Source organism: Microcaecilia unicolor, chromosome 1, assembly GCF_901765095.1.
Source record: "Microcaecilia unicolor chromosome 1, aMicUni1.1, whole genome shotgun sequence".
Classification (NCBI taxonomy): domain Eukaryota; kingdom Metazoa; phylum Chordata; class Amphibia; order Gymnophiona; family Siphonopidae; genus Microcaecilia; species Microcaecilia unicolor.
The window spans coordinates 644,581,790-644,685,298 of NC_044031.1; the positions used below are offsets into that span (position 1 = coordinate 644,581,790).

Consider the following 103,509-nt stretch of genomic DNA (forward strand, 5'->3'; position numbering starts at 1 on the left):
ATTGATATCTTTGGGTGCTATTCAGAAGTTATGTGGGTGCCAGCTGATATTCAGTGCTGGCACCCGCATAGCTAAGTGACCAAAGTTGGACCAGTATTTAAAAGGTCCTATTTTGTTGCTCAGCTATACAGGCACCCACATAGCTGCTGGATCCTCCCTGCCTCTGTCTGAGAACACCCCTTTCTGGCCCACTTCAAAAATGGCCAGCCAGAACCATATTCAGCAACACTGCCTGGTTAAGTGCCACTGCATAAGGGCAGCCAGTCGAAAGAGCATGATTTAAGCAGGCAGGAGCCTTTTCCTGCCCACTTAAATTGCTCTGAATATTGACTGGAATGATATTAACTAGAGTGTCTACAATACTGAATGCTATATGATTGCCTGTATCCTCTTACTGTGAATATAGTGTATCATTTTAGTTATGACCCTGTCCGACTTGCAAAAGCTATGGACATTTAGTGGACAGAAGAATAACATCTGTAGGCATCACATCATCAGATTCAGGTACAAGAATTACCATTTTAATGAACTGTATTATAACCTGAAACAATATGCAACTTGTGGACCATGATTTTGAACCACATGATAGACACTCTACAGAGCGAATTACATACTACATCTAACATTTCTTGCCTCATTGCTTTTTGGACTGAGTGCTCCATGATTACCTGTCAACCTAATTGACATTTTCATTCCTGAAACTGTCAGATATTTGGAGAAAAAGATATTTTAATGAGCACTCACTTCACCTAATTTTGCATATTGAAGTTGAATTTGCATTGCTGTGTTCCATCAGTCATACTTATGTACTTGATGTTATGATTCCTGTGCTATATGTATCTGATTTACTACTGTTATGATAGTCGATATTAGTTTTGCATGATTCGTAGTATTCTTGTCCATATATTTGCTTATATTCATTTATCGCTACACCAGTTTTGTATTCATCAACCATTGTGTCATTTGTGGGGTCTTTTACTAAAGCTTAGTTTGAATTATCTGCAGCAGGGTCCACATGAATAAAATGGGCCCTGCTGCAGATAATTCGAGCTAAACTTTAGTAAAAGACCCCCTTTGTGTCTACATATACAGCCTCCATTGTAGCCACTCCCACCTATACCATCATTTGTGAATCACAGAACTTTAACTGATATGGAGGACTAAAGCCATCAAGCTAGATTCTCTGCACAAAGACTGTTACACTGCACTGCATCAAGGGCAAAATGAGATCACTTTTGAAAACAAAACTGTTTGTTTCTGCGTTTTGATAATTATATATGAGTGTGCTGTTTTATACTGAGTAATGTCTTTGTATTGTGGTTGATTATGGATGTTTTTATGAAAATCACCTAGTTATAGGTGATATATACGTTTTTAAAATACATAATAAATAAATAAATCACTGTCTTGTTTGTTTGGTGACTCTGCCAATATCCGGTCTGGATGATACAAGAGAACCTGGAGGAAGGGGTTTTACATCCTATTTTGGGGTATCTGAGACTGCAAAGGGTAGGATTTTAAATCAGGCATGGACATTGTTTAAAATAACCATTGTGGAAGCTCAGACCAGATGTATTTCATGTATTATCAAAGGTGGAAAGAAAAGCAAACAACAGCCAGCATGGATAAAAGATGAAGTGAAAGAGGCTATTAGAGCCACAAGAGCATCTTTCAAAGAATGGAAAAAGGATCCAAATGAAGAAAATAAGAAGCAACATATGCACTGTCAAGCTAGATGCAAAGCATTGATAAAGAAGGCTAAAAGGGAACCCGTGGGACTGTTAGATCATGAAGGAGCAAAAGGGACACTCAGGGAGAACAAGGCTATAGCAGAAAGATTGAATGAATTCTTTGCTTCGGTCTTTACGGAAGAAGGTATCTTCCTGTACCGGAAAAGGTTTTCAAGGCTGATGATATGGAGGAACAGAAAGACATCTCAGTGAACCTGGAAGATGTACTGACACAAATCGACAAGTTAAAGAGTGATAAATCACATGGACCAGATGGTATATGCCCCAGGGTACTGAAAGAACTCAAACATGAAATTGCTGATCTGTTGTTAGGGCTTCTTTTACAAAGCTGTGCTAGCGATTCCAACGCGGCAAATAAGAGGAAGCCCATAGGAATTGAATGGGCTTCCTCTGATTTACTGCACAGGAATTGCTAGCATGGCTTTGTAAAAGAATCCCTTAGTAATCTGTAATCTGTCCTTAAAATCATCTGTAGAAAATTGTAGGGTGGCCTAATGCCAATTTTTACGAATTGTTCCAGGGGTGATCCATAAGAACATAAGAATAGCCATACTGAGTCAGACCAATGGTCCATCTAGCCCAGTATCCTCCTGAGGGGGGATATGATTAAGTCTACAAAATCTTGAGCTCTGTAGAACAGGTAAAGTGAATCGATTTTTCACTCTTTAAAGACCAGGAGACATTCAATGAAATTACATTCAAATATTTTTAATCAAATAGGAGAAAATAATTTTTCACTCAAAGAATAGTTAATCTCTGGAACTCGCTGCCAGAGGGCATGGTAACAGCAGTTAGTGTATCTAGGTTTAAAGAAGGTTTGGAGAAGTTCCTGGAAGAAAAGTCTGTAGTCTGTTATTGAGATGGACATGGGGAAAGCCACTGCTTGCTCCAGGATTGGTAGCATGGAATGCTGCTACTATTTGGGTTTCTGGCAGGTACTTATGATCTGGATTGGCCAATGTTGGACGCAGGATATTGAGCGAGATGGACCATTGGTCTGACTCAGTATGTCTATTTTTATGCTCCCACATGCATCATGTTGCACTTGCTCACATTAAACTTTATCTGCTATTGGGATGCCCAGTCTCCCAGGCTCATAAAGTCCTCTTGCAATTTTTTACAATCCTCTTGCAATTTAACAACTTTGAATAATTTTGTGTCATCAGCAAATTTAATTACCTCACTAGTTATTCCCATCTCTAGATAATTTTATAAATATGTTATATAGCAGCAGTCCCAGCACAGACCCCTTGGGAACTCCACTAGTTGAAAATAATGACCATTTAACCCTATTCTGTTTTCTATCTTTTAACCAGTTTTTAATCCACAATAGGATATTACCTCCTATCCAGTGACTTTCTAATTTTCTCAGGAGCGTTTCATGAGATACTTTGTCAAGTGCCTTCTGAAAATCCACAATGGGGCTCATTTTTGAAAGAGAAAACCATCTAAAAAGTGGCATAAAGCAGCATTTGGATGTTTTTCTCTCCAAAACGCCCAAATTGTTATTTTTGAAACGCATTTTCCAGACGATTGTTAATGCTGTTCATCTGCAGTGTGTCCAGATCTCAAGGAGGCATGTTGGGGGTGTGTTAAGGGTGGGATTTGGGCATTCTTAGACCTGGACGTTTTTCAGCCATAATGGAGCAAAATGAATACGTCCAGAACTACTTTGAGCTAGAGCTGTTTTAATAACAACTAAGCCACAAAAAGCGCTATAAATGACCAGATGACCACTGGAGGAATAAAGGAATGACCTCCCCTTTCTCCCCCCAGTGGTCACTGACCCTCTTCCACCCCCCAAGATATAAAAGAAACAGTATATACCAGCCTCTATGACAGCCTCAGATGTTATAGCCAGTTCTATTAGTGCAGCAAGCAGGGCCTGGGAGTAGCCTAGTTGTCGATGCAGTGCACTGTGGAGAAGGGGACCCAGGCCCATAATCCACTCTCACTGTTCCACTTGTGGTGGAATGTGTCAGCCCTCCAAAATCCACCAAAACCTTGCTGTAGCCACATAGGTAACACCTGCAGCCTTAAGGGCTATTACAGTGGTGTATATTTGGATATAGTAGGGTTTTGGAGGGCTTACTCTACAACAGTGGTTCCCAAGCCTGGTCCTGGAGGCACCCCAGCCAGTCAGGTTTTCAGGATATCCATAATGAATATTCATGAGAGGGATTTGCATGCAGTCAAGGCAGTGCATGCAAATTTCTCTCATGAATATTAATTGTGGATATCCTGAAAACCTGACTGGCTGGGGTGCCTCCAGGATCAGGTTTGGGAACCACTGCTCTATAAGATAAGGGAGCAACAGTGAGAGGTGTATCTGGGAATATTTATTTGAATTCCATTGCCGTGACCCCTAGGGTGCCCAACAGCTCTGCTGGGATGTTTGTGTGGCCAGTCTACTAAGAATGCTGGGTCCTCATACATCCCAATGGCTTGATTTTGTTAATTTTTCAATTGAATGAACAGAGCACATAAACATTTAGCAAGTGGCCATTTTTGAAAAAAAAAAAAAAAGAGACCTTTTGCTGTTTTGAAAATGGCTATATTTGGTATTCAGATTCTGGACATTTTGAGCAAAACATCCAAAATCGGACTTAGACATCATATCAAAAATGCCCCTCAAAATCATCCAGCTCATCTTTATCCACATGTTTATTCATCCCTTCAAAGAAATGTAGTAGATTGGTGAGGCAAGATTTCCCTTGACTAAATCCATGTTGGCTTTGTCGCATTAATCCATGCTTATTCGTACGCTCTGTAATTTTGTTCTTTATAATAGACTCTACCATTTTGCCCGACACTCATGTCAGGCTCATCAATCTATAATTTCCCAGATTATCCTCAGAACCCTTTAAAAAAATTCACATTACACTAGACACCCTCCAATCTTCCAGTACCATGCTGGATTTTAAAGATAAGTTATGTATGTATTATTGACAGTAGATCTGACAGACATTAGGTCATCGACTATAGAGCGACCCTATTCGACATAAGGTTTAAAGTGGTAGTGTTTGATCGTTAATAGCAAAGAGGTTAAGCAGTCATGCTGTAAAAGTTTGGTTTTGTATAGATCGTGTATAATGTTATTATTTCGTATTTAAGATGGATGTTTATGGTATGCCTTCTTGAAAAGATCTGTTTTCAGTAGCCTTCGGAAGATAGATAGGTCTTGCGTTGTTTTTATGGCCTTCGGTAGTGCATTCCATAGCTGCGTGCAGATGTATGAAAAGCTGGTCGCATATATGGATTTGTATTTTAGCTCTTTACAGTTAGGATAATGGAGATTGAGGAATGTACGTGATGATCTTTTTGCGTTCCTACTAGGCAAGTCTATAAGGTCTGACATGTAGATCGGGACTTCCCCGTAGACGATTTTGTGGACCAGGGTGCAAACTTTGAACGCAATTCGTTCTTTTAGTGGGAGCCAGTGTAGTTTTTCTCTTAGGGGTTTGGCACTTTCGTATTTTGCTTTCCCAAATATGAGTCTGGCTGCTGTGTTTTGAGCGGTTTGAAGCTTCTTGATGATTTGTTCTTTGCATCCGGCATATATAGCATTGCAGTAGTCTAGATGACTTAGTACCATTGATTGTACTAGGCTGCAGAATACTTCCCTTGGGAAGAAAGGTTTAATTCTTTTAAGTTTCCACATTGAGTAGAACATTTTTTTTGCTGTATTTTTTGCATGGTCTTCGAATCTGCGATTTCGGTCAATTGTGACTCCCAGAATTTTCAAGCTGTCTGAGACTGGGAGTGTGTAGTCTGGGGTGTTTATGGTATTGGGTTTCTTTGTGTTGTATTGTGAGGACAGGATGAGACATTGTGTTTTTTCTGCATTTAGCTTTAATTGGAATGCGTCCACCCATGAGTTCATTATTTGGAGGCTGTGTGTGATTTCATTTGTAATTTCGGTTATGTCTTGTTTGAACGGGATGTATATCTTAACATCGCCTGCATAGATATACGGGTTAAGTCCTTGGTTGGATAGCGATTTGGCTAAAGGTGTCATCATTAGGTTGAAAAGGGTTGGTGAGAGCGGTGATCCTTGTGGTACACCACATTCAGATTTCCATGGTGTTGATGTTTTTGAGTTTGAGATCACTTGATAAGATCTTGCTGTTAGGAAGCCTTTAAACCATCTTAGTATGTTTCCTCCAATCCCGAAGTAGTCTAGGATGTTCAGGAGTATTTGGTGGCTGACCATGTCGGATGTGCTGGACATATCAAATTGTAGGAGTAGCACATTGTTTCCAGTTGCAATTAGTTGTTTAAATTTGGTTATGAGAGTGGTTAGCACTGTTTCAGTACTGTGGTTGGATTGAAATCCTGATTGTGATTCATGTAGTATTGTGAATTTGTTTAGGTAATTGGTGAGCTGCTTGGGTAATGGTTTCTTCGGTTAGCAAGTCGAAGTCATTCCAGGTTCGGTCTGCTGGGTATTCACCAGGAGTAGGGTCCAGGCAATCCATAAATTTTTCGTGATCAGTGGTATTGAGTGGTAGTGTGGATCGAAATTTAATAATTTTCTCATTGAAGTATTTGGCAAGTTGGTCTGCCGATGGGGTGTCTGTGTTGGCTGTGGTAACCAGTGTGGTGTCTATTAGTTTATTCACGAGTTGGTAGACTTTATGTTCGTCTTTGTAGTCTGGTCCTATTTTGGTTTTGTAGTATGCTCTTTTGGTTTGTCTTATTGCATATTTGTATTTTCTTTGCATTTGTTTCCAAGCTTTGAATGTTACATATGTTCATTTTTTGTTTTTTTGCCATGCGCATTCAAGTCTCCTGCCTTGTGTTTTTAGGTTTTTCAGTTCTTCGTTGAACCAAGGTATTGAGCTGTGTCTTCGTATGGTTCTTGTTTGTAATGGTGCAATTTCATCTAGTATGTTCCTGCATCTGGCGTCCCAATTTTGGAGATAGTGTTTGGAGTCTGTCTGTGCTATCCATTCATTTTTGTAGATCTGTTGCCAGAATGTACCAGGATCAATCTGTCCTCTAGCGGTGTAGGTTGTGCATTCTTGCTTTGGTTGTGTGTCTTTTTCCGCCATTGTAGGGCTGCGTTTAATTTATGGTGGTCTCACCATGGTATGGCCATCCATTTTGTATGTTAGTATAAGGTTTGAGTCTAAGGATAGTTTGTATGTAATGAGGTCAATTGTGTGTCCTTTGACATGTGTAGCTTGCAAATTAGGCAAGTTAAGGTCCCATAGTTGTAGGAAATCTTTGCAATCCCGTGTGTTGGTTGCATTAGGGTCTTCCAGGTGTAGGTTTTTGTCACCTATTATGAGTAAGTTGGAGTTGGATAAGCATGTATTCGATATAAAATCCATAAAGTTTGACTGGCTTTCTTGCCAATTTCCTGGTGGTCTATAAAACAGGACCACGTTTAGATGGTCGATCAGGGTAGCATGGTGGATTTTAACTGAGGCAATTTCGAGTTTTGTGTTATAGACTCAGCAGTTGTTGTTATGGTGAAGTGGGATTTATAGATTAGTGCTATTCCACCTCCTCTTTTTTCTTTCCTTGTCCAGTGTGTAATTTTGTAGCCTAGGGAGCAGAGTTCTAGGATTATGGGGTCCTTGTGATCGTGGATCCAGGTTTCACTGATGAGTACTAGGTCAAGATTGTCTGCCGTAATCCAGTCATTTATTGTTGTTGTTTTATTTACTACTGATCTGGTGTTTATGTATCCCACCTGAATTGTTTGGTAGGGGTCTTTTACGTTCGTATTTGTGATGATTTTCTTAAGTTGTCTGTTCTCTTGTTGTGTAGGTTTATTATGTCCTTTCTTTCCTTTGTGATATGTTTGTCCCCGTGGGGTGGTTTTTTCATTGTTTTGATTATTGTTGTTCTGGTGAGGTGTGTTGTGCCTGGGTAATCTGAAGAGGTTAAGTATTGTGGGTATGTTGTTGGTGTTTGTGAGGGGGATGGTTAGTGTTTGGTGAATTAGGGATAGTGTGTAGGTTATTAGAATTAGTTTGGTGATAATCATTTTGTTATGTCTGTTTGGGATTCTCTTTAAGGTGAGAGTGTTGGGTTTTTATTTTTAGGAGTTTTCAAGGGGTCTGTGAGGGGTGAGTTTAAGGTTGTCTTTTACTCACGTTTCTCGTCTGACTCGGTGGCCTTGATTCCTTGTCTTCAGAGGGTCAGAAGGTTAGTAAATGTGAGCTTGTTTCATGGTCTCGCCGTTGTTAGCTTGAAAAGTTGTTTCAGGGTGAAGAGACTCCTTAGTTCTGAGAGTTGTGTTGGTGTTTGAAGGTAGGAATGTGTAAGCAGTTCCAGTTAAATCAAACAGGCATTGTTCAGTTTTCCTTTCGGATTTATCATTATTTTTGTCAGTCACAAGAACAAAGAACAACCTCTTTTATAACTGCCTGAATGATAAGCTTTGCAGTGTAGTGGGGATATCGCAGCTCTAGGCAAACAAGCAGGCCTGATAAACTCCCACGGCTGTGTTGGATGTCAATCAGCGATGGTTGCGGTCCAGGCTAGGTGGTCAGAGTCCTCGGATGCAGTTCCCGTTCTCCTCCCCGCCAGGAGCTGCCTCGTTCATCCGCTCTCCTTTGTCACTGGCACCTCGTTTTTGGCGCTCTTGTGCCAAAAGTAAAAGTCTTTAATCAATGTTAAAAAAGGGATATAGAGGAGACAGAATTACAATTGGAGTGAGACAGAACTCAGGAGGCTGGAGCCTGAGAATAGAAAAGGCAGGAAGAGATTTCAGGCTTTATGATGGGGGAATTCTATGCAAAACACTACAAATAAACTTTGTAGAATTTTGCAGAATTTTAGAATATTGTGCACAGAATTTTAATTTTTTTTTGCACAGAATTTCCCCTGGAGTAGAGCATGTTATGATCACTGTTATCTAATGGCCCCAGCACCATTACCTTCTACACCAGATCATGCTCTCCACTAAGGACTAAGTCTAGAATTGTTTTCCCTCTTGTTGGTTCCTGAAACAGCTTCTCCATAAAGCCGTTCTTGATTTTATCAAGGAATTTTACCTCTGTGGTATACTACTACTACTACTTAACATTTCTAGAGCGCTACTAGGGTTACGCAGTGCTGTACAATTTAACAAAGAGAGACAGTCCCTGCTCAAAGAGCTTACAATCTAATAGACAAGTGAACGGTCGGTCCGATAGGGGCAGTCAAATTGGGGCAGTCTGGATTCACTGAACGGTAAGGGTTAGGTCCCGAACGCAGCATTGAAGAGGTGGGCTTTAAGCAAAGACTTGAAGACGGGCAGGGAGGGGGCTTGGCGTAAGGGTTCAGGAAGGTTGTTCCAAGCATAGGGTGAGGCGAGGCAGAATGAGCGGAGCCTGGAGTTGGCAGTGGTGGAGAAGGGTACTGAGAGGAGGGATTTATCCTGTGAACGGAGGTTACGGGTGGGAACGTAAGGGGAGATGAGGGTAGAAAGATAGTGAGATGAGGGTAGAAAGATAGTGAGGGGCAGCAGACTGAGTGCATTTGTAGGTAAGAAGGAGAAGCTTGAATTGAATGCGGTATCTGATCGGAAGCCAGTGAAGTGACCTGAGGAGAGAGGTGATATGAGTATATCGGTTCTGGCGGAATATGAGACGTGCAGCAGAGTTCTGAACAGACTGAAGGGGGGATAGATGGCTAAGTGGGAGGCCGGTGAGGAGTAAGTTGCAGTAGTCCAGGCGAGAGGTAATGAGAGCGTGGACGAGAGTTCGGGTGGTGTGTTCAGAGAGGAAAGGGCGAATTTTGCTGATGTTAAAGAGGAAGAAGCGACAGGTCTTGGCTATCTGCTGGATATGCGCAGAGAAGGAGAGAGAGGAGTCAAAGATGACTCCGAGGTTGCGGGCAGATGAGACGGGGAGGATGAGGGTGTTATCAACTGAGATAGAAAGTGGAGGAAGAGGAGAAGTGGGTTTTGGTGGAAAGACGATAAGCTCGGTCTTGGACATGTTCAGTTTCAGTATACGCTGATGTTACATTTACCGAGTCAATGTCAGGGTAATTGAAATCACTCATTATTATTGTGTTCCCCAGTTTGTTAGCTTTCCTAATTTCTGCATCTGTCTGTTCACCCTGGCCAGGTGGACGGTAGTATACTCCTATCACTATTCTTTTCCCCTTTACACATGGAATTTCTATCCATAGGGATTCCAAGATGTGTCATGCAGAAGTTTTAGTTTATTCGATTCAAGGCCCTTCTTAACATATAATGCTACCCCTCCACCAATTTGATCCACCCTATCGCTGTGATACAATTTGTACCCTGGTACCTCCTATCTGGTATCTGCTATCTGAACCTCTTCTTGGAGACAAAGAACATGGCTCCTCTCCTCAGATTTTATACTTTTCTCCATAAGCTCACAGTTGAATCCTATTGGATTAAAAACTCTGAATCTACCTCCTACTGTTACACTTTGATTGGCATTCGTTTTCTGGAGCTGTGGCCAGAATGTTCCATCATCAACTGACAATGACAAAGCATTTGGTAGCCTGCTATATCTCTCCTGCTTGGATTCTCTATCATTTTCACACACTTGCCCACCCTTCCCCCTCTATCCCATGAAACACCCATAAATAGAGCCTTCAATACACTGCAGAATCAACTTTCATAGCTGTAGCTCAACAGCGGGCAAGACAGACAAAATTTCTGGATATAGTTGATCAATGGTTCACTGGACGTCAGTAGCTGATTGATCAAGCCCTACTTAGATCACAATTTCACAAAAACTGTGGATCACAAAATATTAGGCCTTGATTGCAATTTAATTATAGCTTTGCATGCAGAGGACTGTTTGCCCATTTATCCCTTCCAGCGTGGTCTCATCAATCCTGGGGAGTGTCAGATGCTGCAGTCTCTGGCAGACTTGAGGGATTTTTCAGGACATCTATGTGCTAAATAAAATGATAAAAACAGAGAGATTTAGAATAACAGGGAAAGTAAAGAGCAACTCACCTTATTGTGTTGGTCACATCTTACCTCCTATATAAGCAAGGCAAAGTCCATCCAATGTTTGCAGATCTTTAATTGTAGGAGACACTCAGGGGTCCTTTTATGAAGCCACAGTAAAAAGTGGCCAGCGGTAGTGTAGGCGCGGATTTTGGGCGCGTGCAGAATTATTTTTCAGCACACCTAAAAAAAATGCCTTTTTAAAATTTTTGCCGAAAATGGACATGTGGCAAAATCAAAATTGTCGCATGTCCATTTTGGGTCTGAGACCTTACCGCCAGCCATGGACCTAACGGTAAAGAATTTGGATGGTAATAACCTACGCACATCAGATGCCACTTGGCGCTTGTCCGCGTGCCAAAAAATGAAATTAGCGCAAGTGCCACATGGTAGTCAGGCGGTAAGTCCATTTTGGCGCGCGTAGACACGTGGCTTAGTAAAAGGGGCCCTCAATGAAGTTATATGGAAATACTTTTAAAAGAAATAGGAAGACATTTTTTTAAGCTCTGGAACTCATTACGAGAGGATGTGGTAACAGCAGTTAGCGTATCAGGGTTTAAAAAGGTTTGAACAACTTCCTGGAGGAAAAGTCCATAGTCTGTTGTTGACACAGACATGAGGAAGTACCTGCTTCTCCTGGGATTGGTAGCATGAAATGGTACTTGTAACCTGGCTTGGCCACTAATGGAAACAGGATACTGGGCTAGATGGACCACTGGTCTGACCAGTATAACTATTCTTATGTTCTTAATTCTAATGTATAAAGCCAGTCTTGTGCCATTCAGTAAATGTGTGTAAGGCTAGCATATATTGTAATAGTTGGCAGTGTGTTTTCTGGACAGGAGTTAGAATCTCTAAGCTTTGGAGCAGTGGATACCACTACCTTCTGAGGAAAGGATTCTCCCTTTAGCTGTCCCATGTCAGAAGTTCTCATGATACTTTTCTGTTTGAGAAACCCTACTACCATTAACACGCCCCTCCACGGTACTAGTTTTCTGCCTCAACAGCTGACGAAGGCCCTTCATAATTACTGAGTTTCTGCAGCTGTATAAAGGGCAGCTACAGATAGAACACAGGCCACCCCCATACCACATTTAAAATGGCCACCTTCCTCCCCTTCTGTTTGGCAGTGAGACCAGTGGCAATAACAGCAAGTCATCAAACTGGGAACACAGTATATATGCACTCCCAAGTCTGTACAGCTATTCTTTCTCCCTCTCCTTGGCTTCCTATTACAAAGGAAGCCTCGCCATGGATAAAGAGCATGAACTTATCTCCCCACCCTGCTGGCCTGCTACTACTTGGCCTATAGGTCTATACCACTATGAAACTGAGAGTAACCCGTCGCAAAGGATGGACAGATAGAAACATGCTGGGAGGAGGGAAGGGATAAAGAAGACTCAAAAAGAAAGGAAGTGAGACACAAAAAGGAATCCAAGAGCAGAGGAACGTGAAGGGAAGAAGAAATAGTATTTTAAGGATGGAATTTGAGGTTATGAAGTACCTGAGGTAGGGGAGGGGAAGATGGAGAGGAACCTAGGAGTGATAGAGAGGGACAGAGGAAAGAGAGGAGATGTTCAGAACTCTGGAGAAAGGGAAAGAGAAGAGACAGAGAAGACAGCGCCTGGAAGCAACTCCAACGAAAATACAAATACACCATAAGACAAACTAAAAGATTATATTACAAAAATAAAATGGATTAGATTATAAGGACACACATAAACTCTTCCAACTCGTGAGCAAATTACTAGATACTACATCGGTGACCTCTAACAACACAGACACACCGGCAGCAGAAGACCTTGCGAGATACTTCAACGAGAAAATCATAAAATTACGACTCAAAATACCTGCCAATACCATTGATTACACAAAACTACTCGACTGTCTAGACCCAAATCCTGGTGAATACCCGACGGACAGAACCTGGACCAACTTCGACACATTATCGGATGATACCATCTCCCAAACACTCAAAAGGTTCGCCAAGTCTCATTGTAACCTAGACATATGTCCCAACAACCTAATAAAGACAGCACCTCAACAGTTCATATCCGACCTCACAGAGCACCTGAACCACATGTTACAAAACGGATTCTTCCCACAGGACAAAGGAAATATCTTACTCACCCCAATACCCAAAGATGCAAAGAAAAGTACAAGCGACTTAACCAACTACCGTCCAGTAGCATCTATTCCTCTGATAACCAAAGTAATGGAAGGTATAGTGACCAAACAGCTCACTAACTACTTAAACAAATTTTCAATACTCCTTGACTCTCAGTCAGGATTCCAATCCAACCACAGCACCGAAACAGTTCTAGTTACCCTCATGTCAAAATTTAAACAAGTGATTGCAACCAGCAAAAACATTCTTCTTCTACAATTCGATATGTCCAGCGCCTTCGATAAGGTTGATCATGGAATACTACTACATATCCTTGAATACTTCGGAATTGGAGGTAATGTTCTCAATTGGTTCAAAGGCTTCCTAACCACACGATCATACCAAGTGGTATCTAACTCGAATACCTCAGCCATATGGACACCTGAATGTGGAGTCCCCCAGGGATCTCCTCTCTCGCCGACCCTCTTCAACCTAATGATGACACCCCTGGCCAAACTACTATCCAACCAAAATCTCAACCCATATATACATGCAGATGACATAACGATCTACATCCCATTCAAAAATGATTTAAAGGAAAATTCTAACGACGTAAACCAAAGCTTCCATATTATGCATTCATGGGCAGATGCATTCCAGCTGAAACTCAATGCAGAAAAACACAATGCCTTATAATCACCTCACAACATAACATGAACAAATTCACCAATATAAACACACCAGACTTGTCCCTTCCCGTCTCGGACACATTGAAAATCCTTGGAGTCACCATTGATCGATATATTACACTTGAAAATCATGCGAAAAATACAACTAAGAAGATGTTCCATTCAATGTGGAAACTAAAAAGAATAAGACCTTTCTTCCCAAGGACCATCTTTCGCAACCTGGTACAGTCATTAGTGCTTAGTCACCTAGACTACTGCAATGCATTATACGTCAGATGTAAAGAACAAATCATAAAGAAACTCCAAACCGCCCAGAACACCGCAGCCAGACTCATATTCGGTAAAACAAAATATGAAAGTGCTACACCCTTAAGGGAAAAACTACATTGGCTTCCACTCAAAGAACGTATCGCGTTCAAAGTATGCTCTCTAACTCATAAAATCATTCATGGAGAGGCCCCAACCTACATGTCAGACCTAATAGACTTGCCACCCAGAAACGCTAAAAGATCTTCTTGAACATTCCTCAACCTCCACTTCCCCAGCTGTAAAGGTCTCAAATACAAACTAATGCACGCATCAAACTTTTCTTACCTGAGCACACGAATATGGAACGCATTACCAAGCAAAGTAAAAACCATCTGGGAACAAACAAACTTTCGTAAATCCTTAAAGACCCACCTCTTCAACAAGGCATACCACAAAGATCATCTGATATAATTACAACTCATCGCCACCATACCTATATCAGAAATGTCTTCTTACTATAAGTGCTTATTTTATATTCTTTACAATGTTATTCACATCAGGAATGTACTCTGTATCCAAATGCTTGACTATATTCTTGATCGTGTTATTCACGGCCTTTATGCAACAATAACTGTTATCTCAATCTTTATTTACCAATAACGACTCATTGTAAGCCACATTGAGCCTGCAAATAGGTGGGAAAATGTGGGATAGAAATGCAATAAATAAATAAAAATAAAAAAATAGGAATCCAAAGAATAGAATCCAAATGGATAAGGAAGACATGGAGAGGAACTTTGGAGGGAAAGAGAAGGAGATGAAAAGGAACTTAAGGGAAAAGATGGAGTGGAATTTTGAAGGCATGGAAGTGGGGGGAGTAACAGAGTGAAATAAGGGGGAGATAGAAAACTTGGCAGGAAATAGAAAGAAATGGAAGGGAATTGGTGAAGAGAATCAGATGAGATAGGCAAAGAGAGGGAAAAAGGGATAGAAGGAATGATGAAAGTGAAAGAGGAGAAGCAGCAGGTCATCACACCATGTTCAACCCCCCCCCCCCCTTTCTTTTAAAACTTAGATTTGTCTATTTATGTTGTGAATTAAATTCTACCAAATTTGTCTTTTCATCCATGGTCTAAATAAAAAAAAACAGAACAACTGAATGCCCTATTCTTGGACAAAATCTTTATAATCGAGGACAGTCCTATAAAAAAGCAAGGCATATAATCAATCTAGAATTACCATGTTATCCTCTGAGTTGTTGTGACACACAGTTCTGCAGCCAAATCCTGAAAGGGTAATAACGATGCACGTCCCAACAAAATTGAGAACCAAGAGGAAAATTCGGCTACTACTGCAGTGCACCTGCCAATGAAAGCAAATAGAAATTCAGCTAAATCAATCCATGCCTTGGATGATACTGTGTGCAGAGCCTGAAGTAGAAAAGAAGAACTGATATGGGGGGCAGAATGGTGAGATGGAAACCTATTTTTTTGTGCAAAAAAGAACTCTATGGTTAAATAAATGTGTAATACAGCCCACGATGAGAGACTCCTATGGTTGGGTCCTCTGGTTATAACTGGGACAGTGAGACCTATTATCTAGCCAGAGAGAGACAGCAAAATGGAAAGAAGAGTACAAGATGGATACATAAAGAAAGAGATTCAACATGAAGCAGGGAGCTGCTGACTGACTTCTTCATGAGGCTGCCATTGGTTCCAGGGCAGAATTGTGACACTGCTTGGAAAGTACTTGTGTTTTGGAAAGCATGCCACATGTCTACAACCAGGAAATATAAGTAAGGAGATCCTTTGGAACATAAGGTGGTGCTGGGGAGGCGTACCTTATCTTGGAGCAGTCTATATGGGAACTCATACCTCAAGGCCCTCCTAACATCATATTCTATCCTGGATCTCTCCCTCCTTTCGCCTAGCACATGCACACTCTGTCAAGGAAGCAGGTTCTCTCTGGGGAGTGAGGGTAGGGGGGAAGGATTTCCCTAAAAGGCCAAGGCATAGATGTCCCTTCACCAGAGGCTGATATGGGGTGCTTCAACTAATTTTACTGAAGACTTGTTCAAACCAAATCTTGCTTTGAGATGGTCTTTCTTTCTTGAAGTTGTACATTGTTCAATATAGTCATACATTATACATCTCCTTCCACTGTGTCTGTGATCTCTTTCAAACAATTATCAGTCTTTTCAAGGTCAGGGGTTTCCTGCGTATGTGCAAAACTATTCTCTTCTATTGAGTTTTACAAGGGCTCTCCCTCCTCTGTGGGACCTTTTCCCACAAAGTTTTCTCTTCACATGGGACTCTTTTCCCCACAGTATCTTCTTCTGTAGATAAGCTCCAGGTTGGTGCTTCTCTCTTACATAGTAACTTAGTAGATGATGGCAGATAAAGACCTGCATGGTCCATCCAGGACCCAAACTCTTTAAGTACCACCACCGCCAACTCCAGACTCTGCCCTTTCTGCCTCGCCTCACCCTATGTGTGGAATAAACTCCCTGAGCCCATACGCCAAGCCCCCATCCTACCCATCTTCAAATCCTTGCTCAAAGCCCACCGCTTCAATGTCGCTTTCGGCACCTAACCATTGTACCTCTATCCAGGAAATCTAGACTGCCTCAATCTTGATTGACTGCACTTTTTGTCCTTTAGATTGTAAGCTCCTTTGAGCAGGGACTGTCCTTCTTTGTTAATTGTACAGTGCTGCGCAACCCTGGTAGCACTTTAGAAATGTTAAATAGTAGTAGTAGTAGTAGTACTAGCACATGAAGAAGATGCAACTAAAAGAGCCCTGAAGCAGCTTAGTGAAACACTGGTCAACGTCGACCGTGGACTTGATTTATATTGAGCTGGGAGCTTGTTATGCTTAAAAAATAAGTGCTGTACTTATAAAACTTTTTCAAGTAAAGAAGCATGTTGAAGGATGGAATGATTTTTATGTCAATGATGATTATACAGCTCTGTTGCAGAGTCAGGCACCCAAATCTCCCCACCCTACCTCTGTACCCCTCCCTTGAATGATTGTTTGCTGCCCTCTTAATAATAGCATTCTTTTCCACGTTCTACTTTCTTTTGTAATTTTATTCTTTTGTTAACCGCTTTGACCAACTTTTGTTGCATTAGCAGTATATCAAGTTTTTAATAAACTATAAAATATTAGACAGTAATGTTGGAGCTTGATTAGGTTTTTTCCTTCCATTTCTTTAATTGATAGTTTTGTTATGATTCAGAAAACTTTGCATGGGAATGTTAAGTGGAAAATCATAGACTTTGGTAGTATTCTACAAGTTATATGCATAAGTGAGTCCCGCAAGACTTCACCCATGTGTACACCAACCCAGTACTGCTTGACTTATGCCCGCCGGGATATAAAATAACACACATCAACAGAACTAAAAAGAAAGGCGGCGGGGTCGTCTTAATATATAAATCCTTCTTTACAGACTCAACATTAACTGATCAAGCATGCGGTGTATTTTTCTAAAGCCCGCCTGAAAGATGGTCCAACACCGAAGACGACTTCATGGACATCATATCAAACATTTGCACAAACTTCTTGATTGTTCTTCTACTAGGTGATATCAATGTACATCTAAACAAGCAACATGAAGCCAACACCAGGCTTCTAACAAACTTCCTGAACCAATGGAACTTCAAAAAGGTACCAGCCACCTTATCTCATGTAAAAGGTCATCAATTAGACATACTAGCTAACAAGTTCCTAACCAATAACAACCATATAATAGAGAATCATAACTGGGTAGAGGTGCCATGGTCAGACCATAACAAACTCACACTTCAATGGAAAGAGAACAGCAAAAATAGAGAACCAAGGACACCACACACTGCCCTAATCAGAGGAAAAGTCGACAACCATAGCTTCTGGTCAACAGTGATGAATGACCAAACAAACATAATACCCACTAACATTCACTTCATGAGAAACTGGGACGAATTAAGTGGAAACACACTAAACGAAATAGCACTACTCAAAATGAAAACAAAGAGGAAACAACAACAACAGCACCTTTGTTTCAACAAGGAACTTTTAGAGATAAAAAAATGGAAAGAAAATGGTCCAAAAACAAATCAGACATGAACAAAACCAAATGGAGGAAAGCCGTAAGCAAGTACAAACACATCATAAAAAGAGCCAAAGCGGAATACTACAGCACATATGTATGCCCAGAAGAGATAAACATGAAAAAAAAATATGAACTAATGAAAAATGTACTGAATACACAAGCTCTGCTAATGTCAAACAAAGGCCACCAACAGCAGATGAGCTTGCACAATATTTTGAGGAAAAAGTAATAAAAATAAGATCATACCTAGCTGCAACACAAACAACACTCATAGATTTCCTACACGAATGTGAAATCAACGAGGACCACATCAACTCAGACAGAATCTGGTCCTCTTTCAAGTTGCCAACAACCAGCTCAATTAAAGCACTACTGACAAAATATGCACATGGCATTAGCCTATTACACAGCTTCCCAAACTACAGGATGGAAAACCAACCAGATTGGTTCATCAAAAGCTTAATTGAACACATAGAATACATGTTCTCGAAAGGCTATTTCCCCTCTGACAAGGGCAACATCATGCTCACTCCAGTCTCTAAAGATATCACCAGAAAGATCAGTGAACTCACTAATTATAGACCAGTGGCATCAATACCACTGCTGACTAAAACAATGGAGGGACTAGTAGCACAACAATTAATGGAATACCTGATGCACTACTCAGTCCTTTACAGCTCTCAATCAGGCTTCAGACCATGCTATAGCACTGAAACAGTCATATCCACCCTGATCACAAAATTCAGAAGAATAATAAGCCAAGGCCATTCAATACTACTTCTACAATTTGATATGTCAACGCCTTCGACCTAGTATATCACATAATACTTATGACACTGCTCGACAACATAGGAATAACTAGAGCAGTAGCAGCCTGGTTCAGTGGTTTTCTAAGAACTAGATCCTATCTTGTCAAGAAGTCCAATGAGTTTTCAGCCTCCTAGATCCCTGAATGTGAGGTCCCTGAGGGTTCCCCGATATCACCAATAGTATTCAATGACCTGATGTCTCCACTTGGCAAGAAACTGGAAAAAATGGGTTTAAACCCATTCATATATGCAGACAATGTCACCATCAGAAGAATCCACAGCCAAGCGGAGAACTCGAACTCCCCACGGGAAAACACAAGTATAAGTGAGAGTGGGATGTTTGACCACGGAAATTCAAATCCTGGAGACAAGAATCTTAAAAAGCTTGTTTATTGATGAAAAGACTCGACACAACTGTTGTGTTTCGGCCGTCAGGCCAGCATCAGGAGTCTTGCTCAATAACGTGTCGTTTATTGAGTCTCAGACGCCAGGAAGAACAGCTGATATGTGCAGTAGGTAGCACGTGATGTGATGATCTGTTGTATGGGTCTTTAGAAAGACCTTTGGTGATGAGCTTGCTAGTAGACAAATCAAGTGTCGTAAAAAGCATCTGCATACCTCTCATCAACAGCATCACAGAGATACTGGATAAGGCCAAAATAACGACTCAACCTCATGGAAAATTGGGCCACAACTGTCAAACTTAAACTGAACTGTGACAAAGCCAAACTCCTGGTTCTATCCAGCCAGCACAATCTCACCACTTACCAAAACCTCATAATAAATCATCTTATACAATCGAAACACAAATAAAAATATTAGGAATCATTCTTGACAAACATCTGACCCTTGAAGACCAAGTTGCTGCAATCACATCAAAAAAATTTGAAATACTATGGAAACTGAGAAGAATCAGAGACTATTTCCCAGACAATCATTCCGTCTTATAGTATAGATGCTGATATGGTCCCAACTAGACTACTGTAATGCAGCATTCATAGGTTGTACAGAAAACCTACTATGATTATTGCAGACTGTCCAAAACTCTGCAGCGAGATTGATATTCAAAAGTTGAAATATGATAGAGAAACCCCACTACTCATAATGCTACATTGGCTCCCAATCAAGGCCAGACTATTTTTCAAAACTAGTACAATCATCTTCAAAATATTGTTTGGCATGTCACCTGACTATATGCTAGACATGATAAAACTATCACCAAGAAATCCAAACCCAGGAACCAGAGACCTACTACTTCACCTGCCCAACTGCAAAAACATACTATACAAAGTCTATCTACACGGTGAGATTTAGCTACCTGGTCTCAAAATGGTGGAACTCAATTCCCATAGTCATAAAAAGCATCATGAACTACCTACAGTTCAGAAAAAACCTAAAGACCTAACTCTTTAGGAAATTCTATGAGTAAAATATGCACTAATCATTCTGGAACAACAATACACAACACAACCTCTAACTGTAATGCATCTTTTCATTTAAGAAAAGAACTAAGACATACCTTCTCAAGAAACCCAATGAGTATTCCATATGCACTAAGGGGGTCTTTTACTAAAGCTTAGCTCGAGTTATCTGCAGCAGTGCCCATTTTATTCATATGGGCCCTGCTGCAGATAAGTTGAGCTAAGCTTTAGTAAAAGACCCCCTAATAGTTATCTTGCCAACCACTGTAAAACAAAGCATCATATAACCTTGTAAATGTAATTGAATCAATGCAATCTCTAACAACTGTTAACTGAAAGACACTTTGAACTGAAATTCATTTTTGGATAATTGTGGGATATTATTATTATTATTATTACATTTGTATCCCACATTATCCCACCTTTTTGCAGGCTCAATGTGGCTTACATTTCATCGTGGATATTGGAAATAGAAAAGAATGTACATTTGGATTTACAGCAAGTTTTGGGTACAAGATGGTGAAATACATAATATTGGGAATAGAAAAGAGTATACATTGTTTTAGCAGAAGTTTTGGTTACATGATGGTGAAATACATGATAGTGTTAGAGTCAAAGGCATTAGGTACAAGAAGGTATGGAAGCAAAAGACATAAAGAACATTCTTGGGTATCTTGAAGAGGGTGGAGTTACGCATGTTCTTTATGATATATTTTGTCGAAGAGGTAAGTCTTCAGGAATTTGCGGAAAGTGGTCACTTCGTAGAACGATTTCAGGTTACGTGGCAGTGAGTTCCAGAGCTGTGTACATGTGTAGGAAAAGGTTGATGCATGCATCGATCTGTATTTCAAGCCTTTGCATTTAGGAGGATGAAGATTGAGGAATGTGCGGGAGGATTTTTTTGCATTTCTGGGTGGTAGTTCTATTAGATCTGACATGTATGCTGGGGCGTCACCATGGATGATTTTATGGACCAAGGTACAGAGTTTGAACGTGATGCGTTCTTTGAGTGGGAGCCAGTGTAGTTTTTCGCGGAGGGTGTTGCGCTTTCGTATTTTGGTTTGCCGAATATAAGCCTGGCTGCTGTGTTCTGGGCTGTCTGGAGTTTTTTGAGTATTTGCTCTTTGCAACCGGCGTAGAGTGAGTTACAATAGTCCAGGTGACTAAGTACCAGTGATTGTACCAGGTATCGGAAGACATTCCTTGGGGAAAACGGTCTGACTCGTTTTAGTTTCCACATTGAATGGAACATTTTTTTAGTTATGTTTTTTGCATGCTTCTCCAGTGTTAAATGTCGGTCAATGGTGACTCCAAGGATTTTTAGGGTGTCTGAGACTGGTAGACTTAGATTGGGTGTATTGATGGTGGTGAATTCCTTCTTGTTGTATTGCGAGGTGAGTACCAGGCATTGGGTTTTCTCGGCATTTAGTTTCAGTCGAAATGCATCTGCCCAGGAATTCATAATATGTAGGATTTGGTTGATTTCGTCGGAAATTTCTCTTACATCGTGTTTGAATGGGATAAAAATAGTTATATCATCAGCATATATGTATGGGTTTAGATTCTGATTCGATAATAACTTAGCCAAGGGTGTCATCATTAGGTTGAATATGGTCGGTGAGAGGGGGGATCCCTGTGGAACTCCGCATTCAGGTGTCCATGTGGCTGATGTTGTCAAGTTTGATGTCACTTGATATGAGCGGGTGGTTAGGAAACCCTTAAACCATCTGAGAACGTTACCTCCGATTCCAAAGTATTCTAGAATGTGTAATAAAATACCATGGTCGACCATATCGAATGCACTTGACATGTCGAATTGTAGCAGTAGTATGTTGTTGCCGTTTGCTATCAGTTGTTTGAGTTTGGACACAAGCGTGACTAGTACGGTTTCCGTGCTGTGATTAGATCGAAATCCTGACTGGGAATCGTGCAGTAACGAGAACTTGTTTAGATACTCTGTGAGTTGTTTGGTCACCATGCCTTCTGTTATTTTGGTGAGTAGGGGAATGGATGCTACTGGTCTATAGTTCGTTAGTTCGTTAGGATACAACTATGAATAAATAAAATAAGTAAATAAATAAAATATATGGGTGTCTCTAGCATTTAGCATGTACTAAAAACGCTAGCGCATCTTTGTAAAAGACCCCCTATGTTTTTAATGTAAGTCACATTCAATATTTTTGCGGGTCATAAATTGATTAAATAAATTAATCTTCCCCTTCCTCTTGCCAATCTTTTCAGGTTCAAGGAAGGAAACCTTAAGTTGGCATTTTCCAGCAGCTTAGAGCTCAAACCCTGCACTGCCAGTCAAATGCCATTGTGGATCATGCAAAACATTTTTCTGATCCCTGTTTTCAACAGGAAGCCAGCCTAATTCACGTTTGCTAGATTTTGTCCCCCCAGCAGGAGTCTAGCAGCTGGTTGAGCACATTGAAGGTATTTAAGGTTTTGCTACACTAAGGGATACCTTGAAATAAGAAGTTACTCTCGCAGGTCTCGCTTCTCTTGAAGATGATGTAGTTGACGTATCTGGTGCAAGTACACAAAGGTGAACTGGGTAAGGGGAGGGTTGATGCTGGGCCTCATTTGGGAATTTATATCCACATCTATGGAAAATGGACAAATCTCAAATGGGCAGACTGGATGAGCCATTTGATCTTTATCTTCCATGGGTTATTCTGTTGCTATTTAATTCACACTCAATACCTTTCCCTCACCATGTTGAACCACAAAGCTGGTACCTGAACATCCAGCTTCCAATATCCTGTACATAGCCTGCCAGACAGACCTGACTACATGAGCATCTCTTTTCACTAGGACTTTTTATTCTATCTTCAGATATTATAGAGCAGTGGCGTAGCTAGGGGCCATGGGGGACTGGGCACCCCAAATTGGCTCGCACATGTTCAGTTTCATTAAAACGAGCATGCGCAGCAACTGAAAACAGAACAGGGCGCCAAGCAATGTGAGACCAGCATGGGACAAACACTTTAGCTGGTGGGGGTTGGGGACCCCCGCCAGCCAAGGTACTTTCACAGTGGCGATGGGGGGGGGGGATCAGCAGCAGGGGGGGCAGCAGCGGGGAGGTGGTAGCATCCGCAGGGGGCGGAAGTGGTGGTGGCGTAGCCAGACTGCCAATTTTGGGTGGGCCTGAACCCAAAGTGGGTGGGCACAAAATTTTCTCTCTACCCCCCCCCCCCCCCCCCAGCAAAATTTAGTCACACTCAGATGCATTTGTCACACAGGGTAAAGTGCTGCTTTTCAGTGCATCAGATTTCAGACAATTTATTTAATAGCCTAATCCTTTTCAGTGAGCTTTCAAAGGCCAAAACCTCCTGCCTCAGGTTAGTATAATGCTGTTACAGTATCCTCTCCTGACCTAAGGAAGGAAGTATTGGTCTCTGAAACTTTATTATCACCATATTACTTTATCCTAAATTAAAAATAAAATTTTCTTTACCTTTGTTGTATGGCCATTTACTTTTTCTCATTGTGTTGCTCCCAGTCTCTAGATTCTGCTTTCCTTCGTTTTTGCTTAACTCTTCTGCCAGGGTTTCCTGGCCATTTGTCATTTTTCTCTCCTTTTTCTTTGCTTTCTTCAATATTTTTCTGCTTCTCTCTGTGTCCAGATTTAATTCATTCTTACTATCCATTCTTTAATTTCCTTCATCTACTTATGGCTTTTCATCTTTTTCTCACCCTTGTTCTCCCCATGCCCCTTCCTCTTATTCTCCAATCTTTCACTACTCCCCTTTCCATGCAGCAGCTCTCCTCTTTCTCTCTCCATCCTTCCAGTCTCTCCCCTCTCTCTCCCCATCTTTCCAATAGTCTCCCCTCTTTCTTTCTGCATCCTTCCATCGTGTCACCTCTTTCTCCCTACCCTTCCATCCAGCGTCTTCCCTCTTTCTCTCCCCATCCTTCCACCCATCTACCCTCTCTCCTGATCCTTCCATCTAATGTCTCTCTCCCTCCTTCTAACCAGTGTCTATCTCTCTACCCTTTTCTGTTCAGTGTCCCTTCTCTCTTCACATCCTTCCAGTCTCTCCCCTTTTTCTCTGCATCCTTTCATCCATCTCCCCTCTTTCTCTGCCATCCTCCCATCTGTTTTCCCTCTTTCTCTCCCCATCCTCCGTTTTCCCTCTTTCTCTGCCATCCTCCCATCTGTTTTCCCTCTTTCTCTCCCCATCTTCCATTTTCCCTCTTTTTCTGCCATCCTCCCATCTGTTTTCCCTCTTTCTCTCCCCATCCTTCCATTTTCCCTCTTTCTCCCCATCCTGCCATCCATTTCCCTCTCCCGATTCAGGCCCACCAGCCCCAGCTCCCATTGCCGGCCACTGCTGCTTTTCCTGATGAGCAGCAGGGCCGGCGCTACAAAAGAAGAAGCGCTCAGCTGACTGAGCTGAGCGCCAACGCAAACGACCACGACGACTCACTCGACGAGAAAAAATGTTTTTAAAAAAACGCGGCACCGCAGGCAGCCTCGAAGCATTGGCTGCTGGCTCTGCAGGCTCCACCCGTCTCTTACGTCACTGCCCCTGGAGCGAAGCAGGGGCAGTGACGTAAGAGACGGGCGGAGCCTGCAGAGCCAGCAGCCAATGCTTCGAGGCTGCCTGTGGTGCCGCATTTTTTTAAAAACATTTTTTCTCGTCCTTAGCGATGCGTTGGCGCTCAGCTCAGTCAGCTGAGCGCTTCTTCTTTTTGTAGCACCGGCCCTGCTGCTCATCAGGAAAAGCAGCAGTGGCCGGCAATGGGAGCTGGCGCTGGCGCTGGGCGGGCCTGGGCTGAAATTGCGTGGGCCTGGGCCCACCCAGGCCCACCCGTAGCTACGCCCCTGGGTGGTGGGAGGGCAGTGGCAGGGAGGCGGGCCAAAATGTGCCCTTCCACCTTGGGCTCTGGCCCCCCTCCCGTCGAGGTCTGGCTAAGCCCCTGTTATGGAGAAAAAAATACACTAGAGGCTCCTTATAAAACCCTTCAATTCACATTTCATATGATGGACAGATCCATCTTTCTTCCTACCATATTGTCCCCATTTTTCAGTAAACACAGGTTCAGGTAATAGAGCTGCACCTTTTGAAGTTTGCTCTCTATTTATTTTTAGCATATAACATTTATAGCCTGCCTATCTGAAATAAACTCATTTCAAGTGGATTCTATCACATAAAGTGTTTCATGGCTGCAGCATCTGCTAAGATATTTATTGCTTATGAAGTTGGGAAGAAATAAAAGTTCATCGAATCTGGCTAGCTGATGCTGATTGGAAGGATACTTACATGCTGCATGGTACCCCTCTGGCAGTCAAGTGCAGACTCATTATAGTTACACTTGAAACGCCACTGTGGGGTGGGGAACAGCAAATCCACTAGGTTGAAAAAATTCACAACAGAGGAGATGATGGCACAGATAATGCACAATGTCAGGCAGGCTTTCACCTAGAAAAGATAGACTTCACAATGTTAAAAGGTAAGTTTCTGATGCATGAGGTCCAGCTGATTAAAAGCAGAGAGGGGCATGATTTTCAAATTCCTAGGTCATGATTCAGATATGTATGAGCCAAATTACATGCTTCAGTGGTAGATTCTCTCTTCTGAATAAGCCTCCTGTTTCCATATTTTCAAATCCAAATATAAATACAGCAAATAAACTAGATTCTTAATGCAGTCAGGGCTTTCAGCTGTTTACTCAGATCTACCATTAAAAATATTTGGAGACTATGATTTAAAAAAACAAATTGAGTCCAAAACTACCTGGACTGAGCCACAGTTGTAAAATCTGCCCTATTTCCAGTTCCAAGAGATTAAAATTTGACTAATTTCCCATGTATTACACAGTCATAGGCACTAGCTCTGCGAATGCCTTGGCACCCCCTACATTCTATACATTAATGTATTAAATTTGTAGAAGAAAGCTCCATGCTACAGAACAGTAGGGGAAGGCAGGAACAAAGTGCTTCTGCATCCTAACTACTTCTCAGCCTCCTCCTGCAGCCTATTGGTTAGCTGTGTATGACCAATAGGCTGCAGGAGGAAGAAGGAGCTACTACAGTTGATTGACTGGCTGCCTCTGACTGATGAGCAACAATTAAATGAAGAGGTGAAGCAGCCAAAACATCCAAATTAGTGCCATAACAAGTTTATTGGCAAAAGTAATATAACTGGTGTTAAGCTAATCCAACACGACTTTTGTTTTGGCATGTATCACCTATGTCAGGGGTCTACCATATATGCCAGCATCAATTCCACATCACTTTGGAACAAAACAGAGAATATTAAAGCAGAATCCCTGAATGATGCACTGATTGACCAGCTGATGTGGTAAGCTTTCAAAGCCTATATGCCCAGATAGAGTTAAGATATGGATATCACCATGCGAGCAGCATGTCTGATCCATTTCAGTGGAGACTTTCTTCCTGTTGTTTCTTCTGACTGATGGGCTGCAGGGGGAGGAGGGAGCAGCTGTATAGTTAAGTCACTTACATGTTGCAGGCATTCTCCGAGGATAGCAGGGCTTATATCTCACAAGTGGGTAATGCAGCACCACATTGCCTGGTCCGGGCTTTATAACAAACCATAAGAGCTTTTGTGGAGCGCGAGACACGCTCCACCACTCATGTGCAGGTGCCTTTCCTCCCGCTGCTCAAGCAGGCGCCTTCTCACAGTTAAATACTACAGCAAGAAAAAAATTAAAATAGGAGATAACTCCTACGGGAGGTCGGAGGGTTGGTGAGGATATAAGCCCTACTGTCCTTGGAGAATACTTGCTACAGGTAAGTAACTTCGCTTTCTCCGAGGACAAGCAGGACATTAATTCTCACTAGTGGGGTATCCCTAGCATTCAGACTCACAAAACAACAAACATTGGTCAACCGGACCCCACAATGGCGAGGACATAACTCAGATCAACCTGAAACTATATACAAACTGAGTGAGAGTGCAGCCTGGAACAAAATAAAATGGGCCTAGGGGGGTGGAGTTGGATTCTACACACCAAACAGATTCTGCAACACTGCCCGAACTATCACATTGAGTATCCTGCTCAAGGCAGTAATGAGATGTGAATGTGTGGACTGAAGACCACGTCGCAGCCTTGCAAATTTCTTCAATGGAGGCTGTCCGCCCGTGGGCTGACGATGCAGTCATGACTGACATTATGAGCCTTGACCTGACCTTCCAGTGTCAGCCCAGCCTAGGCATAAGTGAAAGAAATGAAATCTACCAGCCAATTAGAGATTGTGCGTTTCCTAATAGCAACCCCCATTCTGTTGGGATCAAAAGAAACAAAAAGTTGGGCAGAGTGTCTGTAGGGCCTTGTCCGCTTCATGTAGTAGGTCAATGCTTGCTTGCAGTCCAAGGTGTGCAAGGTGCTGTTGCTAAGATGAACATGAGGTCGGGGGAAAAATGTTGGCAAGACAATCAACTGGTTCAGATGGAAGTCTGACACAACCTTTGGCAGGAACTTAGAGTGCATGTGGAGGACTACTCTGTTGTGACGAAACTTAGTATAAGGTGCATCCACCACTAAGGCCTGAAGCTCACTGACTCTACGAGCTGAAGTAACAGCCACAAAAAAAAAAATGACCTTCCAGGTCAAGTACTTCAGATGGCAGGAATTCAGTGGCTTGAAAGGAAATCTCATCAGCTGGGTGAGAACGACATTGAGGTCCCATGACACAGGCGGAGGTTTGACAGGGGGCTTTGACAAAAGCAAACCTCTCATGAAGCAAACAACTAGAGGATGTCCAGAGATGGGCTTACCCTCTACACGCTGATGATAAGCGCTAATAGCAGTGAGGTGTACCATTACGGAGTTGGTCTTGAGACCAGACTCGGAAAGGTGCAGAAGGTATTCAAGCAGGAACTGTGTAGGACAGTAAACATGATCTAGGGCCTTGCCCTCACACCAGATGGCAAACCTCCTCCATTTGAAAGAATAACACCTCTTAGTGGAATCTTTCCTGGAAGCCAGCAAGACTAGGGAGACACCCTCTGACAGACCGAGAGAAGCAAATTCTAGACTCTCAATATCCAGGCCAAGAGGGCCAGAGACTGACGGTTGGGATGTAGAAGAGATCCCTCGTTCTGAGTAATGATGGTCAGAAAACACTCCAATCTCCACGGTTCTTTGGAGGATAACTCCAGAAGAAGAGAGAACAAGATCTGCCGAGGCCAGAAAGGTGTGATTAAGATCATGGTCCTGTGGTCTTGCTTGAGTTTCAGCAGAGACTTCCCCACAAGAGGAATGGGAGGATATGCATACAGAAGACCTGATCCCCCAATGTAGGAGGAAGGCATTTGACGTGAGCCTGAAGCCTGGAAAAGAACTGAGGGACTTTGTGATTCAGGTGAGTGGCAAAGAGATCCGCCGAGGGAATGCCTCACTCTTGGAAGATCTTGTGGGCAATGCCCATATTGAGATACCACTCGTGCGGTTGCATAACTCTTCTCGGTCTGTCAGCCAGACTGTTGTTTTTGCCCACCAGATAAGTGGCTCGGAGGAACATACTGTGTTAGCGAGCCCAGTGTCACATCTGGATGGCCTCCTGACACAGAGGGCGTGATCCAGTGCTCCCCTGCTTTTTGATGTAATACATTGCAACCTGGTTGGACAGCCGATCTCTGAAAGCCTTTTGAGCATTCCAGATTGCCCGAAGCTCCAGAGGATTGACCTGAAGACCTGTTTCCTGGAGGGACCATGCTGCCTAAGTGTAAAGCCCATCTACATGAGCTGCCCAACCGAGGAGAGATGCATCTGTTGTCAGCACTTTTTGTGGCTAAGGAATTTGGAATGGAAGTCCCAGGGTCAAATTGGATTGAACAGTCCACCAGAGCAGAGAGTGAACAAGATCTGGAGACACTCAGATGACATCTTCTAGGTCTCCTCTAGACTGGTACTACTGGGAGGCTAGGGTCTATTAGGCTGATCTCATGTGAAGGTGTGTCATGGGTGTTACATAAACTGTGGAAGCCATGTGGCCCAACAACCTCAACATCTACTGAGCCATGATCTGTTGAGAGGCTTGAACCTGAGAGGCCAATGTGACTAAAGTGTCTGCCGCACTGGAAGGAAGGCTCAAACCTTTTGTGTATCAAGCAGGACTCCTATGAATTCCAATTGTTGTGCACGGTGAAGATGGGACTTGGGGTAGTTTATAATGAACCCAAGTATTTCAAGTACCCAACTAGTTCTCCACATGGATTCCCAAGCACCGTTCTCCAATGTGTTCTTCACCAGCCAATCGTCGAGGTAAGGGAACACATGGACTCTCAGTCTGCATAGCAATGCTGCGACTACCGCTAGACATTTGGTAAAGACTATGGGAACTGACACAAGGGCAAAAGGCAACACACAATACTGGTAGTGATGTGTTCCCAGCCGAAATCGAAGATACTTCCGGTGGGCTGGAAGTATCGGGATGTGAGTATATGCATCCTTTAAGTCCAGAGAGCATAGCCAATCATTTTTCTGAATCATGGGGTGAAGGATGCCCAGGGAAACCATCCTGAGACCAGGAATTTGTTCAGGGCCCTTAGGTCTAGGATGAGACGCATCCCCCCTGTCTTCTTTTGCACAAGGAATAACCTGGAATAGAATCCCTGTCCTTGTTTCCCTGGTGGAATGGGTTCAACTGCATGGGCCTGTAGAAGGGCAGAGAGTTCCTCTGCAAGTACCTGCTCATGCTGAGAGCTGAAGTAATGAGCTCTTGGTGGGCAATTTGGAGAACCCACTGGTCAGAGGTGATAAGGGGCCACCTTTTGTGGAAAAAGTTCAGCCTCCCTCCTACCAGCAGGTTGTCCAATATGGACACTTTGACAGTGGCTATGCTCTGTTCGAGCCATTCAAAAGTTTACCCCTTGCTTGGGGGCATGCTGTTGATGAGAACGAGTGCACTGGGGTTGAGCCTGAGCAGGCTGGTGAAAGGAAATGACATACCTACATCTCTGTGAGTAGAGGCACGCCTCTTCAACTTGCCAAAAGACCTTCTAACTGAGGAGGCTGGTGCAGAAGACGCCTGGCGGGAGAAAGAAAAGATGGTATCAGTGTGCTTTTTGATTTGGCCAACGACCACCTCAACCTTCTCTTCAAAAAGGTTATCACCCCAGCATGGGGCATCCACCACTCTCTGCTGAACCAACAGTTCCAAGTCAGAAACACGCAGCCATAAGAATCTGTGCATTGCTATACTTTGAGCAGAGATCCTGGAAGCCACGTCAAAAGTGTCATAGGTGCCCCTCGCCAAGAATTTTCAATATGCCTCCTGCTGCTTGGCCAACTGGCGCACTGACTCAGCCTTCTCCAGTGGGAGAGAGTCTGCCAAGTCCATCAACTTGCGCACCGAATCCCGCAATCAGATGCTTGTAAAGAGCTAGTACAATTGTGTATGGGACATGAGCATTGAGGCCTGGAACACCTTCTTCCAAGGTCGTAGCTTCTCTGACTGGCTCTTTTGAGAGTGGACTCCACCACCATGCAGTTGTGAGGCAACTGAGGTGTACTGTAGATCCGGTACTGGGTGTCAATCTTCTTGGGCAGGGACCAACAGAGGGGACTCCCAGTTCCAATCGAGGACTTCCATGAGTACCTTGTGGAGAGAGACAGTCACGACCTCCCTAAGAGGAGACATGTAGTCCAGGACCTCGAGCATCTTAGCCCTGGGCTCATCCTTCGCTTCCAAATGAAATGGAATAGCCTCAGCCATTTTATTTACAAAAAAAGGGAATGAAAGGCTTTCTGGAGGAGACTTTCTCCTTTCAAGTGGAGGGAGGATTCAGAGGGGAAACCATAGCTCATCTGAGGAGAAGTACCGTGGATCCTCCTCTGACTCCCATGAGCGTTTCTCATCGGTGTCAGTCAGAAACTCCTCATGGGAGGGCTGAGACTGAGCCTGCCTCAACTTTGAGGAGCTATGTTCCCAAGAGGGGCATCGAGGAATCGGCTCCCTCCTCAACTCCAGGGAAGCTTCCTCCACCAACATCGGGGGGGGGGGGGGGTACTGGCTTGGGTGGCAGTCAACACCGGGGCTGCATGCGGCACTGGAGGTTGCATTGCAGGCTGAGGGTGAAGCAGGGCCACAGCAGGCTGGATAGTAGGTGCAAGCACCCTCGACATCAATGCACAATGCTTCAAGATGCCATCCAGCAGCTGAAGGAACAAGGCCAGGATACACTCATTGAGGGCCAACACCGGGAAAGACTGGGATGTCGGCTCCGAGACATGCTGCAGAACATATGGGGCCGAGACTGGAGTCAGGTCCTGGTTGCCTGGAGACAGGCACCGCAGCACCTCCTGGATAGAGGGGGAACAATCTTCCAGGTGCTGACGCTTCTCAGGTGCAGAGTCCCTCGACGTCCTGGAGCTCCCATCACCATGTGACAAGGATGACTATTGCCGATGCTTCTTGGCTTTTGCCCAAAGCTCAATGTTGACGAGGTGCCGACGAGGACAACATCGAATCCTCATGCCGCCTCGAAGTCGGGTCCGATGCAGGCCAGTCCCGGGGGCCCTGCCCAGCAGTCAGCATTGAGGCAGGTGGAGACCCACTTGACACACTACTGCTCCCAGTGTCTCCAGGCAGCTATAGGGACTGATTCTCCTGAAAGCCAATGCTGTCTTCGACGTTGATGATAATGCCGCCGACCTCAATGCGATGCCGGTGTCAAGGATCCGGACTTGGCTCCAAAAATCTTTTTTTGTTGAGCCTCTCTGGATAATTGCATCCTTTTCTTCATACAAAAATAAAGAACACAATTAGCAGGGCTATGGTTGGGCCCTAGACCTGCAGACACCAAGAATGAGTGTCCGTGCCAGAGATTGTCCGATTACACCAGGTACAGTGCTTAAAGCCACTGGAAGCTTTAGAGGACATGGATTGAAAAACTTCCGACGCTAAATCAAAAGACACTATTGTGCCTGAAAAAAGGGGCAAGGCTAGGGTTACCATATGGCTCCAGAAAAAGGAGGACGGATTGAGCCAGCCGGGTTTTACTTCCATTGCTTGAAAGCAATGGAAGTAAAACCCGGCTGGCTCAATTACTTCCATTGAAAGCAATGGAAGTAAAACCCGGCTGGCTCAATCCGTCCTCCTTTTTCTGGAGCCATATGGTAACCCTAGGCAAGGCACCAGGAAAAAAAGATGGGAAAGACCCGACTGGAGGCCAGGCCTAAATGCGGCCTAGTGGATGGAAAAGAAAGGAAACTTAAAAATGGCCTGCTATATAAAATTACTCCCATTCTGAATGTCAGGCAACAGCTACAATAATGATTTAAGAGCACTCGGCTCATAAGAACGTTCAGCTGTGTGTTTCTAAGACTTCTTTAAAAGTTGAGGCTTGCTAAAACCCTGACGAATAACTAATTATAGCTACTTAGCACAATGTTTCTATAATTTGGTCATTCTTCCCAATGTGCATCATTTTGCACTTGCCCACATTAAATTTCATCTGCCATTTGGATGCCTAATCTCCAAGTCTTGCATGGTATCCTGCAATTTCTCACAGTCTGCATGTGATTTAACAACGTTGAATAATTTTATGTCGTCTGCAAATGTGATCACTTCACTCCTAGTTCCCATTCCCACTATTTTAAAAGTTAAGGCTGGCTAAAGCCCTGATAAATAACTAATTTTGTTTGTTTTGATCTGGGGGTACTTTCTATCCTCTGATTAGACTTGATTTCAAGCAAGGGTATAGAGATGCTTACCATGGCTATGCTGGGAACTCGTTCTGCTGCAACAGAAACTGCTCCTGCCAGGAGAAACTGCAGAGAGATGAAGTGCAAAACTGTGTATTTTACAAACAACAGAAAATATTCTGAATGACATTTTCAGGAAGAAGATATTAGTGAAAGACAAAATGCTAGACTACAGCGCTGCGTAACCCTAGTAGCGCTCTAGAAATGTCAAGTAGTAGTAGTAGTAGAATGATCTTTTTTCTAACCTATTCAGTGCAGACCATTCAGGCAACCAGGAAGTGCCTAGGGGCCCAGAGGATCTAATGGGCCTAGCGGCTCTCTCCTCCCACCACCACACATTACAGCCCCCTGGAGCCTTAAGCCCTCCGCAGTCTCACCTTGAAGGGCCCTGGTGGTCTAGTGGCCTCTGCGGGGGCAGGAAAGAACAGCACTCTTTCTTACCTGCTGCTGCTATTCTGCTTGGCACTGCAATGTTTTGAAAACGGCTGCCGAGATTCCTTGCGACAGTCTCACGACTGTTCAGAACCTGCGAGATTACTGCGGGAAGTCTCGGCACTCATTTAGAAAACTACGGCGCCGGGCAGAGTAGCAGTATTGGGCAGGAAAGAGTGGGGTTCTTTCCTGCCCCCGAAGAAGTCACTAGACTACCAGTGTCCTTCAAGGTCGGACTGGGAAGAACCCACTGAGGCTCAGGGGACTGTAGTGTGCAGGAGGAAGGCAGTGGTGGCAGCGTGCAAGTGGGGGGCGGTGGCAATGTGGGGGGGTAGTGGCGGCAGCGTGGCGGGCAGCAGCCGGGTGGGCCCAATGACCTTTACTGCCCGGGGGCCCAGGTCACTGTCAGTCCGCCTCTGAATCCATTTGTTCTTCAAACTTCAATTTGAGATAGAACATAGAAATTGGAATAGATATGTGCAGGTCGGGATGTGAACAATTCTGGTACCTTTTTAGAAAAGGATCTAGAACAGAGGTTCTCGACCCTGTTCTTGGGACACACCCACCAGTCAGGTTTTCAGGATATCCACGATGACTATGCATGAGAGAGATTGTCATACAATGGAGGCGGTGCATGCAAATTTATCTCATGCATATTCACTGCGGATATCCTGAAATCCTGACTAGCTGGGTGTGTCCCGAGGACTAGGTTGAGAACCCCTGTCTAGAACCTAGAGTAGGAATGTACATGTACTTGCCAGCATGTGCAGTGGGAACAGCCACTGTACAAAGACACATGCTGAAAACCTAACAGAGGAAACACAGCAATGTATACTTGTTTAAGTGCTGACATTTACATGTGTAAGTTGGTATTTCACAACCCTACACAGGCACCAGCACTTTTCTTTTAAAGAGAAATAGGTACTTTTGTCCCCAGAAAGCTTTCAATTTAAGCTTCTAGTTGAAGCAATAGAGAGTTAAGCACTCAAGACCATAAGAGGTTACACTAGGATTTGAACCAAGCTCGTCTGGTTCTCAGCGTATGCTCTAACCATTAGGCTATATAGATGGGTATGCCTGTTGTTTTGTAACCCTATATGTATACATGCTGCTAATCAACAACAGAGGCCATGATCTTTTCAATTTGAGAGGGAAAAATAAATCCCAGAGGTACTCCCTTAATCTCAAACGAACATCCAATTCAACTCTGATAGGCATGGGAGCAGAATTATGGAACACACTTCCAATAAAGCTTAGACAGATACCAAACCCTCTGGTCTTCTGTAGAGAATTGAAAACCTGGCTATTTCACAAAAACTATGGGCCACAAATGACCACAACCTAGAAACCACATGAACGTAGAAATCACACTCAAAGGCCTTCCAAGGAATTCAGTACAAGAACTCAAACAAACATCTTGAAGTAATGACATGAATCTCCGCATTAAAATGAGAACTACCTTTAGCTACCTGGTTGAAAACACACACACTAAGTCTTAATTGTAACGTTACTTCCCTATGTTTTATGCAACAATATTACCTTAATTTTCATTGTAGCGAATTTTGGTTAAATGAGTTTCAATGTACAACTGTTCTCCATAATTGGATTTGTCATCTGCCTAGAACTACAAGATTAAGCGGACTATAAATGCCAAATTAAATTAAATTAATCATTCCTCTTACGGGTTGGCTCAAACAAGCACTTACTGAAAACCTACACTTGCAAGAGGTCTGCTCCAAATCTCTACATTGAAATAATGGTCATACACCTGCATTCCTTTTGTAAGAACATACGAATTGTCATACTGGATCAGACCAAAGGATCGTCTAGTCCAGTATCCTGCTTCTAACAGTGGCCAATCCAAGTCACAAGTACCTGGCAGAATCCCAAAGAGTAGCAAGATTCCATGTCACCAATCCCAGGATTATATAGTAGGTTTATGGACTTCACCTCTAGGTACTTTGTTTATACCCTTTTTAAACTAGGCTGCACTAACTGCTTTTATAACATTTTTTATTGACATTTGTATCCCCACATTAGCCCAGAAAGTTCAATGTGGCTCATAGTCCACCAAAAAAACATAACACCCGGTGGACGTGGTGCAGATGAAAACAGTATCTGAATTCAAGAGAGCTTGGGACAAGTACATAGGATCTCTAAGGGAGTGTTAGGGACAGTGGCCCTTATCTGCCATCATGTTTCTATGTTTCTATGATGGGCAGACTTGACAGGCAATATGGTATTTATCTAACTACATTTTCTATGTTTCCATGTCCAGAATCATTGAAACTTTAGTTCTTCTGTACAGTCTGTGGGCCATTTCACTTGGTGTGGTGTCTAAGCTGTCAGGAGGAGCTCTTCATGAGTCAGGGCAGTGCTAGGCAAGATTCACCAGATCTTAGCCATGAACATTTTTCCTGTCCTGTCCAACCAGATTCAGTCTTTCACAATTTTGCATTCAAGTTAGTAATTAACTGATAATGCTTACTCACCATGAGTGCTGGAAAGAAGAGGATGCCCACATCATCCCGATACTGACAGGGTGCCTGAGTGTACATCGCGGCAAAGAACAGGTGGACCAGACCAATCATGAGCAGGGTGGTCTAGGAACAAGAGAAAGACATGAGAAGTAAGCACATGTAATCAGCACCCACAGTACACAATGGGAAAGCAACAACAGTACGATACATACACTCCTATCAAAGCAAAGCGATTCAATGATTCAGGACTAGATTTCCAAATGGGATGTGCAGTAGTTGTGGAAGTCACCTCATCAGCATACAGAAGTGATGTCATAGTGAGATCTGCAGTAGAAAATGGGTTCAAGACTTTCCTTTCTGCTAAGTCACTTTTGGGCTCATTTTTGAAAGAGAAGGACGTCCATCTTTCGACATAAATTGGAAGATGGAAGTCCTTCTCCCAGGGACGTCCAAATCGGTATAATTGAAGCCCGATTTAGGACGTCTCCAACCGCACTCATGTCGCAAGGACGGCCAAAGTTCAAGGCAGCATGTCGGAGGCGTAGCGAAGGCAGGACTTGGGCATGCCTAACACTTGGACGTCCTTGACCCATAATCAAAAAAAACAAGGACGTCCCTGACGAACACTTGGAAGTTTTCACCCCGACCTGTTTTTCTTATGACTAAGGCACAAAAAGGTGGCCAAAATGACCAGATGATCACTGAGAGAATTGGGGATGACCTCCCGTTACTCCTCCAGTGGTCACTAACCCCCTCCCACCCTCAAAAAACATCTTTCAAAATATGTCGTGCCAGCCTGTATGCCAGCCTCAGATGTCATACTCAGGTCCATGGCAGTGCATGCAGGTCCCTGGAGCAGTTTTAGTGGGTACTGCAGTGCACTTCAGACAGGCGGACCCAGGCCCATACCCCCCCCCCCCACCTGTTACATTTGTGGAGGGAACAACGAGCTCTCCAAAACCCACCACAAACCCACTGTATCCATATATAGGTGCCCCCCTTCACCCGTAAGGGCTATGGTAGTGGTATACAGTTGTGGGTAGAGGTTTTGGGGGGCTCAGCACATAAGGTAAGAGAGCTATGTTCCTGGGAGCAATTTCTGAAGTCCACTACAGTGCCCCCTAGGGTGCCCAGTTGGTGTCCTGGCATGTCAGGGGGACCAGTGCACTACAAATACTGGCTCCTCCCACGACCAAATGGCTTGCATTTGGCTGTTTTTGACATGGGCGTCTTTGGTTTCGAAAATTGCCAAAAGTCAGAAACGTCCATGTCTAGGGACGACCAAATCTAGGGACGTGTAAATTTAAGGATTTGGACGTCTCTGACGGTATTTTCAAAACAAAGGATGGACATCCATCTTGTTTTGAAAATACGGGTTACCCCACCCCTGGATTTCGCCATTTTGCAAGGACGTCCAAATCGCAACTTGGACGTCCCTTTCAAAAATGCTCCTCTTTACTACTACTACTATTACTTGACATTTCTAAAGCGCTACTCGGGTTACGCAGCGCTGTACAATTTAACATAGAAGGACAGTCCTTGCTCAAAGGAGCTTACAATCTAAAGGACAAATGTACAGTTAGTCAAATAGGGGCAGTCTAGATTTCCTGAAAGGTATAAAGGTTAGGTGCCGAAAGCAACATTGAAGAGGTGGGCTTTGAGCAAGGATTTGAAGATGGGTAGGGAGGGGGCTTGGCGTACCTCCTTCACCTCCTTGACCTAACTGAAAATAAACAGTCTATATTCTTCTTATGACTTGTAATTTTTTTATATTGTTACTATGTAAGCCGCATTGAGCCTGCCATGTGTGGGAAAGCGCAGGGTACAAATGTAATAAATAAATAAATAATTGGACATTCCTCATCAACAAATATTTTTAAAGACTTCTACTTCTTTACATCTTCATTAAAGATGGCTGCCTTGTCAGCTACACCATTCCTTTCCATAGGTTTATTTATTTGTGGAAAAATTAATACACCACTTGTCATGACCAAAGTCCTTTTTCAGCAGTGTACAAAATTAACAGAAATTATCAGTGAAACCACCCTCATAAATATCCCTTCTTTTTACATCCAAGGACTCCAATAGCAACACCATAAACAAATGAAGGACAAAATAGTTGCTTGGTATCAGTGTCAAACATTTAAAAAAGTTGCTAAGATCTGGTTTTTTGGCTAGTTTTTCCCCTCTTTTTACAGTGACTGGTTCTCAGCTGAGATGGATCAGCGGGAACAGTCCTGATCCTATTATGTCCTGATTTTCTTTTCTCTCTTTCCAATTCTATTCTATCTGGTTCTTTTATACCGTCCGTTATTCCTAAACTAGATTCACAGCAGTTTACATAAGAGAAGATCTGAAAACATTAAGGCAAAGACTTTACAGAACCAAAAACATAATACATAATTAAACTTACCCCCTGTTTACTAAGCCGCGCTAGTGGCTGCCGTGTGCTAATGCCGACACAGCCCATTCACTTTGAGATGTACCATGGGTGGAAATCAGTGAGCTGAGATCCTGGGGACTGGTTTCAATTCCCACTGCACCTCCTTGTGATCCTGGGTAAGTCATTTAACCCTCCATTGCCCCAGGAACAACCCTCCCCCCCCCCCCCCCCCCCCATTTAGATTGTCTATATCATGTGTACAGCACTGCATACATCTAGTAGCACTATAGAAATGATACGTAGAAGTAAGTTCATTCTATAAAGAGGGCGCCAACATTTAGATGTAAAAAATGCAGGTAAATGACCAGACTACCAGCATATAATGCACATAAATGCCAATATTATGGCTATGGGCTATTCTAAGAGATGGTGCCTAAATGTGAGGGCGCATAGTTTGAAGGTGAGTATACACTTGGATGGTGCCTGGGAGGAGCATGGGCAGGCCACTCAGTTGCACACCTATGGCCCGATATTCAAAACACGGAAGGGAGTTGGGCTGCCTTTTCTGGTGACCGGCATTGAATATCTGGTTTATCTTTGGCCGCTAAGAACATAGGCAACCAAGTCGGTATTCAGTGCTGGCCGGCTAAGTTCATAGCAGCCAAAGGTAGACCTGCTATGGATGTGGCCAGATTTTGACCACAAAACGTAGCCAGCAATGCGCTGAAAATCGGCAGATAGTCAGTTATATTGCATGATATAACCCTGAGTGCTAACCAACGATATTGAGCAAGAGATAGCTGACTCCTGCTGAATATTGCTGGATTGCCGTCTAAGTACCATTTAACTGGCCAGGTACCGTTTCTGTCTGCTTAAATGGTTTTGAATATTGGCCGGCTAAATTATAAACTACTATTATTTACACTTTTTTTTAAATTTAGGCATGAACATTTATACCAGCCCTATGACTATAAGTGATCATCCCTAAAATATAGGTGCATTTTCAACCTGTTATGCTAGAATTCAATAAAGTAACATTGTCATCTTCTTTTCTTTATATAGCAGGCTCTAAATAGGTGTCCTCCAAATGTTTAAATGTAGGTGTTTCTTTATAGAATTTCCCTCTACATACCTATGACCTAGCCTAATCATCATAAGACTATAAGAACACATGGCATGCCATGTTAGGTCAGACCAAAGATCTTTCAAGACCAGCATTGTTTCTCCAACAGTGGTCAATCTGAGTCATTAGGAATTCCCTGGAGAATTACAAAGAATAGATCCATTCCTTGTTTTTCACTCCCAGGGATAAGCAGTGGCTTTCCCCAAATCTGTCTGATTAAAAAATATTTATGGGCATTTCCCCGAGGAACTTGCTAACCTCTTTTAAACTCAGCTATGCTAGCTGCCTTGACCTCATCCTCTACCAAAAATCCTCAGTTTGGTTGTGCATGAGTGAACAAATAATTTCTCCAATTTATTTTAAATCTTCTTCCTGTTTACTTCCCAAGTCCTATAGTCCCCTGTTAGTTTCATGGCACATCCCCTAGTTCTAGTACTATCTGAAAGAGTAAACAGCTATTCCTTAGTTTACTGTTCCACCCCACTTAACCTGTTTAGCCTTTCTCCATAAGGGAGGCGTTCCATGCCCTTTACCATTTTGTGGTCCTATTCTGAAATTTTCTAGCTCTGTTATATCCTTCTTGATATGGGGCAATAAGAAATTGCACAAGGTTGACTAGTGATCTAGGGTTGGGAGACGGGAATGGTCCTCTTTATATGGAAGGTGACCCCAAGTGGTAGTCCCACAGGACTCGGAGCCAGACAGGTCTGGAGAAGAGGAGGGCCACTCATGTCTCCAAACCCTCAACTACCAGGCAATCCTCCAGGTAAGCCCTGGGGGTGGGCAGGGAGTCCAGGGCTGTCAGGAGGAGTGGAGAAGAGTGGGCACTGCAGCTCTGGCAGTGGTGGTGGTGGGAGGGGGAGGGAACAGGCTCTGGAATGGAATAGCTGAAGCCTGGTGGAAAACCTCATCATGGATAGTGTATGCTAATTCGGGGGGGAGCATGCTAATCTGGAGGGCATGCTAATCGGGAGGGGGGTGTTCTGGTTAAGGGGAGGTATGCTGATATGGATGATGAATGGCCTTATCAACATTTGATGGCAAGATGCCAGTTTGGGAAGGAGGTATGTGCAGCCTTATCTTCTGCCCAAACTAGCACCTAGCCATTACTTACCCACGTGTGGGGTCTGAAATGTTTATTCCGCTTCTGAAATGGGGAATAAGCATATTTGTTTATTTTTATGTTTATTTGATATACCGCCTTTACAAAATGAGGCCAAAACAGTCTACAAAAAAGAAAAAAGGCCAAATGCAGGGAAAGAAAGAAAAGGAACTCCATATTAATGGTAAAGTGATCTGGTCATCGTGGTAGTCCACTTTTGAAGGTAATAAATAGAAATAAACCAAAACATAGAAAAGAAAATAAGATGATACCTTTTTTATTGGACTAATTTAATACATTTTTTGAAGAAGGGTTACCTTCGAAAATTAATCAAAAAATTAAATGTATTTAGTCCAATAAAAAATATATCATCTTATTTTCTTTTCTATGTTTTGGCTTATTTCTATTTATTACAAATTAATGATAGAAAGAACTGGTTTGAAAAAATGACTCTTAAGTAGAGATTTAAATTTAGGAAAGGAGTTTAGGAGCTAAGTAGTAGAATGCAGAGGACCTGGTCGATTTATAGTACACTAAACTAGGGGAAGGGAGAACCAAGTGGTGCACGTCAAGGGAACGAAGAGAACAGGTAGGGGTATAGGGAATATATCTTCTAGGAATGCCCTAATCCCACCCAATACACACCTAAACGAAGCCCCCTTGCTATTTGCAGGCACCTGGATTTTTGACATGCATATCCTGGCTTTGTAAAATGTGAACTTAGACGTTTATGCAAGATAAACATTTAAGTGCTGGTTTATGCACGTCTCAAACACGAATAGCCCTTCTGAAATGTCCGCCATATTGTACTAACGTACTCCCAAGGCAGCAAACCCATTTTCAAAAAGAAATATTCCACCACGCGTCATGCCCCTACCCAAATCCTCCCCAGTTTCCCTGCAGGTGCAAAAAAAGGTGCATAGTTTTACCCAGACTGAGGGTAAGAGCAATTTTCAAGCACCCCTTTTTTTTGCATGGTTTTCAAAAATTACCCTCAGTATACAGTAGAACTTGAAATATTCAGCATGCTTGCTCATTCCACTTACTTTAATCTACGCAGCATGAATTTCCTGCTAGGCTGCAAAAAATCAGTGCAAGGTTTAGAACAGTAGAAGTTAAGCACAATGGTGTTAAGCCAGAAAACAAAGCAAATACAGTAGATTCCGGTTAATTTGGACACCGGTTAATCGGGGCAGCCACTTATTTGTTCCAAATCCGGGAGAACAAAAATAAAAGCATATTTTTAAGGTGGAAAAGTTTTGCTTATTTAGGACACTGCACCATTTAATTGGGCCAATAGGTCCGCATTTGCACTCTCTATATTATTCTCTAGGTCAGTGCAAATTTTTCTGTCCTCCCCCTGCCTTCCCCATTCCGTTACCGAGCCCTACTCCCAAATCAGACATGGGGCTTGTGCTCTCAGCAGTACTCCTCTTCCACGATCTTAACGTTACTCCCCGCATCCATCTCTGCACAGTCAACTAATGAGATGACATGCATAGAAGGCGGGGCCAACTGGCATTCCCTTTTTACAACCCAAAACAACCACTTCCACCCTGTAATGCCACTTCTTACCATGCGGTCTTTAACTTCCACCCCCGCAGTGTAAGGTAACTGGAGTGAGCGCCAACCGGATTTGATTCCCACTGTATCCCTTTGTGATTCTGGGCAAGTTTGTTTTTTGGGGGCAGACGCTTAATCAGGACAAATTACTGTGGTCCCAATGTGTCCCAATTAACCGTAATCTACTTACATGGTGTTTCTCAGTAGCTCTCAGGGGATAACTTTTATCACTCAGCAGATGTATAGATCTATCTAATATAGTATAGGGCTCTGGAGATTCTGATCATGTTATTAGTGAAATTATTACCCCCAGTGCTTTGGGTTCTCCTTGCAGGAACCTCTGTGAAACCAGTCCAGCCATCAGCTTTCCAATGGTCAGCAATAGGCAAGAGCCAGAAGAACCCTACTAAGAAGAAAAAGGAAGACCGTGTCAGTGAAATATCAATAACCCTGCTAGTTCCAGAACGCCCTCTGTTACCACACATGCAGTCCTAATACTTAAGGTTAAAAATTTGAGAGAAGGCTGTACCCCTTTCATATATTTTTAATGCCATTATTGTTTCCACAGGATACAAAAGTAAAAATAAAAACAGAAGTATCCCCAAGTCCTGCCACAGCCTTCTTGTCTCCTTCTCCTGAAAACCTACAATAATTTTTTTTTAAATTTCTGTTTCTTTCTTAATGGAAACTTACTGAAAACTCTAGAAAGGGCTGGAAGGACTCCTGGGTGTATTGAGATTCAAAATCTGTTTACAAACTTCAGACAAACTTAGCCACATCCTTCTGTCTCTCTCAGCTTCTAACTTGCCAACACAAGTCTGCCAGACTCTTTCATTGCCAAGCTGCTGTTCTGTATCCCTTGCATTTTAATTTTCCCACCATCTCTGCACAGCTGTCCCTGTCTTTTCTGGTTCCTGAACTCACTTCTGCTCTTACTGTATCTGAGCATTTTTACAAAAGAGAGAGAGAGAGAGAGAGAAATAATCCCATACCGTGCCTTAGTGAGTTGTAACCTAATTATTCCTTACATTAAGACTAAACATTTATGATGGCAAAACCAAGCACGGAAATGTTACAACTTCCTAGAAGCATAAGGAACAGCGTGTACATTTCATCAGGGTAGACACTGCACTAGAATAGTAAAGATGAAAAAAATATTACAGTAGTTATGCACTGGAGATCTATAAGAAAAGGAAAAGGTTACTGCAAGGTAGGACTGAGGTGCTTTGCAAAACTGTATGCAAAACTCAGGACCAAGTACAGTACATTGGGAGATTTGAATGTAGATCTCAGGATTGAGGTGCTGTGACAGAGCTGTGTAGGGGACATAGGAGCGAGGTAGATTGGGAGAGTGGTATGTGGATCTCAGTACTGGAATAGTGAAGGAGCTAAAAGGTAGGATTGAGGTGCTATAGCAGAGCTGTGTGGGGGACACAGGAGCAAGGTACATTGGGAGAGTGGTATGTGGATCTCAGTACTGGAATAGGGAGGTGGCTGGAAGGCAGGATTGAGGTGCTTTGGCAGAGCTGTGTGTGGGGATCCCACTAATTAACATTTTTTCTAGAAAAAAACAACAACACATAATTGGAAATTTCCATAGGTATATAGAGGTTTTGTCCAGTGTTATGATGCAGCTTGCTGTCCTCTTACTGTACTGTGATCCTCCTCTGACTTTGGATTTGAAATACTCACCTGTCCAAATCTGAGCTTCAGGTGAGCTGCATACAGCTACAACAGGTTTTTTCCCTTTTACTAAGCTGTGGTAAAAAGGGCCCTGCTCTGGTGGAGGGACCATTTTTGCCATACACTGAGGCCCTTTTTACTGCAGTGGATAAAAAGGCTGAAAAAAGACATGGCCATGCAGTAAGATTTCACTTACCGCATGGCTCCTGTGCTGCCCAATTACCGCTGGGCTTGCCACGCTAAAAAATATGGACCTATTTTCCCTAGCGTGGGAAGTGGCATGTGCTGTGGTTGGAGCTACCGCCAGCGCTCACATCGGGCCAGTGGTAGCTCCAGATTGGCACGCAGTAATGCCCACATTGGGCTTACTGCCACTTTGTAAAAGGGCCCCTAAGAGACCAATATTCAAAACAAATTATGCATTTGCTGGCAGTCAATCAACACATTAAGGCAGGGATTCCCAAACTTTTTCAGTTTGCGGCACCCCGCCCTGGCCACATGGGTCTCCACACCACTCCCCCCCCCCCCGACCACATAGGTCGCCACACACACATACACACACACACACACACCACCACCACCACATAGGTCTCCCTTTCTCTGCAGCTCTCTGACTTCCCCAAATCCAGCATCGCTCATTACCTTCCTTCCTACAGGTCCAGGATCGCTGCCACTTCCTTCTTTTTTCCCTCGCCACCGCTGCAGTGCTTGCACTTTACATTTTCGGGCCATCCACGATTCACACAGGCACTCTGGGGCATAGGCGCCGACTCCGTGGGTGCTGTGGGTGCTCGAGCACCCCCAATATTTCACCCGCCGGAACCGGAAGTTTCCTTCACCAGCCCAACCTGCCCGGTGCCCGCCCTCTTCTCCCTCAGTCCTCCGCCGGTCCGCCCTTGCCTTCCTGCGTGCCGCTCAGAATTTTAAGTCATCTTACCTCGGGGTCCCGACGGCAGCAGTGAAAGGTGTGCAGGCTCGGTGCTTCAGCCTTCCCTTCTCTCTCTCTCAGCTCTGCTCCCGCCCTCATTTCCTGTTTCCGCAAGGGTGGGACTAGAGCTGAGAGAGAGAGAAGGGAAGGCTGAAGCGCCTAGCCTGCACGCCTTTCACTGCTGCCGCCAGGACCCCGAGGTAAGATGACTTTTAAAATTCGGAACTCGGAGGGAGGGAGGGAGGGAGGGAGGGGGGCCTGGAACTGGGAGGGAGGGAGGCCTGGACCTCGGAGGGAGGGAGGCAGGCAGGCCTGGACCTCGGAGGGAGGCCTGGACCTTGGAGGGAGGGGGAGGAGGGAGGGGGAGGAGGGGAGGGGGAGGAGGGGAGAGGGGGAGGAAGGGGGAGGGGATGGGGGAGGAGCACCCCCAATCATTTTGAAAAGTTGGCTCCTATGCTCTGGGGCCTTCCCAGTCTGCCACATCTGGCCCTCTCTGATGCAGCGTCCTGTTGTGAAGGCCGGACACAGCAAAGGGAAATCCCTGTAGTGCTTATGTGAATCGCGGATGGCCCAAAAATGTAGCGGCGGCGGGGGAAGAAGCAGGAAGCAGCAGATGCCGGACCTGCGGGAGGGGAAAATAGGGAGTGATGCACTGTGGCATCCCTGAGAGTTTGCTGCACTGCACCAGGGCACCACGGTGCACAGTTTGGGAACCGATGCATTAAGAACTAAAAAATGCACTGAAAAAAATGCACACAGATCATGATTTTATAAATGTGTAGCACTTAGAACTGATTTCTGTGCCAAACCTTGGGTGCGAGGATGTACACCAGCTGAAACCTGGTGTAAATCCTGCTGCGTAATTTAGGTGCGGATTCCCACTATTCAGTAACACTACGCACATCTTTAATGAATGCCACTGACCCACCTATGCCCCTGCCCCCTTTAGAGCTGTGTGCCACAAAATTTGTGCACGGATCTTTATAGAATAGCACTTGCCAATTAGACTGTTAGCACTCAATTATTGTTGCCAATTGGCTCATTAGCCTATTTAGTTGCATGCGCATCTCAGGATAGCACACAATTTTGCATGCGGAAATTTGCACACTATTTACAGAATCCAGGGGTAAATGAGTGGGCTCTATTACACCTTGGTAAGATTACAATAAGATTTTTGGTGAGTGTGATTCTGAGATAATATAAAAAACAAGCCTGTGCTCATACATAATGTTAACCAGCACCTGCTCCTGGTGTATGGAAATCTCTCTCATACATATTCATTAGAAAATGAAATGAAAATTGGGGAACAAAACACAATAACAATCCTAAGTCAAAAGATAAATAATAAAATCAAAAACCTCAGGGAAAATACGTTTAACCACTTTAAATAAAAAAATTATATATAGAAATCATAACAAAGAAAAAGAAACGAATGTGCTCAGAAGGGGTCACCACTTAATATTACAGCAGCAGTCAGTTTCAAACATTGCATATACTCCATCTGAAAATAGTACACTTCAAACCATAACTTTAGAACTCATCTTTTCCATGAAGATCACTTTCATCAGAAATATCCATTAAAGAATATCATATAGTTCCAACAATCTCTCTTTAAATGGTGGTCTTCCACAATTCCAACAGATCATCTCCAATTTATATTTTTCACCAACTACATACAGTTCACTCCTACATGGGTCCATAAGTACATATATTTTGCCATACTGGGGCAGACCGAAGGTCCATCAAGCCCAGCATCCTGTTTCCAACAGTGGCCAGGTCAAAAGTACCTGGCAAGATCCCAAAACATACATAGTAACATAGTAGATGACGGCAGAAAAAGACCTGCACGGTCCATCCAGTCTGCCCAAGAAGATAAATTCATATGTGCTACTTTTTTTATTTGTACTGTCCTCTTCAGGGCACAGACCGTATAAGTCTGGCCAGCCCTATCCCCGCCTCCCAACTACCAGTCCCGCCTCCCACCACCAGCTCTGGCACAGACCATATAAGTCTGCCCAGCACTATCCCCGCCGCCCAACTACCAGCCCCGGCACAGACCGTATAAGTCTGCCCAGCACTAGCCCCGCTGCCCAACCACCAGCCCAGGCACAGACCGTATAAGTCTACCCAGCACTAGCCCCGCCTCCCAACCAACCAGCTCTATTGCAGTGGTTCCCAAACCAGGTCCCGGAGGCACCCCAGCCAGTCAGGTTTTCAGGATATCCACAATGAATATTCATGAGAGATTTGCATGCATTGGAACCACTGTGCTATTGCTTGAGTGAGACATAGTAACATAGTAGATGACGGCCGAAAAAGACCTGCACGGTCCATCCAGTCTGCCCAAGAAGATAAATTCATATGTGCTACTTTTTTTATTTGTACTTTCCTCTTCAGTGCACAGACCGTATAAGTCTGGCCAGCCCTATCCCCGCCTCCCAACCACCAACCCCGCCTCCCAACCACCAGCTCTGGCACAGACCGTATAAGTCTGCCCAGCACTATCCCTGCCACCCACCACCGGCTCTGGCACAGACCGTATAAGTCTGCCCAGCACTATCCCCGCCGACCAACCACCAGTCCCGGCACAGACCGTATAAGTCTGCCCAGCACTAGTCCCCCCTTCCAACCACCAGCCCCAGCACAGACCGTATATGTCTGCCCACACTAGCCCCGCCTCCCAACCACCAGCTCTGCCACCCATTCTAGGCTAAGCTCCTGAGGATCCCTTTCTTCTGCACAGGATTCCTTTATGTTTATCCCACGCATGTTTGAATTCCGTTACCGTTTTCATCTCCACCACCTCCCGCGGGAGGGCATTCCAAGCATCCACCACCCTCTCCGTGAAAAAATACTTCCTGACATTCTTCTTGAGTCTGCCCCCCTTCAATCTCATTTCATGCCCTCTCGTTCTACCGCCTTCCCATCTCCGGAAAAGGTTCATTTGCGGATTAATACCTTTCAAATATTTGAACGTCTGTATCATATCACCCCTGTTCCTCCTTTCCTCCAGGGTATACATGTTCAGGTCCGCAAGTCTCTCCTCATACGTCTTGTAACGCAAATCCCATACCATCCTCGTAGCTTTTCTTTGCACCGCTTCAATTCTTTTTACATCCTTAGCAAGATACGGCCTCCAAAACTGAACACAATACTCCAGGTGGGGCCTCACCAACGACTTGTACAGGGGCATCAACACCTCTTTTCATCTGCTGGTCACACCTCTCTCTATACAGCCTAGTAACCTTCTAGCTACGGCCACCGCCTTGTCACACTGTTTCATCGCCTTCAGATCCTCAGATACTATCACCCCAAGATCCCTCTCCCCATCCGTACCTAGCAGACTCTCACCGCCTAACACATACGCCTCTCTTGGATTTCTACTCCCTAAGTGCATCACTTTGCATTTCTTCGCATTGAATTTTAATTGCCAAACCTTAGACCATTCTTCTAGCTTTTTCAGATCCTTTTTCATGTTTTCCACTCCCTCCAGGGTGTCCACTGTGTTACAAATCTTAGTATCATCCGCAAATAGGCAAACTTTACCTTCTAACCCTTCGGCAATGTCACTCACAAATATATTGAACAGAATTGGCCCCAGCACCGATCCCTGAGGCACTCCACTACTCACCTTTCCCTCCTCCAAGCGAACTCCATTCACCACAACCCTCTGGCGCCTGTCCGTCAACCAGTTCCTAATCCAGTTCACCACTTTGGGTCCTATCTTCAGCCCATCCAGTTTATTTAAGAGCCTCCTGTGGGGAACCGTGTCAAAAGCCTTGCTGAAATCTAAGTAGATTACGTCTATAGCACGTCCACAGTTCAATTCTCCGGTCACCCAATCAAAGAATTCTTACAGTACAATACATTTTATGCTGCTTATTCTAGAAATAAGCAGTGGAGTTTCCCCAAGTCCATTTTAATAATGGTCTATGGACTTTTCCTTTAGGAAACTATCCAAACCTTTTTTTAAAATCCTGTTAAGCTAACTGCTTTTTCTACATTCTCTGGCAATGAATTCCAGAGTTTAATTACACGTTGAATGAAGAAATATTTTCTTCGATTTATTTTAAACTAGTAAAAAAGCCCCGTTTCTGATGCAAATGAAACGGGGGCTAGCAAGGTTTTCTTCTGTGTGCATGTGGGAGTGTGTGTGTCCCTGCCTTCTGCCCTCTCTCCCCTCCCCCCTCTAAGTCCTTCACTGTTACAGAGAGAGCAATTTGATTTCGTGCTTTACTGGTTTTCCTTCACTGACTGTTTGTGTTACAGAGAGGGCGGGGCAGACACTCATGGGGAAACCGGATATCTCTCCCCCTTCACACTTCCGGCTGGAGGCTTCATAGAACGTTGGTGGTGCCTTTTATATAGAGAGATTTACTACTTTGTAGCTTCATTATGTGCCCCCTAGTCCTAGTATTTTTGGAAAGAGTAAACAAGCGATTCACGTCTACCCGTTCCACTCCATTCATTATTTTATAGACCTCTATCATATCTCCCCTCAGCTGTCTTTTCTCCAAGCTGAACAGCCCTAGCCGCTTTAGCCTTTCCTCATATGGAAGTCGTCCCATCCCCCACTTTTGTGGCCCTTCTCTGTACCTTTTCTAATTCCACTATATCTTTTTTGAGGTGCAGTGACCAGAATTGCACACAATATTCAAAGTGTGGTCACACCATGGAGCGATGCAAAGGCATTATAACGTCCTCACTTTTGTTTTCCATTCCTTGCCTAATAATGCCTAACATTCAATTTGCTTTCTTAGCGGCCGCCGCACACTGAGCAGCGGGTTTCAACATATCATCAACAATGACGCCTAGGTAGCTTTCCTGGTCGGTGACTTCTAATGTGGAACCTTGCATTACATAACTATAATATGGGTTCTTCTTTCCCACATGCATCACTTTGCACTTGCTCACATGCGATGAAGCTACAAAGTAGTAAATCTAGTATGAATCGGAGAAAATGTTTCTTCACTGATCGTGTAATTAAACGCTGGAATTCGTTGCCAGAGAATGTGGTAAAGGTGGTTAGCTTAGCGGGGTTTAAAAAAAGTTTGGCCATCTTCGTAAAGGAAAAGTACATAGACCATCATTAAATTGACTTGATAAAATCCACTGCTATTTCTGGGATAAGCAGCATAAAATGTATTGAACTTTTTCAGGATCTTGCCAGGTATTTGTGACCTAGACAGGATGCTGGGCTTGAAGGACCTTTGGTCTGTCCCAGTATGGCAATACTTATGTACTTATGTACTTAAACGTCATCTGCCATTTAGATGCCAAGTCTCCCAGTCCATGTTTCACTGTTATCAGGGAGCAATTAACAGCAGTTTCTTCCTGGAAGAACTTATCCACGAAAAAACATTCATGTCCCTCAGAAATCCCGGAAAACAGTATCTTCTTTCACATATTGTTCCCGCTCTGAAAGAGTTCACAGAGGAGGTCAAAACAGTGTGATTAGGAGCAGGTGTTCTTGGTCTCTTTTAAAGCTGAGGTGCTGCAAATGACAGAACACTGTGTGAAAATGTTTTATCAGAATCTGCAAAGATTCATTAAAATACTCTGTTTTATACTGTAGCCTCATGATAATCACCTGGATTGTAAAGAGTTAAAGCTTTCTGATTATGAGCTGTTTTCCACCATGATTTCTTTTTTTTCTGTCTTCCTTCCTACAGCTGGTTGCATGTTGTTGCATGCCATGACCTCATTATTTCACAATGCAAATAGCTTACTGGCCTCAGCCCAAAACTTCAAAAAACAAACAGGCTTAAAATGTGAAATTATACTTTATTTTGTATGCATTCACATGTATGCTTATTTTCAGTGTTACTATGCATTTATACAGTGTGTGAATCATACCATGTTTGTTAAATTTGGGGGTAAGATAATTATTGTACATCATTTATTGAATTCTTGTATTCTAAGTTATCATAATACCTATATAATCTGTATGTTTAATACATTTCTTGAAATTGTAAACGAAAGATGTGGCTCAGTTTCTTGATTTGTGTCCATGGTGGGCGGTCTTCTCCTTCTGACCTTGTCCTGACAGTCTACCCAGCAACAGACCACATAGCAATTGGTAAATGCAGCCAAAAGCAAGCTGGGAGGATAACTGTGTCTGAGCAGGAAAAGGCAGTGTAAACATATCAAGAAACATTAAACTACTTAAAGAATTATGAGCTTTGGAAGATACTGGAGTAGAGTGGAGGCCATTTTGTGGTTCTAGTAGTCTAATCATGGTAGGCTTCAGGTCCTTTTTAAATAATCTTTGATGTTCCTATCAATTTATTAATCATGTCATTGAGAAATATTCAGCCTTTCAGATTTTTAGTTCACATGAGCAGTAGGATAAGACTATTAAAAGGAAATTTGCCTTTAACATGTGGAATTTGTAGAACATATTGTTTACTTATTATTGCCCTAAAACATTTCATCAGTATCTTTCTGCAGCAAGCAGGGGCACTAAAATTCAAGGTCATAAGAGTCAAATTGCATATTCAAATATGAACCACAGTTCTAACTCAAAGAGAAATATGAGAAGACTAACTTTGAAGATTTATGGATCAAATATCCACAATATAGATCCTAAAAAAGGAAAAAAATGTATACAGTGGGGGAAATAAGTATTTGATCCCTTGCTGATTTTGTAAGTGTGCCCACTGACAAAGACATGAGCAGCCCATAATTGAAGGGTAGGTTATTGGTAACAGTGAGAGATAGCACATCACAAATTAAATCCGGAAAATCACATTGTGGAAAGTATATGAATTTATTTGCATTCTGCAGAGGGAAATAAGTATTTGATCCCCCACCAACCAGTAAGAGATCTGGCCCCTACAGACCAGGTAGATGCTCCAAATCAACTCGTTACCTGCATGACAGACAGCTGTCGGCAATGGTCACCTGTATGAAAGACACCTGTCCACAGACTCAGTGAATCAGTCAGACTCTAACCTCTACAAAATGGCCAAGAGCAAGGAGCTGTCTAAGGATGTCAGGGACAAGATCATACACCTGCACAAGGCTGGAATGGGCTACAAAACCATCAGTAAGATGCTGGGCGAGAAGGAGACAACTGTTGGTGCCATAGTAAGAAAATGGAAGAAGTACAAAATGACTGTCAATCGACAAAGATCTGGGGCTCCACGCAAAATCTCACCTCGTGGGGTATCCTTGATCATGAGGAAGGTTAGAAATCAGCCTACAACTACAAGGGGGGAACTTGTCAATGATCTCAAGGCAGCTGGGACCACTGTCACCACGAAAACCATTGGTAACACATTACGACATAACGGATTGCAATCCTGCAGTGCCCGCAAGGTCCCCCTGCTCCGGAAGGCACATGTGACGGCCCGTCTGAAGTTTGCCAGTGAACACCTGGATGATGCCGAGAGTGATTGGGAGAAGGTGCTGTGGTCAGATGAGACAAAAATTGAGCTCTTTGGCATGAACTCAACTCGCCGTGTTTGGAGGAAGAGAAATGCTGCCTATGACCCAAAGAACACCGTCCCCACTGTCAAGCATGGAGGTGGAAATGTTATGTTTTGGGGGTGTTTCTCTGCTAAGGGCACAGGACTACTTCACCGCATCAATGGGAGAATGGATGGGGCCATGTACCGTACAATTCTGAGTGACAACCTCCTTCCCTCCGCCAGGGCCTTAAAAATGGGTCGTGGCTGGGTCTTCCAGCACGACAATGACCCAAAACATACAGCCAAGGCAACAAAGGAGTGGCTCAGGAAGAAGCACATTAGGGTCATGGAGTGGCCTAGCCAGTCACCAGACCTTAATCCCATTGAAAACTTATGGAGGGAGCTGAAGCTGCGAGTTGCCAAGCGACAGCCCAGAACTCTTAATGATTTAGAGATGATCTGCAAAGAGGAGTGGACCAAAATTCCTCCTGACATGTGTGCAAACCTCATCATCAACTACAGAAGACGTCTGACCGCTGTGCTTGCCAACAAGGGTTTTGCCACCAAGTATTAGGTCTTGTTTGCCAGAGGGATCAAATACTTATTTCCCTCTGCAGAATGCAAATAAATTCATATACTTTCCACAATGTGATTTTCCGGATTTAATTTGTGATGTGCTATCTCTCACTGTTACCAATAACCTACCCTTCAATTATGGGCTGCTCATGTCTTTGTCAGTGGGCAAACTTACAAAATCAGCAAGGGATCAAATACTTATTTCCCCCACTGTAAGTGAAGGAGAGATTCTCAGAGTGTTAACTCACCCAGACGGAGCAGCACCCAAAGGTAATATCTGCTCCTAAGGGTGGACAAATTTCTTGATCATTGAACTTCTCCAAATTTTTTGTATGTATATAATATGAGCAAACCAGTGCTCCCAAAATCATATAGAAGAATCACCTAAATAATTTAGACTTCAAAGTTATCTACTCATATACTCAAATGAACCTTATGTGTTCCAATGTTTACAATACTGAAGGGGATCAAATCCCTCTCTTATTCTCACTTAATTCACAAATACTAAGAATGTATCCTGTGTATGTATTTTAAAGATAAACTCTCCTCTCCTCCAACTTCTGAGAGTATAATCCCCATGTATACTCCTTTAAAACCTGCTGCTATTCTTGAGTTAATCTTAAGCTGTTCTTTAAACTGTGGTTTTATCTTGTCTCTTTATGAACAAGCTATTATTGGTATTGTCTTATCTCCATGTAAGCAACATATCTTATTTTCACATGAACAACTTCCCTTGAAAATGTACTACAGAAGTTTATTGTGTAGATATATACTAATACAGTAATACAATCATACGGTATACATTCCTAACCTGTGAGAAAACTCTCTAAATATACTTAATACTCTCTATACACATTGAAAACACTACTCAAAATAATAAAGGCGCACTTATCTCAGTGCCGCTGGGTGTGTGCACTGCACCCAGGAGGCATAAAATTATCTCAACGTTTTTCAGCGTCTCTCAGTAAATTACCAACTTTTTCTCTTCTGTGGCTGTTTTCATAACGAGTTCAACACTGCAGAGTTTTGAGGGGTCTTCACCAGGAACTCAAAATGTTCTGAAAGCCAAAATACAAAAGAAGTGCCGCAATTCTAATATTAAACGGCTTGCCAAAGCCAAAGGTTTTTTATGCTCCCCAGGCAGGAAATGAGGTCATGACGCACCAGCTACGTCTAAACTTCAAAAGGAGCTCGGAGAATACCGAGCCCCTAAATATTAACCATCTAGAATGCACAAATGCAAGCGGTATAACATAACAGTGTAAACCGCATGTACAAAAGCCATATGAATGCAATCATGATTTCAAAATAATGCCATGTTTCTCCCATGGTATCTTGGCTCTTGTTATATCAGTTTCCTTAAGAAATGTAAAATCAAAACTGAAGACTGGTTTAGTTTGGCCTTTTTGATCTGGACCATTCTGTGCCATCCTTTCACTGTTTCTCCCTCCCCATCAGTGGCGTCTCTATTCAGAAATATTTGGGGTGGCACCAGGAGGCCAAGCTAGGTATGGTGGGGCATGTCAAAATGAACTTTTATCACATCGTACCCCTCTTCCCCAATACACACTTTTAAATTAGCATTATAATTGATAGTATCATTCAACAAATTCTTCTGTGAGTGGTCTCTATATAATCATTACATAAACCCTGAAGGTCCAGTTCTATAAATTCATATTCCCCAACAATGGAGCAATCCCTCTTAGAAGTCACCAAGCAAAAAATATTCAAATTGTTATTATTACCCCATGAACAGTACACGCTCCTTCCACTGCCAGACACTTTGTTTAAAGTACATGGGTTTTTGTTTGTTTTGTCTGAACATATTTATTTTGGGTGACCTTGCTCCAGAGTCTGCTTTCAGAAAGGCCAGACACTGTGAAATAACACAAAACCATTCAAAATGATGTCCAAAACATAAATAGGAGAAACATACCTTGATCCACCTATGAAAAGAGAGAGTTATAAATATTATAGTTTTTATAGTTTTATTAAATTTGCTATACCGCTCTGATGGGCAGAGCAGAGCAGTGTAAAAACTAAATAAAAACTTTCGAGAAACTATTTTGTCACTTAACATGTAATTAAACTCTGGAATTTGTTGCCAGTGGATGTAGGAAAAGCAGTTAGCTTAGCAAGGTTTTAAAAAGGTTTGGATGGCTTCCTAAAGGAAAAGTCCATAGACCATTATTAAAATGGACTTGGGGAAAATACAGTGCTTATTATGCAGCATATTGTACTGTTTTGGGATCTCGCCAGGTACTTGTGATCTGGATTGGCTACTGTTGGAAACAGGATGCTGGACTTGATGGACCTTCGGTTTGTCCCAGTATGACAATACTTATGTACTTATAAAACAATAAAAGAGAAGAAAGGAAGGTACTACAATATCGATAGGATAGTGGACCAATCATACAAGAGAGGGCAGAGGGGAACAAGAGGAAGGGGTGGGGAACTAGACAATATGTAGGGAGGAGAACCGGGCAGTTGCTGGGGATCCCAATCAGATGCCAGCATCATATGCCTTACCAAAAAGCCAGGCTTTTGAGTTGCTTTTAAGAGATTGCTATGGAGAGAAAGAGGGAGCCCATTCCAGACAAAAGATGTGAGAAAGAAGAAGCCTGAGCATCTGGTGGAGTCTAACTGAGCAGCTGTGGGACTAGGGAGAACCAAGCGATGGTCACTCACAGAGTGAAGAAGTCTGACAGAAGAGTATGAGATGGTAAGACAGGATAGGTGATCGAGAGTGCCAAGGCAAAAAGCCTTAAATGTGAGTGTTGCTATTTTGTGGATGATCTGTTGTACAACTGGTAACCAATGGTGGACTTTCAGGAGATGAGTGGTATATTCATTTCGGCGGGCATGGCAGAGGAGGTGAATAGCTGTATTCTGGAATGTATGAAGTGTCTTTAATGTAGAACGCGGAAGGCCAACATAGGTGATATTACAATAATCAAGGCGTGTCATAAATAGAAAATCAGAGCGTGAAAGGTATTGGGAATGAAATAGTGTCGAATAGCCCAAAGTTGCCAGCAGAATCCTTCACCTGAGTCACATATGCAGAACACGGGTAGACCCTCCACTGATACAAAATAGGGGGGCCACAAAAAACATTCAGGAGATCCCCAAGAAAGGCAGATTCTATAAGCTGGGAAAATACTGGTAAAAGGAATAGAAATGCATTTTCTTCCATGCTCTGCTAAATACAAAAATAGAAAAGATGTGCATTTCCAAAAAAGCAAACATATACTAATCCTTAAAAAGTACTAAATACAAATCCATTTCATAGATGGGTTTCATAATTGACAATAGCACAATTACATTGGCAAATGTCTATGTCCCTAACCAACAAGTACTTTAAACTTTCACTTAGCTTCACTGGGGATAGAATTTTCAAGGGAAGAAACTTGAAAGAACTTTTAAGTCCTGCTCTGCTTCTGCAGTTTGTTAAGTCAGTTGATTCACTTAGGGACACAGAAAGCGCAGCCGCTGTGCCACCTGCAACATCACTAAGGAATGTAGTGAGTTTCAAAATCTTGTGGATGGTAAGGTGTATCACCTTAAATTTAGCACTGACTGTAAATCATGAGGAGTACTGTATCTGTTGAGATGTCCCTGTAATAAAATCTACATTGGTAATACCACACGGAGCCTTCACATTCTTATGAATGAACATAGACATTGTTTACGTCATTTAAACACAAGTTTGAGGAATTTGAGTGCCATGTCATGGAACAGATTTTTTGTACTATTAGAGGTGGTGATTGGGGCAGGTGGTTACTTCAGCGTGAACAACATTGGATCCATCAGTTGCAGTCCACTGAACCTGGTCTGCTTTTTTTATAAGACATTTGTCACAGTGCCAGTTTAGCCTTTGTTAAGATTATGTTGCCAGTAAAGTTTTTTGAAATTGCAGTGACATCATTGTTGGCATTTTAAGTACACTGTGGTGCTATTTTGATGCTGCATTTTTGCCTAGCAGCGGTGTCGACTTTGAAAAGTGTACAAGTAAGTATTCAGCTCATGGTTTTCAATATCACCTTTACGCTGATGACTCCCAGATCTACCTCTCCACACCAGAAATCTCGGCAGAAATCCAGGCCAAGATATCAGCCTGCTTGTCTGACATTGCCGCCTGGATGTCTCACCGCCACCTGAAGCTCAATATGTCTAAAACTGAGCTCCTTATCTTCCCACCTAAACCAACTTCTCCCCTTCCCCCACTCTCTATTTCTGTCGACAACACGCTCATTCTTTCTGTCTCATCTGCTCGTAACCTTGGGGTCATCTTCGATTCCTCCCTCTCCTTCTCTGCACATATTCAACAGATTGCTAAAACCTGTCGTTTCTTCCTCTATAATATCACCAAAATTCGCCCTCTCCTTTCTGAGCACGCTACCAGAACCCTCATCCACACTCTCATCACCTCTCGCTTGGACTACTGCAACTTGCTTCTCACAGGTCTTCCACTCAGCCATCTCTCTCCTCTTCAATCTGTTCAAAATTCTGCTGCACGATTAATATTTCGCCAAAGTCGCTATGCCCATATCAGCCCTCTTCTGAAGTCACTTCACTGGCTCCCTATCCGTTTCCGTATACAGTTCAAACTCCTCTTATTGACCTATAAGTGCATTCACTCTGCTGCCCCTCACTACCTCTCCACCCTCATCTCTCCCTACACTCCTTCCTAGGAACTCCGTTCACTAGGCAAATCTCTCCTAATTGCACCCTTCTCCTCCTCCATCGCTAACTCCAGACTCCGTTCCTTTTATCTCGCCGCACCTTACGCCTGGAATAGACTTCCTGAGCCATTACATCAAGCTCCATCCCTGGCCACCTTCAAATCCGGGCTAAAGGCTTACCTGTTTGATGCTGCTTTTAATTCCTAACTTGTCACCTGCTCGTAACCTTTATCTTGCCTTCCTTTCTTCAATAGTCCCTTTCCCTATGTGTCCTATCTGTCTGTCCTACCCTTATCCCTTGTTTGTCCTGGCTGTCTGTCCTGGATTAGATTGTAAGCTCTTTTGAGCAGGGACTGTCTTTTCTTCATGTTCAATTGTGAAGCGCTGCATACGACTGGTAGCGCTGTAGAAATGATTGGTAGTAGTAGTAGTAAGTAAGTCTGTGCATTACCTTGAGTTGGGGTTTTTTCAAACACTCTTTTTTACCAGTTGTTAAGTTTTCATACATGTCTTTCTTTCATGCAGACTCAAGAATGTGTTATTCCCCTGACGAAGCCTAACCAACAAGTAGCCTTTTTCCTCCATCCCTTCTTTTGCACCCTTAAAGCTTCTGCTAGAGGACCCATTTCTCTAGGAAGAGATTATAATATAGTACTGACACCAAAGGACAGATCACAAGGGGGATCATGAGTATCTTGAGAAGCAAAATTAAAAAAAAATATCTAACAGATGCTTGGAAGGAAGAAGCGGATGGAAAAGCAGGCTACACTTGTTTTAACTCAGTTTATCATTCTTACTCTTGAATTGACTTCTGGTTCATTTCAGCTAAAACGTTATCTGTGCTGCAATCTGTCTGATTGGGACCCATACCTATTTCTGATCAAGCATATCTGACCCTTAACTTACGACAAGGATTTAGCTCATGAATTATTATGTTAGTTGACCTGAATTTGTGGATAAACTCACTGAAGCTTGGCAGGAATATAAACAATTTAACTACAACTCAGATACTAATGTTTTCAGTATATGGGATGCTGCTAAGTCAAAGGACAAGGAGGTAGGAGTGGACAAATAAAAAAATGAATCGTAGAACCTTGAAGTAAGAACTAATGAGCTGAATGAATTTTATCGCTGGAGGCTAGAGCAGCAACACTTCAAGGAGGTGAGACTGACAGAGATGTATATAGATGAGGGGGCCGACATTCGGACCATAGGAGTTAGACTGGCTAACTCCCATGGTCAGTGCTGAGTTCAGATATTCAATATTGGGCTGTTTCCGTTGACCAGCATTGAATATCCGGTTTATTTTTGCCCGGTTTAAAAGACTTAGCCGGTTATTTTTAAACCGGCCAAAAATAGCCCACCTTTTCATGCGGCCAAATATGGTTGCTATATAACCGGCTATCTGTTAGCTGCTAACCGGGAATATTCAGCGGGGGGATAGCTGGTTATCTCCCGCTGAATATCGGTGGATAGCTGGTTAAATGCTATTTAACCGGTCAGCAGTCTTTCTGGCTGGTTAAATAGCGCTGAGTATCGGGTGGACTGGGAATTTTGTTCCATTGGAATCCATGCAGTGTCTCTGGCAGCCAGACTCATAGTTTACGGCTGAAAGTTGGAAAAATAGTCTTATCCAGCAAACAGGAGTACGGGATCATGGTAAATCCCCAGAAAGCCTCCAGAGATTCTGCATGGGAAAGCACTACAGATTCTCCTACTTACCACTCCCCTAGAGAAATCCCTAGGCTTTGCTCGACTCCCTGTACACTCCCTGCAGGTAGTACATACATCCTGTGAATCCAGAGGAGGGCCCTGGACAGCACCAGGAAGTTTTCATGACCATTTTGGGCACCATTGCTAGAACAGTGTATACGTGAAAAGAAAGATCAGGACCTCCCCCCGCCTCACCTCCCCCCAAAAAACATGGAGCATGATTTTACATGTCAGCAGAAATGAGGAACGCCCATTTAAATCAGGTTTGAATGATCATTTATGGATCAGTGCCAGAAAGGAATTTGGAATAGAGTAGGGAGATAAGAGAGAGAGAGAGCGCACAAGTATTATTTGAACAAAACTTGTAATATGACAAATTAACACATTGACAGTGCTTAAATGTTTTAATAGAGTAAACTGAAGACACATAAAATTGAACATTAGTAAAGTAAAGGGATTTTCCGAAGAATCCCTTTTATTTATCTGTCATAATCACTTTAGTTGTGGACAAAGGCAAAGCCAGATAAGCCATAAAAAACATCCTCCCTCCCTTTATCAATATGTGAGGTTAGGGACAAGTTAGTTACAGCATCTGGAAGCATGGAGAGACTTCACCAGTACTGCCTTTTGCTGCAGAGAACAAAGCTTTGGGTATCAGTATGTACTGAAGATAGCTAGGATATTCTCATTGTTCCGGGGTTTATATGTTCCAACACCTGTGAGAAATAAGAAGGAAAACAGGAATATTAAACAGACGCTGGAGAGAGCAGGGACAAGAAACACAACTAGGGTGCAGGGCAATTCTATGAATCAGACATTAACATTAACCCGTGCGCTGTGCGTATAATATTCAGAATACTCACACGTACATGTACATATATAGTAACATAGTAGGTGACGGCAGAAAAAGACCTGCACGGTCCATCCAGTCTGCACAACAAGACAAACTCATATGTGCTACTTTTTGTGTATATCTTACCTTGATTTGTACCTGTCCTTTTCAGGGCACAGACCGTATAAGTCTGCCCAGCACTATCCCCGCCTCCCACCACCGGCTCTGGCACAGGCTATGTGTCTGGCCAGCACTATCCCCGTCTCCCAACCACCAGCCCAGCCTCCCATCACCAGCTCTGTCACCCAATCTCGGCTAAGCTCCTGAGGATCCATTTCTTCTGAGTAGGATTCCTTTATGTTTTTCCCACGCATGTTTGAATTACGTTACCGTTTTCCTCTCCACCACCTCCCACGGGACGGCGTTCCAAGCATCCACCACTCTCTCCGTGAAAAAATACTTCCTGACATTTTTAATTAGTCTGCCCCCCTTCAATCTCATTTCATGTCCTCTAGTTCTGCCGCCTTCCCATCTCCGGAAAAGGTTCGTTTGCGGATTAATACCTTTCAAATATTTGAACGTTTGTATATATACAAGCATATATGCCAAATTTTCACCTAAGTGCCATTCTGTAAATACATGCTTATCTTATCTAGTGGTTAGAGCACCAATTTTGACATCCAGAGGTGCCCGGTTCAAATCCCACTGCTGTTCCTTGTGATCTTAGGCTAGCCACTTAACCCTCCATTGCCTCAAGTACAAAATTAGATTGTGAGCCCTCCAGGGACAGGGACGTACCCCATTGTACTTGAATGTAACTCACCTTGAGCTACTACTGAAAAAGGCGTGAGCAAAATCCAAATAAATAAATAAATAGAACAAGTGTCAGACACGTGGGAAGAGCCTGGACGTGGCATGGACAGGACCAATGGTGTCATTAGACAAAGGTATTTGGTTGGGGGGGGGGCAGAAGGGAGGTAATCCATGCATTAGGGGAGGCAAGTGAAAGTGACATTTCTGCACATCACACCCCTCCCCTCCCCAAAGGCCTTAGAAACCCCTTTATCCAGTTTCAGGCACACAGAGAGCAAGTATTTCATAGCACTATTCAATGAATTCTTCCATATGGGAGTGAAGTCCGGAGACCATAGAGCTGTGGTTCTCAATCCAGTTTGGTTTTCAGGAAATTCACAACGAATGTACATGAGACCGATTTGCACACGCTGCCCCTTTGTTATGCAAATCAATCTCATGCATATGCATGGAGAATATCCTGGATGTGCCTGGAGGACTGGGTTGAGAAGCACTGCTACAGAGGATAGGACAGAAACTCAGTGTAAACCTGTCACTCCCAGTTCTATAAGCCACTCCAGATTCCCCAATAATGAAACTAGGACATGGTTCAGCATACAAAAATGTATAAATATTAAAACTCTAGTATCATCTTAGAAATACACTCATCTTCCACTGGAAACACTTTGTGAAGTAACACAAAACCCTGCAAAAACGGCACTCACAACTGAGCAAACACCATGCTAAAATGGTTCTAACTCCCAAGATTCAAACCGCAACGACTTTACCTGTGAAAAGGCAACACTACAAATATTGTACCATGCCCTAGAAAATTCAACACACCTCCTACTGGGGAAACTCAACAAATCAAACTGCTAGAGATCCCTATACAGGAACTATGTACAAGATGAAGCCTTCATCTCAGGCACACATGTAAAATATGGATATATCCAGTGGTATGCTGGAGGGGGCTGTCACGGGCTCGCAAGAGCTGTTTGTTACATTTTCAAGAAGTTTGGGAGCTGGTTGTTAAAGTAGCCCCCCCCCCCCCCCCCCCCATGGCTACTTTAACAACTGGCTCCCAAAATGTGGGCTTGGACCTCCTCCTGAATTCTCTTTTAGACTAACATGGCTACCACACTCCTCTACTTTGCTGGTGGGAATGCTGAGCCCCGCCAGGCAAGTAAATAGACTGCTAGAAGTCTTAGCATGTTGCTCAGAGCCAGAAACAAGCAGCAGGGAGTGGTGGCAGTCCATTTATTGGCTGCCAGCAAAGTTATGCTTAGTGTGCCTGCATGAGGGGGGGGGGGGAAGAGGCATGTGCTGCCCCCCTCCAGTCTACCCCTGCCCCCCCCCCCCAAATTGCAGGGCTGGCTATACCCAGAGAGAGAGCCTGTTGTTAAAAAATTATCAGCATGTGTGAGAAGTCCCAGTCTGCTGCTCAGAGCACCTTTCCATCTTTCGCACACCTTCTAGCTTTTATCTCTCTCACCCTTCTCCAGAGCTCCCATTGTATCCTGTTTCTCTCTTTACTATAGTCCTTTATTTTTAATGTACTCCCTGTCCTAATCCTTCATTTCCATTATCTGTACTTACCCCCTCAGCTCTCATCTACCTTCACCTGCCTTTCATCTCCTCACCAGCCCTAACTCCTTTCCCTAATCTCAAGCCCATTCTTGTCTCTTATCCCCATCCAGCCTCTCATTATCCCTCTCTCACCCTCTTTAGAGATCTTTCTGTTTCAAGTCGCAGGAGGAATGTGAACGATTACAGGAGGACCTTGCGAGACTGGGAGAATGGGCGTGCAAGTGGCAGATGAAGTTCAATGTTGACAAGTGCAAAGTGATGCATGTGGGTAAGAGGAACCCGAATTATAGCTACGTCTTGCAAGGTTCCACGTTAGGAGTTACGGATCAAGAAAGGGATCTGGGTGTCGTCGTCGATGATACGCTGAAACCTTCTGCTCAGTGTGCTGCTGCGGCTAGGAAAGCGAATAGAATGTTGGGTGTTATTAGGAAGGGTATGGAGTCCAGGTGTGCGGATGTTATAATGCCGTTGTATCGCTCCATGGTGCGACCACACCTGGAGTATTGTGTTCAGTACTGGTCTCCGTATCTCAAAAAAGATATAGTAGAATTGGAAAAGGTACAGCGAAGGGCGACGAAAATGATAGTGGGGATGGGACGACTTTCCTATGAAGAGAGGCTGAGAAGGCTAGGGCTTTTCAGCTTGGAGAGGAGACGGCTGAGGGGAGATATGATAGAAGTGTATAAAATAATGAGTGGAATGGATCGGGTGGATGTGAAGCGACTGTTCACGCTATCCAAAAATACTAGGACTAGAGGGCATGAGTTGAAGCTACCGTGTGGTAAATTTAAAACGAATCGGAGAAAATTTTTCTTCACCCAACGTGTAATTAGACTCTGGAATTCGTTGCCGGAGAACGTGGTACGGGCGGTTAGCTTGACGGAGTTTAAAAAGGGGTTAGATAGATTCCTAAAGGACAAGTCCATAGACCGCTATTAAATGGACTTGGAAAAATTCCGCATTTTTAGGTATAACTTGTCTGGAATGTTTTTACGTTTAGGGAGCGTGCCAGGTGCCCTTGACCTGGATTGGCCACTGTCGGTGACAGGATGCTGGGCTAGATGGACCTTTGGTCTTTCCCAGTATGGCACTACTTATGTACTTATGTACTTATCTTTTCCATGCTATTTGTCTTAATTGCCTTTGTATCTTCTGTTGGTTAGATTTTATTCCCTCCATATACTTTTCTAGTCCTTCCATTTCCACTTGTCTGTGATTCCTGCCTTTCAACTACCTTCTAATTCCTTATTTCAACTCTCTGTACTTATAGCCTTCTACTTCTACCTCTCATCCCCTCACCAACTCCATTCCTTCCCTGTCGCTTATCTCATCTGCACCTTCAGTCCTTTTTTATGTCTTACTCCCTTAAACAGGCTCCCATTCCCCCTTTTACTTCCCCATTGCCATCTTCTCTCACTTCCTTCAAACACTTGTCCCTTCCTTTTTATCTCACTCTCTTCATAGCATTCTGCTTTTTTCTCCTTTTTCTCCAAAATCCATTTCTACACCTCTCACCCATCTCTGTTATCCATTCTCCTATCTCTTTCCCCTACTCTCTTCCCCAGCATCTGCCTCCCTACCTCCTTCTCCTCCAATATTAATGTACCCTGCCTTTCTATTTGCCCCAGCATCTATCCCTCTACCCAGTGGCGTAGCCAAGGGTGCGCCTGGGTGGGCCAGGCCCACCCAGTAGCAGCACACCTATGCTGATTCCCTAGCCCTACCAGCAGAAAACTCCCAACCACTGGCCCTCCTGCATACCTTGTAAATAGCAGATGGCATGCAGGTGAGACAAGGAGAGACCAAATCATCTGTGGGACAGGGAGGGGATCTTCTGCCCACCCATCTTGAGTCCAGGCCCACCCAAAGTTGGGTGTCTGGCTACGCCCCTGCCTCTACCCCTCCATTTATATCTTCCACTGCATATGCCCTTGTTTCACCCTGCCACACTATCTGTCCTCCTCTTTGTTCTCACTCCCCCAGCAGCAACCCTTTTTCTCCCTGCCATCTGCCAACATCTTCCCCCTTCTCCTAGAATCCCCTTCTCTCAATTCAATCCCCAGCCCATTTGTCAGCCCTCAGCCCCCTTCTCCCAGCATCAGACCCTTCTCCACAAATTGGCCCCAAACCTCAAAGCCTGCCCCTAGTCCCTATTTTCCCCAACCCCGGCAGAAGACTTCATCCCCTTTCTCTCTCCTCAACCTCTAGCCCCAGCATGTGCCCCTCTTCTCCCATCCCCAGAGTCTGCCAGTCTGCCTCCTTCTTCCAGCCCCCACATCAGACTCTCTCCCACCCCAAAACAGTCCCAGCATTTTTATTCTTGCTCACTCCCCCCACCTTGGTTCAGCAGTATCTCCCCTTCATGCCCCTTCCCTGTTCCAGAATCACTCCTTCTTGCTCCCCTCCCATGGTGCCCCCCCTTCCCTCTTCTCTCAAGCTTTCTCTCTCCCACAGCTCCTTCCTGCTCTAGGGACAGTCAGCACTGTGAAAAGAGCTAAAGGGCAGCCAGAGAGAGCCTTGTGCTGTACCTCTCATGGGCTGATGCTCAAAACATAGCGACAGTGCTAGAGGCGAGTAACGCCGGACTAACGCTGGTGTTAGTGGATACAGAATGCTCAGAGGGCTCTAGCACAGGAGACCACGTAGGTACCAAAGATTAGCGCTAATAACATGCAAATGTAATCAAACAGATAAACATCATTTCCTATTCCCTCCCAATGCTCAGAGAATAGTGCATAAAACAAAGAGATAAGGGAAGCTTCAGTGGGAATTAAACCCAGTTCCCCAGGTTCTGAGCCTACTGCAGAGTGGGACCAGGCTGCTGGCATCGGCGTTTAAGAAGGAGATAGAGCAGCTTTTAAACTAGAAATGGGGGGAAGGCCGACAGTCGCTCAAAAGAGCATGGTTCGGGATAAGGTATCTTTCAAAGATATCACCATAACAGGGAAGATAGAGTATCCTGATAGTGAGGTTGCAAAAGAGATTGTAGTAGATCGGGTATCTTTAAATAACAATAAAAATCAGACAAAAGATTGCCAATTAATACTGTCAAGTACTAAGCATGATGTACTTAGAAACAACAAACATAGTTTGAAATGTCTATATGCGAATGCCAGGAGCCTAAGAAATAAGATGGGGGAGTTAGAATATATTGCACTAAATGAAAAATTAGATATAATAGGCATCTCTGAGACCTGGTGGAAGGAGGATAACCAGTGGGACACTGTCATACCGGGGTACAAATTATATCGTAGTGATAGGGTGAATCGGATTGGTGGAGGGGTAGCATTGTATATTAACGAGAGCCTTGAATCAAATAGATTGAAAATTCTGCAGGAAACAAAACACTCCTTGGAATCACTGTGGATTGAAATTCCATGTGCAAAGGGGAAAAGGATAGTGATAGGAGTGTACTACCGTCCGCCTGGCCAGGATGAACAGACGGATGCGGAAATGTTAAAGGAAATCAGGGACGCAAACAAACTGGGCAACACAATAATAATGGGGGATTTCAATTACCCGCATATAGACTGGGTTAATGTAACATCTGTACATGCAAGGGACATAAGATTTCTTGATGAAATCAAGGACAGCTTCATGGAACAGCTAGTTCAGGAGCCGACAAGAGAAGGAAAAATACTAGACTTAGTCCTTAGTGGTGCTCATGATCTAGTGCAGGGGGTAACGATACGAGGGCCGCTTGATAACAGTGATCATAATATGATCGGTTTTGATATTGGCATTGAAGGAAGTGAAACTAGGAAATCAAGTACGCTAGCGTTTAACTATAGAAAAGGTGATTACGACAAAATGAGAAAAATGGTGAAAAAAAGACTGAAAGGAGCAGCTCGCAGAGTAAAAAACTTGCATCAGGCGTGGATGCTGTTTAAAAACACCATCCTGGAGGTTCAGGACAATATATTCCACGTATTAGAAAAAAGGGAAAAAAAGACTAAACGTCAGCCGGCGTGGCTAAACAGTAAGATAAAGGAAATCATTAGAGCCAAAAAACAATCCTTCAGAAAGTGGAGAAGAGAACCAACTGAAAGTAACAGGATAGATCATAAGGAATGCCAAGCCAAATGCAAAGCGGAGATAAGGAGGGCAAAAAAGGACTTTGAGAAGAAATTAGCGTTGGAAGCAAAAATACATAGTAAAAATTTTTTTAGATACATTAAAAGCAGGAAACCGGCCAAAGAGTCGGTTGGGCCGCTGGATGAAAATGGTGTTAAAGGGGCGATCAATGAGGACAAAGCCGTAGCGGAGAAATTAAATGAATTCTTTGCTTCGGTCTTCACCGAGGAGGATTTGGGGGGGACACCGGTGCCGGAAAGAATATTTGAAGCGGGGGAGTCGGAGAAACTAAACAAATTCTCTGTAACCTTGGAGGATGTAATGGGTCAGTTCAGCAAGCTGAAGAGTAGTAAATCACCGGGACCTGATGGTATTCATCCCAGAGTATTAATAGAACTAAAAAATGAACTTGCGGAGCTACTGTTAGAAATATGCAATCTGTCCCTAAAATCGAGTGTAATACCGGAAGACTGGAGGGTAGCCAATGTTACTCCGATTTTTAAGAAGGGTTCCAGAGGAGATCCGGGAAATTATAGACCGGTGAGTCTGACGTCGGTGCCGGGCAAGATGGTGGAGGCTATTATTAAGAATAAAATTGCAGAGCATATACAAAAACATGGACTGATGAGACAAAGTCAGCACGGATTTAGTGAAGGGAAGTCTTGCCTCACCAATCTAATGCATTTTTTTGAGGGGGTAAGCAAACATGTGGACAATGGGGAGCCGGCTGATATTGTATATCTGGATTTTCAGAAGGCGTTTGACAAAGTGCCGCACGAAAGACTCCTGAAGAAATTGCAGAGTCATGGAATCGGAGGTAGGGTACTATTATGGATTAAGAACTGGTTGAAAGATAGGAAGCAGAGGGTAGGATTGCGTGGCCAGTATTCTCAGTGGAGGAGGGTAGTTAGTGGGGTCCCGCAGGGGTCTGTGCTGGGTCCGTTGCTTTTTAATGTATTTATAAATGACCTAGAGATGGGAATAACTAGTGAGGTAATTAAATTCGCCGATGACACAAAATTATTCAGGGTCGTCAAGTCGCAGGAGGAATGTGAACGATTACAGGAGGACCTTGCGAGACTGGGAGAATGGGCGTGCAAGTGGCAGATGAAGTTCAATGTTGACAAGTGCAAAGTGATGCATGTGGGTAAGAGGAACCCGAATTATAGCTACGTCTTGCAAGGTTCCACGTTAGGAGTTACGGATCAAGAAAGGGATCTGGGTGTCGTCGTCGATGATACGCTGAAACCTTCTGCTCAGTGTGCTGCTGCGGCTAGGAAAGCGAATAGAATGTTGGGTGTTATTAGGAAGGGTATGGAGTCCAGGTGTGCGGATGTTATATTGCCGTTGTATCGCTCCATGGTGCGACCGCACCTGGAGTATTGTGTTCAGTACTGGTCTCCGTATCTCAAAAAAGATATAGTAGAATTGGAAAAGGTACAGCGAAGGGCGACGAAAATGATAGTGGGGATGGGACGACTTTCCTATGAAGAGAGGCTGAGAAGGCTAGGGCTTTTCAGCTTGGAGAAGAGATGGCTGAGGGGAGATATGATAGAAGTGTATAAAATAATGAGTGGAATGGATCGGGTGGATGTGAAGCGACTGTTCACGCTATCCAAAAATACTAGGACTAGAGGGCATGAGTTGAAGCTACAGTGTGGTAAATTTAAAACGAATCGGAGAAAATTTTTCTTCACCCAACGTGTAATTAGACTCTGGAATTCGTTGCCGGAGAACGTGGTACGGGCGGTTAGCTTGACGGAGTTTAAAAAGGGGTTAGATAGATTCCTAAAGGACAAGTCCATAGACCGCTATTAAAGGGACTTGGAAAAATTCCGCATTTTTAGGTATAACTTGTCTGGAATGTTTTTACGTTTAGGGAGCGTGCCAGGTGCCCTTGACCTGGATTGGCCACTGTCGGTGACAGGATGCTGGGCTAGATGGACCTTTGGTCTTTCCCAGTATGGCACTACTTATGTACTTATGTACTTATGCATTAACCACTAGGCTACTCTTCCAGCGGGGAAATGACTGCCAGCTCAAAACAGGTGTTAGGGTGTTTGAAGATAGTCTTTCTCACGAGTCTCTTTTGAAAACCTGCAGGTTTTTATTTAATTATGAAGTAGAAGGAGGCCTGTGCAAGCCCCTTAAGCACTGGTGGTGAGAAACGAATGTGTGCGAGTCAGAGCAAACCTGAAAGTGAAAGCACATATTTGCACCTGTTTCCTGTGCTTAAATATAAGCCATCCAACTTTCAAAAAAAATATTTTTTTGAAAAGTTTATATTTAAAGGCGCAGAACACAGATGCTAATGTGTTCATCACTTTCTGAATGGATCCACAGAAGCTTAGCTGAAGTTGGGTGGCGGGGGGAAGAGGGGTTGGTGGTTGAGAGGCTAGGATAGGGGAGGGCAGACTTATACGGGGTCTGTGCCAGAGCCGGTGATGGGAGGCGGGAAATACTGCTGGACAGATTTATACGGTCTGTGCCCTGAAAAAGACAGGTACAAATCAAGGTAAGGTATACACATACAGTATGAGTTTATCGTGGGCAGACTAGATGGACCGTGCAGGTCTTTTTCTGCCGTCATCTACTATGTTACTATGTTTTCTGGTTTGCCTGGTGCATGCGCACAAGAGGTGAGCTTACCATGAAACTGTTCTGCGCGTGCGCCAAGCACATTCTCCCCCCTTGCTTTGCTTTTACAGCATGCATATAACTTGTATACCATTTTCTTTGAGGATTGGCGAGCTAGTTTTCTATTCTGCTCTGGCAGTATGGGTTCTGCACTGTTAGCTTTACCACGGGAGTTTTGAGTATCATCCCATCAGTCAGGCTTTGCCAGTCCCTCCTCCACTGCAGTAGGAAGTGTGCGTCAGAGGGGGCGGAACCGCCACAGCCTGACAGAGCTGCAGCACTAGGCTCTATCCGGCTGCCCTTTCCTTTAGTGGTTTTTTTCCTCACACAGTGCTGGCAGTTTTGGGAGCAGGAAGGAGCCACGGGAGAGGGTAAGTCTGAGGGAAGGGAAGGGAGTAGACCACGGGGGAATTAAGAAGGTGCTGAACCACATGGAGAACGGGAACAAGAGGGAGGCACTGCATCCTGTAATGTTTCGGAATTTGGGGTGGCATTTCCCTCCCTGTGCCACTCCAAAGTGATGCCTATGTCTCTTATTCATCTACTTGACAGAATACTATAGGGGTAAATATTCAGCTGGTGGACACCTATATTAGTCCCAGATAGTCAGTGCTGGGCCATGTGGAGACTCTGGCACTGAATATCCATGATAATATGCCCGATGCTGGCCGCTGGGGCTTATGCGGGTCCTGGTTGATATTAAGCTGGGGTCCATATTAGACAGTTATGTGAATCCAATTTAATGGCTCTATGAAGCTCTGGAAGCCCCCTCCCAGCCCCTGGAAATGTCCCCTCCTTCCTTTCCCCCTGCTGCCATGTAGAACCAAACTCCCTCCCCTTGGCCTGTGAACAGCCTCCAACCCCAAGCTCCCTAGTCTGACTAGGCCTCCCCAGGTCTACCTCTTTATCCCAGGTGGCCTAGCAGTGTTGATAGGGGCAGGAGTGAGTGAGCTTCACTCCTGCCCCCATTAACCCAGTTGAACCACCAGAGATAAAGAGGTTGGCCCAGAGGGATCTATCCAGACCTACCCAGGGGTTTGGTGGTTGGGGGCTGTTCCCAGGGGCAAAAGGGAGGTTCTGCATGTCAGCAGGAGAAGGAGAAGGATGGGGCTTTTACAGGGGCCAGGAGGGGACTTCCAGGGCTCCATAGAGCTTTTAAATATACGAGTCCCAGCTGATATTTAGTGTCATGGCCCACATAGCTAAGTGGGTGAATTTAGGACAGCTTTTGAGCTGAAATTCACCTGCTTAGCTACGTGGGTCTCAGCACCGAATATTGCCGGCACCCGCATAACCCCAGATCAGTGGCATAGCTACGTGGGGCCACGGGGGCCTGGGCCCCTGTAGATTTGGCCCTGGACCCCCTGCCGATGACCCTCTTGACCCCCCCCTCCCGCTGCCAACCCCAACCCCCCGCCAGCTGAGGTTCTCTTCTTCCGGCGCAAGGCTTCGTTCTGTTTCTGAGTCTGACGTTCTGCACGTTGTATGGTTGCTGGCTGATCTGCAAGGCTTCGTTCTGTTTCTGTGAGTCTGACGTCCTGCACGTACAACATGCAGGACGTCAGACTCAGAAACAGAACGAAGGAAGAAGAGGACCTTGGCTGGTGGGGGTTGAGGTCCCCCGCCAGCAAAGGTAGGCAACGGCGGGTTGGCGGCGGGAGGGGGGGTCGAGAGGGTCGGCGGCAGGGGGGGGGGGGGGTCAAAGTTGTTGGTGGTGGTGGTGGTGGCAGCGGGGGGAGGGGTCGGCAATGGCGGGGAGGGTTGGCGGCGCCGGGGGGGGGCCTAAAATGTGCCCCCCCTCACCTCGGGCTCTGGACCTCCCTCCCGTGGAAGTCTGGCTACGCCCCTGCCCCAGTTCCTCCCTCACTCCACCCCCCCTGACCTTCCCACTTTTTCTTGGGCCAGTCAGAGCCAATATTCAGCGGCACTGGCTGGTCAAGTGCTGCCAAATATCAGTGGTTAGGTGGCCCCAGGCGATTTTTGCGGGCAGGAGCCTCTCCTGTCTGCTTCAATCTCTTTGAATATCAGCTGGTATAATGTATAACAGCAATTCTATAAACTGGTGCCCAATATTAGGTGCCAAATATGCAGGTAGATTATAGAGTTACTAGCAATGATGTGCATCCTTGGCACCAATAATTGACATTTATACGTGTTAGTGCTAGTCTATAACAGTGTTTCCAAAGTCTGGTCCTGGAGTGCCTCCTTGCCAGTCAGGTTTTCAGGATATGCTTGAATGAGATTTGCATATAATGGAGGCCACATATGCAAATCGAGTTCATGCATATTCATTGTGGATATCCTGAAAAAGGCCGTATACAGTGACCGGCACTGAATATCCAGTTTTATTTTTTACCGCAGCAACTTAACCGGTTAAGCGAAAATTCAACACTAACTGGTTAAGTGCTTAGCGGTTAAAGATAGGCCTGATATTTATGTGGACTATTTTAACCACTAAACATAGCCTGTTTGGTGCTGAATATCTGCGTCTAACTGGCTGTGTCATGAAAATATAGCTGGTTAGCGGCTAGTCGCTAACTGCAAATATTCAGCGTATTTAACCATTTATCTCCCACTGAATATCCGCGGTTAGGTGCTAAGACATTATTTAACTGCCCAGGAGCTGTTCCTGGCCGGTTAAATAGTTTTGAATATGGGCCAGTAATAGTCTATAATGGCTTAGGCGCACACTGAAGCCTTTATAGAATTGGCATCTAATTCAAGGTGCCAATTTATAGAATTCTCCCCTATGTGCATATCTTTAGCATGTAGGCACAAACAGTTACACCAGCTCTATGGCTGGCAAATATTCCAGCACCTAAAATGAAAGCCACGTACTGTATATATCCAGTTAGGCTAATATTCTGTAAAGAAAAGTAGGTACCTACATTGCTTTACAGATCAGGTGTCCAGTTCGGGAAGGGAACTGGCAGTGCATCATTGGCACAGCCAGCAAGAAAACAACAGTGGACTTTTGATATCTGAAAAGGAATCCACAAAGTGGAGGAAGTTGAACCACTAAGGACAAAATACCTCTTTTTTTCAGCTGCTACACCACTCAGTGGAGCAGTGAACTCTGCCCACTCCTGTGACATTACTCCGAACTGTCTCCTCCCTTCAAATTCAAGCAGATGCTGAGGCGCACTGCAAAAGGGGCACACCTAAGGGGCATGGAGGGTAATTATTTATTTATTTATTTGTTACATTTGTATCCCACATTTTCCCACCTATTTGCAGGCTCAATGTGGCTTACATAGTACCGTAAACGGCGATTGCCAGTTTCGGTATGCACAAATACAAAGTGATATAGTAGTAGAGTAAATGTAGAGTAAAACATAACCTCCTTGTTTTCCACAGTCCTCTTCTGGTCACAATCACAATGCTTTTCTGGTACAGGGATCTTGTAACGTTTATAGAGTTTCCAATGAATAAAACCTGCCACCTTGTGTCTTTCTGTATTAAAATTTTCTGCCATTATAAACAGCTGTGCTTATTTTTAGGTGCCAAGAAGTAACTGTAAACAAAATTAGGCACTTACCTAGCCAGGCAACTGCATGTGTATATTTTACACAGAACCACTTACACCAGCCATGGAGGGGTGTAAATACTCGTGTCTAGGCTGCTAAAATCCATGAGTAAATTGTTACTTGTGTAATTGTGCACTATGCCCAAACCCCTTATTTGGCAGCATTTAACGCATGGTTAACACGCAAAAACAGGCTACTGAGTGACAACATTAAGGTGTTTTGTGGCATTTTCTCTGTTTCCATGTGTTAAACCATACGTTGCTGAATATTTTACCTTTTCTCTTGAGGGGGGGCGGTGGCATGGACAGAGAGTGGACATGGAAATATTAGCTAGCATATTACACTCACCACACGCTAACTGGCTAATGCACTGTTAACGCAGGACCACTGAATGCCTCCTAAATAGGAGACTGTAAGTGCTCCCGTGTTAAGTCTGTGCAGGTACCACTCACTAACAGCAATATTAACGTATGACCTGCAATAAAATATGTAGGGAACACCCCCAAAGGTGTTGTGGTAAACCTGGGTTTCTTAGCATGTGGTAAAATCCTGCATAACAACACTTTAACCTCCTGATTGTATAAAAGCTTCCAAAAATTCTGCAAGCAAAATTTGGGCGTGCTCCTAATTTGCGTGCGGAATTTAATTGAATAACAAGCCAATTAGTGCCAATAGATGGCTCTTTTAAAGCAATTATTGACACTAATTAGATTTAATTATTATGTTTGTGTGTAAATTTAGGTGCAGGATCCATACCTAGGGCCCTGTTTACTAAGGTGCACTGGCGTATTTAGCACACGCTAAAATTAGCGAGTGCTAAATGCTAGAGTAGCCCATATGTTCCTATGGGTGACTTTAGCTTTTAGCGCATGCTAAGAAACGCTAGCATGCCCTTAGCGCGGCATAGTAAACAGGGCCCCTAAATTTTACGTGCAGCTCAAAATGAAGGGGCATGGAAATGAGAGGTCATGGATGTTTCAGGGTAGAGCGTAGGTGTGGTTTTGTGTTACGCACGTAATTGGGGCTCCATGCATAAATTTAGGTGCAGCCATTTGTACCACGTTTTCGTTGCTGCAAATGGCCGCATCTAAATTTACACGTGACCCCAGCACCTAAGCACTATTCTATAAACCGAGCCACTTAGTTTGGGCTCCATCTGATGACATCGTGTGAGGACTAGCTACCCTACTTGATCTTAGAGGGAAAAAAACAGATAATACCACAAGCAGATGTGAATGGAGATTCACGTTACTGAAGTCCAATAAAGTCTAGCTCTGTTTGAGTTGGAAGATCTAAAAGGGCAGTAGGAATCAACCAGAGGCTAATACATATTTCTAAAAAAAAAATCAATGTTGTATTTCAAAGAAAATTCCTTCACCTTGCTCCAAGGGAGTAGTGCCACTTAAGAACCTCCAGTAGGTTTTGTCATTGCTGCTACCAGAGAGATGATGGATGGATGTGACAAAGGGTCCCCAAGATGTCTCCTCTGTTGTAAAGCTAGAAATTCAAAAAGAAAATCAGGAAGAAGTATTAGAATTACATACCACAGGTTGTATCACTGGTGTGCACCATGAAAAAAGAGGGGAAAGAGTCAGAAGCGAAGAGGAAACCTGAGGAAAGAGGGAGAGATAGAACAGAAAAAGCTAAAGTGATAACGAAGAAAACTAGAAGTATGAGAACAGAAAAAAACAGAAAGCAAGGAAAAGAAAGAATGAAAAAATGTATGAGAATGGTAAATTGGACAAATCTGGAATTCCTAGTACAGGAGGGCGAACGTTGTTTCATAAAGTTTGTGTAGTTGGGAAGAAATGTGTGCTGCAATATTGGACGCAAAATAAATCTCCAGCATTGGAGAAATGCGTTCCATACCCTGATGCCGTTAGAGGCTCGGGATGCTTGTCTTACTCAAAAGCAGAAAACAAGATATATGAATATTTGGGAATCTTATAGACACGTAGCATGATGCTTAAGGGCCCTTTTACTAAATTGTCAGGGCTACAGCGTGGGTAATGCGTTGGAAATCAGCACTATTGTCGAGTGCGTCCAGGCATCCAGATATAGTTCTCATTTTGCCGTGCGCCACTTCCCACGCCAAAAAATATTTTTCTATTTTCTAGTGTGGGGCCACGGCGCGTGCTGAGTTAGCACGTGAGCCTTACCATCTCATAAATAGCAGGTGGCGAGGGCTCAGACAGTAATGGCAGCGTGCAGATTTTTGTTTTAGTGTACACCTATTTACACCTCCATTTAAAAATAGGGGTTTTATGACCGCGGTAGTAAGTGGCTGGGACGTGTGGCAGTTCCACTCGTCAATACTACTGCAGCTTTGTAAAAGGACCACTTAATGATCTTAATCTGTAGTCTACACCCACTGAGAATTTGACCGTCAATGTAAAGTGGGGAAAGGGGTTTCTGTAGGCTCCGGAATGGGGATTGGTGTTGGGACTGTATAAAATAGGTGTTCACAAGAAATTAACACAACTGCTACTAGCCAAGGGAGATCAGAAGAGTCCAAGCCTTCCATGTGTGTAAAAAAGCTTTATATTCCTTTTGTAGCCTAGTGGTTAGTGTAGTGGACTCTGATTCTGGGGATCTGGGTTTGAGTCCCACTGCAGCTCCTTGTGACTCTGGGCAAGTCACTTAACCCTCCATTGCCCCTGGTACAAAATAAGTACCTGAATATATGTAAACCGCTTTGAATGTAGTTGCAAAAACCTCAGAAAGGCGGTATATCAAGTCCCATTTCCTTTCCCTATTTGAGATTCTACATGGAATGTTGCTACTATTGGAGATTCTAGATGGAATGTTGCTACTATTTGAGATTCTGTTGCTACTATTTGAGGTTCTACATGGAATGTTGCTATTCCACTAGCAACATTCCATGTAGAAGCCTGCCCTTGCAGATCAGCAACGCGGCCGCGCAGGCTTCTGTTTCTGTGAGTCTGACGTCCTGCACATACTAATGATTAGAAATATCAGTAAGTACTGCAGTGAATGCACAATGAAGAATGAGAGCAAAACTGTGATACAGTCTTTATTTCCTTATTACTTATTTGTTTGAACCTAAGAAATTATAAGAGTTTGTGGAAACAGATGAAGAATCCTCTGCAGCAACTTCCTTCAGTTACCACTGTACCGGCTGCAATAACCGATTAACCTTCCTCCCTCATAAAACGTGAAGTGTAAGATTATCCATTTTGAGTTTTTCTTATTTTCTTTAAGATTGTTTTCCTGATCTTGGATCTTCCAATTGTGGACAATTGTATAAATATATATATATTGTTGAGAGAAAATGTTTTCCTTTTTCTTTATATTAATTTCTGTATTTCCTTACATTTATGTGATAAATGTGAATGTAATTATGTAAAATGATAAATAAAATTTAAAAAAACTGTGATACAATGGTAGAAACTATCTCCACAGCAGAAGTGGCAGCCATGTGTCAACCACCAGGTAGCAGACCACAGATATCCCCAATTGTTTCCAATAATTACAATTGTTTTAACTGCACTTGTATCCTTTTCCCACTTTAAGCATCAGTGCAAGACTATTTCCCTGATTTTCACCTGAACTCCTCGGGTTTCATCTGCTCAGCCTTTTTCATCACATCCAGCAGCACAGACCCCTCTGGCACCGTGACAAGCATAGAAAACTTAAACTTATTTCCCTGGAGATCATTAATAACTGTGTACTCCACTGTGATGTCCTGAGCTAGAGAGAAAGATAAAGGGAGACATTACCACAGATGATATGTCCATGCCCATTTCCCTGCATAGTACTACAAGCACACAGCAAAAGCAGCACACAAAAGGATGAGGGTTACCAGCACCTCTCATGTGTCAGTAGCAACTTTGTGCAAAAGTGAGCGTGCGATAGCAACCGCTTAGCAACTCATATACAACACCTTAATAATGCAGAGTCCACCTCCCCATATGCAAGCTATTCAGAATCTGGACCTCTTTGTACCTTAGTACATTAAGTAATGCCACACTGGGAAAAGACCAAGGGTCCATCGAGCCCAGCGTCCTGTCCACGACAGCGGCCAATCCAGGCCAAGGGCACCTGGCAAGCTTCCCAAATGTGTAAACATTCTATACATGTTATTCCTGGAATTGTGGATTTTTCCCAAGTCCATTTAGTAGTGGTTTATGGACTTGTTCTTTAGGAAACCGTCTAACCCCTTTTTAAACTCTGCTAAGCTAATCGCCTTCACCATGTTCTCCGGCAATGAATTCCAGAGTTTAATTACACGTTGGGTGAAGAAACATTTTCTCCGATTTGTTTTAAATTTACTACACTGTAGTTTCATCGCATGCCCCCTAGTCCTAGTATTTTTGGAAAGCATGAACAGATGCTTCACATCCACCTGTTCCACTCCACTCATTATTTTATATACCTCTATCATGTCTCCCCTTTGTGAATTTTGTATTTTCCTGAATGCTTGTATGTGAAAGCTCCCACAGTAAGTGAGAGAGATACAAAGTAGAGGAGACAATTAGAGGAAAGAAGAGAATAAAGGAGAGTGTGCAAGCCTGATATTTACTGTATTTATTTTCTCAGGGGCCTTTTACTAAAGGGCGTCGTTAAGCCCTAAAACTTAGCAAGGAACAAAGCATTTACCGCAAAACACAATAAAGTGTTTTGTGGTAATTTTCCCGTTTGCGTGTGCTTACATGCATTAACTATTTTTTTGGTAATTATTTTGAGGGTGGGTGTTGTGGGAGGAGAATTTGCATGGAAGTGCTAATCAGCTAGCGAATTCGCATTAGTGCATGCTAACTGGTTAAAGCACCAGTAACATGGGAGTTCTTAGCGCTACCTAAATTGGAGGCAATAAGTGCTCCCGCGTTAATTTTTTGTAAGTTTCATGCACTAATAGAAAAGTTAGTGTGGGACCGGAAAATAAATAAAGCCCTAAATACTACCATGTAAAATTCGGGCTTAGTGTGCGGCAAGAGGCTGCATTAGGATGCACTAAGCCCAAATATTAGTATATTTTAGTAAAAGGACCCTGTGGCACAAGGTAGGATTTCCTTAAGTGCACTCCCTCACTGAGACTGGAACTGAGCTACCAAAAGGCAGGGAATAGCCTAGGTAGTAGTCAGGAGGGCAGGGCTCAGAGGAAGTAGGAAATTAAAAGCCCTCTGGCAGGACAGAACAGAGAGGTTCTGAGGAGAGAAGAGAAGTCCATCTTACTGTCAGGGAAGGTAGGCCGCCAGAGCAGGCCAATGGCCTGGACAGACAAATAAGAAGAACTGAACAGAGGGATTGTGCAGACCTGTCACATAGTTTAAATATTAAAGACATGATTCAGGACAAGGGCCTTTTTGACAAGGCTACTGCCAGGGTGGCTAGGATGAAGCATGTAGACCCTGAAATTCAAGTACCAGAAGCCATTGCAAGGAGGGATGCTGAGAGTAATCTGGAAACAAAGGAATGGATTCTCAGCTCCAGCAGAGGGAGCCAGGAGGATAGCAAGGCTGAGCCTATAATTTCATCCCCCACTAGGGGGAGGCAGAGGTAAGAAGCTCAGTTCCCCTGGATATTTATTTATTTATTTATTTATTTATTTATGTTTATGTTAATTTATATACCGTATCTTATTGCATCTGCAAAACAGAACGGTTTACATATATATAAAAAAATTGGTATATACAAATAAACAGACATAGGAATTCCATTCATGACAGGAAAGCACAGCAATCAAGATAAACTACATAATAAATCAATACAAGTTAAAAATCTAATATCCAGTTAAGTTATCCCATTTTTCTTTGTCTTTTTGACCTTATCTCATTATGCTAAGTTCTGTTCTACGTAGCCATGCGGCCCAGCTGGAATAGAGAGGGACCCATGGAGAGGGAAGAAGATGATTGGATGGATTATATGTAAGGAGGGATAGATCACAGGGGGGAGGAATCCCGAGGGGAGGGGGGGAAGAAGCCTCTATGGAGTGGGAGAGTTCCAAGGCAGGGCTGGCCAGCTCCTGGGGGTTTGGAAGTGTGTTGGAGGTGAGAGAAACCTGCTTTATTGAAAGCCTGATGTATTTGGAAACCTGCTTTATTTACCTGCTTTATTGAAAGCCTGATGTATTTGGAAACCTGCTTTATTGAAAGCCTGATGTATTTTGAAGCCTGCTGCATTTACCTGCGTTATTGGAAGCCTGACTTATTTGGAAGCCTGCTTTATTCCCCTGTTTTATTGGAAGCCTGACTTATTTGGAAGCCTGCTTTATTCCCCTGATTTATTTGAAAGCCTGCTTTATTTACCTGCTTCACTGGAAACCTATATGGTTGGAACCTGTTTGTTTGGGGATAACCTATGTACTGAAGTTTGTGACAGCTGTTATTGGCTTGATAATAAAAATCGTTTGACCTAGCCACTGTTTGCAATTGTGGTGAGATCTGGAAACGGCTGGTGGAGGGCTTCACCTTGCTGGGAAGCAGTGGACCCTTTTCACACCTTGGATCAGAGTGTGGAAACTGTGTGGCAGTGCTGATGAGAATGTATGGGAGTTCAGTGCACTTTCAGCATGGCAAAAATGGTGACTTTATAAGCTCTTCAGGGAAGGGACTACTTACATATATGAATTGCCTTAAAAGAAGCCTGCATGGAGGTATGTGTTTTTAGCTCCATATTGCTACAGCATCCTTAGCTTGTATTTTAAGGAAATAAGGGAAGGTACCAGGAGCTAACTCACTCTGGAATGTTAGGAATATAGAGAAAAAAAACAGCTGGACAGGACAAAGAACCAAGATAAAAAGCGGGAAAATTATTTAAGAAAATGGGAGGGATCTGTCACAATGTCAAGAATAGCAAGTGAGCCCTTGCGCTGATCCAGAGACCAGCAGTCAGAAATCCCAATGTTTCACCCAAAGCAACCACCATTCCCCAGCGGTTGAGCCCCTGGGTTCAGGTGGCCAGCAGGACTTAGGAGAGGGACTGACAGGAGGACTTAGGAGGTGGCCAGGTACAGGCAGAAATCTATGCAGGCAGCAATCCAGCAGAGGTCAGGTCCAGGCAATAGTCAAGGCAGGCAGCAATCCCGTAGAGGTCAGGTCCAGGTCAAGGCAGGCAGCAATCCAGCAGAGGTCAGGTCCAGGCAATAGTCAAGGCAGGTGGCAATCCAGTAGAGGTCAGGTCCAGGTGATAGTCAAGGCAGGCGGCAATCCAGTAGAGGTCAGGTCCAGGCAAAAGTCAGAACAGGCAAAGGTCAGGAAAATAACCGGAATGCATCAGACACCAGGAATGAGTAGCTGAGGCAATGAGAAGAGGGAATCTCCTGGTTAAAAAGGAAAGGCGTCTGATGTCAGGATAGGCACGGCCAGAGTGTAGGTGCGCCCAGAGTGTAGGCACGCCCAAAGCATAAGCGCTTACAAATGTAGGCGTGCCAAAAATATAGGCGCGTAGGTGTGTACAAACGTAGTCATGTCAAAAATGTAGGCACGTACAAACGTAGAAGTCAGAAGGGAAGTAAGTACATTTGAGGTGAGAACGCCTGACTCCATGTTTGATGTTCCAGGTACGTGACAGGATGAAAACTGGTTGAGAGATGATAGGTGAAAAGGGAAAGATAGGCAGATGAGAAGGAGGGGATAGATAGTTGGGTAAAAACCTATAAATGACAGAACACATTAGCTTCTGTGGGAGAGTCTGGTGAGCCTCTAGCTCTTCCCAATTCTAATTATTTTTCCTTTTTTCTATATATTAGTAGCTGCTTGCACTCTGCTTTTGCTTATACTTATTGACTGCTGTTTGGAGTGAAGAAAAAATAGAGAAGTTGCTGATTTGACAAACGGTTGTGTGAGAATCATTTGGGTACGCTTCACCCATTGCTAGGGTTACCATATTTGAAGAGACAAAAAGGAGGATAGAAAAAAATAAAAATGTTTGCTACCATTGCTAAAGAAATATTTAATTGTAGTTAATGAACACATATCAAACAGTAAGTCACTGTTTAATGTGTGTTCATTAACTACAATTAACTTACATTACAGCAGTAGACATTCTACTTTTTGAGAACTTCTGGATTTGAGTTCGACTGAGTCTGAGCCTAAGCGTACTTATCATAAGAGTGCATATCCCTTAGGCTGGCTTCTGAGATACATGTGAAAGTCTTTGCATAACATATGCTTAAAATCGTGCTGCACAAAATTCCTTTGACAGATTCAGCCAGCAGGGGAGCAAAGAGGGGATCAGCAATGCCTTTTTCTCTCTTTAGCACCCCCATGTGTCCAGACTGACTAATAAACCAGAGATGGTTTTTCTCATTATGTGGGTAGGTGCGTTGGTCATAGGCACATAAAAGAAAAAGAGGACATTTCCCTAAAAATGAAAAATCCTGTAGGACAAATCTGAAGATGTTCAAAAAGAGGACATGTCCTCATAAAAGAGGACATATGGTAACCCTACCCATCGCAGAACTGGTGTGAAGAAGGTAAACCTCACAAGTGAGTGTACGCTCATGCTGTGCTCTGGTGGTACATCCTCCACCCTATGCCTCTACCATAGAAGTGTAAGGTGCAGAAGCTCCACTAACATAGGCCAAGTTTGTCTTGGAATCCTGCTTAGAAGTGCACTTTGGACTTTATGGCTAGGTTAGGCCCAACTGTTTGAATACTGAAGTACAGAACTTTAACTCAGGGACTCCAAGCCAGAGACCAGCTGTTTATGTTATCTGTTTGAGAGACAGACTAGTTCATGCTGTGGACCTGCAGGAGCAGGCCATAGACCACGGGAAGAATTCCTGAGAACAAGGACTGATTGTTGCTTGTTTATTTTGCCTCACCTGTGAAAAGGACAAGCTAAGCTTCCCTGTGCATCATTAAAGTGCCTTGTTTTACTTTTAACTCTCTGTGTGGCCATAGCTTATTAATGGCCTAGCCCTGTCTGCTAGCCTCACTGCCATAGGCCCCTTATTTATTTATTCATGATTTTCATTACATTATATAATAAATGTAATAATAAATAAATAGATAAATAAATAAACACATGCCATTTCTGGTTCAGTGTGGCTCACAAATTAAGAGGTATACCCAGGACAGATTATAACATAAAGAAATAACAAGAGGTCTGTTAGATTTAACTACATCTCTAAATGCTTCTTAAACAAATGGGTCTTTAACATTTTACGGAAGCGTCCATAGCTCACTTCCGTCCTAATCAGGTATGGGAGATCATTCCAATGGTTGGCTACCTAATAGGCAAATGTAGTAGAAAAAAATATTTTTATAGATTAACCTCTTTGGACTAGGAGAATGCAGAATGTTCTCTCAATACAGGATTAGAGTTCATAACAGATAAACATATCAATGGTAATTTGGGGCTAAACCATCATGCGTGCATACATTGGTAACCAATGTAAAGGTCTCAAAAAAAAAGGTATAGCTCTTTCAAATTTTGAACACTTAAATATCAAAAGAGTTGTTGGTATTTAATAACATTTGAAGCCTCTGTGTTACATCCTCTTTGCAGCCTAAATAAATGCTGTTATCCAGATGAACTAAAGTCATGGTCTGTGCCATCAGTCTAAAGGTATCAAAAGACAAATAGTGCCTAATTCTTCTTAGTCTCCATTTTAATTGTTACTGCTTTTACCTGTAGTTCAAAAGTGAGATTTTTGTCAAATATCATACCCAAGATTTTTAAGGTGGAATCCAGAGGAAAATTAATTCCATCAATACTCACATCTTTAAGACAAAGGGCCTCTTTTACAAAGCCATACTAGTGATTTCCTGCGCAAAAAATGAGAGGAAGCCCATTAGATTCCTATGGGCTTCTTATTTGCCATGCGGGAATCACTAGTGCGACTTTGTAAAAGAAGCCCTAAGTTCACTATAAGGACTCGTAAAAGCTAGAAACTTAGACCCAGATGCACAAAACCTAACGTGAGCAATGTGGTTTTTACACTGGTTCTAGCCGGTTTAGCGAGCAAGGAGTATAAGGAGACATGCACAAAAGGGTTCTCCGAGCTCTTTTCCTGTCACAGTAGCACCTAATGAAAATTGTTGCAAAGTTATTGTAATGAGCTAATTACTATACAAATATGCATGCAAAGTGATGCACAGCCGTTTTCCGAATGATGCACAGAAGCAGCTCCTACCTTTACTGTGGAAAATTTAATGGGAGGTCTGGAGCCATCGGTCCTCACAGTTCTTCTTCCCAAACACTGCAATATAATACTCACCCTTCATTGATCCCCTAATAAACTCTGGAAAATTTAATATAACTTAGACTATAACCATACCTTATATCGCTTTATAACACTATAGCTAACCAATAAGAATGTATTCATCCAATGTCCTAACTGTAAATCTGTAACTGTTGTTCCATTGATGCTGTAAACTGCACTGAACCCAAAATTGAATTCATGGTTGCAAAGAGCCTCTGCCACTCCTGCAGGAGGAGAAGAACACGCATACCAGAGCAGGAAGATCGCTGACCATGGCGGGGAGCATGAAAGAAAAGGAAACCTCCCCAAAGCTGAGTGAGTTTCACACAACAAAATCATCAGGGCAGAGAGTGTGAGAGAGCGGGCAGCAAGGATCAGTCCTCTCGACTAAACTTTCAGGGGCTCCTTCCAAATGGATCAAAGGGTGAGAGTCCATGCACCAGCTTTCATACACGCAGCTTCTTTGCTGTTCTGCGCATGCTCAGCTGACCAACTGGCTTCCCCCTTATCGTATGCAAATGAGCTGTTTGCAAAAGCAACAAGCAGCTCATTTGTATGCAATTCGCTTTGGGAATCGCTCTGTATTTCCAAATCAGTAATTTTTACCGAGGTGAAAACACAGAACGATTCTTTATGGGGACCATTGTGCATTTGGGCCTTAGTCTTATCTTTGTTTAGCTTTAACTTAAATGTGGATGCCCATGATTCTAGATTGAAATCAGATTTTATGTTTGGGAGAATATCAACCATCTCACCATCAAAAGGGATAAACATAGTAATGTCGCCTGCATATATCAATGGATGGAATCCCCATTTTACAAGATTGTTCCCCAGAGCCAAATTTGGATATTCAGTGGCATTTACATGGATAGTGCTGCTGAAATCCTGACAGACCATCTCGGCACTATCCAGGGAGTGCAGGGGCAGAGTCTGGGTGGAGTCAGGGCAGACCCTGTGACTTCCCAGTTAGCAGCAGGAGATTGATTTGTGGTCCACAAACTGGGGAAGAGTTCAAATAAAGTTAGACCCAGGGGTGTAGCTATGGGGGGCCATGGGGGCCTGGGCCCCTTCAAATTTTGTCCAGGCCCCTGGTTTGGCTGGCGGGGTCCCCAACCCCCGCCAACCAAAGTCTTCTTAAGCGCCAGTCTGCGTTCACTACCTGCCCCCTGCTCTTCTTTCTTCTTGCTCCTCCTGTGCATGCTGACACTGACATCAGCGTGCACAGGAGGAGCAAGAAGAAAGAAGAGCAGGGGGCAGGCAGCGAACGCGGCTGCACTGGAGACCGGTGCTAAAGAAGGCTTCGGCTGGCGGGGGTTGGGGACCCCTGTCAGAAAAAGGTATTTGCTTGTGAGGGGAAGTGGCAAGGAGGCGAGGCGGGTGATGGTGGGGGGGGGGGTGAGGAGGCAAGGCGTGGGGGTGGGGGGGTGGGGCGGCACTCAAAATGTGCCCCCAACCTCGGGTTCTGGCCCCCTCCCACCATGAGGTCTGGCTACACCCCTGGTTAGACCTGTAAAAAGAATCTCGTAACTTTATCTGGGCAGTTATCCAGGTACCAGGCTGAATATCAGGGGGAGAGGGATCTTGGGGTGATAGTATCCGAGGATCTGAAGGCGACAAAACAGTGTGACAAGGCGGTGGCTGTAGCGAGAAGGTTGCTAGGCTGTATAGAGAGAGGTGTGATCAGCAGAAGAAAGGAAGTGTTGATGCCCCTGTACAAGTCGTTGGTGAGGCCCCACCTGGAGTATTGTGTTCAGTTTTGGAGGCCATACCTTGCGAAGGATGTTAAAAAAATGGAAGCGGTGCAAAGAAAAGCTACGAGAATGGTACGGGATTTGCGTTCCAAGACGTATGAAGAGAGACTTGCTGACCTGAACATGTATACCCTGGAGGAAAGGAGGAACAGGGGTGATATGATACAGATGTTCAAATATTTGAAAGGTATTAATCCGCAAACAAATCTTTTCCGGAGATGGGAAGGCGGTAGAACGAGAGGACATGAAATGAGGTTGAAGAGGGGCAGCCTCAGGAAAGATGTCAGGAAGTATTTTTTTCACAGAGAGGGTGGCGGATGCTTGGAATGCCCTCCCGCGGGAGGTGGTGGAGATGAAAACGGTAACGGAATTCAAACATGCGTGGGATATGCATAAAGGAATCCTGTGCAGAAGGAATGCATCCTCAGAAGCTTAGCCGAAATTGGGTGGCGGAGCAGGTGGGGGGAAGAGGGGTTGGTGGTTGGGAGGCGAGGATAGTGGAGGGCAGACTTATGCGGTCTGTGCCAGAGCCGGTGATGGGAGGCGGGACTGGTGGTTGGGAGGCGGGAAGTACTGCTGGGCAGACTTGTACGGTCTGTGCCCTGACTAAGGAAGGTACAAATCAAGGTAAGGTATACACATATGTTTGTCTTGTTGGGCAGACTGGATGGACCATGCAGGTCTTTTTCTGCCGTCATCTACTATGTTACTATGTTAGATATTCAGGGGTAGAAATTCAGTTGGCAGTGGTGAACGTTTTTATAGCTGCCTCTGACGTTATTCCTGGATTTTCAATGCCAGGCCATGTCTGGGTACTGACATTGAATATCCAGGTTTATACAGCCAACTAATTCTTATATGGTTAAGAGCGATATTAAGCACATAAGCACCTAAGCGACACCAGATAAAGATAGGACTGTGTTTTATGAGAAAAAGAAGAAAACTACTATATTACATACATTCTTTTTATCTAAATGTTAAGTAACTCACTTCATGTTACTAAAAGGTATGATATGCCAATTAAAATTATTAAATTATTGAATAGTGCTCAGAAACTGGTGTTTGAGTTGAGCTATGAGCAGCTATTTGATCATAACACCATCACATCCATCACAGCACTACCCTGCCTTCCTACCAGTATATCTGTTGATGGTTTATCAGATATTATACTAAAATAGTACTTAGCTTTGGAGTGCTGTCCAAATGGAATAAGCTGCATACATAGACTTCAGCTCAAATGGTGGTATAATTTTTCTTTCAATTTTTCAATCTTGCCGGTAAACAGAAATAGTGTCCAAAAACAAAAATAGTGTCCACAAAACTTTAACGCGCCACCTCTTCTGTGGCTACTGTTCCTTATTACAACGTTCTCTACATGTGGTCACATGTTTCGCCCTTGGGCGTCATCAGGAGAACGAAACTGAAGCTTCTGGGCTAACGAGTGGATCTACAGCATAGCTGGCTCAGATCAGCCTAAGAAGTCTATGTATGCAGCTTATTCCATTTGGACAGCACCGTTCTTCTCATTTTATCATAGTCTCCTTTTTTAAAGTTAAACACTAATGTATTTGATTTCTTATGTATACTTACTTCAAAGCTAATATCAAATCCTATCATATTATGATCACTGTTATCAAGCAGCCCCAGCACCATTACCTCCCGCACCAGATCATGCGCTCCATTATGTCACGGTGGTGACTGTTTCCTTGTCTGTGCTCACCTCGCCCTCTGGTGGCCTGAACCGGTGGCTGTTATGAACTGTCACACGTTCCAGACTTCAGCTCAGTCCGGTCCGGATCTTCCAGGCTGCCAGACTTGCTTTTCTTGTTTGTGCCTGAACAGCACCCTTAGCTGCCTTGTGATTCCTGCATCTGAACTTCAGCTGCTGATGGGCTTTATTAGCCACCTGGAAACTTCTGTGTTTGCCTTTGCATCGTCTAAGGTCCCTGGTATTGTGGGTGTGCTCTGTGCACTTCTGCCTAGTCCAGTTTCTAGTCTGAGTTTCTTGTCTGGCTCTAGTTAGTTTGTGTGTAGTTTAGCTTTGGTTTTATTGTTTAGTTCCTAGTCTTGTTTCTGGTCTGTATTTCTTGCCTAGTTCCTGGTTGTCTGTGTTTCTTTCTTAGTGGCTGCTTGTCAGCTTTCAGTCCTGACTCTTTTCTGTCTGTGTTTCTTTCTTAGTGGCTGCTTGGCAGCTTTCAGTCCTGACTCTTTCCTGTCCATGTTTCTTTCTTAGTGGCTGCTTGGCAGCTTTCAGTCCGTGTTCTTGAGCCTGTCTGTTTTCTACCTGGTGTGGTATTGTTTGTCTGAGAGTCCTACGCTAGTATTCTGCCTAGCCTTCCTTGTGTATTCTAGACCCTGTGTGTATCCTGTTGATATCCAGTTCCTGCCCTGTCCTGTAAGTCCTGCCGGCCACCTGCATCCAGGGGTTCAACTCAGTGGCGTACCAAGGGGGGGCGGTGGGGGCGGTCCGCCCCGGGTGCAGGCCACTGGGGGGGTGCCACGCGCCTGTCGGCTCTTCGTTTTCATGCTCCCTCTGCTCCGGAACAGGTTACTTCCTGTTCCGGGGCAGAGGGAGCATGAAAATGAAGAGCTGGCAGGCACGCGGCACCCCCCCCAGTGGCGTGCACCCGGGGGGGTTCTTTAGCCGGGGGATCGTGGGTTCTTTTGCTGGGGGGGGGCGTCATGCTGTTCTGGGGGGCGGGGGCACTACACCTGAGGGGCGGGGCACATCGGCGATCCGCCCCCCTAGGAATGCCACTGGTTCAACTCCTGGGGAACGGCGGTCAAGTGCAGGTGAAGTCCAGCTGTCCCTGCTCTACCTGTTCCAGCTTGTTTGCCTCAGCTGCAACTCCACTCCGGGGTTCCAGTCCTGTTCTGCCTTGTCTCTAGTTTGGGGGCGGTTTTGCCTGCCACTGCCGCTCCACGGCAGTGGTCCAAGGGCTCACAAACCCAGTTTTTCCATGAGAAGCATGACACATTAAGGACTAGGTCTAGAATTTTTCCTTCTCTCGTGGGCTCCTGTACCAGCTGCTCCATAAAGCTGTCCTTGATTTCATTAAGGAATTTTACCTCCCTAGCGTGCCCTGATGTTACATTTACCCAGTCAATATCAGGGTAATTGAAATCACCCCTTATTATTATGTGCAGAAAAGGATGACGAAAATGATAAAAGGGATGGAACAACTTCCCTATGAGGAAAGGCCAAGAAGGTTAGGGCTCTTCAGCTTGGAGAAAAGGTGGCTGAGGGGTGATATGCTAGAAGTCTACAAGATAATGAGGGGAGTAGAGCAGACAGATATGAAGCATTTGTTTACACTTTCAAACAACAATAGAACCAGGGGACACAAGATGAAGCTGGAATATGGTAGATTTAAAACAAACAGGAGAAGGTTTTTCTTTACTCAGCGTGTAGTTGGACTCTGGAACTCGTTGCCAGAAAATGTAGTGACAGCAGCTGTCCTTACGGAGTTTAAAGGGGGTTTGGACAGATTCCTGAGGGAAAAGTCCATTGAACATTATTTAAAAAATTTTTTTTAAAATTTTTAATGGGTTTTGCCGGGTTCTTGAAGCCTGGATTGGCTGCTGTCGGAGACAAGATGCTGGGCTTGATGGACCCTTGGTCTTTTCCCAGTATGGCGGTGCTTATGTGGTTATGTGTTGCCCAGTTTGTTTGCGTCCCTAATTTCCTTTAACATTTCTGCATCCGTCTGTTCATCCTGGCCAGGCGAACAATAGTACACTCCTATCACTATCCTTTTCCCCTTTACACATGGAATTTCAATCCATAGTGATTCCAAGATGTGTTTTGTTTCCTGCACAATTTTCAATCTATTTGATTCAAGGCTCTCGTTAATATACAATGCTACCCCTCCACCAATTCGATCCACCCTATCACTACGATATAATTTATACCCCAGTATGACAGTGTACCACTGGTTATCCTCCTTCCACCAGGTCTCAGAGATGCCTATTATATCTAATTTTTCATTTAGTGCAATATATTCTAACTCTCCCATCCAGGGCCGCCGAGAGACTGGGCCGGGCCCCCTGCCGCACTCGCCACCTCGCCCCCCCCCCCCGAGGTTGCCACTGCCGCTCCCCCTCCACCCCCCCTGAGGTCACCACCGCTCCCCCCCTGAGATCGCCGCAGCCACTGCTCCCCCCTCCACCCCCCCCCAAGGTTGCTGCCACCGCTCCCCCCTCCGTCCGTCACCGGGCCAGGCCCCCTGCATTGAAATTGCAGTCTCACCTCCGTGAAAGCAGCGCTGCAGGCAGCAGAATGCCTCCCTTCAGCCCTCTTTTCCTCCTTGTGTCCCGTCTTCGCAGAAGTTACATCAGATGAGGGCGGGACACAGGGAGGGAAGGAGGGCCGAAGGGAGGCATTCTGCTGCCTGCAGCGCTGCTTTCACGGAGGTGAGACTGTGATTTCAATGCAGGGAGCAGACAACGGAGGGTGGGTGGGACTGGGGCACTGGGCCCCCCTTGGAGGCCCGGGCCCCGGGAATTTTGTCCCCCCTGCCCCCCCCCCCCTCTCGGCAGCTATGCTCCCATCTTATTTCTTAGGCTCCTGGCATTCACATATAGACATTTCAAACTATGTTTGTTGTTCCTATTTACATCATGCTTAGTACTTGACAGTATTAATTTGCAATCTTTTGTCTGATTTTTATTTTTATTTAAGGACACCTGATCTACTACGGTCTCTTTTGCAAACTCACTATCGGGATACCCTATCTTCCCTGTTTTGGTGATACCTTTGAAAGATATCTGATCCCGAACCATGCGCTTTTGAGCGACTGTCAGCCTTCCCCCCCCCCCCCCCCCCCCCCCCATTTCTAGTTTAAAAGCTGCTCTATCTCCTTTTTAAATGCCGATGCCAGCAGCCTGGTCCCACCCTAGTTAAGGTGGAGCCCATCCTTTCTGAATAGGCTCCCCCTTCCCCAGAATGTTGCCCAGTTCCTAACAAATCTAAAACCCTCCTACCTGCACCATCGTCTCATCCACGCATTGAGACTCCGGAGCTCTGCCTGTCTCTTGGTTCCTGCGTGTGGAACAGGTAGCATTTCAGAAAATGCTATCCTAGAGGATCTGGATTTGAGCTTTCTACCTAAGAGCCTAAATTTGGCTTCCAGAACCTCTCTCCCACATTTTCCTATGTAATTGGTACCCACATGTACCAAGACAGCCGGCTCCTCCCCAGCACTATCTAAAATCCTATCTAGGTGACGCGTGAGGTCCGCAACAGGCGATCCTCACGTCCACCAGCCACCCAACTATCTATATGCCTAATGATCGAAGCACCAACTACAACAGCTGTCCTAACCTTTCCCTCCCGGGCAGCACTTGGAGACATATCCTCGGTGCGAGAGGATAGTACATCCCCTGGTGGGCAGGTCCTGGCTACAGGAGTACTTCCTACTTCACCAGGGTGATGCTCTCCTTCTAGGAGACCTCCCTCTTCCAAGGTAGCACAGAGGCTACCAGACTGGAGGTGGGACTTCTCTACAACATCCCTGTAGATCTCCTCTATGTACCTCTCTGTCTCCCTGAGCTCTACCAAATCTGCTACTCTAGCCTCAAGAGAACGGACACATTCTGAGAGCTAGGAGCTCTTTGCATCGGGCACACACATATGACATCTCACCAACTGGGAGATAATCATACATGTGACACTCAATGCAAAAGACTGGATAGCACCCCTCTGGCATTTACTGAGGATATCCTTGGTATAGTGTTGGGTGTGAACAATCCCTCGTAGCTCCTGGCTTCATTGCCCTGAAACAAAAGTAGATGTAGCCCCTGGACTGGAATACCAGGAGCTGGAGTCATAGACTTAGGAAACAGTATAGCAAAGGTAGGTGAAACCTGGATTGGAGTACCAGGAGCTGACAAAAGTCTTGAAAGTAAGTGACTTTGAAATAAAACCACATATTGGGACTCTGTGTAGCAGGGAGGGCTCCCAAATGTGAGGTACATGGCAGTTACAAAGTTTTCCAAATTGCATAAAAGTGAGCTCATCCAACAAGGAAGTAACCCAGCATAAGGTTTTTCCTTTGAGGAGGAGGTAATTGACGCCCATCTGAGCCTTTTCTATAAGAACCTCCTGTGGGTGTGCCAGGAACCACTGGAAACACTTGATAAGAAACGTTTCTACCTTTCTAATGCAGAGCTGTCAAATTACCCAGTTCCAGGAGGGAGACTTTGACCAGTTCAGGTTTTGAACTTATACCTCAAAGCAGGGGGCCCTTTTCAGAGAGAGCAGCGATTTTACACAGCTGCTCCGGCATCTGTGTGTGTGTGTGTGTGTGTGTGTTGGGGGGGGGGGGGGGGGGAGGATGGAAAGGGGTTGTGCATTGCTTTTCTCCTTTTGCAGTTTTCTGCAATTGCTGCTCCTTTTTGTAGTGGAGGGACTTTGTAGAGCAGTCTGCTGTTTGCACATTTATTTTTTACAAGAGGCTCTATGTCTGGCAGAGCCTCATGTAAAATAGTATGGGAATTCCCTCATCCTGACTTGAATATGTAAATTCCCCTTTCCATTTTCCTGTACATTTGTCTACAAGAAGCTCTATGTCTGGCAGAGCCTCATGTAAAATAGTATGGGAATTCCCCACATCCTGACTTGAATATGTAAATTCCCCTTTCCACTTTTCCTGTACATTTGTCTACAAGAAGCTCTATGTCTGGCAGAGCCTCATTTAAAATAGTATGGGAATTCCCCACATCCTGACTTGAACATGTAAATTCCCCTTTCCACTTTCGAAAATCAGCCTCTAAATTCTCAGAAGACTGACCTCTTTGATTTTAGTTGAGTTCCAGAGCACAGAGAGTCAATGTGACAGTAGTGAAAAGCTGGATATAAACTTCAAGTGACTCACCACTAGGAGACACAGGTTTTCAGCACCAGAAGGCAGGCTTGAACTCCTCTTCAGAAACTCAAAAAGAACAAGTTTACCACACAAGTATATTATCTGTTATGTCTGTAGTCTATAACAAAAAGCAGGCACCTACTTTCCTTATAGATAGTGAAGATTATAAAGCTAAGCTAAGTTATATTTGTTTCATTATCACAATATCACTTTTGAAATTGGTAGACGGGTGTGTTATCTTTTGAATGTGCGATGATCACATTAAAAGTTTGGCCAAGCAATTGACCTGTTTGGTTTGTGATGGCCCACTGATATTTATGAGCATATTTTACACCTAATAAATTTTGTTTGGTGTGAAGTCTGTGGGATTATTATTTGGTATTCACTTGGTTTATCCCAGATTGTGATTTATAATTATGACCTCTCTTGCTTATTGAATATCCGGGTTTAGCAGGGTCAGCAGAACTTATCTGGGTTGGCGTCTCTCCGCTCAGATAAGTCTCACTGAATATCAGCCCACATGTGTATGGTTCAGCCTGATTGTTTGTTTTTTTATTTGAAATCTGTTTTATTGAAGAATGAAAATATGGATATAAACCAAAACATCCCCAGCCCAACCCCTCCCCCAACCAACAAAAGATATAAATTATGATGGCCAACCAAGGTACAACCAATACAGTGTAAAACAATGGAAACAACAGCTTCCTCTGAGGCCAGGATTCTTAAGGCCTCAAATAACTCTACCAGCAGCTAACACGCCCCCCCCCCCCCCCCCCCCCCCACACACACACACACACATATTCTTAAGTCCCCTTCCCACTGGTTCAGCCTGGTTTTAAAAACAAGCTGGCTGATATTCAAAACTATTTAACTGGCCAGGAATGGCTCCTGGAGAGTTAAATAGCATTTTAGCGCCTAACCATGGATATTCAGCAGGAGATAACTTGTTATCTCCGTTGAATATTTGCGGTTAGCCGCAGCTGGCTATATCGCGTGACATAACCAGTTAGGCATGGATATTCAGTGTCAAACCAGCTATGTTTAGTGGTTAAAATAGGTCGCATAAATAGCAGGCCTATCTTTAACTGCTAAACACTTCATTGGTGAGTGCTGAATATTGACTTAACCAGTTACATTACCGCGGTCAAAACTGAAACTGGATATTCAATGCCAGTCGCCGGATACAGACCGGCATTGAATATCTGGTCTGAGCGGCAGTGTCAGACGGTCACTACTGAGCCTGATGTCGGCTGAATATCGGTGGAAGGTACCTTACAGTGAATTTATCAGTTTTTTTATACCACTGAAAGCACATATGTACAGTTATGGCTAACAAAGGAATAAAGCACGTGAATTAGTGTATGTTTCTGCAACTGATATGCAGACATGTACCCCCCGTTATTCAGCACTACTTAACCAGCCAGGAATGGGTCCTGGCCAGTTAAATAGCATTTAGCCAGCTAACTGCTAATATTCAGCAGGAGATAGCCGGTGAGTGCCGATATTCAGTGCTGGGTTAAGTGGTGAAATAGCACTGTGTAAACAATAGTCCTATTTTTAACCGCTAAGAACTTAACTGGTAAGCACTGAATATCAGCTTAACCAGTTAAGTTCCGGTGGCCAAAAACAGGGCTGCTGAGAGACTAAATGGAGCCTGGGAAAACGCTGCCTCTGGGACCCCTCCCCCAGCATTGTTGCCTCCGCCGACCCCCCCCCCCCCCCCCCAAGATCTACTGTCCCACCATCCCCAATTGCTGCTGCCACCTGCCTGCCATAACTGTTAGGTACCTTGGCTGGCGGGGATCCCAAGACCCTGCCAACAGAAGAGTTCGTCCTCCAGCTCTGCTCTTCTTCCTTCTGCCGCATGACCTTCCTCTGCGGCTGCTTTTTCTCTCAGGTCGCGCATGTGCAGCCTAAGGGGAAAAGCTGCCACAGGGGAAGGCCATACAGCAGACTGTGAAGAAAAGCAGCCTGCTGTGTCTGTTCCTCTAGGTCCTCCCCAGTTTTCTTTCTCCTGCTCTTGTCGGGACAGGAGAGAGAGACCCCGGCACAGGGGCCCCCCTTGGAGGCCCGGGCCCGGGGAATTTTGCTCCTCTCATCCCCCCTCTCTGCGGCCCTGGCCAAAAATGAAAATGCCGGTCACCGGAAACGTCCTGGCATTAAATATTCAGGGTTAACACTGAACGCGGCACTTATACGGGCTACTTCCCGCAGGCTGAATATTGGCCCTGTAGTTTCCAATCCTACCCCCAAAATGCCCTCTCTCCCCTGCAATGTTTGTTTTAAAAAAACAGCCAAATAAAGGTGCATCGTAGGAGTACCTGTGTACTGTCAGGCAGCTGAAAATCCACTAAGGTGGATTCAATTTAGCCAATCTCTGTATAACCTTTTGGATTACACAGAAAAGGACAATTTTGCATCTTTAATAAAGAAAATCATATACACAAAGAAAGAGACAGGGAAATACACAGAGCAAAATATAGAGACAGAAGCTAAAGTTATTCTTTTTGCTGCTGGGGTTCTCAGAATTGAAATAGTGCCCATACAATGGCAAAATAACCTATCCCCCCCCCCTCCCCCCAGTAATGATTTCTGATGTCAGTTGTCCCATGCTTTTCCTGTTCTCCTGGTGCATATTTCAGATTCTCTTACATCTTTTTGATTTTAATGTACCTACTTTTTCTCTCAATAGACTCACCATTAGCTGCCGGTGCATCAAGTCCCCACACATTTACAACAAGTGCAAACAGGACACAAAATGTGAACGATAACATGGTGGCAGCCTTTACAGCACAGCTCAGAAGTGATATTTAGGTCTAGAAAACATCCCGTCTCCTATTTAAATACCACACACCCTACATGATGAAATGCACAAATCGGTTCTGACTTCCTTCATGGATCTTAGAAAAGCAAACAGGGAGAGGTGAAGATAAAGAACTGGCCACCTGGGTTGCCATAGATGAGAAAACATACATTACAGTTACCTGCAGCAGAGTGTTTAAACATTAAAAAGTAAATATTTAGCTGGCACCAATGAGTGTTTTGTTGACTGCTACTGATGTTCCTGGATAATCAATTTCGGGCCATGTCTGGGCTTCAGCAGGGCTGCCGAGAGGGGGGACAAAATTCCCAGGGCCTGGGCCTCCTGCGGACGTCAGACGCACAGAAGCCCTGCAGAGTACAGCGAAGATCAGCTGAGAGGAGCGCGTCTGTGTGGGCCGCGCATGCCAGAGTCAGAAGACAGCACTTCTGCTGGCGGGGGTTCGGGTGGAAGGGGCCCGGCCCAGTGGCAGAGGCGGGTGGGACTGTGGTGCCGGGCCCCCCTCAGGGGGAGCGGCGACAACCTGGGGAGGTGGCAGTGGGGGCGGGGTGCAGGGGGCGGGGCCGGCCTTGTCCCGGGCCCGGCCCAGTCTCTCAGCGGCCCTGAAAGCAGCTGCAGCCTTTGTTTACTCATACTGTTGTAGAGTCTCTTCATTTGGTAAGGATGGGGTTAAACAGGATTGAGTGAGGAATTGACATAAGTACATAAGTATTGCCATACTGGGAAAGACCAAAGGTCCATCGAGCCCAGCATCCTGTTTCCAACAGTGGCCAATCCAGGTCACAAATACCCGGCAAGATCCCAAAAATGTACAAAACATTTTATACTGCTTATCCCAGAAATAGTGGATTTTCTCCAAGTCCATTTAATAACGGTCTATGGACTTTTCCTTTAGAAAGCCGTCCAAACCTTTTTTAAACTCCGCTAAGCTAACTGGAGGGATCCCCATCTCTGAAGTTATTAAAACATCAAGGGGGAAAGTCTTTAAATGACATTCAAAATTTGGTGCTGAAAAAAAATCAGCTCAAAATGGTATTCTATAACGGACTTTCTGGAATTGGTGCCCTTTATAGAGCAGCGCATACCGCTGGGATCCGTCAACTTTTGGTGTGAGGAGTTACACTAACTGAAACCAGGTGTAAGTCCCTGCATGCAAGTTGGGTGCAGATCTTCTGAATTCTGTAACACTGTAACCTTTTCAAGGGAACGCTCCTGACCTGCCCATGGTCCTCCCATGGCCACACTCCCTTTGTAGATCCATGCGGAAAAACTCAGGCGCTATGCTATAAATGAGCGCATAAGTGTGTTTTTATGCATATCTGCCATTTCTGCCCCATTTTGGCACCTTGCATCTGTTACAACATTTTTCCATGCTGAAATTTTGGCACCAAAGTAGCGCCTAACATTGGTGCTGTATATAGAATTTTTCCCCCAAGTGTGCAGCCTTTTGTAATTTCCCCTATATAGATTCTGCAAACACACATGCATTTACCAGCATATACCAGAATTTAACATTACTAGATAAGCTCGGGATTGGTGGAAACATACTTAACTGGATCAAGGGCTTCCTAACCACAAGAACATATCAAGTAAAATCAAATTCAAACATATCATAACTGTGGAAAGCAGACTGTGGAGTACCGCAAGGATCACCGCTATCATCGATCCTATTCAACTTAATGATGACCCCACTTGCCAAGTCCTTATCCAACCATGGACTTAACCCTTTCATATATGCAGACGATGTCACAATATACATTCCTTACAAAACCAAACTGACAGAAATCACCAACGAAATCAAGCGCGGCCTGAACATCATGGATTCATAAGCAAATGCATTTCAACTAAAACTCAATAAAGAAAAAACTAATTGTCTCATCCTCTCATCCCAACACAGCACGGACATCCCCACAAGTATCAACACCCCAGATCACACCCTTCCTATCTCAGACAGCTGGAAAATCCTCGGAGTTACAATGTGTCGCGCCTCACGCGCTCGACGCGCTCTCGAGGACCTTGGCATACCTTCAGGCTTCGTCCCCGGGAGCGCGGGGTTTGTGAGTCCTTAAGGCAAAATCACCCTCCAGGTAGAAAGCAGGAAAGACTGAACCGGAACTCCGGACTGGAGTTGTACACCGGAACACTCGGAACTGAAACGCACCGGACTGGTGCGCACTGGAGTGGGGCCCACTGGACTGGACACACTGGAGTGGCCCCACTGGACTGGAACATACAGGAGTGAAACCCGCTGGACTGGAACACACTGGAGCGGAACCCACGGAACTGGAACACCCTGGACCTAGGCTTCACCTACACTTGACTGCCTTCCCCCTCGGGTTGAGCCCTCAGGTTCTTGCAGCCGGTAGGACTTACAGGAACAGCAGGAATGAAGATCCAGGAGTGCCCCCTGGCACCTAGGCGAAGGCAAGGCAGACAATCAGGAACTATCCGGGTTCTAGCAGTCAGCAGGAATCGACACAATGACAAGTAAGCTGGACCCAGGCTCATAGAGACGCTGTACCCGGGCAGCCCAGTCATACACAGGAACATACACAGAGCAAACTCAAGAGACTTGGAAGGCTATACACCAGCTAACAAGTCATGCCCTGGACCCAAACGCAGAAGACTAGCACGGCTTGACACAGGCTACACGCCAGCGGGGCCTAAGCTGGCTAGTCTACACTAAGAACAAACACAGTCTTGGAATAGTGGCTAGCAAGGGCGGCTAGTCTCACTCTAGGAACAAACACAATCTTGGAATAGTGGCTAGCAAGGGCGGCTAGTCTAACACTAGAAACAAACACAGACTTGGAAATGGCTAGCAGGACGGCTAGCTGACACGAGGAACAAACATGGAACACTAGTAAAGCTATGCACAGGCAACAAGCCAGACGGTGCCTCAGCTAACTAGTCATATCTTGGAAACAAACATAGAGAACTAGTAAAGCTATGCACAGGCAACAAGCCAGACGGTGCCTAAGCTAACTAGTCATACCTTGGAAACAAACATAGAGCACTAGTAAAGCTATGCACAGGCAACAAGCCAGACGGTGCCTAAGCTAACTAGTCATACCTTGGAAATAAACATAGAGCACTAGTAAAGCTATGCACGGGCAACAAGCCAGACGGTGCCTAAGCTAACTAGTCATACCTTGGAAACAAACATAGAGCACTAGTAAAGCTATGCACAGGCAACAAGCCAGACGGTGCCTTAGCTAACTAGTCATACCTTGGAAACAAACACATAGAACTAGTAAAGCTATGCACAGGCAACAAGCCAGACGGTGCCTAAGCTAACTAGTCTGAACAAACATAAACACTAGCAAAGCTATACACAGGCTATAAGCTACACGGTGCCTAAGCTAACTAGTCTGAACAAACATAAAACACTAGCAAAGCTATACACAGGCTATAAGCTACTCAGTGCCTAAGCTAGCTAGTCAAACAAACATAGAAACTCACACAGAGCAAACACTGACACCGGGTACAGAGCACTCTATACACCAGGACCTTTAGATGAGATGGAATTAGATACAAAGGCAAAGGCTCTAGTCTTCAGGTGACTAATAAAGCCCATCAACACCAGAGCCACAGGTGCAGCAATCACCTTGCAACCAAACAGAGGCTTGACACTCAGAGCAGGCATCCCATAGAAAGTAACAGCGGGAGCCATCTTGGATACTGGCAGAGACGAAGAGGCGGCAGCCATCTTGGAAGAGGCAAAGCCCACACAGGTGAGGTTCAGTAGGGCAATCAGCACACAGAGCCAGAGAGAACCTAAGACAGACACAGACACAGAGACAAGCAGGGGCCAGCACAGACACTGACTCCCAGAAACAGGGTAAGTCTGAAGGGTGGCACGGCCACCAACGGGACAGTATCCCTTCCTCAAGACCCCCCTCTCGGTCTCCCGGAGGTGGTCGGGTATCCAGGGGTAACTATGATGAAACTTCCTGATAGGTCTCAAAAGCCAGACATAGATCACTGGGCTGGAAGTCACAAGGAAGATCAAAACTGGCAAACAAAAATAGAACTTGTGACCAGGAAGCTCCTTCGAGTCACCACGGGGCAATCTCAGGAACATGGATGCATCAAGAGGAACACAATTCAAAAGTAACCCTCCCCTGAGGGAACCCACAATGTCCTGACCCTCTTGGCAAATCCATGAAATGACAGGAACAGGACTGGAGTCACTACCCCAGCTGACATCAGAAGCTGGGCTGAGGCTCAAGGTGGCATTCCCATCTTGGCAGGAGCTAGAAGTCTGAACAGAAATGAATCTGAACCTAGCACCTGGGTTGGCCTCAACCCCTTGACTGGAACTGAATTCAGGAGCCTGACTGGAACGAGAACTCAACAGAAAGTCAGCCTCCTGACGGACACTGGACCTTAGGACGACCTCAACATCTTGGTCGGACTTGGAACTAGACACGGACTCAGCCTCCTGGCTGGAACTAGAACTCGGAACAGGCTTAGCATCTTGGTTAGAACTGGAACTTGGAAGAGATTCAGCTGCAGGGCTGGACGCCCCTCTCTGGCCGGACTGGGACGTCTCTCTAACCTTAGCTTCGGGCGGCCTCTGCCGAGCAGGGTTCAAGAGGAGACGGCCCTGGTATCCCCAGAGCATGCTAGCAGGCTGAAATGCAGAAAAGGGGTTTCTCCGGGCTCCAAGCCGTTGAACACACCCTCTCTCAGCTATAGCTTCGGAGATCTTCTCCCAGGCTGAATCAACACAAGGTCTATCACAGTCCTCTGGGAACATCATCTCTTCCTCAATAGCAGACTCAATATCGTGGCTGACCTCTGCACTCGGTGCAGACTCAGCATCTTGACTGGACTTGCAACTCGATCCAGGTTCAGCATCTTGACTGGACTTGCAACTCGGTCCAGGCTCAGCATCTTGACTGGACTTGCAACTCGATCCAGACTCAGCATCTTGACTGGACTTGCAACTCGATCCAGGCTCAGCATCTTGACTGGACTTGCAACTCGATCCAGGCTCAGCATCTTGACTGGACTTGCAACTCGATCCAGGCTCAGCATCTTGACTGGACTTGCAACTCGGTCCAGGCTCAGCATCTTGACTGGACTTGCAACTCGATCCGCCCTCTGCCTCCTGGCAGGGACGGAACTTTAACTGAGGCTTGGCCGAACACACCCTTAGGGCAGGGATCGGCGGCTCAATCTGAAGCGCCCCTTGAACTGGGGTTCGGAGCTTGCTTGGAGGTGCCCTCAAGACTGGAAGCGGTGGTGCCACCTGAACCACCCTGTGGACTGGCACCGGAGGCTTGGTTAGAAGCCCCCCTTGAACTGGACTCAGTGGCTTGACTGGACGGGTCACTTGAACAAGAACCGGAGACTTGACCCGAAGCGCCACTTGCACAGGAATCTGAGGCTCCATCGAAGGCCTCCCTCGGACTGGACTCGGAGACTTCCAAGGACATGCCATTTGAAGGAGGACTGGAGGCTCGACCCGAAGCGCCACTTGCACAGGAATCTGAGGCTCCCTCGACAGCTTCCCTCGGACTGGACTCGGAGACTTCCAAGGGCATGCCATTTGAAGGAGGACTGGAGGCTCGACCCGAAGTGCCACTTGCACAGGAATCTGAGGCTCCATCGACAGCTTCCCTCGGACTGGACTCGGAGACCTCAAAGGGCAGGCTATTTGAAGGAGGACTGGAGGCTCGACCTGGAGCGCCACTTGCATAAGAATCTGGGGCTCCATTGACGGCCTTCCTCGAACTGGTCTCAGAGACTTAAGCCTCCTCGTTACTTGGACTGGAAGAGGAGGTTCAGTATGAAGCATCCCCTGGACTGGACTCAAGCGCCTAGGAGGCCGCGCTACTTGAACTGAGGTCCGGGGCTTGTTCTGACGCTTCCCTCGGCCCGACCTCAGTGGCTTGGCTAGAGGCTTCACTCGGAAAGGTTCCCAATGCTCCACCGGAACCCCTCCTCGAGCCGGACTTAGCATTGGTGGGCTAGGATCCCGACGACGAATTACCCCACCATAGTATGGCCGGCTACTCGGCTGAGGTGGGCGAAAAAACCCGGGCGGAGAACAGTCCCGGCCTCTCTCAAGCTCAGACTCCAGAGTATCCCACAAATCAGGGTCTTCCCGAAGTTGGCGGCGGTACTCACTGAGCGTGATGGCCGAATTCATGTCAGAAACTGGGTCATAGGGCCCAAAAACTGGGTCATAGTGGCACAGACTTCGGTAAATACGCTCCTTCTCCGCTGCTGCTTCAGGAGTAGCCATAAAGGCTGGATTCGTCAGAAGTATCTCTCGGTATTTCTCCAGGCTTGTCTTGGGATCCAAAATGGACACTAGACTGTCCTCGGAATCAAAAAAAATTTCAGAAGTTCCCCTCGGATTGTCCGTGGGGCATGAACTTATGGGCATAAAGCCCACCTGGACTGATGATCTCGCCGAACTCATGGCCTTTGTATTCTGTCGCGCCTCACGCGCTCGACGCGCTCTCGAGGACCTTGGCATACCTTCAGGCTTCGTCCCCGGGAGCGCGGGGTTTGTGAGTCCTTAAGGCAAAATCACCCTCCAGGTAGAAAGCAGGAAAGACTGAACCGGAACTCCGGACTGGAGTTGTACACCGGAACACTCGGAACTGAAACGCACCGGACTGGTGCGCACTGGAGTGGGGCCCACTGGACTGGACACACTGGAGTGGCCCCACTGGACTGGAACATACAGGAGTGAAACCCGCTGGACTGGAACACACTGGAGCGGAACCCACGGAACTGGAACACCCTGGACCTAGGCTTCACCTACACTTGACTGCCTTCCCCCTCGGGTTGAGCCCTCAGGTTCTTGCAGCCGGTAGGACTTACAGGAACAGCAGGAATGAAGATCCAGGAGTGCCCCCTGGCACCTAGGCGAAGGCAAGGCAGACAATCAGGAACTATCCGGGTTCTAGCAGTCAGCAGGAATCGACACAATGACAAGTAAGCTGGACCCAGGCTCATAGAGACGCTGTACCCGGGCAGCCCAGTCATACACAGGAACATACACAGAGCAAACTCAAGAGACTTGGAAGGCTATACACCAGCTAACAAGTCATGCCCTGGACCCAAACGCAGAAGACTAGCACGGCTTGACACAGGCTACACGCCAGCGGGGCCTAAGCTGGCTAGTCTACACTAAGAACAAACACAGTCTTGGAATAGTGGCTAGCAAGGGCGGCTAGTCTCACTCTAGGAACAAACACAATCTTGGAATAGTGGCTAGCAAGGGCGGCTAGTCTAACACTAGAAACAAACACAGACTTGGAAATGGCTAGCAGGACGGCTAGCTGACACGAGGAACAAACATGGAACACTAGTAAAGCTATGCACAGGCAACAAGCCAGACGGTGCCTCAGCTAACTAGTCATATCTTGGAAACAAACATAGAGAACTAGTAAAGCTATGCACAGGCAACAAGCCAGACGGTGCCTAAGCTAACTAGTCATACCTTGGAAACAAACATAGAGCACTAGTAAAGCTATGCACAGGCAACAAGCCAGACGGTGCCTAAGCTAACTAGTCATACCTTGGAAATAAACATAGAGCACTAGTAAAGCTATGCACGGGCAACAAGCCAGACGGTGCCTAAGCTAACTAGTCATACCTTGGAAACAAACATAGAGCACTAGTAAAGCTATGCACAGGCAACAAGCCAGACGGTGCCTTAGCTAACTAGTCATACCTTGGAAACAAACACATAGAACTAGTAAAGCTATGCACAGGCAACAAGCCAGACGGTGCCTAAGCTAACTAGTCTGAACAAACATAAACACTAGCAAAGCTATACACAGGCTATAAGCTACACGGTGCCTAAGCTAACTAGTCTGAACAAACATAAAACACTAGCAAAGCTATACACAGGCTATAAGCTACTCAGTGCCTAAGCTAGCTAGTCAAACAAACATAGAAACTCACACAGAGCAAACACTGACACCGGGTACAGAGCACTCTATACACCAGGACCTTTAGATGAGATGGAATTAGATACAAAGGCAAAGGCTCTAGTCTTCAGGTGACTAATAAAGCCCATCAACACCAGAGCCACAGGTGCAGCAATCACCTTGCAACCAAACAGAGGCTTGACACTCAGAGCAGGCATCCCATAGAAAGTAACAGCGGGAGCCATCTTGGATACTGGCAGAGACGAAGAGGCGGCAGCCATCTTGGAAGAGGCAAAGCCCACACAGGTGAGGTTCAGTAGGGCAATCAGCACACAGAGCCAGAGAGAACCTAAGACAGACACAGACACAGAGACAAGCAGGGGCCAGCACAGACACTGACTCCCAGAAACAGGGTAAGTCTGAAGGGTGGCACGGCCACCAACGGGACACAATGGACCGTAACTTAACACTTGAGAGCCAAGTGGCATCCACAACAAAGAAAATGTTCCACTCAATGTGGAAACTCAAATGCATGAAGCAATTCTTCCCGAGGGAAACATTTCGCAACCTGATACAATCAATGGTACTAAGCCACTTAGATTACTGCAATGGAATTTATGCGGGATGTAAAGAACAAACCTTAAAGAAACTTTAGACCACTCAAAACACGGCAGCTAGGCTTATACTTGGTAAAACGCGATTTGAAAGAGCAAAACCCCTCCGCGAAAAACTACACTGACTCCCAATCAAAGAATGCATTGCCTTCAAAATCTGCACCCTGGTTCACAAAGAGGGGAATAATTGAACGGTGCTGGCGAAATTGATGGCCAGCCATCTTCGGGCCCGGCGCCGTAAGCGGGTGGAGCCAAGCGTATTTTCAAAATATGCTTGGCACCAGCCAAATCGCTTGCTGGGTTTAGAATAGGATTGCCGGCAGATTGCCGGGTGTAGATGAGATGGCCGGCTCCGATTTTCAACCATAATGGAAACCGGACCCGGCCATCTCAAACCCAGCAAAATGCAAGGCATTTGGCCATGGGAGGAGCCAACATTTGTAGTGCACTGGCCCCCCTGACATGCCAGGACACCAACCGGGCACCCTAGGGAGCACTTAAAAAATATTAAAAAAACAAAACAAAATTAGCTTCCAGGTGCATAGCACCCTTCCCTTGTGTGCTGAGCCCCCCAAACCAACTGCCCACAAGTCTACACCATTACCATAGCCCTAAGGGGTGAAGGGGGCACCTACATGTGGGTACAGTGGGTTTTGGAGGGCTCAACATTAACCACCACAAGTGTAACAGGTGGGGGGGGGGATGGGCCTGGGTCCACCTGCCTGAAGTGCAGTGCACCCACTAAAAACTGCTCCAGGGACCTGCATACTGCTGTCAGGGAGCTGGGTATGACATTTGAGGCTGGCATACAGGCTGGCAAAAAATGTTTAATTTTTTTTTTTGTGTGGGAGGGGGTTGGTGACCACTTGGGGAGTAAGGGAAGGTGATCCCCGCTTCCCTCCGGTGGTCATCTGGTCAGTTGGGGCTCTTTTTTGGGATTTGGTCCTAAAAATACATGGACCAAGTCCGCCCAGCGAAATACTCGTTCGAGCTGGTGGTTTTTTTTTCATAATAAGGTGAAGCCGGCCATCTCCTAACCCCGCCCTGCTCCACCCCCTTCTCACCTTCGCTACCCAACCAACATGCCCCCTTGAAGGTTGGCCAGCGCCACAATGAAAAAGCAA

The 103,509-nt window shown here is 44.7% G+C and overlaps 2 protein-coding genes across 5 annotated transcripts; both read right to left on the minus strand.

The window, feature by feature from the left end:
* Positions 1 to 9,829: 9,829 nt before the first annotated feature.
* On the minus strand, positions 9,830 to 42,728 carry LOC115482348 (membrane-spanning 4-domains subfamily A member 4A-like). 4 transcript variants are annotated; one of them, XM_030222086.1, is made up of 7 exons: positions 42,515 to 42,728; positions 42,129 to 42,224; positions 35,663 to 35,773; positions 32,748 to 32,804; positions 25,325 to 25,483; positions 14,971 to 15,093; positions 9,830 to 10,631 (listed from the first exon to the last, which is right to left on the minus strand). In XM_030222086.1, exons 2-7 carry the CDS (start codon positions 42,180 to 42,182, stop codon positions 10,563 to 10,565), a joined length of 573 nt encoding a protein of 190 aa, XP_030077946.1. In that variant the 5' UTR covers positions 42,183 to 42,224; positions 42,515 to 42,728; the 3' UTR covers positions 9,830 to 10,562. The 4 variants fall into 4 exon arrangements, with proteins under 4 accessions (XP_030077946.1, XP_030077938.1, XP_030077929.1 ...); XM_030222078.1 differs by having other exon boundaries at positions 42,129 to 42,227; XM_030222069.1 differs by lacking the exon at positions 42,515 to 42,728 and adding an exon at positions 42,351 to 42,427.
* Positions 42,729 to 59,200: 16,472 nt separating this feature from the next.
* Positions 59,201 to 93,881, minus strand: LOC115460548 (cobalamin binding intrinsic factor-like). Its single transcript, XM_030190313.1, has 4 exons — positions 93,751 to 93,881; positions 75,831 to 75,975; positions 73,643 to 73,761; positions 59,201 to 59,531 (listed from the first exon to the last, which is right to left on the minus strand). The coding sequence occupies exons 1-4, from the start codon at positions 93,824 to 93,826 to the stop codon at positions 59,470 to 59,472; spliced, it is 402 nt and encodes a 133-aa protein (XP_030046173.1). The 5' UTR covers positions 93,827 to 93,881; the 3' UTR covers positions 59,201 to 59,469.
* Between the last annotated feature and the right edge of the window lie 9,628 nt (positions 93,882 to 103,509).

Coding starts and splice junctions, on each gene's coding strand:
- LOC115482348 (XM_030222069.1), bottom strand. Junction 32,805..35,662: donor TCTTCTTTCCAGCACTCATG/GTGAGTAAGCAT, acceptor ATCTCTCTGCAG/TTTCTCCTGGCAGGAGCAGT. Junction 25,484..32,747: donor GAGTTCCCAGCATAGCCATG/GTAAGCATCTCT, acceptor TATCTTTTCTAG/GTGAAAGCCTGCCTGACATT.
- LOC115460548 (XM_030190313.1), bottom strand. CDS start 93,826: ATGTTATCGTTCACATTTTGTGTCCTGTTTGCACTTGTTGTAAATGTG. Junction 75,976..93,750: donor TGATGCACCGGCAGCTAATG/GTGAGTCTATTG, acceptor CTTTCTCTCTAG/CTCAGGACATCACAGTGGAG. Junction 73,762..75,830: donor ATGAAACCCGAGGAGTTCAG/GTGAAAATCAGG, acceptor TTGAATTTCTAG/CTTTACAACAGAGGAGACAT.